At 38.0% G+C, this 144,179-nt stretch overlaps 3 protein-coding genes across 3 annotated transcripts; 1 reads left to right on the top strand and 2 right to left on the bottom strand.

The window, feature by feature from the left end:
- Positions 1-1,285: 1,285 nt before the first annotated feature.
- Positions 1,286-2,715, bottom strand: G0S2 (G0/G1 switch 2). Its single transcript, XM_070939806.1, has 2 exons — positions 2,572-2,715; positions 1,286-1,969 (listed from the first exon to the last, which is right to left on the bottom strand). The coding sequence occupies exon 2, from the start codon at positions 1,946-1,948 to the stop codon at positions 1,610-1,612; it is 339 nt and encodes a 112-aa protein (XP_070795907.1). The 5' UTR covers positions 1,949-1,969; positions 2,572-2,715; the 3' UTR covers positions 1,286-1,609.
- Positions 2,716-32,512: 29,797 nt separating this feature from the next.
- LAMB3 (laminin subunit beta 3) lies at positions 32,513-97,907 on the top strand. Its single transcript, XM_070939803.1, has 22 exons — positions 32,513-32,534; positions 34,126-34,280; positions 53,656-53,770; positions 54,004-54,077; positions 54,290-54,481; positions 56,102-56,165; positions 63,089-63,276; positions 65,337-65,457; positions 67,342-67,530; positions 69,295-69,450; positions 72,177-72,373; positions 75,533-75,644; positions 77,129-77,501; positions 78,409-78,569; positions 82,191-82,399; positions 85,566-85,769; positions 87,231-87,375; positions 92,658-92,865; positions 93,824-93,965; positions 94,191-94,367; positions 95,529-95,682; positions 97,532-97,907. Exons 1-22 carry the CDS (start codon positions 32,513-32,515, stop codon positions 97,669-97,671), a joined length of 3,498 nt encoding a protein of 1,165 aa, XP_070795904.1. The 3' UTR covers positions 97,672-97,907.
- Positions 97,908-98,983: 1,076 nt separating this feature from the next.
- Positions 98,984-131,273, bottom strand: CAMK1G (calcium/calmodulin dependent protein kinase IG). The gene is made up of 12 exons (XM_070939804.1): positions 131,176-131,273; positions 120,576-120,704; positions 118,592-118,666; positions 115,074-115,212; positions 114,111-114,234; positions 110,227-110,302; positions 107,759-107,871; positions 107,086-107,164; positions 103,955-104,042; positions 101,889-102,301; positions 100,630-100,763; positions 98,984-99,157 (listed from the first exon to the last, which is right to left on the bottom strand). The coding sequence occupies exons 1-11, from the start codon at positions 131,265-131,267 to the stop codon at positions 100,673-100,675; spliced, it is 1,419 nt and encodes a 472-aa protein (XP_070795905.1). The 5' UTR covers positions 131,268-131,273; the 3' UTR covers positions 98,984-99,157; positions 100,630-100,672.
- Positions 131,274-144,179: the final 12,906 nt, after the last annotated feature.

The following is a 144,179-nucleotide window of genomic DNA, read 5'->3' as shown; positions in this document are numbered from 1 at the left end:
GTAGTCTGTGACCCAGTATGCCCTACAAACTGAACTGTATCTTTTTCCTGCAGCATCTTCAACCTTAGTAAATCACTGCCCATTGAACAATTGTTAGTCAATGATTACCCTGATTAAAAATATAAAACATATTAAAAATATGAACTTCCATATAGTGATATTGCTATAGAAATTAATTAATATTTGGGATTTTTTTCTCTAAATGATCCTTAGTCACAATAACTATTGTTGCTAAATTTAGTTGTAAATAAGATTAATCAATAAGATTAAGAGGGAAATGCACATACTTTGAAAATCTTAAATCTTAAGATAAAGTTTTAAGATAAAATCTTAAATCTTTCCCTTCAAATTAAAGAACCTCAACCTCAAGATAGAAACATAAAGTTCTAAGTATGTCTTTATTGACATTTCATTGTATTTATCAGTTCCATTAAAATCTAGGGATAAGAAAGCCTTTGCAATACTGTGACCATGCTATGACTGAAAAATAATAACAGCTATCTCTGTCTAAAGCAATGTTTGCTAATGTAGGGACATTCTCCTCTAAACCTAAATCAAACTAAGTAAAGTAAAAACCAGGCAAATGAAGAGTGCCCAAATTAGTGGATCTTAAGTGCAAACTCCTAGACTCCAAAACATCCTCTCCCAAAAATCCCAATTCCTTTGTTTTAGTGCTTTCAATTGCAGACTGACTGCTTTGCCCTCTGTGATCCTTTCTCTTATAGGTCATTTCCTAATTTGGGGAGGAAGTGATTCCCTATTTAGACCCCCCATGCCACTGATTTGTGAACTACACTTAGGAAGATTAAGCCTTCTACAGATTCCTTTCTGTAGAATAGGCATACTTTTACTGTATCTTCACCATTGAATATCTGATCCTTCTTTGTGCATTTGCAAGTGGATTACAAGCAAAGGTGGCCATTTGGATATCGTCTAATTTTCTTTCTCCTCATAGTCACATTTTCCTATTTGTAAATTATCAACCAGATAGTAAAAAAATAATTTTTAATTCGGAAAGCTGACATCAGATTTTGATACTTAAAAGGTCGAAATTTTACTTCTAGAATACTTTTTCCTTTCAAAAATTGGTCTTTGCTTTTTGGTGAAATTAATTATAAAGACAATTAATAAATCAATGCCCCTTATTTTAATTTCCCCCCCTCAAAGAGTAAGCCAACTTTGCTTCATCTAGAACACAAAACTGAAAAAACCCTCTTTTTAATGTTTTTCAGAGAGTTCTCCCTCCCCATTCAAGAGGTCCACACCAGCATCTCTTAGTGTCAGGTATAAAATGGTTTATTTAAAATGCAAAATATTGGTAAAACACATACACATTAGTAAAAAAAAATCCCACATAGGCAGGGATCAGATACAATAGAGCTTTGCGTTTTCATACCAAAAGAACAGGTATGTAAGGTTTTAAATGGCAGTGTTGTTGAATTGCTGCACAGCAGCAAAATTAATCTTCGTTAATAGTCTTTTTGGACTGCAGTCTTTGAACCCAAAGATGTTCTCTCACAAAGGCATTATCTGGAAATCTGCCCCTTAAGAAGGGACAAATGTCCTATATGCTGCAGGTAACCATCATCTCATTCCCACAAAGTCTTCCTTATGAGGCGCGTTGCCTGTTCACAGAGCTCCTTAAAGTCAGCACTTGTTTGACTTTTTCCTGGATCACGTCCTCCTGTTTTTGAGCCACAACCTTCACCATCTCCTCTCTTTTTGTCAGTGGCAGAGCGGGCCTTTTCTTTTTCTCCTCCTCGTCTTCCTCCTCCTCCTCCAGCTTCCCTTCAGAGGTGAAAGGACTGCAGACAGTCTCTACCAAGCCGATAACCATCCCAAAGAAGGCCAGCACGCTGCCCAGCATGTACAGCTTGACCATTTTCCCATTGGGTTTCTGGCTCAGCATCTCTTTCGCAAATGGGATCAGCTCTTGCATTGTCTCCATAGTCCAGGTACTTGGAAACACCTAGATGGAGAAACACATGAGAAAAATAGGTCAGCTACAGCTTAAGTTGTGAAAAGCCTTTTGATCTTAGGCCAGCCTACTCTGAAAGAACAGTTTTTTCCCCAAATGGAGGGAGGATTAAGCAGTTTACAGAGCCTCATTATAAGGAACAATTTATACAATTTGCCTCCAGAAGTTGTGAATGCTCCAACACTGGTAAGTTTTAAAGAAGAGATTGGACCACCATTTCTCTGAAATGGTATACTTTTTCCTGCTGAGCAGGGGGTTGGACTAGAAGACCTCCAAGGTCCCTTCCAACTCTATTATTCTGTATAAAAAGGCTACAGACAACAGCAGATGCATTTCAAATACAGACAGTCCAAGTATAATTCTCCTTTTGCGGCCAATTATACGCAACAGCATGAATTCAAAATCATTAGGCTTTTCCGCCCCCAAAATTAAAATAAAATAACAGCCCTTCTGTCCAATACAACCTCACGAATCCCTCCCATGAATCCAGTGTCTTCGAATAGAGAACAGCCGCAGCTCGGTTCTAAACCGGCACTGTAGCTTGGACGATCAAAAGGGGGGGGGGAATAAAATAAAACGTCGAGCGGCCTTACCTCGAAGAACTCGTCTGACTCGCTCGGAGCTTTGATCAGCCGTTGAATTCAAAGCGCCCCTTTCGATTCTGTACAGAAGCAAAACTCGAATATCTTCACTCCAGTTAACTTGCTACAGTAGCAGTCGGCCTTCCTGCTTTATAATCCCACGCTTGTTCGAGTCCCCGCCCCTGTCCGGACCGACCGCTTGGCTTCGTCCCTGCAGGCTGCTGGCCAATGGGACTGCCCATGCGCCGAGCACGCCGCTATCCTACCGCCATTGGCCAGAAGCCGAGCCTCTTGGTGTGGTAATGCTGGCAAAGGGCAGCGCAGGCGGAGGTGGTCGCCAGCCCCCAGGAGACGCGCTGGGGAAGGGCGTCCAAAGCAGTAAATCACGTTCATTTGTCAACCTGGAGAGAGTCACGTAGCATGTCTCCAGGCGGCCTTTACTAGTATTAAATCCCTCTTGAGCGACGTGCGCCAGGGCTCGTGTTGGGGTGACCTTCACTCTTCCCCTTAAAACCGCATTGCCTTAAACGGACACTGCGGAATTCAGAGGAGGTTTTATGGTGACTCGCTGCATTGTTTCGCTTTATTAAACGATTTGAATTTTAACTCGCGCCGATATTAAGATTCAGAGTAGTTTACTCAAGCGCGGGCTACAGCAAATCAAGATTCTTTGATTTTCTGAAGACGGACCCGGGATTCGATTTTAACGTGGCTTTTAACGATTAGACCCAAGGAAGTTGCTAATGGCTCCTTGGTGACCAGATGACATACAAGGCAGTTTGCCCCTAAATGCCAATTGCTGAAGAATGATGTCCTGAAAACCTCTGTGGCCCTAATAAGAGTTGGAAGGGACCCTGGAGGTCTAGTCCAACCTCCTGCTCAAGCAGAAGACCCTATACCATTTTGGACAAATGGTTGTCCAATCTTTAAACCTCCCGTGATGTGAGCACCTACAACTTCTGAAGGCAAGCCTGCCCACTGGTTAATTGTTCTTAAATTCCATTTGAAGGATTTGGGTTAGCTCCTGTGGTAAGACTATTCAAATAGTGTTTTTCAAACCTGGAAACTTCTAACTCCCAGAATTCCCTTATTTGCATTCGTGTCAGGGAATTCTGGAAGTTGAAATCTACACATCTTAAAAATGCCAAGTTTGAAAAACACTGATCTAGATGTTGGTCTTACTCTTATAATGGCAAGATGTGCCCATATATAGACACCTATTACTACCAGAGGGATACAGATTTTCCTGGGCTGTTACCACTTTGCTTCCATCTCACAGTTGAATGGAGTTTTGCAGCCAGAGAGAATAACTTTTTTCTACAAAGTTCTGGTCTACCTTTAAAAAAAAAACAAAAAAACAACAACAGCCTTTTGTCCTGAAAAGACAGCATTTTGTCCAATTATATTACATACATCACCATGGAGAAAAGGGAAATTTACATACAAGATCCATTTTGGTTTTACACTTAGAGCAAGGGTGTCAAACTCACGGCATCATGTTGCCTGTCACGTGACGTTTCACGACGTTTTTCCTCTTTGCGGAGCTGGCGTAGGTGTGGCCTGCATGTGACGCATGTGGCCCATGGGCTGCCATTTTGGCACCCCTAATTAGAGAACCTTGTGAAGTATAAGTAGAGTGACTGGCAGAATTTCAATGGTGGCCAACAACAGTGAATCAGTTTTCCCCAACTGAATCAGATGCAAATGCGAGGTTTGCCACATTTGCTTCTTGGTTCTATATTCAGCCTTTACTTGTACTTGTGAATGTATGTTTCAGTGAAAATGAAATGTACATACATTTCAATGTATGTACATTTCAGCTTTATCCCTTCTTTTCAGGGCATCTCTACTCCATTTTTGACAAGCAGAGAAGGTAATGGTGGCCCAAATCACTGAGCTATGTGGCTGAGGGGAATTTGAATGGAAGCCTCCCTAGCTACTCTCCTGCCGTGACTGTTGGGAGTTCTCAGTGTTAAGAGACAGTTATTTTGTTTAAAGGAGCACATTTAGAATCCAAAGCTGGTGAAAGTCAGCCACTCCTCCAGAGACCTTTCCAGTCCTTTCTTCTAGCATGCAACTTGATTCATCCAGGTGAAAGGTAAGCATCCCCCTCTTTTCTTTTTTAATGCATGTGGGTTCAGCATGTTTAGGAGTCAGTTCTCTTTTTGTACACAGGGCATGGGTCTAGCACTTTACTCCAGCGATCTGCATTCTATTTCTGTCCACTGAGCGCTAGGTGCAACCTTGCGTAAGCCTTCTAACCTCTCACCTAGTGGCTGGGCAGTCTCTTTGGACAACCAGGGATTGTGACTCTGCAGCCGGTTACAAAAATGGTCCTTGTAGCCACAAAAAGATTTAACAGCTGATTCATATAAACAAGGGTCTAAGAACTGAGAACAACAACCAGTAGAAGTCAGCTCAGGTTTTCAGAATGGATGGAAGAGAGGGAGGGCAGCTGGAGCTAGGCATGTGGCCCTCCTCGATGTCCTCATTTAGACACCCAGTCCTTGCATACAACCTTCCAAATCTGAGAAGGTGAAATAAGGTGTAGAAGTTTCCACGTTCAGATTCTAGTGAAAGTAGCAGAGTGAATGAATAGAGATGGGTCTCTAATGATCTTTTCCTATAAGTCTTGATTTTAAATCACTGAAGGGGGTTGGTGAAGGGAAAGAGACCTTGAAAAGTACAAACAGGAATTCATGATGCCACCCTACTATAGATTCAAAGTCTGTTTTCCTACTTAACTCTGTTCAAGTGGTCATGTCTGGAGCCTTTGCTCTGCTTCATTTCAGGGGTTTGTTGAACCCTTCATAGCAATTGGCTGGAATGCCCGCTCCCCTCTGGATATTGATCACTATCCCTCATTAGTGTTTCTCAAACTTGGCAACTTTAAGATGTGTGGACTTTACCCCCGAGAATAGTCCTGTAGGAAGTTAGCACCCATCCCTTTCCTAGAAGAATGAAATATTTTGGGAAATATTAAAAAGGCAGAATATTATGTTTCCCTGGATGAGAAATGGAGAAGCATGTTTTAAAGACAAAGAAGCTCCCACCTTCCTGTCCCCCCCTTTGTTAATGGGCCAGAGGCAGAAATCCAATCCTTTGTCCAAGGACCGTCATCTGCAACACAATAGAACCCATCTAGCAACAAACTAATACAATGGGATCCATCTAGCAATAGAAACTCACCACATGGCACCTGGGAAGATTACATCAACCAGCAAGGCTAGCTAAGACCCCCACCCCCTGGAAGTCTGACAAGCAATCAGGATACTCTTTCTGGGCCCCAGGAAGTTCTAAGCCAGAGAGAGCATAAACCCAGGGACTTGCTGTATCTCGGCCCTTTTCTGTTCAGGAACTCAAGCCATGTGATCCTGTCCACCATTAAACCATCTTTCCAAGCAGTCTCCATTTTTCCAGTGTCTTTTTCCTCACTTGGAGCTAAACCCAGAAGGATATTTCTTCCAACAGTCCTTCATGACTTTTCTTTTCTTTTTTTTACAAATTCACCTGTGAGACAGTGAAAGGTTAGGATTTCCACACACACACCCCATTTTTTTCTTTTTAAATCACTGATGGAATGTGAGAACCCAAACTTCCTTTCTCACCTTTTTTAATCCTGTGAAATTGACAGGCGTTCTGTCATTTTCTTCTTCAACTCCAAGTAACAATGTCAATTCAGATAGTCCCTCGACTTAGAACCACAATAGAACCCCAAATTTATGTTGCTAAGTGAGACATTTGTTAAGTGAGTTTTGCCCCCATTTTACAGCCTTTCTTGCCACAGTTGTTAAGTGAATCTCTGCCGTTATTCAATTGGTAACAGTGAAGCTTAATGTTGACTTTGCTTATCAGAAGGTCTAAAAGCTGACCTTCACATGATCATCACATGACCTAGAGACACTGTAATCATCATAAATATGAATCAGTTGCCAAGCATCCAAATTCTGATCATGTAACCATGGGATGCTGCAACGGTCGTAAGTATGACCATAAGTCACTTTTTCAGTGCTGTTGTAACTTTGAATGGTCACTAAATAAACTGTTGTAAGTTGAGGACTACCTGTACTGTTGTGGTGTTTGCTTCTTTTCTACCGATGGAAAGGTGTTAAATATGAGGGGGAGTCAATGGCAAGATACCGATACAAAAGGTCTATCAAGGGAAATTGCATATCCTCAAGCAATTCACAATTGCTTTTTCATGCATGAGTAGAAGAGATAAAGATGCAGCAGAATCACAGGTTGTGGTAGGCCTGGTCCAGATAGTAAACTAGGACATTATTGTGGCAAAAGTGGAGAAAGGAGATTGAAATCTAGAAAGGGATTTATTAAACTGGCTTCCTTCTAGACAGGAGCCAAGCAACTTAATGCTGCTGTATGAAAAAGCCCTTAGTTTCTTTTAGTACTCTGGGGTCCTCCATTGAATTCAGATACTAGGTAGCATTTGGAGTGAGTAGAGCTAAATATTTGGCACCCCATAAGCCATATAGTGACATGTACATACAAGTGCAAATTTACCTTGGAATGAATTTAAATCTAGAATTTTCTAACAACAACTAGAGGTTTTGCTGCACTAATAAAGATGTGATCACTGATATTGGATGAAGTGTAAAGATTAATCAGTATTCTTTGGATCTGAGCTTCAAATCTCAAAGATTGAGTGATGATTAGTAAGCCTGCAGGTGCTGTTTCCAGTTTTGGGGAAGACATTTGCTCTATTTTTGATAAACATCTTAAAGATACTGTCTGGGCAAATGTCTCCAATTCATGTTTGTAAGTCTTCCCATACTGCTTCTGCTCAATTATTGTTTTATTTGCACAGCTGCAGTTAAGTATATAGACAGCCAGTTTTGTGTATTGGTTAAAACACCAGTCTACAGATCAGGAGACTGTGAGTTCTAGTTCTGCTTTAGGCATGAAGCTAGCTGGTGACCTGTCTCAGCCTTAGAAAGCATGCATTGGCAAAGTGAAAAATCTTGCCAAGGAAAGTGCAAGGACTTGTCCAGGCAGTCATCAGGAGTCAAAGCACATGGATACAGTTACAATTATTTAACAGGCCATTCAACTATAATTACAGGTTAACTCCAGAAAGCAAAAATATTTATGACACTGGGGAATTTCCTTTTCTGGCTGGGAGATGAAGTCCACATATCTTGGCAATCTTGGCATCGTTGCCAACGTTGTGAAATATGGTTTTAGGGTAAAGATTCAGAGATTGCAATCTCCCTAGACTCTGGGGTGATACATAATGGTGATGGATAATGATATAAGTTGAGGCATAGTTCTGCCAGACAAAGAAGTCTTACTTTCCTACTGACCTTTGCATTATGGTGTCCGCAGGTCATAATATTTCTAAATTGGGACTACAGGGGTGAAATCCAGCAGGTTCTGACAGGATCTGGAGAACCGGTAGCAGAAATTTTGAATAGTTCGGAGAACCGGCAAATACCACCTCTGGCTGGCCCCAGAATGGGGTGGGAATGGGGATTTTGCAATATCCTTCCCCCAGGAGTGGGGAGGGAATGGGGATTTTGCAGTATCCTTCCCCTGCCATGCCCACCAAGCCACACCCACCAAGCCACACCATGCCCACCAAGCCACGCACACAAAACGTAGTAAAAAAAATTGGATTTCACCACTGGATTACAGTATTCTAGTATTCTTTCTTGGTTGCCTTTCTTTCTTTTCATTAGATTGCCTGAACAGGGATTTTAATTATCCCTTTCCTCCAATATTTTTTTTGTTTAAGTTTTTTTTAATACTGGATTCCAAGTATAAAGACAAGGGAGAAGTGCTGTATAGGGAAGAAACGATTCTGAAATTGAAATGTATATCTGCCAATTAACATATGTAGTATTGCAATCTACCTTCCTCCAGCACAGATATTGCATCTGGAAAATAATGTAATAAACATTTTAAAAATAGGTTTTAAACAGCTAATAGACTTTCCCATGCTTTGTACAACATGGTCACAAAACTACCCATGTGTTTGCTGAAACTGTGCAGGGAGAAAAACAAATATTTCCATAAACTATTGCATTTATTTTAGTTGTTCTGCTGTTTTTTATTATTGTTTCGTACTATTATTTTTTAAAACTGATTTGCCTCCAACCTAATAAGTGGCAAATTGTTGTGTAGTGGTTAAGGTGCTGACCTAGAAAGCAGGAAAATCTTCCTTGGGGATGAAAGCTGCTGGGTGACTTTGGGCCTGTTATCTTCTCTCAGGCCAAATACCAGACAGGGTTATTGTTATGGGGAAGGCAGGATTATTAGGCATGTTTGCCATCTTGAGTTATACATAAAAAACATATACATGGATAAAATAATTTATAATTACAGCAATAATAAAAAATAGCAGTTTCATAAATGAATGCTTCTGCATTCTACTATTTCCTTTTCTTTTTCCTGAAGCCCTTCCTTACACAATAGACTTTCCTTCTCAGATCATGAAATCTTAGAGAACCCAACAGCCTGTTTATTGCCTCTCAGTCAATGAGTCACATCAAGAAGGTACAGCACATTCTGTGAGAGAGATTGTGGCCCTTTCTCTGCTCCTTTTACATTTCTCTGCTTTCGTCTCTCTAGGAGTATTACATATTACATCAGCAGTACAAAGCAGATCATATCAGCTTCGGTAACACCGTATGACCTGGATTGCTGTTAATTTACTTCATGCAAGCAATAGGTTGATGGTGTTCTTTGAAAGATCATAGTTCTGAAAGATGGATAGGAGCACAATGGACAATACTGTATTTTCTAATGCTAGAAGATTTTATTTTCAGAATCGAAATTTTTATTTTCTTTTTTACCAGCAGTGTTGGCCTTATAAGACAAGCACAGATGACTTCCAGATTCAGGAACAGTGCTAGACAGTAACTTCTCCTTTTTAAAATCAGCTCTCATTCAATTTGATAAAAAGAGTGTTATAAAAATGATTTTGAAGGAAAAGAATATTTCAATATTGTTATGGATAGAATGTGACATTCTTGCACTGATTTGATTACAAAGTGGCCAAGAGTTACATGTGAATATGTTACCCACTGCAGTCCTCAGAGATCTAAAGACTGACTAGGTGGCTCAGTGGCTAAGACACTAAGCTTGTCTATCAGAAAGGTCGGCAGTTCAGTGGTTCGAATCCCTAATACAGGTCTGCATGAGCAGGGGGTTGGACTAGATGACTTCCAAGGTCCCTTCCAACTCTGTTACTATTGTCTGTTATCTGTTATCTGACTTGGTGCATTTCCATACTTTTTTTCTTCAAAAGAGTTGCTCATATTATTGCTAAGAGGAACTCCTGCACTTCAGAAACCATATTTCTTTCTTTCCCCTAGACAATTTATGAAAAATCAACCAGCCAATTTCTATGCTTACCACCTCTTCTGTTTATTTTAAGTACCAGGTCTAGGTTGCAAGAAACATCTTGTTGACCCATATTGCATTGGCTATTTACATAAATTTAAAAAAATCACATTGCTCTGGTAGCTAAAAACTCTTCTTTGAGATGCATCTTTTCTTCTGTTCAGTTGTGTTCAGTTCTCAGAAACTGCTTGGACAAGGCCCTGCAGTTTTCTTGCCAAGGTTTTTCTGAAGTGGTTTGCCATTCCCTCCTTGTTAGAGCTGAGAGCAAGTGACTGGCCCAAGGTTACCCAGCTGGCTTAACCATTACTCTAAACTGACTCTCAAGCCATTTTACACAGCTTTAATAAGTATGTACAGTGAAAACATAGGGAGGTGAGGCATTAAGAATAACAAATGTAATCATGGCATAAGCTTCTCATGGTCTGTCGTGAGCATAAAAAGTTATCCAAGGTTGATTATGGGACCAGCATACCATATTTTTCTGCCCATAGCAGAGAAATAAACAATCCATCTAGCAAAATCAAAATTATTTGGTACTAGAGGCAGACAATTTCACAACTTATTTTTCCTCTTCTCTCGTAGTAGACAAATGAGAAATTAAGTGGCTGACCATTTACTGCTCTTCTATTGTCAGCCAAATTTTCCACTTGAGCCATTTGACTGTCTTTGTCTAATGGTATTGCTGCCTCTGTTTGGCAGATTTATTTGAGCATACATCCCTGGCCAAAGAATTGAGAAACTATTATGAAATGAGAAGCCCAAACTTTGGGAAATGCAAAAAAGAGAGCAGCAGCATTTTTCAAGACAAAGAGCAATAAAAATATTAGCTCTTTGGGTGAATAAATAGTTCACTCATCTAATTTATTGCTCATTTTCTGTTTTCCATATTGCTTGTTGATAGGTGAGAAAAGCATGCCCTTACCAACAGCTGACGAGGCATGGATAGATCATTCAGCATTGTACAAAGAAGCACATACCTACTGAATGGCTAAACTTTTGGATAAATGTGGCAATCTCACATCATTCAAGGCTAATCAAGAAGCACACATTTCACAGTGTGCTGTTTTTCTTTTTGAGCTTCACAAAGTGCAACTGGCCTGATGGTTCAGCGATTAAAAAGGCTAAGCTTGTCAGCTGGAAAGCTGACAGACTGGGTTCAAGACCTGAGAGCCACGTGACAGGGTGAGCTCTCATTACTTGTCCCAGCTCCTGCCCACCTAGCACTTTGAAATCATGCAAATGCAAGTAGATAAATAGGTACTACTTCAGTTGGAAGTTAACAGCATTCCATGAGCCTCAGAATATAGTCATACTGGCCACATGACCATGGAAATGTCTCCAGACAACGCTGGCTCCCTCGGCAAAGAAATGGAGATGAGCACCGCCTCCCTAGAGTTAGAAATGATAGGGGGAACCTTTTCCTTTTCAAAATGAAACACTTCTTCAGTGTTTCATTTTGTGCATAGTTAGATTATGGAATCCATCGCTGTATAGGATTTAAAGAATTTAGATAGTTTTAAAAATGCTTTTATCTTATTAGCAGGTCACTTAAGCCTCAATCTCCTCAGCTCAAGACATTAAAATCAAGAAATAAAAATTGGCAAAAGAGGCCATCTTAAAGGCCCTTCTTTCAGAAGCTGTTTATTGGGCAAATGAGAACTAGGTTTCTTACTGTATTGTTTCCCCTCCTTCTCTATTTCAATGACATTATTTATGAAAAATTGTATTTGTTATGAGGTGAGCTCAACTCCACCCTTTCTTCCTTAGAATGCTTCTCCTTAAGCATGTCTTTTCTATTTAAATCAATTGCTATTGTAACTTTTTATCTGTTTATAGCTTTCCCCCCATTGTCTGAGAGCCCCTTACTCAGGAGAACCGGTAGTAATGGCAGTGGGAGGCTCCGCCCACCCACCCGGAAGTCATCAAATATGTTCTGCGCATGCGCAGAAGCGGCGCACGTGTGAGCAAAGCAAGTGCACGCGAGCGAACCGGTAATAAAGGTAAGTAAAACCCGCCACTGTGAAGCATATATATGAAAATGGTTTTTACAAGTTGGGCCTCCTGCTTTTCTGTTCAGTTTCTTTTGGACTGTATTGAGATTGTTAGCCTATCGTTTCACAAGGTACAATGGAAAGAGCGTTGCCAGAGAATGTTGAGGAAAAGAGGATTTTGTCATAGAGACACAATGGAGTATAGAAACCCCACTAAATTTAATTTCATTCCCGTCTACTGAAAATGAGCAAAAGGTCTGTGGTTCATTTCTCTTACAACATCACTGTATATATTATTCATTACAAAACCTGTTCCTTATTTTAAGAACTTTGTGAGTTGCAGCAAATAAAACTTGCCCACCAGAACAAGTAATGAAAAGGTTGGAGGCAGATAACAGAGCATGGAAGAACACATTGCTCTGAATCCTTAGCACTTTTACGTAGGCATTGAACAGTGCAGAACATTCTCTTATTATTGCTGTGGGAGCAGAACAATGTATGGCTACAGCATGTTCTGAAAACCCTCACCAAGATAGGAGAACCATAAAGATGTACACACCCTTTACTACGTGCAAACATCAAAACAATATCATTATAGTATTTTGCCTTCAGTGCTTAACTCAGAATAATCCCTGCCAATGTTTGATTTAATGCAGGTGAAGACTGGCTATCTGAGTTCTAATGTCTGCATTAGCAAAACTCCAGATTTCACGTGATGCACAAGTGTCTGTGGCAGCTGATGTTCATTTGGGGCATGAGGAGAGAGAGGCTTTTGCAGGCATTCCAGGCTTCAACAGGGCAAGTATCTTTCTGACTTTGCCATCAAGTTTCCTTGTGGGAAACTTGTAGGGAGCATTGGAACCTTCCTTCCTTCCTTCCTTCCTTCCTTCCTTCCTTCCTTCCTTCCTTCCTTCCTTCCTTCCTTCCTTCCTATTGAGCACTTTTTCAGCTGATTGGATAATGCTTTTCTCAGCTGAGAGTTGATCTTTCTCCTTATGTAGATCTTCTAGAATTAGCAGGAGCTTTACGCACGAGATACAGGTGATATGTCTAACCACCTGTCTGATACAAATTACTCTGTCCTTGAACTTTCCCTGTCTTATTTCCAATGCTGTGCGAGTTATCTTTAATGTCAATGTTCACTTTTCAAGACAGAGAAAAGGAAATACATTTTAAACATATACATTGACTAACCTTTGTTGCCAAGTTGGAGGCCAAGATAAGAGGTGTTGAAAAACACCTGTGAGTGGTCAGATTGGATAGCTCTTTTTTATTTATAAAATATTCCCTGCAATTCTATCTGAGAACAAGGACAAGCCACACAGACTTTAAAAGATTCCATATTACTAGACTATAATACAACCATGTAATTTGGATTTTTTTCCTCCTATGACCCAACATGCGTATGGACATTATTAAATGGCAATAAAAATGTCAAAGATTCATGTTTTTTAAATAATTGTGTTCTAAAAATAAAGTATTCTCTCTGATTTAAATATTTCAGTAAATGCTCTTTATTTTCATTGTATAATAGTAAAGCAGAACAATTATTTATGGTTTTAAAATTTGTATGTCACTTTCTACATGTTTTTTCAAGGAATGCTGCAATATCTTTTACATCATTCTCCCATATGCATTATTTTGGCCAGTTCTAAAAATTAAAAACAAGCATAATATTTGGCTGGACAGGTAAAAACAAGTCTAAAATTAGAATCTCATGCATACAAATAATGTTTTTTAAAAATAATATCCTTGATAAATTAATCCAGCTGGTGGAATCCTATGCTAGGTGTCCATTATTATTCTTATTGATGCGTTCTGAACCAAAAGACATTCTTTCAAATAAACTTTAAATCATGTTTCTTATAGATTTCCAATCCATACATAATGATTTAGAGATAGAGGTCTAACTTTTACAGGTACATTTGGAATATTGAGAAAACACAATATAATTTTGTAACATGGTGCTATAGTAGGGGCAGTCAGTCATAAAAGTCCATTATTACAGAAACATGAAAGTAGAAATGATAAAGTGAAAGAAATAATTTTCCTGAAAATTAAAATTTAAATGAGAATCGGCAAATGCCACCTCTGGCTAGTCCCAGAGTGGGGTGGGAATGGGGATTTTGCAGTATCCTTCCCCTGCCACACCCACCAAGCCACGCCAGAGAACTGGTAGTAAAAAAAATTGAATTTCACCACTGCCTCAAACCCTTAGATGAATTCTGACCGGATCTTTATTTTGAAAGATTACTGGGTACCTGGGGAGAAAAAAGGAAGATACTGGCTGCCCTTATATACAGATGTGTGAAATTTATATACTTTTTCAGAGAAATGGTAGGCAAGCTCTCTCTAAGAAAGTTCTTCTGTCCTTACTAAAACTCACTGGGGAACTCAGCCCATGGTTTCACAGGCATGGAAGTGAAACTTTATCAAGAGTTCATACCCTTTGTAAAATAGATTACTGGAAGTGATTCCCTTATACTTCGCCTAGTGAGTAATGCTCAGTTCTGGAATTTGTTCGCTGCAGAGAAAGCACATGCTTCTGAGGAAGTGAGAGCTTTTGCTATGTGTTCTTTTTGTTACATAGGGTTTGGGTGACTCATTCAGAATTTAGCAAGAATGGCAACAATTGCTTGAAATGGTTTTCAGTGGAAGACTGGTCTTCTCAAATTCCTAGTGTGTAATCATAAGACTAATTTGTGCAGAGAAACAGTGTTCTTTCTTCCCTATTCAATGAAATATGGATCACTGTGTGATCCAGTGGTGGGATTCTACCGGTTCGGACCAGTTCGGGCGAACCATTAGCTCCAACTACGAGCCATAAGCAAACCGGTTCGCTCACTCACATATATTTCCATTTCCGAAGCCCAGCTGATAGGCGCGGCAGAGTGGATTGCCATGCCTCAGCTGTTTTCTTTGCCGGCAGCAATGTGGAAGGTGAGTTTTCTCCAAACTGCACAAGCGCATGTCTGGCGCACGCACAATCACAACAAGAGCGTGTGTGCGAAGTGAGCACTTAGTGAACCGGTTGTTAAATTGGTAGGATTCCACCCCTGGTGTGATCCATAGAGAGAAGTAGACATATACCTGTATGTAAGGACCAGTAATCTATAACTGCTTGCCATCTTTCTTCTGACAAAGGACATTCCATTTTGGTAATATATTTTAATTCAGAATTCAGTATCAGATCTTCACAGTTAATTTAGTTAGATATCTTTCCTCATTTATTTTTTAATATATTTTTATTGAGAAAGAATTTTATGTGAAGAATGAAAAACCATGGAAAGAGATTCGAAGAAAGAAAAATTATTGAAAAGTTAAAACGAAAAAGTTATGCTTAACCTCTTAATACTCTTTAAAAATTATACATTTTTAAATCTTATAATTATTCCTTTTCCTTATCAGTTAATCATGCCACAGGCCATGGGAACATTTTCATGGTAGTCCAGTTTAAGTGTTGCTCTGAATATCTATTTTAGCTGTTAAATAATTATAATCTAAAGTGATTTAGAAAATTTGGTTGCACCTGGTACCCATTAACGGCTCTCCTGAGGCTGCAAATCTTATCTTCCTTCCTTGGTTGCCAGTGCTCTACTCATGCGGTGTCTGCCAAGTCCCTCCAGATCCCACAGGCTTCACTAGGAACTACCAGGAGGCAACAGGAGATAGCTTGGTTGGCCACATTTATTGTGAGTTTTCAGGTGTGCATTGCAGCTACTTTTCAATACCAAAGTGGTTTGGATGGTTGAAGTCTCACAAAAAAGATTTGCTTCCACTCCTGGTTTTGCTACAGTATATTACACTAACTCAGTAATTGTGGTTATAAATCACAGTTTATTGGATTTTATAGAAACCAAGCTAGCTGAAATGTACTTTATTAACAATTTGCAAGTCATTAACAAGTCAGAGAATAATAATGCTATTGGCCGTAAATTGAGAGATGATATATGGTTGTACATATTTTTCCTCTTAACTTAGAAAGCTGCGGATTTACTTGAATGCAGGAAAAAAAAAACACCAAAAATGTGTGGTATCTCAGGACAATGTTCACTAGAAAAACAGCGTTTTCCAGTGCTGCTTCACTGAGTTGTTGCAATTCTACATTTCTTCATTTTAAAGTCAGTTGCACTGGTAATCCATAAGACTAAAATTCTAATTCTATGTACATTGACTTGAAGGTGAGTCCCACTGACGTCAGAACTTGCGTGTAAGTAAACATCATTGGATCATGCTATTACTGAGCCTTGAGCATAGGACTATAAGCTTAGATAATTGATTCTTTAAGATTTTAACATACAATTCTGTATTCACATCACATTGTATGAAGTAAGAACATTACGCCTTTCAGACACACTGGACTTCAGTCTGTAGAAACAAAAGACAGCAAATTGGGAAAGTGTGATGACCCACTTTCAAAACATTTCATGGGGTATATTTGCATTTACCCCTGCAAATATACTGTCTGGAAAATAATAATACTTCTTCATATTTCTAGTTAATTTACATGTCCCTGTGAGCCATGACATACCAAGCAAAGCCATTTTTTTTAATAATTTGGGGTACTCATGTATAATGTAATATACCAGAATTTGTTCATACATCCTACAAGCTTCTATTCAGCAGAAGGCCTTGTCTGGTTTTTTATTATGACTGTCTGAAATCTCTTGTCACTTCATTGCTGAAAACAAATTTCCAAAGAGCATTTACCTTTCCCCTACTCATGGATGAGGATAAATCGCACGTTTTTATCAACTACCTTTGTAAAGAAAGACAGATTGTGATGAAGGAAGTGTCCCCTACTTAATGTTAAGCTGCAACAGGGCCTGCAGCAACTCATGTCTGCAGTCACATCAACAGAGAGCAACTACAACAGGTGATTGCAGATTTGCTGTTTCAATAAGGATTTCATGCTATAAAGTTTTATGACTCAGCTGAGTTTCTTATTGATCTTTATTGTTTGTAAATATTCTGTGAACTGAAGCATAGTACTGGTGACTAATCCTGATTAAGTTGTCAGCAATCATAAAAGGACATCAACAAGAGAACAAGGCATATCATTTTTGTATCTGCACCTGTCATTGTAACATGCTACTCAGCTGTCATCCACAACATAGAATTCTTACAGTAAAGTATTCAGGGAGTAGCTAATGCCTAAGCCAACCTCCTCCAGATGGGTTCCTTCAAATTATCTTCCTTGCACAATTGCGAATTGTGCAAGTTGAAAACCACACGTTTGAAGGGAATCCATCTTGGGGAAATGGAGATGGAGGAATCAATTTTGGGGGTTCTCAGTTTTTCTAGTCTTAAATTTGGTGCATTGGATTGCCAGCAGTTTGTTTGGCTCATATTCATAAATTGGCTAGAAATGAGGCTGTCTTAAGAAATCCCTTTCCAGATTTCAACTCCTTTTCTCACTTTTGTGACATGCTTATCATAGACCTTGAATAGTCAATCCGCTTGCTTCCTACTATCTCCACCAGGAAAGCAAGCACCTATCACTTTTCTTTCCACAGTTCTGCAAGTTTTCCTGTCTAGCCCAAGTGGGCAGCTCTTTGAAGATACATGGTTTTTGTGCATAAAACCTTTTTTTTTTTTACTTTGACTCCCCCTTGTACATGAGCCCTTCCCATCTGGTATATGTAATTATAAAAACAATTAATCATTTTTCTGCACTTGGATTTTGGCTAGACAGAAAAACTCAAAAGAACTGTGGCAATGCTACCTGGTTAACAAAGAGAAGTTCGCCTTTTTTGTAAATGATTTTTTTAAAAAAGGTTCAGAGTAGAGAGGCAGCACAGAAGCCAAACTAAAATAGTCAATGCAAACAGGTGAACTGGACAGCACCTCCTGATCAATACAAGGCTGAAAACACCATTTTTGATGTGAAGCAGAAAAAGACATGTAGGAGTACCATACCTTTCCAGCTGGAAAGTGTGCAGGGAGGATGATACCATGATTTCTTGCCTTCAAGAAACAGTTGGTGGCCTATACTTACACTAGAAATACCTGGGGTTACATATCAGTCTTTGGCATGACCATTGCTTTTTAGCTGTAGGAAATATACTTTTGTATATTGCAAAAATGTTTGCATTGCAAAAATATATTGGAATGAATTTTCTTTAAATGAAAATGACAAATATATCCGCAAACAATTAAAAGGAAACATCAAGGGTGGGAGTACGGAAGGGTAGCAATAAATATATGGGATAATGTGTGCATGAAAACCTGTATAAAGTATAACTTTACTTAAGCATTTGGGGGGATAAGATGCTACTCCATCTGATGTCAGGACTACGCAAAGCTTTTGACAGAGGTGCTTCACATTGCATGACAGCTTAAAGAAAGCACTTGTTTTCAAGAGATTGAAACAGCAATATTTGCAAGCTTTGAATGGCTGTTTATCAAATGCTTCTGGGGTCTCTGGGGTGGCAGTGCATGTGCAGTTACCTAGGACCAATTTCTGAAGCAAAAAGAACCTGGAGAAAAGTGGTCACTCTTTTATTGATTTAAAAAGATAAGTTTTGCATAGCCGCCAGCCCACTACAAACCAACTCTGTTCAAGGAATTTATATTTTCATGATTGCTAAGATTTAGTGTGTGCATGGGGCAGGGAGAACAAAGTGAAAGGTGTGTGTGTGAAAACATTTGGTGATATGGCTAGGGAAACCTTGTCTGACCTGGAACGCTAAACTGGGTTGGCCTATTTAGTTGGAGACCATCTCAATAGAATAGAATAGAATAACAGTTGGAAGGGAAGAGGTCTCCAGGCCAGAAGGTTAGACTGGGAATTCAAGAACATCCTGAGAGAAAGTAGAAAGTAGTGGAAAACCAGTTTCACATCATACCAAAAATATCACTGCATGGCTATACCAATGTCACTAGGAGTCAGGTGATTTAACAATTATCTGAGCAAGACAAAAATTGGAATTCTGTAGCATTTATCTGGGTTGAACTTACTTTGGGCCCAAAAAGCTAATAGCTTTACACAAATGCTATACATGGAAAGATGCCATGTCAACATCCTGACTGATCCCAACATGAATTCTAAGATTTCTAAGAGAATTACAGTTTTCCTAACAAAGCCATATTTATTTACTTACTCGATAGATGTAAAATGCCACCAATATCAAGGTATACTGTAATACTAGATATGGTACTGGCAGTTTTGCAGTTCAAAGCTCTGGTCAAGAACAGTTGAACAGAAAATTGCTTAAAGGAAATCTCAGGTATGGATCATCCTAAAAACTATTCTCCTAATTCATCATCATTATCATCACCATGTTGCCCTTTCTGCTTCCTATTTTTTCATTGTTCATCTTGTGGAATGCATATTGATTAGACTACTTAAGTCCTTAGTATAAAATCTCCCTTGTGGAAATTGGACTCCCTTGCAAATACGAATTTATGTATAGATTCAAGCGAAGAATGGTATCATCTCCTATATATTTGATCCAGATATGTATAGTTGTGCAGCTATTTCTCTGAAACCAAATGAATAAAATTGCTTTTAATTTATTTTAAATGGAAGTTGGCATGTATTTGAGATTTAGAAAGACCCCAATTGCAACATTTTCTGCTGCTAGGCTTCAAAATACTTCTATATTTGAGTTTCAAAAATAATTGATGCTATTCTTCCCAATATTACCAGAATTTGCATTAGCTATGCAGAACAGCCTTGCTTTCTGCCAGACAGACAGCAATGCTTCCCAAATATTGCACAGTGTTATTTTTACCCTTGTACTGACAAGGCAGAAGAGACCGTTGCCACATCGCCTGGTTCCACATGGTTTCAGTACGGGCAAAGGCCATCAGCATGCGGACTTTGGTTTTTAGAGGTAAATGGTCTGATGATTGTTGGCATGGATTTGAGATTACAGAATAAAGGCGGCAGAATCCTGATCCAGGAAATGCTAGCTTTTAGTGCAATTGGGAGGGGGAAACAACAACAACAATTTATTATTATTCTGGGGCCATTTGGGTGATCGATGGAGATTTACTTATTCTGACTCACTTTTTAAATTAGTTTAAATAGCAAGTATTGAATTTCTCTTAATCTGATAGTGGTGAGAAAAGTTTTAATGAGTGTAGTTTGAGAAATTTAATGAAAGATTTGACCGAGAGGGAAATTGTGCCATCCTCTTGATGTTAGAAGCCACCACTGGATGTTACCTTTTAGAATTGGCTTGGATAGAAAAACAAAAGACTGAAAAAATAGTGGGAAACATTGTGGAAGGAAGGATATTAATTTCTTCTCCCCCATCTCCTCCCTGACCCCAATTGCCACATTCATTCTTCAAAAATTCCTGGAAATCTGATACCTTTAAAAACAACCCAAGGATGGAGAATAGGGCAAAACATGGTTTCCCTTAATTTTTCCCTTTTTCTTCTAGGCTTCATATCTTTAGGTAAGAGGCAATGTGGATAAGAATGATGGGGACCACTTCCAAACTTTATCAATATGTGGAGGTTGGTGCACATGAGATGCCCCATTCCCTGTGTGGGTTGACAATCTAGAAGTGGCTAGAGAGAAAGTATAAGAGGGAGTGAAATCAAAAGATACTGCAATTGAGTAGTTTTAAGCATACATAAACCCTGGTGGCAAAGCAGACTAAAGCACTGTTATTAATATCAGCTGCCTGCAATTACTACAAGTTCAAATCTCACCAGGCTCAAGGTTGACTCAGCCTTCCATCCTTTCTAAGGTAGGTAAAATGAGGACCCAGATTGTGGGGACAATAAGCTGACTTTTTATAAAATATACAAAAGTATGAAGGCTATTGCTTAACACATTGTAAGCTGCCCTGAGTCTCCGGAGAAGGGCGGCATATAAATCAAATCAAATAATAATAATAAAAAAACTTAGCATAGGACAGAACTGTAAATATCAGTTCAAAAATGTACTTTGATAGAATTCAATATTTAAGTATTTGTTCCCCAAATTAGAAAAATCCCTTTATTCATTTTGAGCTGAAGTATCAGTGAGTTTCTCCCCTCATCTTCTTACAAGTAACATTTCAGCAGAGAAGCAGGCAAGAGAGTGGGTAGATCAAACTTCCTCAAGCTGATGCCACACAGGTATTTTTGGATTACAGCTTCATCCCGTCAACCATCTCTAACTATGAGTGATAGCAATTGTAGTCATCATATCTGGAGGTCACCAGATTTGAGAAGTTCCCATTAGATGTTGGCTGCTTTTGCATTTCCATTTTTCCCTTTATAGTTCACAGCAGAAGTGTAAGCAGAGGTTAATAAAATTGAATTGTACAATCTGTCTGTTGAAGTACAGCTCAATTCAGTTCTCAAAATATGTGAAACAAGAAAGAAGAAAAGAAGGAACCATTGTGCTCCTCTCAGCAGATTTAGGAGAGGAGCTTCAAGGATTAGGAAGAACAGTTCCTTTATTGGCTTAAGCCCAGTTAAGTACTGTTTTCTTGAATTAACACTTTGCCTTTCATTTTTGAAGAGGGCATCAACATCTTACGCAATATAGCAAAAAAGTGTGCAGTCAAAAATCTATGAGATACAAAAAAGGAGATATCAGACTTTGTTCAACTCACATAATGCTCCTTTTATATCAGGATTCTCTGCTTTTAGGAGTTGTAGGATTCATAAGAGGCCCTCTATTGTTCTTTCTAGCAAGAAAGAAATGATAAAACAAGATCATGATATCAGTCTCTGAACTGATATGCCATATGTGCAATTCATGGATGTGGAACTTTACCAATGTCTGCTCTCATTACCAGCACCAGAAAAGTAGAAGGTAGGAGAACAAATAAAATGTAGCTTGCCATCACTATGTAAGACAGTGTTTGATCCTGCTACTTGTCTGAGCAGAGATCATATAAGCCTTGACTGTATTTTGATCAATGGGTGTTATCTACATCAAACAATCAATTGTGATTCTCTCTCTCTCCCTCCCTCCCCCCCCCTCTCTGCCTTAGGAAGTTGGCAATGACAAACCCATTCTACAAAACCTTGCAAAGAAAATTGCAGGCAACTGTGCAGGGAGTCTCCAGGAATCAGCACTAACATGAAGGCACAACATAATAATAATGGACTGGAACATATAGTTCTGGAACATATAGTTGCTTTGCAGCCCTTGAACTCTACTTTGCATTATGAAAGAAACTGAAAATATCTTTTCACACGTTCTTCTCAGAGCTATATTTCCTTTCTATTCTCCAGCCTTGGATCGTTTTTACATTTGGGCATTTTTTTTTCATTAAAAGAAATGCTGTCTAGGCAGAAGGTGCTTGGATTCAAATAGCTACATGCAACTGTCAAATTGAATATTAAGTCAATAATTCCAAACAGGAAACAGTTCTGTTTGCTAAGTTAAAAAAATAAGCCACCATAGTGATGAGCTCAGAATGCTCCTCCCTTCTAGTCTGACTTAAGCAATGCAGTAATAACCCTAATGAGTAGCCTCATATTTCTACACCTTGGTCGGCTGACCTGCAATAGGCCAGACTGAGGTCAGCTGTCTGGGAAAGAGGATTATATTTTTCAACACAGATAAGATACAGCAGCAAGAATGATATTAGGAAGCTAAGAATGCACAGCAATGTTGCATACCAGAAGTGCTAAGGGTCCTACAATGGATAGAGTGACAATGCAGAATGAGTAGACAAGAATTTATTTTGTAATTTTTGTCCTGGCATTTGCAAGATTGGGGCTAGTTTAAAAGCAAAAATGCTTTTAGAACATAAGCACCCAATACAAACTGATAATTCACAAATGATGAAATATGCACTGTGACGTGGCAGTGGCTTTTTGTTTGTGTTCTGACATCAGATACAAGCACATTTTAAAAGGAAATTTACCATACAAAGAACTGATTGCCATTGCAATTTTTTCAATGTATTTCAAGTCAACACCGTTTTACAAGTCAGGGAAATTGTAATTGTTTTATGGTTAAGTTTCAATTAAATCCTGTAGACTTGTATGTGTACTTTTTTTCAACTTTGGAAGTTTCACTCAGTTTCTAAATACTATCAATACTCTTCTGGTATTATAATAATTAAATAATAGTTAAAAGAGAGAAAGAGAGAGAAAACTCCAAAACACATATTTTGGTTCAGATTTTGGGTGGAGGGGTGGCAGGAACCAGAAAATCTTCTTTAGTCTGTCTTGAATGTAAAATGTAGGTATTTGAAGGCAAAAGGATACGGCCAAGGGCCCTCTCAGCTTTTCTTTATTCCACCATTAAACTTAGCAAAAACTAACAAAACCTTTCTGTCCATCGGCCCAGTTCCCAATCAATTCAAGAACAGTAAAGCATGGAGATGGCTTGTGTATTCTTTTCAAGACAATCTTCACAAGTAACCATTTGAACTTCTTGGATATGAAACTAACAGTAGATTTGAAACTCTGCAAGTCCAACAAAACAACCTGGGAATCAACAGTGATGGTCCAAGGTGAAAGAATATTGGGAGTCCCCGTGTAAATTAAATCAGAGCTCTGCTTTGGGATGCTCCTTCCAATTAGTCTTCAATTCATTTCCCATCATGCAGGAACACATTGTAACCAGCTTTTCTGTTTTTGGAGACGCAGAATGAGCAGTCTTTGTATTATTCCAAGAAGTCCACCTCCACTTTAGAAGTGTTTGGTGTAAACTCTTTCAAGCCCATGATTCCCATTCCAGGAGACTATAGGCCTTATTATGGTTGGTCACAAGTCAGCCAGAGGTTTAGACTTGATTTGGCATTTTAATCCACCCATCAAATCCAATCCTTGTCTGTACAGATTACATACATTTTTCCTGTCATCTTTCTTGTCTTTTTGGTCCCAAGGATTACTTGGTTCTGCTCTTACAAGGAAAAGTAAAGACTATGCTTCCCCTCCCCCTTATTCAAATAGGGCAGGGCAGGGGTGAAATCCAGCAGGTTCTGACAGGTTCTGGAGAACCGGTAGTGGAAATTTTGAGTAGTTCGGAGAACCGGCAAATACCACCTCTGGCTGGCCCCACGAGTGGGGAGGGAATGGGGATTTTGCAGTATCCTTCCCCTGCCACACCAATCAAGCCACGCCCACCAAGCCACACCATGCCTACCAAGCCACGCCCACAGAACAAGTAGTAAAAAAATTTGAATTTCAGCACTGGAGCAGGGATATATTTTGGAATTGTTAGCAGATTAGGTCTTTAAATGGTCTGCAATGTTACCAGCAATAGACCAGAACAACAACAACAACAACAACAACAACAACAACAACAACAACAACAAAACTTGATTGGAGCCAGAACAAATTTAATTTACAAATTTAATAACACATTTAATTTAAATCAAGTTTAATTTAATTAATTTGATATAATTTAAATTTAAACAAGGACCAGATGGATTACATCCCAGAGTTCTGAAGGAACTGGCAGATGTGATCTCGGAATCATTGAACCATATCTTTCAAAGATCCTGGTGTACTGGAGAACTACCAGAGGCCTGGAAAAGAGCTGATGTGATCCCGATCTTAAAAAAAAAAAAAAAAGGGGAGAAAAAGGGATCCAGGAAACTACAGACCAATCAGCCTGACATCAATTTCTAGGAAGATCCTGGAAAAGATAAGCAACCAATAGATCTGTGAACATCTAGAAAAAAGCAAAGTTATAACCAGCAGCCAACATGGGTTTGTCAAAAACAGATCATCCCAAATAAATCTTATTTCATTCTTCGACAAAGTGACTTAGCTGTGGACATAGTATACTTGGATTTCAATAAGGAATTTGACAAAGTATACCATAATCTACTTCTTAGTAAGTTGGAAAAATGTTTGATAGCATCACAATTAGATGAATTCATAATTGGATGACAAACCATACTTAATGTGTAATCATTAATGGAACTACATCTACATGGAGGGAAGTAAGCAGTGGGGTACCCCAAGGTTTTGTTTTAGGCCCAGTACATAAAACAATTTAGATGAGGGTATAGAAGGGGAACTCATCAAATTTGCAGATGACACCAAGCTGGCAGGAATAACCTCCACCCCAGAAGATTTATTTATTTATTTACCAAAAATTTATATGCCGCCCTTCTCCCTAAGGACTCAGGGTGGCAAACACAAGTTAAAAACATACAATAATAAAAAGTGATTAAAACCCAGATTAAAACAACAACAATCAAAATAATAAAACCCAAGGATCAGGGTCAACCCATTTGTTGGAACAGCCAAGTCTTTAAGTCCCCACGGAAGGAGCGGAGATCAGGCGCCGTCCAAAGCTCGGTGGGTAACTCGTTCCAGAGGACAGGGGCGCCTACAGAGAATGCTCTACCCCTGGACGCCACCAGTCAACATTGTCTGGCCGACAGTACCCTGAGGAGGGCAGCCCTGTGAGAGCGGACAGGACGATGGGAGGCGGGTAGGAGATGGTCCTGCAAATACCCCGGACCTAAGCTATGTAATAATAATAATAATAATAATAATTTTATTTCTATACCGCCCTTCTCCCGAAGGACTCAGGGCGGTGTACAGCCAGTTTAAAACACAAGACACAACAATAATTAAAAATTAAAATAATTAAATAGATTTGGCTGCTTTAAAAACTCTAAAATTTAAAATACCCCAATTTAAAAATATTATATTGACAGCCCTGCCTGGCGGAACAACAAGGTCTTCAAAGCGCAGCGGAACACCCGGAGGTCAGAGATCTTGCGTATTTCCGGGGGCAGTTCATTCCACAGGGCTGGGGCTCCCACAGAGAAGGCCCTCCCCCTGGGTGTCGCCAGCCGACATAACTTGGCTGATGGCACCCTGAGGAGACCCTCTCTGTGGGAACGGACTGGTCGGTGGGAGGCTATTGGTGGCAGAAGACGGTCTTGAAGGTACCCGGGTCCTGTGCCATGGAGCGCTTTAAAGGTGGTAACCAACACCTTGAATCGCACCCGGAAGACCACCGGAAGCCAGTGCAGCTCGCGCAGGAGGGGTGTCACGCGGGCACAGCAGGTTGCGCCCATAACCACCCGCGCGGCCGCATTCTGGACCAGTTGGAGCCTCCGAGTGCTCTTCAAGGGGAGCCCCATGTAGAGAGCATTACAATAGTCCAGCCGGGAGGTGACAAGGGCATGAGTGACCGTGCGCAAGGCATCCCGGTCCAGAAAGGGCTGCAACTGGCGGATCAGGCGAACCTGATAAAAGGCCCCCCTGGCCACGGCCGTCATATGCTCTTCTAAAGACAGCCGTGCGTCCAGGAGGACACCCAGATTGCGAGCCCTCTCTGTGGGGGGCAGGGATTCACCCCCAATAGTCAGCGATGGCACCTGCTGACTATATCGGGACGCCGGCAACCACAGCCACTCGGTCTTGGATGGGTTGAGTCTGAGCCTGTTCCTCCCCATCCAGGCCCGTACGGCCTCCAGGCAGCGAGACATCACATCAAGGGCATCGTTGGGGTGGTCTGGGGTGGAGATGTACAGCTGAGTATCATCAGCGTACAGGTGACACTTCACCCCAAAACCACGGATGATCTCACCCAGCGGCTTCACATAAATGTTGAACAGAAGAGGCGAGAGGACCGACCCTTGTGGCACTCCCCATGCGAGATGCCTCGAGGTCGACCTCTGCCCCCCTGCCAACACAAACTGCGAGCGGCCGGAGAGGAAGGAAGAGAACCACCGCAAAACGGTGCCCCCTACTCCTAACCCTCTCAACCGCTGCAGCATGATACCATGGTCGATGGTATCAAAAGCCGCTGAGAGATCTAATAGGACTAGGACAGAGGAGCAACCCCTGTCCCGAGCCCTCCAGAGATCATCCACCAACGCGACCAATGCCGTTTCTGTGCTGTGCCCCTGCCTGAAGCCCGACTGGTACGGGTCTAGATAGATAGCTTCATCCAGGTGCCTGGGCAGCTGTCGTGCCACCACACTCTCAACAACCTTCGCCACAAAACGAAGGTTGGAGACCGGACGGTAGTTGGCTAATTCAGCCGGGTCCAGGGAAGGCTTCTTGAGGAGGGGCCTCACCACCGCCTCTTTCAAGGCGGCGGGAAAGGCACCCTCACTCAGAGAAGCAGTTATAATCCCCTGGAGCCAGCCTCGTGTAACCTCCCGGGAGGCCAGTACCAACCAGGAGGGACACGGGTCCAATAAACATGTGGCAGCACTAATCCTACCCAGAACCCTGTCCACATCCTCGGGAGCCACAGGATCAAACTCCTCCCAGATAATATTCTCAAGACCTACCCTCGTCTCCTCCCCCGGACTCGCCCAGTCGGAGTCCAAGCCTTCCCGAATCCGAGCGACTTTATCGTGCAGGAATTGCACAAAATCCTCAGCTCGACCCTGTAGGGCTTTAAAGGTAAGTACCAGCACCTTGAAGCAGATCCGGAGGACCACTGGTAGCCAGTGCAGCTCACGTTGGAGAGGTGTTACCCGGGAGTAACGGGGAGCTCCTGTAACCACCCGCGCAGCCGCATTCTGGACCAGCTGGAGTCTCCGGCTGCACCTCAAGGGCAGCCCCATGTAGAGGGAGTTGCAGTAATCCAAACGAGAAGTAACCAAGGCATGAGTGACCGTGCGATTGGCTCAAGGTCCTTATGGATCTTGACATACTTGACCACTGGACCCTATCTAACAAAATGAAATTCAATGGTGAGAAAAGTAAGGTTTTACACTTAGACAAGAAAAACCAAATTCACAGATATAAAATAGGTGGAACCTGTCTCAATAGCAGTAACTCCAAGGTAGTTCTTGTAGTCCTAGTGGACAATCATTTAAATATCAGCCAGCAGTGTGCAGCCACCACCAAAAAAGCCAATGGCCAATGAATCCTAGGCTTCATTAACAGAGGAATAGAATCAAGATCTTGTTAACTGTTAGTACCATTTTATGGTACTTTATGGTACTTTTTATGGTATTTTATGGTATTTTATAATGCCTTGATAAAACCCCACTTGGAATGCTGCATCCCGTTTTTGCTGCCACAATTTAAAAATGGTGTTGAGACTCTGGAAAAAATGCAGAGAAGAACAACAAAACCGATTAGAGGGCTAAAGACTAAAACAGAAGAATGGTTGCAGAAATAAAGATGAAAAGAAAGATTAGGGACTGATAGCTGTGTTCTAATATTTGAGGGGCTGTCACAAAGAAGAGAGGGGTCAACCTATTTTGTTAAGCATCAGAAGACAAAACAAAAGGCAATGGATGGAAACTAATCAAGGAAAGAAGCCACCTAGAACAGCTTGCCTTCAGAAGTTGTGGTGTGGCAACACTGGAGGTTTTAAAGAAGAGATTGGACAACCATTTCTCTGAAGCAGGGTCTCCTGCTTAAGCAGGGGGTTGGTCCCTCCAAGGTCTCTTCCAATGGTTTTATTCTGTTATATTCTGTTATAAATAAAAATAATTAACTATGTACCATTAATACTATAGGTATTCATACAATTACATACTTGTTCTTCTAGTACATTAAAAATAACCATTTGATGGCAACTTAAGTCTTTTGTCTGTTGCATGTAGCCCAGTGGTGGGTTGCTACTGGTTCACCCCGGTTCAGGCATACCGGTAACAATGGCAGCGGGAGGCTCTGCCCACCTGCCCAGATGTCATCAAATATGCTCTGCCCATGCGTGAGCGAATCGGTAGCAAATATAAGTGAAACCCACCCCTGATGTAGCCCTGAACCTCAGTGCTCTTAAGGTGGATTGTAGTATTACAATTCTCACCATTTCTTATTTGCTAGCTGGACGTTATAGCACTTTAGCTCAAGTGGGCTCAAAGTAGTGATAGACTGTTTAGCTGATTAATATAGATGCATGAGATGGTAGACTGAATGAGAGATGTTCAGTGATCAATCACAGGTATACTTCTATATTTAAATAGTCTGTCTAGTTGCTCTTTCCTTCCTATAGTTTTGTATCCTGTACGACAATTTAGAAAGAGGAAAATAAAATTTCTTTGCTACTGATATTTGGCTATACTATTTGGATTTATTCCTTTGTGGAATTATTTTTTAATGTAATGCTTTTTTTGGGATGTTGTCCTCATTATTTTGTCTTTTGCTAGTTCTGCTAATCTTCTTTCAGCATGCTGAGAGCTGTTGTCTGCAAGGAGATTTGTTGAGTCAAGATTCCACAGAGCAAATGTTGGCATCAAAGCATGAGTAATTGGAGTCTGAGCAAGCAGTACAAAAGCAGGCACACCCAGGATCTCTACCTATTTATCAAGCATTCTTGACACACCCAAGAATGGAGAAAAGCCCCAGATAATCCTTCAGATTTTATACGCCTAAGGACACAAACTGATTTTGTGATTTTTTTTTTCAAATAACTAAGGTATATATCTTGTTTTTCATTTTAAGAATTACAATCTTAATAAATGGGTAGCTGGTTCACTTGTACTAAACCATCATTTGTTTAACCAAGGATTGCAACATAATAAATAAAAAAACCAAACAAATCATATTAGGACTCTTAGTGTGTAGTGTGAATCCAATTGTTACAGCAATAGCGTTTAGACTTATATACCGCTTCACAGTGCTTTACAGCCCTCTCTAAGAGGTTTTATAGAGTCAGCATATTGCCCCCAACAATCTGGGTCCTCATTATAGTTATAGTTAGTTATAGTTATAGTTCTATAGTCAGCAGCATAGTAGGAGGTTCAAGGCAAGCAAAAACGTGCTCATGGCATTGCCATCTATGCCTCACTCCTGAGAATCCAAACTACATTTCCATCCCTTTGGACTCACCATTTTGAAGCTAGTGCCCATTGCTGATGCTGTTCAAAATAGACATTAGCTGATTAGTCTAGTTCTGCTCTTAAAATGCTCTTAAAAAAATATAGGACTTCTACTTTGATTGTTGTTTGGACCAGTTCCCATAAAGGTCCATGGTGTTTAATGAATGTGGAAGTTATTTCAAGTTCAGTGGGAAGACACCAATTTGATTAAAGCTTGTTATTTTTATTTTCTGCAAATAGTGTGCTCATCTCTCCAGTAATTTCTCTTACCAGTAGTGATATCTGTGAAAGCCATAGATATGCAAACTTTGGTATGGGAGGTATTATTTATGACTATACTTATAGCTGTTGGTGCATCTATAGTTCCTATCTAGTTCCTATCCTAAAGGATGTACAGTAGAACCTCTGGTCACGACCATAATTTGTTCCATAACTTTGGTTGCAACCCAATTTGGTCGTGACTCGAACCTAATTTTGGAAATTTGGCGCTTACAAAAACAAAAGGTTTGGAAGGGAAAATCGGTCACGGGGAAAAAAATTGTGAATTTTTTGGTCGGAACCCAATTTGGTCGTGGTCAGAAGAGTTTGTGACCAGAGGTTCTACTGTATATGATTAAGCTATATAATATGCATGAAGTAGCAGTGTAATGGCTGCATTTTATTTTATTTGATCATATCTTCTTTTGTTTGAAAACTGGTCATATGAATTGGAATTCTACTAATATATAAATGTATACAAATGTATTGTATAAATGTATGTTTTTATTCCTGGGTATCTGAAAGGTGCCCAGATTATGAATTGCTTTCCTTGAGTATATCCCTCTATGAAAAGATCACATTCTGTTTTTCCATTTCTTTCTGTTTCCTTTGCTTACCCATTTCAGTCAGTGAAAAGATTTGTTTTGGCTATTGGCTTTCTCTGCTATATGCAATGAAAAAATATCAAAACTGCTCTCACAGTGTTTTCAAAGTGATTGAAATGGGTTTTCCTGAATGTATAATCACAAAGATCTCCTCTTTCACATTGCAGTGAGCTAACACAAGTTCATTGTCTAGGCTCTATAATGAATTTTACAGTACATGGGTGTGTCTGTCTGAAAAGGTCCTTGAATCACTCCTTATATCATTATTACTGCACCCACAGGAATTTACATCCCCAGGTAAAATGTGTTTAAAACGGAGAGTGAAAGACTACAGTTAAAGAAGCAAGGCAACGGATTCCAGTTCACCCCTGCACAAAAGAGAAGGAAAAAGACAGGATAGTGCAGGTATGTTTTATGTAGCACAATGTTGGTAACTGTAAATCATCCCTTCTAGCAAGCATTGGGGTAAAGTATTTCTGAACCTTAGCTGGGAGTTTATTGATGAACATCTAGAAGGCTACTGATTCATGGTTATAAGGATTTGGTAACAAAATTCATTGTTTTCATTGGTTTGCAATCATTCATCTTAAAAGTCTTGCAGCTTTTGGGAAAGATAAGGAGATGCCGTTACCCAGAGTGAAACAGATATTTTTTTAAAGAACTAAAAAGTAGGAATTAAAGCACATTTAAGAAAGCACAGTTTTACAAAGCTTCCTGCTCGCTTTAGAAAGTTACATTTCAATGTGATCTGCTTGATCTTGTTCTTATACTAAGTGCTTCAAAGGTAGAAAAAAAATCTTGGAATAATGAGATTTTTCAAAGTCAGAAGTTTAGTACTGTTTGCTCCTTGGAAAGAATACTGGTAGATTAAATCTTGGTTAGTACTTAGTGCTTTGCAGTTGATTAATGCTTTGAAAATGGTGAATACTTTGAAGAAAGTGCTAAGTTTGTAAGAATCCCCCCCCACAGAGATTTGAAATAAATGAGCAAAAGGTTAATGGAGAAAAAATGGTAAAAGATAGAGGACACATATGAAAATAATGTTCTAGAATTGTTTTTTTTTTTCTCTTTGACCTGGAAGACTGAAAAGTTTTTATTTTTTATTTTTTATGCCTTTGTGTCAGTGTTGATTCCTGGCAACTGCCTGGACTAGACTGTATGTATTTCTGGCCTGGTTTTGTATGAGATGTACATAAAAATATCATCCAGGATAGCATGTGATTTTTTCACTGGGCCATAGATCAGTCAATGACCAGTTTATATCAATGGATTATAGGACATTTATGCCTAGCTATATTTTTATCTTTGTCTTGACATCTGTGCTGTTAGTAAAAAATCATTGCAGAATTGATCAGGGTTTTCAGTGTCACTGTTAAGCCAATGATATTTATGTCTATTAGTCGTGATGAAAATTCTTGGCCAACCATGATAGAATGCCTCAGTATAGCATATTTCATCTTCTATATGAACAAGACAGAGCATATTTGTTTCCACTGCGTGTCTTTCCCATTTTTTTTTATTTCTTCCCATTTATTTTTAACAGGGCTCCCAGATTGTTGTTCTGCTTATACTCTTGGGGTCCTCACCAATGATCAGCTGCCTCTGTACCTGTTTATTGATCTTACAATGAATCATATTACTGTTCATAGGATCTGGGGAGCAGAGTTGAAAGTGGTGACCATGGCTTTATTGTGTGTATGCTTGTTTTTTTCCTGTTTAGATTTGGTAGTTCATCTCTACTGTTCTGGTTGCCAAGTGCTCAACATGCAAGTCACCTGATCCCAGAGTGTGGGGGTGGGGAAACACGATTGCCAGAATTTTGAATCCAGGTTGCAAGTCCCTTTTCTTGGATCTGTTGTAACTTTGGCCAGTCGCACGTTAAGGTCTACCTGTAATCCCTTTGATCAATACTTTCTCTTCTTGGGACTGTTTGTAATTATATACAACAACAACAGTACAAGCAATACTAAAGAAGGGCTGATAATTTGCCATATCCATGTTATCACTTTTGTCATTGAATATGTTTTATGTCCATTTAAGGTAACTCTTGAATGTTGTGAACACCATCATTATGTGGATATTCCTTCTTCTGGGTAAGTGTTTTCTATGTATGCAAGTGAAAAATATTAGATGGATGATAAGGAAGATCCAGGCAATAGTTAATATCTCCTATTAATGCTGGTTGACCTCAAGAGACTTGCTTTGGATATGTTTATACTGAATAATTATCCTATATTTAACTTTTCCTTTGTGGAGAGCATAGCGGGATAATACAGAGAACACTGGAAGAAGCAGATTATTTCAAGGTGTGATGGAATGTGCATCTGGAGAAGGAGTGTGAGTGTGTGTGTGTGTGTGTGTGAGAGAGAGAGAGAGGGAGAGAGAGAGAGAGAGAGAGATCCTGACCATGAGCACCATGGTTTCCCAGGGAAGAAATAGTGCATTCCAAAGAGAAGTTTAAATTAAGAGACTTCACAGTCCTGAGATAGATGGAGGGAAGGGAAGAAAAGATTCAGGATAGCCACACCCTAGAATCTCTCAGGGTATATCTAGTAGGTTAGAAGGGAAGTTTAATTTGGCAAGATCTGTCCATTGTGTACAAGCAAATTAAAAAAATCAATTCAGGTGGATTTCATTATGTTGTCTTTGGGCTGAAACTGAACAAATTAGTTCAGTGAACTGAACATTAACTGAGCAAATTAAAAAAAATAATAATGATAAAAAACCTTTCAAACCACCAAGAACAACCCCATCACAGGGCCACTCTTCCCTCCTAGTGCAGCACCTGAGGGAAAAGCCAGGTCTTCAGGGCCTTCCAGACTGTAAGGAGTGTAGGGATCCTCCGCATACCAGGAAGAAGCTATTTTAGATGGTTGATCCAGCTACAGAAATGGTTGGCTTCCTAGGTTCCACTAGATGACAACATTTAACAGTAGGGACCTGGAGTGAACCCACCTTATCCAATATAATGGGACCGGTATATTTCTTAAGGGAGCTGTGATCACACAAGTAACCTGGCTGCATGCCATATGTTTTTAGCAAATATGTATATTGTCATAATAAAGAATGTTTTGTTAAAGAATAGTTCTAGTTCACGGATTCAAATGATTTTTTTTAATGTTTTCTAGATCTGTGTGTCTTTTGCACAATTTTCTGAAAAGGGCATTTGGGAATTAATGAAGTAACATTGCATGTTGTTGGTGTCTGTAATAGGAGAAAATTAAGTCATTTGTTGGAGGGGTGAATAATATTTAGCAGGTCTTTATTGCTTTTACAACTGTTGCATTGTTTAGCGTATATGGTTTCTCTAATCTTTATGACAGTGCTATAAGGTAAAGCCATAGAATTAGCCACACATTACAACTTCGCAAGTTGAGGCTAACAGTAGGAAGCTCCACAGGGTTCTTACTTCTAGTCTGATATACACAGAGGATTATGATCTTAATGACTTTCGTATGGCCATTTAATAGCTAGTTTATTGTAGAAGTGAAATTCAAAGCAGAAGTTCCTTAATTCTGCAGACAGTCACTTAACTTGAAATCTATTATGTTATTTTGCATTGCTTTTTTTTTTTTGAAGCTGCTCAATATAGAAGCTTCACTTGCCACAAAAATGGGCAGCGTTTCAATCCTCTTTTCTCTTAATGAATGCTATTGTTAAAGTCGATTCTGAATTTCTTTCTAGCTTCTGCACACCTCCTGGTTGCACAAAGAACCTGTCTGCATGGGGCCTGCTACCCTCCTGTGCAGGATCTTCTTGTAGGAAGAATCCATTATTTGAAGGCCTCCTCCACCTGTGGACTTACCCAACCCGAAACTTCATGTACTCCATATGGAGAAGTATGTATGACCCAAGTATTATTATTCATATAGGAAGGACATGACTTTCATAACTTAGTGGCATTGGTTTTATGGTTGTCACTAAACAGAACAGGGATTAGGTGCTTGACTATGTTTGATTCCTGGTGATTGCACAAATAGTCACCTATTTGAATTTAAAGCCATAATTTTAAAGTACAGTTATTATTTTCACTAAGGAAATAAATTTGGGAGAGCCTCTGACTTCAGTGAAATTTAATTCTATGTTTTGGGTGTCCCAACAGAAGTTATTTTCTCTGCCCTCAACACAGCCTGTATAAGAATGACTTCTTTGGATAAGCAGTGATGTTTTACATGTTTTCTTTTAAATCAACTCCTACAAGCCAGAGTAACTAGAGAACAAATGGATTTCATGTCAACTATTTTCATAACTTTTTCATGTTGTCCATGTTGTTTATTGAATATCTAATTTCTTGTTTATTAATTTTTATTTTCAAAATTTCCCAAAAATCAAGACATGTCTGGTAGCATGTTTTCAGACTAAGAAATAAGTTAAAGTTTATGTTTTTTAAATAAATTTTGCTATTCTGAAAACATGCTACCAGACTCTTCTTGATTTTTGACCACCATAAACTAATATGGCCCTTCCATGAGGATGATTTCCTTTTCTTACACATGTTTTAAAAAACAGAAGGAGGTCAAGCTATTCTCCCTCCCCTGCTATCCCATTTTAAAATTCCAGGTTAAGGCATTTCCTGCCTTTAGAAAATTTCAGACTATATCTTCTTCACAACAACATTTTGAATAAATGCTGGTACAGTAGAGGCCTGTTGCAGTGGTGGGTTTCAAAATTTTTTACTACCGGTTCTGTGGGTGTGGCTTGGTGAGCGTGGCTTAGTGGGTGTGGCAGGGGAAGGATACTGTAAAATCTCCATTCCCACCCCACTCCAGGGGAAGGATACTGCAACATCCCCATTTCCTACCGATCAGCTGGAACTCGGGAGGCAGAGAATAGATGGGGGTGGGGCCAGTCAGAATTTTTACTACCAGTTTTCCAATTTACTCAAAATTTCCGCTACTGGTTCTCTAGAACTGGTCAGAACCTGCTGAAACCCACCTTGGCTTGTTGGGATTGTCACTGGCAGGTAGCTCTACCCTATGTAGGAGTAAATAGGGTAGCCAGAACAACTTTCATAAAAACATAATTTTTCACATAATGTGAAAGAAAGAAGCAGGCACTTCTCAGCATAGAGAAGAATGGTTTAGAACAGGAATAGAACTAGTGATACTCTACCACCTGCTGAAATATTGCTTCTCTCTGCATTGGTTCTGTTGGCTTGGAGCTGTAGTTGAAAAGAAGAACAGGATTAAAGCAGGCTAGGATTTGGATAGAAGGTCCCCAGGAAGCAAGATTGAAAATAGTGCAAAGAAGTCCCCTATTTTTGCCATGTCGACTTAGGACTCAAATTCTAATTCTGATCTCAAATTCTGACCTGCAGGAGGCTTTTATATTTTTAACTAATACAACTCCCAAGACATTTTTTTCTGCAAGAAACTTATTGTCTACTTAAAAATAGTATTATCTTTCTGCAGGAGAAAGAATGAAACTGTTGAATCTTCTCATGTGAAATAGTCTTTAAGGCACAGGAGCTGTGTAAGAAAAAAAAAACAAATAAAAATATCCCCTCTCCTCCAATTTTATAAATCTCTGTACAGCAGTTTAAAAGTGAACAACACCCCCCCAACTTCTCATTAAATAGTAGGATGAAGAAAACAATTCTTCTGAGAAAACTGAGAGCCATAACTTCAGTCCAGTGAAAAATCTACTTATTCAAGAGCCATTTCTTTCTTTTTCACTGTTCCCTGTTAACCAAATATTCATAACAATGATTTCATTGAATGGGAACAGGTTCTAATTCAATCACTATATAAATTAGCTAGCCATAGGACAGACATTATGGCTGGTAATGCTGTCTGTTTCTAGATCCTGACTCATGAGATCTAAGCTGAAAGCCAATAAAAAGTGGAAGGCAGGGTCACAGCATGTTTCAAGCAAGATTTAAGTCAAATAAGAATTCAGTGGCCATTTCTAGGTGTCTCTATGGATAGGAAGTCTTTTATGAAGCAAAACCCACATGACTTTCAAGGAGCACTATTAAAGGAAATGGTTGGTATGGTGCTTAAAATTGTCCTTGAGAAAGGATTTTGGGAATAGCATATATGTCAGCGCTCCATGTTAATTGTGTCAACATACAACTCACTTACAAATATACCAAAGTGGATTCTCTGATTGTCCGTAAAGGTATTTCAGAAAGTTGGACAAGTAGACCTTCCCTTCATCTTTAATTGCCCTGACCAACAATAAGTAGGTTAAAGGGGACTTAATTTCTGCTACGGTTTCTGTAGTTCATCATTATCCTGGTATTTACTGCTAAGACTGACTCATGTTTCATGGTATGAGTACTACTGATTAAAGGGTTCATTGATAGACATTGTAAGGTTTTTCCTGTCCTCCTTGAAGGATATGAATTTTAAATGGATTAGGACCTATTATTCAACATACTGATACGCACTTCAGAGAATGCTATTTAAAAGGTATTAATGCTAATGCAGCTCCATTTTAAGATTGTTTCATGTGCTAAGGTTTCATGACAATCTGTACTCATAAAAAATAATAGGTTGCCATAATACTATAAGAGGAGATTAAGATAATTAGTTTAAATCAAATTATAGAAAATTATCATGGACAAACACAAAGATATTTTTTGCTCTTTGGCCTTGATTGTCCTGTTATGATTGTCAAGTCGAAATATCACAGTGGGCCAGAAGCTACAGTCCTTGTGGCCCTCTTTTATAGAATCCAGGGTCCCCAAAGTACAAATAAAAAGTTTATTCTAAAAAAGAAGCACATATGCATTATGTTTCCAGTGGTCTTTAGTTCAATGCAATCCCAGTAGAAGGGACTTTTGGGTGTGCACGTGCATGTTCATACACTATTTTAATTTTAAGAACAAAAGCAAACAGTGTCACCACTCAAGAGAAAGAAAGCTGAACATGCCTACTCTTCTTCCTGTGATCAATTGACTTCGTCCTGCCTCTTAGAAAGAAGTGGATCCTAGTCATCATTTTCATAGTTTCTCTATCCCTCCAGATGTTTTTGCCTCTCTCTTTTCCTTCACAGCATAGATGGTTTTTTGGCTGTCATCTCTGCAAAGTTTCTAAATTCTCCTTCCTTTCTGATTTGTGAACAGTTCCATCTTGCCTGGTTTCTTTTCTCTTCCATCCATTGCTTATCATTCTTTTAAACTCTATATTTATATATTTTGCTCCAATTTATCCCTTTGTTTGCTTTCCCTTCAATCCCCTGTGTTACAGGACTTCAGGGTTAAATCAGATTAGATAGCACTTAGCAATAGCACTTAGACTTATATACCACTTTACAGTGCTTTACAGCCCTCTCTAAGCAGTTTACAGAGTCAGCATATTGCCCCCAACAATTTGAATACTCATTTTACCCACCTGGTGGATGGTTGGATGGCTGACTCAACCTTGAGCCTGGTGAGATTTGAACTGCCAAATTGCAGGCAACCGGCAGTCAGCAGAAGTAGCCTGCAGTACTGCACTCTAACCACTGTGCCATCGTGATTAAGATCTGTGATTAAATGATCAGGTTCTATATTTTGCAAAAAAGAAAAGAGAGCGAGGAATCTGAAACAAAAATACTGTTGGGTTACACTTTCCAGGACACCTTATATTGTATACACAAAATTTTATAGGACCAGCTAAATCAGAAGTTCTGGCTGTTAAAAAGTACTTTTCTGATTTCACATTTTTAAATTCTAGCATTGCTTTAAGATTTGTGTAAAAAAAAGAAGTATAGTGGGGAAATGTTCACTTTCATGTTAAGAGATTCACTTGCTACATCAGAAGTGCAAAAAGTGTGGCTCACAAGATTATATTTGGATCCGCAACATGCCTTTTGCATCCTCAGGAAACCTTCAGAGTAAAAGTGGGACGGGTTATTTGTTTTAGGACGTTTGAGAGATTTTAAAGGGCAAGCAAGTGCCTTAATCCTTGAAGATGTTTAGGTTAGATACTTTACTTCTTAAAATGGAAATTAAATCCCCAAATGGATCATGGTCTTGCTATCAAAATGCCATGCAAAGCAAGGTGTGACCCATGCCCTGATAGAATTTTGAAAGAAAGGGAAACCTCAGTCCCCAAATCTTTTATTATGATATTCATTCTCCCTCTCCCTCTCCCTCTCTCTCTCTCTCTCTCTCTCTCTCTCTCCCTCCCTCCCTCCCTCCCTCTCCTTCCCTCCCTTTCTCTCCCTGTGTCTCCCTGTGTCTCTCTGTATGTGTGACTGTTTGTGTACGTGCTTGTGGGCCCATGCTTTCAAATCATTCTTATTGCATAGATAAGTCCTTACAGTTTTCTTAGCAACATTTCTAGAAGTGGCTTTCCTTCCTTCTAAACTGAAAGTGACTGACCTAAAATCATCTCAATTGTTTCATGCCTGAGAATTCAGTCTCCTAGCTTCTAGCTTGGTGCTTTTAACCACTATACCAAACTGACTCTCTTACTACAAATATAACCAGTTATTATCTTCATATTGAATTTCAAAGGAATTATTTCTAAAAAGGTGCAGAGAAGGAATGAATTTATCATCGGTCATTATTTTCTAAGTGGAGTTTGTACTCTTTATTTATTTTCAATGTATATGGATAATATTCCAATCTTGACTTCCGGTCTGGCTTCCGTCACCGCCAGACGGTCCTCCGTGACCGCCAGCCCCATTGCCTGTAAAGAGCCGCCTTTACATCTGAAAGGCGGCTCGAAAAACTCCATTTCCTGATGGAAATGTGAGTCAGAGCAGGCGAGGGCAGGTAGAGCCCTCTGCGAAGTCCCCAGAGTTTTTTTTTTACTCTTGGGGACGAGCAGATTGTGGCTCCCTATTTTCCCTCACCGCTGCTCCGGGCTTCGGGAGAACTCTGCCTTTTTGCAGAGCCAAGTGCCGGGACCGGACCAACCAATAAAACTAACAGATGGTTTAGTTAAAGAGAGCGAGATTTGAACCTGGGACCCTAAATCGCAAGTATTTTTAATGATTTTACAAACGTTTCTAACTGAAGGGAAAAAAAAGTTTAAAATGGCGACTGCTGAGGCTTGAGAAGAAAGCCGAAAGTGAAAGTCCTTCCGTAAAAGCTACAAAATAGAGAAATACATACTGCTGGCTAGAATCTAGAAGGAAAATATCTACTTTAAGTTTCTTTTTGGGGAAAAGTTTCCCTTGAAAAAAAGTTCTTTTGTGTGGCAGGATGGCGTTAAAATTAATGAAGCCTGACAAACAAGCAGTGGGGGGGTGCTCCCCCATTTACAACTATGTGAACAAGTTCTGAGCTTACAGACTCAGCAGAATGATTTTAATTTAAAAGAATTTCTTCAGGAGGAAATGGCAAAATATCACGAGATTGTGAACCAGAAATTTGAAAAATTAAGGCAGGAAATTAAAGAAATGATACAACTAAAGTATGATAATCTGCAACGAAAGATTGTAACAGTGACTAATGCTTTTTCAGAAGTTGTTATAAAGATGGATACAAATATCAAATTATTAGAGTCTAAAATGGAGGAAATTGATGATAAGATTTATAATTTGGACAATAAAATACAAAGAATTGAAAATGATTTGATAAATATTCAAGACAATAGTTTAGAAGTAAAGTCTAAAAAGGAAGCTGGTCACGAGACTTATAATGCAGAAGATATAAAGCAAGGGATTGAAAAAGAAGTTGTAATGATGCAATACCGGCTCAGAATTTGCGGTCAGAATGAGAGAGTTACAGGAAAATAATAGAGATGATTTAAGAAAAATATCTGCTCAAGTTCTGGCTGGGATTTTAAAGGTTCATCCTGAGGAGGTATCTTGTAAGATTGACAAGGCCTATAGAGTAAATTCTTGGATTGCAAAGCAAAGGCAACTGCCTAGAGATGTGGTGATTTACTTCACAGATAAAGAAATAAGAAATGATATTGTGCAAAAATCCTTTAATTCTACTCCACAACTGTATGGAAGAAAGATCTGGATATATAAAGAATTGCCACCTAAGATGTTAAAAGATAGAAAGAAATTTGGACTTTTGGTGACTGAGCTAAAAAAACAAAATATTTCATTCAGGTGGGACGTTCCAGTTGGTATAATATTGAGATATCAAGGAGAAAGATATCAGCTAGATACTGTTGAAAAAGCGGAAGAATTTTAGTATAATGTCCTCAAAAAGCAAAATCGACAAGAGATAGAAATTCAAGATAAGCAGAAGGAGGTGGAAGTAATGAAGAAACAACAAGTCACAGAGGTCTCTACAGATGAACCGCTTCTGGATTCTCCTTTAGAGGTCTCAGCTGGACTATTTAATACAAGAGAGGCGGCTTTGGATTCTAATGTAATGACTTATCAAGTTACAAACCAGCATGGAAATCAATCAGTTGATATACAATTTATAGAACCAGAATGGAGATTTAAGCCACAAAAGCAAAACCAACAAGATCAAGTTATAGATCAGCATGAAAACCAAATAGTTGATACACAATTTACAGAAAGGAAATCAAACCCACAAAAAGTCAAGAAAAGAAGAAGCAGGTTTCACAAAAACAAAAACTTTTAAACTAAACAACAGTGTAATGCCAGTTATTTAAGAGATAATTGAATATATGAAAAGATAATCGGCAAAGTATTGGTTTATATTATCCTGAGGAGAATGACAGACCTCTGCAGTGCTGTACTTTTGGGATGTGAAAAGGGCCTTAAACTGAATGGATTGGAACCATCTTTTTTTTTTTGGATTCTTTGATAAATATACTACGTTTATGCTGAGCCACAAGGCAAGAGTGTTATGGAATTGGGGCACGCAGATGATCTGGCTGTTACCCTATTACAGTGGTTGGAAATAATAATTTGGATAAAAGACACCTCTACAGACACTATATGGAATACAAATATAAAGTCACTCGGGTGGTTGTTTTTTTTTTTTTTTTGATATTTGCTATTGATGGGGGCAGAAGGTAATTGAAGATACCAAACATACTGTTGGAATTAGGATGTGATGTTACCCTAACATGGGAGATGGAGTTTACAATCCAGCTGAAAGACATTACAGAAGATATTATTAGAAGCCTAAAGTCTTTTTAAGAGGATTTTATTTACATAAGGGAATATTTTTTTAGTGGTGTGGGCAGAAGAATAAAGATACTAAGAATTATTAAGTATGGTAGTCTTGTAGGAAAGTGGGTGGAGACAGGTTAGTTTATTGATTGTTTAGTTTAAGAAAAGGGATATTATGTTTAGATATGAATATATGTAAAAGATTTGAGTTAAGAGATATAACGATGGGGGTGAAGGAAATGGGTAGACTATGAATTGAATAAATGTTAAATTAGAATTTATTATATAGTTTTACAGCGGAAGGTTGCTTTGAAACATAATATTAATATACACAAAATATGTGATTTAAGAGATATATCTATGGGGGGTCAGAAAAAGGGTAGATTATGAGCAGAAACCGCTAAACTGGGAGATATAATAATATTATTATGCTAAATTAGGAGTTATTATATAATGTTATTATATAATGTTACAGTCATTTTGAAATGTATAGTATAAGGGGGATATGATAATATTATTAGAAAGAAAGGGTCAGTATATGGGGATGGAGTAAGGGGATGGTAAAGTATTATATAATCTGTTATGAATTTGGGTTTTATTATGAAGAAGTCACAGGATGAGGGGAGGGTGAGGGGGGGTTAGGGAGGAGGGGGGAAAAAGGGGGAAAAATTTGTATTTGAAAAACTTTTTCAATAATAATAATAAAAAGATAATATTCCAATTTTTAAAATGTGACCTGCACACTGCATCTCTCTAAAATGTACATATACTTTAGCGAAAGTGTGGGAACCTCTGGCATGCCATGATGAAATACAGCTGCTTAAAGCCATAACCTGTGCAATAAAAGGTGCTGGGAGCTATATGGGCAAAGGATCATCAAGTTACAAGCTTTTGCTTTACAGCATGAGTAGAAAGCCATGGGCAGTATGAGCTCTGTAATCTGGTTCATCTCTTCCAAATGCGCTTGACTTCAGCAAAGAACAGTAAAAATTTATGAGCTTCATAATTTAGGTATCTTTCCATTGCTCCTCCTTTTGTAATGGAAAACAAAAGCTGATACAGATTAATTGCAAATAAATTGCATAATACTTTGAATATAATTCTGGTCTTAGCCCCTGGTGTCCATTTCCACTCTTTATCCTACTTTGCCTTTTCTCTTTTACTGCTGAGTAGCTTTTAGAGTTTAGAGTTTATTGGATTTCTATACCGCCCTTCTCCCAGGGAACTCAGGGCGGTGAGCCAATATTTTGAGCCAATACTATAATTTTAATGTAAGACTTGTTCTATATTCTTTCATCTCTCTGCCGCAAGCTAAAGTTCTATATAAATTACTATTTCTGCTATCAAAAGTAAAAAAAAAAATAAACTTTTTTTTTTGGTTGCTGGCTGGGGTTTTTTTTTTTTTTTTTGCTTTTTTTTTGCAACCTCTGTACAGGGTATGAGAGGAGGGGCCATGCTTGCTTGCTTTCCTTCCATTTTGCCCTGTTGGCCACATGTGCTGTCTAAGTCTAGTGCCAATCCAAGAAGTGTCCCAAAGTGTATGTTTACATCCCAGAGTATTTTGCAATCCTGGTAAGTTTCCTGCTGTTGGAAATATTCCAGAATTCTGCCTTGGCTGTAATTCCTTTTAAACTTTATACTTTGTACCCCCACAGTGGAAGTTTGTTGGACTGGTCTAAGGCATTTTATCTATCTTACATAATGCAATATATTAAAAGTGGACATTAGTTTGATGATTTATTGGGAAATGCTTTATTAAATCCCTGCTTGCTGAAAGATAAAGCCTGGTTTCACAAAAGGATTAATACACCTACCTGTGTTGAATACATTCATATAAAATGGGGAATGTGGGTTTTTAGTAGTTTTTTTAAGGGCAGATTGCCTAAATTTAGGTGCCTTAACATAGCCAGGAATTCAACAGAAGCCTTTAAAAAAAGAAAACAATCTTTAAGCAAACAAAAACTACACTCTTCCATTGAATTAGTTTATTATTTATATTTCATTTATGGAAATATATTTTCAGCTTTTCACCTGAGTTTTCCAAACTGCTAAAAGGAGTGATTTTCAAACAGGGACCTGAAGATCATACAGAATGTAGTAAAAGAGAAAAAAACAAATTGACTGTGTCCAGAAGGATAAAATCATTGGTGATGAGGCAAATATTCCTGGAGAGAGCACTCTATGGTTCTGTACAGTTTCTGAAAGGGACGCAGTGGCTCAGTGGATAAGACGCTGAGTTTGTCGATCGAAAGTCAGCAATTCAGCGGTTCGAATCCCTAGTGCCGCCTAACGGGGTGAGCTCCCGTTACTTGTCCCAGCTTCTGCCAACCTAGCAGTTCGAAAGCACATAAAAAATGCAAGTAGAAAAAATAGGGACCACCTTTGGTGGGAAGGTAAGGAGTGCTCCGTGCGCCTTCGGCGTTGAGTCATGCCAGCCACATGACCACTTCAGACAGTGCTGGCTCTTTGGCTTTGAAACGGAGATGAGCAGTGCCCCCTAGAGTCAGGAATGACTAGCACATATGTGCAAGAGGAACCTTTACCTTTACCTTACCTTTACCTTACATTTTCCGAGGAAACAAAAGTTTCATCAAGTCCAAATATCTGTTTCCTTGGTAGACAGTCAGATGCCCATGAGAAGCTCACAAGCAATGCTGAGTGTAATTATACCTTCTCACTTATGTTTCTAGCAACTAGTATTTAGATCCCCGTATATTCTACTCCCAGAGTTGGTAGTAATATACAGCTATCAAACTGGGTAGTCATTGGTAATAGTATCTTCTGTAAGTTTGTGTGCACCCTTTTTCAAGTTTGTAAGTTTGGTCTCATAACATGCTTAATTGGGCTTATAGTTTACCAAAAATTCTGGGTTCTGAGTTGGGGGAAGTGGATAGGACAGAAACAGCTTTACTTTCTCTATGTTTATTATTTAATACTTTTTAAACTAAAAGGTCCCACTTTTTCATGGTTGACTTCTAGCACTCATGGATGACCTTTTTTTTTTTTTTTTAAATTGATTTATATGCCGCCCTTCTCCGGAGACTCAGGGCGGCTTTCAATGCATTAAGCAATAGCCTTCATACTTTTGTATATTTATACAAAGTCAGCTTATTGCCCCCACAAACTGGGTCCTCAATTTACCTACCTTAGAAAGGATGGAAGGCTGAGTCAACCTTGAGCCTGGTGAGATTCAAACTTACAGTAATTGCAGACAGCTGGTGTTAATCACAATGCTATCAGTCTGCTGAGCTACCAGGCCCTTTATTATAATTTTGTCTGATTTCTGTTTTATATGATTTATAATATATAATGATTTTGTGACCAAAACTATACAGCATGTGGAACGTTCTTGTACCATCATTAGTGTCAGTCTTCTCACTCCCAATGTACAGTAATCTGCTTTTTTCATGGGTGATGTATTGTGCTACTGTTTTCGGTCAGCCAAAAAAAAAAAAAAAGAATATAAATCTATTCTCATTGATCAGTACAAACTCAGATATCATCCATCAATAACCTTACCCATTCCCTAGTTTAGGTTCAACTATTGAACATAACTAAAATACTTTCATCTTGGTATGAAGTGTTTCTCAGCATTCTAGTGAAGTAGATAATTTTGGAGATTTACTAATTTACTAATAAACTTAGTACCGTAACTTTCTCAGTGCTTATGGAATGAAAGGCCTTGAATATTAAGACATTGTTTGCCTTAGGTCAAGGCTATTGGGTCTCCTGATTATCTTGCCTAAAGACCAGTTAGCACATGATAATCATAAAAGGTGAGAAGATGCTTTTATCATCTGAGATAAGATACATGGGCACACTAATGAAAAAGTTTCAGATAGTATCTTGATACACCTTGGCTATTACTCAAATGACCTTTCCCCTACTGAGTTAAATTTCTGACTTCCCATCCTTTGCTGGCAGAAAATTGTTTGCACAAAATTTGTTGTCCCCATTTGTTGTCCCCCTGTCCTGCCTCTCTTGCATCTGTCCTGAATTATCTTGTTCTGTGTCCTCCCTATAAGCAATGTGATTGGTTTACTCCTTTACTCCCCTGGCATTGCTGCTGACTCCAGCCAGCCAGGGAAACACCCACTAAGAAGAGCACTGTAGCAGAAATGAGCCTGTCTGTAGACTGCCTTGTTTTCCCCTCCTTCCATAACTGCTCAATTTAAAGTAATGGGATATGAAGAAACTTACAGGAAGCTCCTCAAGGAGACTAGCCTCAAGACAAAGGGGGGGGGGGAGTGGGACAGGACCTGCCATGATTGGGCAACTATCTAGGTCCTGCAAAGTGAGATAACTGAAACTGAGTAGCTGCTGGGCAATCTCTTGCTTACTTCAAAGGGGACTAGGATGCGTAGGAAGTGACTTAAAGTAAGTGGCAAATACGGGGAAGGTGACAAATAAGCACAACTGTAATTGGAAGTCAATTGAGGTTACTGATCAGTATGAAAAAGAATTAGTAAATAAAGGGCTAATGGAGGGGACAAATGTTAGAAGATAAATGGCTCAGGTGGAGGCTAGTTAGTTAATAGAGTGGAAGAGCCTGTCCTTCTGTCTCCCTCTTAAACCTGTCTCACTCATGGTGGGGCCAAGACAAAGACAATGTTGTGAGGACAGGACAGACATTTGTGCAGTCAGGACAAGATTTTGCTGTAGAATGTAGAGGAGCATACACATTTAGAAATATAAGACTGAGAAATCAATCATGAAATGTGGAGATTTTCAAGGCAGGTGGTACTATATTTTAATTATGAAGCAATTTACATATATTTATACTTTCTTTGGCTTACTTTCTTAGAAAGGCAGCATGATGCACTGGTAAATTATCAGTCAAGGTCTAGAAAGATAAAATTTTCACTTGTAGTGATTTCATGATTTGAACCATGTACTTTTTCGGCAATAATTCAGAAGTGGCTTCCCATTGCCTTCAACTGGGATTTTTACTTCCCATTCCAGTGTAAATTCTTGAGATTCCCTGGTGATCTCCTATCAGAATACTGACTAGTTCCAACACTGCTTAATAGTTTTCAAGCCTAAATAAGGTCAGTGAAAAGCTGCTACCTATTAAACATAAATTTAAATCCTCGCATAGCTATAAATCTACTGGAGCTGGTTGGAGAACAGCTTTCTGATGTCATTGTTGGCATATGAAGAACCATATACAGAAGCAAATCAGCAGGGAAACTGGAATCCAGAGTGACTGAATAAAATAAACATTTCATTGTAGCAGAACAAAGTGATTTGATGTGATAGTTTTTAACCCTAACTTGCTTGAATGCTGACATTTAAAAACAATAGCAAGAGATGAACATTTTTCAAACAGAAGGTAAGAATGTGTAACTACTGAACCTCCTGCTGGCAACCCCCGTTGCCCATGTATCAGAAATCTCCAATAACTTGTCTATTAATATGTATTTTTCTATTATATACAATATGGTTTTTGACTGAGTAAAGAGTTCTGAAATATTAACCACTTTATCACAAAACAACGTCACAATGATCCTGGTTTGCAGATTATTATTATATTTTTTGCTAGAGAACTGAGATCTGTACAGAGCAATTTTCTTAGTGCCACCAAACATATAGAAAATGATGCCAATTGCTGTACTTAGAACACAGAATTAAGATGTCCATATTACCCTTGCAGCTGGGCATTTCTTATCGGTATAGCTTTTGAAAAACACATGTAACAGCACAGCTCCACTTTCTGATTACTTCATCTGTTGAGATTATTACCTGCTACAGACGCATATAATCTTTAGGTATATGTCATTGGGTTGGAAAACTTTCATACTACTCTGTTTTATGCTATGATGTATAATTCTTGTGTATTGTGGTTCCTACATCCTCTTGATAAGCAGTTTTTGTCTTTTTTTTTTTGAGGTAGCAAAAATGTTTAATGAATGCACTTTAAAGACAAGAACTGACATGTTTATAAAAGAGAGGTATGAAAATTGTTGCTTTACCAAATTCAAGTGGCACCATTGATGTTGAACATTTTTAGTTCTTCAAATATTTGTTCTTAATGTAAAAGCAATCCCATGGACTTCCTTGAAGAACCAATGATTAATAAGCACTACAGTGTTTATTAAGTTGTAGAAAAAGGAATGGAAACAAAATAATTTTTAAGGAAGCAGAATAGCTGTACAAAGGAAATGATGTCAGGAACAATTAATTTTTTTGTAAAATATTATTTCCCAGCTGGCTTCATTGAAATATCGTGATGTGATGGAATACCATTCCCAAAATTCATTTGGATTGGGCTGTTCTTGCAACCAGAAATCAAAAAATATGCATCTTAGTATAGTGATTTTCCAAATTCATCTGGACTGGCCCTATCATTGGACAGAATGACATAGTTAGGGAATAGCTGGGAAACTGTTAGCAACTGAGATTGCTGCTTTCAGGTGTAGCAGAAACTTTCCTTTGTTAATATTGCCAGTCAGTTTTTGTAAATGAAAAGTGAAAGGGCATTTCCTTGTTCTCTGCCTCAAACATACAAATATCTGGAATCCCCCCCCCCCGGTCAAGTTCACGTTATTATGCTTGATAACCATGTGCAATATGAATCAAACTCTAATTTGATTCACACTAATTTGTCTTTCATGTATGTTTTGTGTTTGCTCTTAATAATATTCTGTCGTCAAATGTTCTTTTCAAATTAGTGTTTCGTTCTAGGCATATGCTATTAACTTAATACGAGATAAAGTACAACTATAATCTTAACTAATATTCCTGAAATGAAACACTGCATATATGAAAGATTATTTAAAACATTGCTGAGTATAAAGTGGTTTTATGACAAGGGTACTTATGATGTAATTTGATCTCCATATAAGCAAAAATGCAAATGCAACAATATTTAAAAAGTTACATTTCAAAATGACATTGTACTCATAAATCAAGCACCATATTTTTTCATGAAAATACATTACCTGAGACTTTGAAAATGAAATGAGACACAGATTTCTTTTGAAGACATGGACTCATTCCTTAAGACAGCATTCTTTTAAAGTAGCTTCAGAGACTAGGATAAAGGATAAAGGTCCCATCTGTTCCCACCATATAGTGGTCAGTTGTATATTGCCAGAAAAGAAACACATAACTGAAACAAATGAAAGATGGAGATTTGCATTTATATGTGTGTGTGTGTGTGTGTGTGTGTGTGTGTGTGTTTTCTCAGGTTTTCGCGGGTGTTTGTATGTAGGTCTTTGGTTATTCGGGTCTTCTCCCACGTAAAATTGGAAGTGTCTTGGCGACGTTTCGACGAAGTCTCATTCGTCATCTTCAGGCTGGTGTTCTCGGCTTCTTTGCTCCTGGAAGCACGAAGCCGAGAACACCAGCCTGAAGATGATGAATGAGACTTCGTCGAAACGTCGCCAAGACACTTCCAATTTTACGTGGGAGAAGACCCGAATAACCAAAGACATATATATATATGCAGATAATTATGCTGTGGGGTTTTTTTGTGCAAATTAGGATGGAATAGTTATTTGCAATTAAAAAGCATGCACGTAAAAGATGGTGCTAAAGTATTCTTTTATTTTTATCTGCATGTGTCTAGTTTTTCTTGTTTCTTTCATCTAGACATATATTATTCTTTCTGTTTATGATGAAAATATGGGTGTAGGAAGAAAAAATAATTCACAGAGAGCCCAGGGTGACAGGAAATGTTACTCAATTAATGGCACTCTGATATTTTAGAGCATGTCATGAAAATGTTTACAAAATGGTTGCTATGAGGATAAGGCACAACATACATATTAGATTAACTAATTCCTACCCACATAGAGGGAAATTAGTGTGGCCCAAAAGCATTTTGGTTACTTTTTGTGAAATATAAATTGGTTATTTACTTTGTGATTTGACAGCTTCCTAAGGAGATTCATGTTGCTTACTCTTGTTGTAGTTCTGTCCTGGATAAAGATGAACAAATAATTTGAGGGAAAATTATTTTCTATTACTTTTTCCCATGGAGTATACCAACTGTGTAAGTTGGTATACTCCATGGGAACATTCTAGTTTTCTTGATTGCACTCTTTGTATTGAGGACTAAGTCTTTGATTACAAGAAAACCAAGTAACATATATGTGGTGGTGGTGTTAGTTGCAAAGTTATGTCCAACCCATCTCAACCCATGCACAACATTCCTCCAGTCCTTCCTATCTTCTACCATCTTCTAGAGTCCATTTAAGCTGACACCTATTGCTTCGGTGACTCCATACAGCCACCTCATTCTCTGTTGTCCCATTCTTCTTTTGCTCTCAATCTTTCCCAGCATTAGGCTCTTCTCCAGTGAGTCCTTCCTTCTCATTAGACGGCCAAAGTATTTGAGTTTCATCGTCAGATCTGGCCTTCTAAAGAGCAGTCAGGGTTGATCTCCTTTAGGACTGACCGGTTTGTTCGCTTTGTAGTCCAAGGGACTCACAGGAGTCTTCTCTATCACCATAGTTCAAAGGCCTCAATTCTTTGGCACTCAGCCTTTCTTATGGTCCAACTATCACAGCCATACATTGCAACTGGGAACATATATGTATTTCTCAATTAGGGATCTCTTTGGGCCTCCAATTATTCTGGGTGAATTCAACTGCTACAAGGAGACAGCTGTTGTCTGATTCCATATTTTGAATGTTGTTTCTGTGTTGTTGGCTGAATAACCTCCTTTCCTTAACTAATATATAGTGTAGATTCTGTTTGAGCGATCTATAGTTTCAGTGGGATACATAACTCCATGAACCCTGCATGTATCTACCTTCTTGATAACAGAAGTTATTCTGGGTCCTTATTCCGAGAAAATAGCAACAGATATAGAGAAGGATCTGCACATTTCTCCCTAAAGCCAATGTCTAGATGGGAATGTATCCAATATTCTTGGCAGGAAGAACATTGGAAAGAGCTCTTCCAAAGCAGCATGACCTTGAAGAGAGCCAAAATAAAAGCTGGACAGAAATTTTGTCTGACCCAGGGAACTTTGAGACACACACCTCCTCTGGCAAACTTTAGTTTGGAGCAAGGACATATTTTTTTCTCTTAAGCAATTAAATGTTACACAATTTATTCAGTACAGCAGTCAACCCTCACATTTGCATCCAGTGTTAATTTTAGGTTTCCCAAATATTGAAAGAACATCAGGATTTCAACACTGGAGTGTACTGTCTTGTGAAACATTTCTTTCAGGCTTCAAATCAAATGTCCATGTAAGTTGTATGTCGGGTCCAAACTCTGAGATGTCCAAGCTCAGCAGACAGATCATTTGTCAAGGCATGACCATATAAGCCGATGAGAGGTCCTTCTGTAAATGCAGAAGACCTTTTACACAATGTGTGTGCTGAAATGGATAAAAAAACTTCTTTCTTCTTTTCCTAAGCCGTTTTTTAATTATCTTGTACTTGACAAAAATGCAGTGTTCTCTGTGCTACTGTAATGTATCTGAAGTTATACTCATTTTACTATCAAATAAAATCTTTTAGCTCCAGCATATAGAAGTGATAAAGACAACCTTTTCAGAATTTAATGGACTTTCATCTGAATCTAACAATGTAATACATGAATGTCATGTGTTTGCAGAATCTCTTTGTCCACCAATGTTTCAGTTTCTTCCAAATAACAACCTTCCAGATTCTGTCCAACCATATTCAGACTGGAAACATAAAATTTTTCCCACCCTGCAACTATTTTTAATCACGTGATTGCTAATTTTGTTGTTAGTTGCGAAGTCATGTCTGACCCATCGCGACCCCATGGACAACATTCTTCCAGGTCTTCCTGTCCTCTACCATCCTCTGGAGTCCATTTAAACTCATGATGGGGTATTTACGGGACCGCCTTCTGCCACCAATTGCCTCCCACCAGCCAGTTCACTCCCACAGAGAGGGCCTTCTCAGGGTGCTGTCGGCCAGACAATGTCGGCTGGCGACCCCCAGGGGGAGAGCCTTCTCTGTGGTGGCACCTACCCTCTGGAACAATCTATCCCCAGAGATACGAGTGATCTCCGAACTCCGGACTTTTCGTCAGGCCCTAAAAACTTATTTTTTTCAGTTAGCCGGGCTGTCCTGATTTTACGGTTGGTTTTAAAATTTGATATGGATTTTAATCGAAAGTTTTAAATTACGGGCCAAATTTATTTAATTATTTTAAATCTATTTTTTAACTTTTGTGTATAAATGTTTTTTATCTTGGCTGTTCACCGCCCTGAGTCTGAAAGGAGAAGGGTGGTATAGAAATCTGAAAAATAAATAAAATAAATAAATAAATAAATAAATGCCTACTGCTTCTGTGACTCCATCCAGCCACCTCATTCTCTATCATCCCCTTCTTCTTTTGCCCTCTATCTTTCCCAGCATTAGGCTCTTCTCCAGTGAGTCCTTCCTTCTCATTAGGTGACCAAAGTATTTCAGTTTCATCTTTAGGATCTGGCCTTCTAAAGAGCAGTTAGGGTTGATCTCCTCTAGGACTGACCGGTTTGATTACCTTGCAGTCCAAGGGACTCACAGGAGTCTTCTCCAGCACCTCAAAGGCCTCAATTCTTTGGCACTCAGCCTTATGCTCCAATTGATTGCTAATAGTATGATTATATTTGTCAATGTATATTAATGTTCCAAGCAGACTCTTGTTCTGGTGACATTTGGTCCTTTTTGCACCATTTCTTTCAACATGCCTTTGTCAGAATCAGTGGAATTAATGTAAAAGCCAGGATTTAGCTTAATCTGTCATCTTTTAGTATTTGTTTGTCAAGTTTGGGCTGAAGTCTCTTTAAGCCTTTTGTGCACAAACCTTTTGAGATAGCCCAGTCTGACTTGCTCCTTGAATTACTCATTCAGGCTGAAGAGGATTGACTTTTCACCCACTAACCTTTCACTCACTAAAGCCAATTGACTTCTGATGCTTTCTGAGTCTAGGAAGTTGAGATGGATTTAGGCTCAATCTATTTTGAGATTTAAATGAATGCAATTTTGTTTGGCTAAAACCTCTTCTAGTGACATGGCAAAACTCTGCAATTTTTGTTTTCATGCATGACAAATGTCATACTCAACATTTGGGTTTACTTGCATATAATAAGCTGAAGGTACAGAATTTCTTTAATGTTACAATAAACTAGAAGATACAACATAGCAAGCCTGCCAGAAACTATTCAATCTCCCTGGATGCTTTAGTCAAATGTTAGCTGATGTGAATTTGAATAAACAAAAAATGTTCTGTGAAATGGAAGACAAACAATTTCCAGGCTTTTTGTTTTCAATTTTGAAAAAGGAATTGTACCAAGTCTGTTCATTTTGCTCTGGCATGAATTTACCACAGAGAAGGGAAAAAAACAACAACACAGCATGTTGCCCCTTTGAAGGGAAGATATGAAATCTAGAGTGAAATTTGGAGAGCTTGGTTTCCAATAAAAACTGACAACGTTATTTGTCACCCAAATTAATTTAATTTTTGATGCTTTTAAATTGTGTACTATTTTTGAAGTGTCAATATCTCCTTTGGGAGATGAGATTTAGAATAGCCATAGCTTCACCAATTTTAAGGTAGTGAGCAGTCCTTACAAAGTAAACATTTGCCAAGAAAGAATTGGAAGAAGGTGCTTGGAAATAACAGGGATAAGGCTCTTAAACCATTAGCTTGGCCTTGTGTTCTGATAAAAATGATAGCTTTTGTTTGGGTCAAGGGAAGAAAAGGAAAGGAGATTAATAGATAAGAATTTTGAAATATATTAATATGAGTATTTAGAAAGCCACCTTTTTCTAAAGGATGTCATTGTTGGGGCCAGACAAATCCTGAGAGTGGGGCAAGTATTTCAAAATTAAGGAGTGAGAAAGAGAAGGTACAACTCCATGGTTCCATGAGTTGACATTGTTTAATTGATCAAAACCAGAGCATGTGCATCCTGTTGAGGCAAAGCAATTGGAAAACATCTCCCTGTAAATAACCAGGAAAAAGAGAAGTGGAAAAACACAAGATCCCCATATACTTTTACACACATGGAGGGGTATATTAGAAGCCTAGTTTGAACATGCGTATGCTTATTCATCCAGTTGATTAAAATTCAAACCTTCAATCAAAGAATTCTTTCTCTAATGAAAAATGTCATTAAACAGAATGCTAGTTTCTAAAAGATGGAAGTAATGTTTAATACTATTTTGCATTATTATATCATTTGGGTTTTAATTTTGTAGAACACCACACCACTGAGATCATGAATCTAATGGGCATCTTTTATTCCTGTTTCAGTGGCAAATGAAATGTTGCCGATGTGATTCCAGAACCCCTCATGCATTCAACAGTCACCGGGTGGAAAATGTTCTCTCTTCTACAGGACACAAGCGGTGGTGGCAATCTCAGAATGGTAAATCCCTGATTTAGAGTGGGGAAAAGAAAGGAAAGAGGCTGATGTGGACGTGCTGTAAAGTAGAACAATGATTTGAGGGGGACAAGGGTTGTGTGGATTTAGTAAATAGAGCTTGAGTTTTAATAGATTAACTGCAAAGAGGAAATGGATGATCTAGCTTTTAGAAAAGCCTTTAGTTTCATAATCTTCATGGCCCACTGTTCTGATAATTGCTTTTTGTGTCTCCTCAGATGTGAAACATGTTTCTCTCAAACTAGATTTAAACAATAAATTTCATCTTGCTAATCTCCTGCTGGACTTCAGGGTATGTGCATAGTTCTCCTGTTTTTCTTGGGGAAATAAATTTTGATTCAAATGGCCTTTGCAAGCCAGTGAGAGTTTTGATCTCAACTGTTAGCTTATCTGGGTTCTGGATCAATCACACTGATTAACTCCTCTCTCTCTCCTTTTTCTTGCTAAGGGTAGAGAGCAAGCATACTGAATTCTAGGTTTCTCTTCTTTCCTCTGTCTCTTAAGAGTCCTTTGCCAGGTGGCATGGTGATAGAGCGTTCTACTGATTTTGGCACAACCTGGAAGATCTATCAGTACTTATCCACAGACTGTTCTACTACTTTCCCCCGGATCCCCAAGGGCTTGCCTCAGAAGTGGCAGGATGTCCATTGCCAGGACATACAGAGTCAACATAGACAACCTCAGAATGGGGGAAAGGTATTGTAAATGCAGTACTCTTTGGGTTAAGATTACATGGGAGTTATTGATCTCCAAGTTACAGTATCATATGTATATGTGTATGTACTGTACACACACACACACACATACACGTTTGTTTGTTTGTTTGTGTGTGTGTGTATCTATATAAATTATATCACATTAGTTTACAATACTACATGCGTTTATACACTGCTGCATCAAATTTCAGGCAGTTGACAAGAACTATTCAATAAAAACGTAACAAAACCACAAGGAATAATAGTCTTGGGGCAACCATCCAGAAGTACTGCCTCTAGGTTTTCAGTTAATTTATTCATTTTGAAAACAGCCATCAAGCAGACCTCATTCTTGCCCTATGAAAGAAATTGCTTTTCATCATCCAGGGGTGTAGTTTTGTTATTCTAAGCAGAGTGAGAAACAACCTAGAACTAAGGAGAAGTTTCTTAACAGTGAGAGCAATAAACCTATGGAATAGCTTTCTCCAGAAGTTGTGGGTGCTCCATCACTGGAGGTTTTTAAAAAGAGACTGGACAGCCACCTGTCTGGAATGGTATGGTAGGTCTCCTGCTTGAGTAGAAGGTTGGACTAGAAGACCTTTAAGGTCCTTTCCAACTCTATTATTCTATGTTGTATGAGTCTTGTGACTGGAAGCCGCTTTCTGCAAATCACTTGTGCCATTCATTTGACAAGTCATGCGATTTGCAGAATGAGGCCTTTTAAGATCATGAGAATTAGATGCTGGCCTGGAGAACAATGTGGGATGGCTTGGATAATGTTGCTTGTTCCTGAGAGGTGGGAGAAAAATGGCTGAAGGTGAATGGGATGCGGCAACTTTGCACTGTGCCGGTGGGCTGGGTAGGCAGCTAAGGAATCCCAGGCCATGGCATTTTGTGCCACGCTGTTGGGCTGGATGGGCAGCTGAGTCTTCCAGGGGTGGCTTTTGTTTTGTAGCAGCACCCCAACTTGGAAACAGTGAAGGACTGGACTGTGGTGCCTCTGCCAGTGAAAAATGGAGCTCCTGAACTTCATTTTCACTGGCAGAAGGTTGCAGGAGGCTGTCCCAGCTGAAAACAGAGCTTGTGAGGGCTGTGCAAGGCCCTCCCCAGCTCCCAGCACCTCACTCACCCCTATGAGGCACCTTAATACTCCTTACCTGGGATTCCATCCACTTAACAGTGTGCAATTCTTCCTCAATGACCACAACCAGGATTGTCAGGATTGTGGCATTCAGCAAAGTGCTTATATGACATCTCACTTAATGGCTGTTCATTCAGCCACCAAGATTCCAGTCCCAATTGTGATCATAAGTCAAGGACTACCTGTGTGTCCAAACTGGGATCAATTGCTTGTTGCTCTCTTAAGAACCAGAAACAATGGTTTGTAAAGCTAACAGAATCATTAAGTAAAAGTTTCTTACTTTGTTTAATGGCAAGGGAGATCAAACAGGATTGATTGGATAGCTGACACCAGCATATGTGACCAATTGCAATAAGTTGCCATTGTTTAGAATTAGAATTTATCATGACTTGGAGCCATCTCATTGATGATTTTTATAAAAGCAGGATAGAGGAATTCTACTTATGATTTTAATAATTTCTTTCTTCTTTTTTTTGTAAGATTAAGTTCAACCCTGTAGACCTTACATCAGGGATGATGACATCTCAAAGCCAACGAATTAACAGTGAGTTTGGGTTTTTTATGTTAGCTTGGTTTGATATAATTGCAAAAGGTGGATTTGAGATTTATTGGAATATTATAAGAAGCAGAAGTCTATGTTGCTATCTTGAAATTGCTTATGCCTTGACTGTAGATGAATACAAATTTTTTCTACCTTCTTAGAATGGGATCACAGTTAGGTGATTAAAGATAAAGGTAAAGGTTCCCCTGCACATGCGTGCTAGTTGTTTTCTGTCTCTAGGGGCGGTGCTCATCTCCGTTTCTAAGACGAAGAGCCAGCGCTGTCCAAAGACATCTCCATGGTCATATGGCTGGCATGATGCAACGCCGAAGGCTCACGGAGCGCTATTACCTTCCTACCAAAGTGGTCCCTATTTTTCTATTTGCATTTTTACGTGCTTTCGAACTGCTAGGTTGGCAGAAGCTGGGACAAGTAACAGGAGCTCACCCCGTTAGGCGGCACTAGGGATTCGAACCACTGTACTGCCGACCTTCTGATCAACAAACTTGGTGTCTTAGCCACTGAGCCACAGGACACTGGGCCAGTGTCCTGTTAGGTGGTTAGGCATTGCTTAATATGTATTGAAATAAATATCTTATATAATATTATTGCCTAAAATAGGAGATTATGTATGATAAGGGCTTGCCTATATTTTTCATAAGTTAACATTTTTTGGTAAAATTGTTCTATTTTGTTTATACATTTGGATAAAAGAATTCTGATGAAGTTATGATTGGAACATGGCAGTTCCATGTTTTCAGTTTTGCTTTAACATATTTTTGTGTTTCCTGTCCCTCCAACAAATGGGCACTCACAATGACAGCCTGCAGAAGTCTGTGCGTTCCTCTGAGACTGTTATGGAGCCAATCAAGCATCCAAGGAAACACTTTCTTTTAATTTTATGGGTAAATAGATTGAATCTGAGTGTAGGAGAGTTAACTAGATTTCCTTTAAGAAGATTTTCCCTGTAGGAAAACTGGGAAGAGATATGATGGCTGACAACCTAAGATGGATCTAGATTGTGTTATCTGGTGAACATTTTTATTAGTTTTGGTAAAGAACAATGTTTGTGGGTGAACCTGAGGGGACTGAGCAATGTCCACATTTGTCTAAACAAAAAGAAAGCCACTGTCAACCTAAAAGAGAGAATGTTAGTTCTTCTCTAATTTCTAAACAGAGGTAGTTAAAATTTGAGAGGTATACAGTGCATGCAAATTAAGCTAATGTCACAACTGGTAATCATTTTCAGTAGACAAAAACAATCTTTAAAACATCTTGAAACACTGTGATTCAATGGCATGGGGGGGCAGTTTGTCCTTGTATAGGGGTGTCAGACTTGTGGACCATGGGCCGGATGTTTCACACGCTGGCCACGCCCATGCCCATTTTAGTGAAGGGACGCCCCTGTGATGATGCTAGTTTGACACCCCTGCCCTAGTATATAATAATAAGGGATGTGCTGCCAAAGTCATGAGGAGGTTATCAACCAGTGTGGAGTTGAGATACTGTTGACTGTGTGTCAATCTGCTGTTGGTGATCGATAGTAGCAGATTAATGATGGATGAAAAAAAATACCTTCAAATTACTTCTGACTCCTGGTGATTGTTCCTTACAGTTTTCTTGGCAGCATTTTTCAAAAGTGACTTGCCAGCTCCTTCTTCCTAAGGCTGAGAATAGTGACTGGCCTAACATCACTCAGCTGGCTTTGTGATTAAGGCAGGACTAGAAGTCTTAAGCCCTACTCTAAAGTTTTGGCAATGAATGAGGGTAGTATTAAAAATTATCCACAGCTAGATACACCACTGTTGTGATTAATTTCTAAACAGACAGAGGAATCAGGGACTGGGCAATGGAATTCAATCTTCAAGTTGTAAATTATAATTGTAAAACTAGATTGTGAGAGCCAAAAAATGCTATTCGATGTCTTAATAAAAGAGAAAAATACATCAATAAGTGGTGTCACGTTGTGTTTTGCATCACCTTCTGTAAACACACAAAAAACATCTGTGATATGCACCACCAGCTATTTCCTGCACAGCTGCGTGCATAGATTGGGCCTATTTTAGATAAGGAATGTTGGGCACATGCAGTATTATGTTCTATTATAAATATACCAACTGCTATTTTAAACTCATCTTGTTGTTGTTAGTTGCGAAGTCATGTCCGACCCATCGCGACCCAATGGAAAACATTCCTCCAGGCCTTCCTGTTCTCTACCATCCTCTGGAGTCCATTTAAGCTCACGTCTACGGCTTCAGTGACTCTGTCCAGCCACATCGTTCTCTGTCGTCCCTTTCTTCTTTTGCCTTCAATCTTTCCCAGCATTAGGCTCTTCTTCAGTGAGTCCTTCCCACTCATTAGGTGGCCAAAGTATTTGAGTTTCATCTTCAGGATCTGGCCTTCTAAAGAGCAGTCAGGGTTGATCTCCTCTAGAACTGACCGGTTTGTTCGCCTTGTAGTCCAAGGGACTCGCAGGAGTCTTCTCCAGCACCATAGTTCAAAGGCCTCAATTTTTTGGCGCTCAGCCTTTCTTATGGTCCAACTTTCACAGCCATACATTGCAACTGGGAAAACCATAGCCTTGACTATAAGCACTTTTGTTGGCAGGGTGATGTCTCTGCTTTTTAGTAAGCTATCTAGATTTGCCATAACTTTCCTCCCCAGGAGCAAGCATCTTTTAATTTCTTGGCTGCAGTCCCCATGTGCAGTGATCTTGGAGCCCAGGAAACTAAAATCTGTCACTACCTCCATTTCTTCCCCATCCTTTTGCCAGGAATTGAGAGGGCCGGATGCCATGATCTTAGTTTTTTTAATGTTGAGTTTCAAGTCAACTTTTGCATTCTCCTTCTTCACCTGTATCAAGACGCTCTTTAGTTCCTCTTCTCTTTCTGCCATTAGAGTGGTATCATCTGTATATCTGAGGTTGTTGATATTTCTTAATCTTAATTCCAATTTTTGAGTCATCTAGCCCCGCCTTTCTCATGATGTGCTCTGCATATAAGTTAAATAGGCAGGGTGACAGTATACAGCCTTGTCGGATTCCTTTCCCAATTTTGAACCAATCAGTGGTTCTGTGTCCAGTTCTCACTGTTGCTTCTTGACCCGCATATAGGTTTCTCAAGAGACAAATAAGATGGTCTGGTACTTCCCTCTCTTTAAGAACTTGCCACATTTTTTTGTGATCCACACAATCAAAGGCTTTAGCATAGTCAATAAAGCAGAAGTAGATGTTTTTCTGGAACTCCCTAGAGTGTGTTGGCAATTTAATCTCTAGTTCCTCTGCCTCGTCGAAATCCTGCCTGTACTTCTGGTAGTTCTCGATCCACATAGTGCTGGAGCCTAGCTTGTAGGATTTTGAGCATAACTTTACTAGCATCTGATATGAGTGCAATGGTGCGATAGTTTGAATATTCTTTGGCATTGCCTTTCTTTGGAATTGGAATGTAAGCTGACCTTTTCCAATCCTGTGGCCATTGTTGAGTTTTCCAGATTTGCTGGCAAATTGAGTGTAGCACTTTTATTGCATCGTCTTTTAAGATTTTGAATAGCTTAGCTGGAATACTGTCACCTCCACTAGCTTTATTGTTGCTCAGATTTCCTAAGGCTCATTTCACTTCACATTCTAGGATGTCTGGCTCGAGGTCAGTGACCACCCCATCTTGGAATGAATTTACCAGGGATGTTAAGTTCATTCTCGTATAGTTCTTCCAGTGGTGAAATGTAAAATTTATTACTATTGGTTCTGTGGGCGTGGCTAGGTGGGGGCGGGTAATGTGACTGGGTGGGTGTGGCCAAACTTTTTTTAAACTTTTAAAAGCATTTTTTCTACAATTTCTTTGGCCAAAGAGGTTGTAAAAAATGCTTTTAAAAGCCTCTGATGATCAGGAAACTCAGCTGGGATCGTCAGAGGCTTTTAAAAGCATTTTTTTCTACAATGTCTTCAGCTGAAGAGGTTTTTCTTTTTCTTTTAAAAGCATTTTTTCAGCTGAAGAGGTTGTAGAAAAAATGCTTTTAAAAGTAAAAAGTAAAAGTGGCTTCCGGTGTTCCGATATAGCCAGCTGGTGCCATCGCTGGCTATTGGGGGCGAAACACTGGCCCCCACGGAGAGGGCTCGCAACTTAGGCATCCTCCTGGACACACGGCTGTCTTTAGAAGAGCATATGACGGCTGTGGCCAGGGGGGCTTTTTATCAGGTTCGCCTGATACGCCAGTTGCGTCCCTTTCTGGATCGGGACTCCCTACGCATGGTCACTCAAGCACTTGTCACTTCCAGCCTGGACTACTGCAATGCTGTCTACATGGGGCTCCCCTTGGGGTGCACCCGGAGGCTGCAGTTGGTCCAGAATGCGGCTGCGCGGGGGATTATGGGAGCGACGGGGCGCTCACATATAACACCTCTCCTGTGCGAGCTGCACTGGCTTCCTGTGGTCTTCCGGGTGCACTTCAAGGTGTTGGTGACCACCTTTAAAGCACTCCATGGCTTAGGGCCGGGGTATTTGCGAGACCACCTTCTGCCGCCAATAGCCTCCCACCGACCGGTTCGCTCGCACAGAGAGGGCCTCCTCAGGGTGCCGTCGGCCAGGCAGTGCCAGCTGGTGACCCCCAGGGGGAGAGCCTTCTCTGTGGCAGCACCTGCCCTCTGGAATGACCTGCCCCCTGAGATACGCACGATATCAGACCTCCGGACTTTTCGTCGGGCCCTGAAGACACACTTGTTCCATCTAGCTGGGCTGGCTTGATCCCATCCTTTCAGTTTTTTAATCGAATTTGGTTTTAATTGGGTTGTTTTAAATTTGGGCCAAAATTATTTAATTGTTGTTTAAAATGTTTTTAAATTTTATATGCTATGTTTTATCCTGGCTGTACACCGCCCTGGGGGGGGGGAGCAGGGATTTTTGCTACCGGTTCTCCGAACCACCAGCCGCCATCACTACCGGATCGGGTGATCCAGTCCTAACTGATAACATTTCACCCCTGAGTTCTTCTGTGTAATTTTGCCACCTCTTCTTAATTTCTTCTCCCGTTGTTAAGTTCCTGCTGTTTTGGTCCTTTATCATGCCCATCTTTGCAAGAAATGTTCCCTTCATATCTCCAATTTTCTTGAAGAGATCTCTGGTCCTCCTATTCTATTGTTTTCTTCTATTTCTTTGCACTGTTCATTTAAGAAGACATTCTTATCTCTTCTAGCTATTCTCTGGAATTCTGCATTCAACTGGGTATATCTTTCTCTTTCTCTCTTGCCTTTCGCTTCCCTTCTTTCCTCAGCTATTTGCAAAGCTTCCTCAGACTGCCATTTTGCTTTCTTGCGTTTCTTTTTCTTTGGGATGGTTTTAGCTGCTATCTCTTGTACAATGTTGCGAACCTCCATCCATAGTTCTTCAGGCACTCCGTCTATCAGAACTAATTCCTTAAATCTATTTGTCACTCTACTGTATATTCATTAGGGATATGATTTAGTTCATACCTGAGTAGCCTAATGCTTTCCCCTACTTTCTTCAATTTAAGCCTAAATTTTGCAACGAGAAGCTCATGATCTGAGCCACAGTCAGCTCCTGGTCTTGTTTTTACTGACTGTATAGAACTTCTCCATCTTTGGCTGCATAGCACATAGTCATTCTGATTTCTGTGTTGACCGTCTGGTCATGTCCATGTGTAGAGTCGTCTCTTGGGTTGTTGGAAAAGAGTGTTTGCTATGACCATCATATTCTCTTGACAAAATTCTATCAGCCTGTACCCTGCTTCATTTTGTACTCCAAGGCCAAACTTGCCTGTTATTCAAGTTATCTTTTGGCTACCTACTTTAGCATTCCAATCCCCCATAATGATAAGGACATCATTTTTTGGTGTTAAAGGTGCTGTAGGGCTTCATAGAGCCAGTCAATTTTATCCTCTTCAGCACCAGTGGTTGGGCATAGACCTGGACTATTGCGATATTGAATGGTTTGCCTTGGATTTGAAGTGAGATCATTCTGTAATTTTGGGGATTTTATCCCAGTATTGCTTTTCCTATTCTTTTATTGACTATGAAGGCTACTCCATTTCTTCTGAGGGATTCTTGCCTGCAGTAGTATACCTGATAGTCATCTGAATTAAATTCACCTGTTCCTGTCTATTTTAGTTTGCTGATTCCTAAGATGTCGATGTTCAGTCTTGTCATCTCTTCTTGCTTGCCTTGATTCATGGATCTTACATTCCAGGTTCCTATGGAGAAAAGCATTTGCAGCATCGGTCTTTCCTTTCACCACCAGATACATCCACTGCTGAGCGTCCTTTCGGCTTTGGGCCAGTCGCTTCATTCTTTCTGGCACTACTAATACTAGCCCTCTGCTCTTCCCCAGTAGCATATTGGACACCTTTCGACCTGAGGGGCTCATCTTCTGGCATCATATCACTTTTCCTTTTGGTACTATCCATGGGGTTTTCATGGCAAAGATACTGGAGGGGGTTGCCATTTCCTTCTCCAGTGGATCACGTTTTGTCAGAATTTTTTGCTATGATCTGTCTGTCTTGGGTGGCCCTGCATGGCATAGCTCATAGCTTCATTGACCTATGCAAGCCCCTTCGCCATGACAAGGCAGTAATTCATGAAGGGGAAACTCATCTTAATACCCTTGAAAAAGCTTTTCTCCAAAACAATATTGCACTGGAGCTGTGGGCATTGCATCTATTTGCTTGGACACACATACGTCTGTGCAGTATTTATTTTTGTGTGTATACCACACTTGTGTATACATGCATGCATGCATACATGGCTGTTGAGACTCAATAATGATCCTATTCTTTCTCCCAAGAATTGTTCCACAAATAATATTAACCTGACTGTCCCTGTCCATACGGTCCTTGATGACATAGCTAAAGAACTTGGATTTTATTTTGCCTACTTGTCCCAGAATTCTATTTATTTCTCCCTTTTTCATCCGAAATAGATCTGGCTGAATTCACCAACCTGAGAATCAACTTCACACAGTTGACCCGTTTTCCACATCAGGGGTACCGCTTACCCAGTGCTTTCTATGCCTTAAATGAGATGCAGGTCCAAGGCAGCTGTTTCTGTCACGGGCATGCAGACCGCTGTGCTGCCCCTGATGCCTCTTCTGGACAGCCCAGAGTTATGGTGAGAGAGAGAGAGAGAGAGAGAATGCTTTTTTTTCCTAATGTTATTAAACTTAACAAAGTATAAAATACAAATGAATATGAAAATAGTGGGAAAATGGGGGGAAGGGAAATGGGGAAAGAGAGAAATATATAGTGAAGGAGAAAAAAAAAAGAAAAGTATTGATTTCTAAGAGCTGAAGAAGCTTCTTGGATGAGAAGTGAAATGTCTTTAAAGAAAAACCAGAAAGTCCAGTTGCCTCTTGAAAAAAGCACTTTTGGGACACTGACTTCTAACTTTTTGAGTACAGTAGTATAAAATAATAACATTGTCTCAACTTTTTATTTTTACACACTTAATATGTATTAGCCATTTCTATAACAAACTTAACTAATCGGCAAAACCCAAAGTCAAAGTTTCATTTTTTTCCCCATCACAAAATCCAGAAGTGGTTTCCAAGCAGAAACAAAATGTATTATTTTCTTTTATTAGAGCAGGCAATTTAGTCATCTCTGCTAATTCCATCAGTTTTTCCAGTCATTCATCCAGTGTGGGAAGAAACGTGGCTTTGTATAACTTTCTAGGTTCTCATTTCATTTTTGGGAGTCTGTGCTGCAACCTGATCTCTTAGTGACAGATATGGTTCTACAAGTTTCTGCAGGTGTGCACTAATGTGCTAGAAATACTTTGTGTTTTTGAAAAGCAGAGAAAATTTCCTGCATTGTACGGTGTCTAATTGTCAGAGGGGATATTTTTTCCTTTATATCAATTAAGACTGATTTCAGAAACACTTTGGCCCAGTGCAGGATTTAGTCTGATTCAGAACGCATTTGTGACTATCTTAAAACTTCGTGCCCACCAGTTTAGCTAGGTTCCTGCCTTGACTTTCCTACTGCCAAGGTTTAGACAAAAGTTCAAGTGTTTGCTTAATATTTAATTTGTTATATAGTTGAACACAGATATCTAGAAAAGACAGGTAATCAGAAACTGGTACCTGCAGGGAAGAGACTTACCTGCTTTCTTTACCCTTCACTCAATAGGACTTTCTTATATTCAGTGTTTATGGTTTGGGGCAGAAGAGATGAGGAGAATTCAATTTCCAGTCAAGTTGGAAATGCTCCAAAGAGCATCAAGGTTAAGGATGGTCAAATTTTAAGCTTACCAAAGTTTGTTAGTACTGTAAGAAAAAATTAAAGGGGGGTTTTGAGACCACCTCCCTGACCTGCGCCCTCCCTCTTATTATTTTCCAGCTGCTGCTGACATTCTGGCTTTTACACCAACAAAAATCTTTATAGTTTAGTCTTGCATCAAATTGGTAAAGATCAGAAGCAGAAAAGAAAGTTGGAAGGAATCTGAATAGCTGTAGACATCTGCGAAGGCTCACCCACTAAAAGATCTCTCTATATGTATATATATGTATACATACATACATACATACATACATACATACATACATACATATATATATATGTATGCAAGTCTTGGCGTATTCGGGTCTTTTCCCATGGATTTTCACCTGTACCCGTGAAAATCTATGAAAACATATATATGTATATAAGTGTGTGTGTGTGTGTGTGTGTGTGTGTGTGTGTGTGTGTGTGTGTATGGTTATCTTGTTCATATGCTCCTTTTTCTTTCTTTCCATCATTTCACATTATGGTCGGAAGGACAGAAGGAACATTAGCTAGACAAGATGGTGGGCTTCTTACGGGAAGAACCTCAAAATTTCCCTTCATTTAGTAGCTTTTTGAATCTGCGCTACTGAGAGGATTGCATATTTTTTGTTTTTCTGATCAGGTATGGACTAGGCTTGGTAACAATGCCTTCTAGGGCTAAATAGTTTGGCATTCAGACTTAAATATGAACTGTGAGAAACAGCATCTGACTTACACAAAAAGCTCTTTGTATTAGCAGAGCTGGAAAGTAATCTTGCAAACAAGCCAAAATGGAACTTGTTCTCTGCCAAATTAGGCTGAAAGAGACACAATGTAAGGAGCAAATGAGTGTGAGAAGCAACTATAGGGCAATAGCAGCAGGACAAGTTGCCATGCTACTAAAACTAGATTTTCTTTACATTCTAGGTTCATGGGCGTTGTGTATGCCAACACAATACTGCTGGGCCAAACTGTGATCAATGTGCATCTTTTTACAATGATCAGCCATGGAGACCTGCTGAAGATGATAATCCTAACGAATGTCATAGTATGTATGCCTATGTGATTTCCCAGGAAAATATTTATTTAATAAAGCTTTCCAAAAATATAGGTAGCATTCCTAAATAAATTGGTATATGTTATAATTGCAGAAAACTTTGCAAGTATTAGTTGTATGACATACAGAATCAGAAAAAGGGAAGATCAGGAAAAGGTAACTGAACATAGACATAACCAACATTTAAAACTTTCAGAATGCTGAGATATATTAGAAGCATTAATTTATATACACATCTTAAACTTTCTTAATTTTTAACATTGATGGATATTTTATTTTCTCTTTTAAATGTTGCTATTGATTTTTATTGTTTTATTTTTACTTATCATACTGTCTTGGTTTCTTAACACAAAATTATGTATGTTTGTATGTTTGTGTGTCTCTCTCTGTCTCTGTTTGTTTGTCTCTCTGTCTCTCTCTTTTTGAAGAAATGTTGCACTAAACTTGTATTTTAAACTTGGCAACTTTAAGAGCTGTGGACTTCAATACCCAGCATGAATATCACTTTGCTCTTTAATAAGCATTTTCTGTCATTTTTTGGCAGTCTAGAAAAATAAACTTGCTGTTACTTTAAAGATTTAGAATTGGTGCTTAAGGTTCCAGGCTAGAAAAAGGACACTGTAAGTTCTAGTTTCATTTTACATATGAAAGCTGGCTGGGTAATTTTGGGCCCAACTCACCTCACAGAGTTGTTGTGAGGAAAATAGAAGGATGGAGGAGTATTGTGTTTGTTTGTCTCTTTATTTATAAAAACAAAGATAAGGAATAAACTTTAAGGAGAGAACTCCTCAAAATGTGACACTTCAGGATCTTGTAGAAGCCTGGAAAAATATTAGCCAATGTTAGCGGAGTGATACCATGTTCATGCTATCATTAAGTCTGAAGCACTTCTGAATTACTTTCAAAGCATGCACAGCAAACCCTAGTTTTCCTCTGAGAAACCAAAACAATATGCCAAACTAACTATAGCATTCCACCACATTCTATAATAATAAGTTACCAAGCTTTGGTTTATGCTGACATCATCATCAAACATTTTTGCAGGTCTTTGTGGAAACAAACGGTTGGTAATGTGATATTTACAGTTGCCATGTCATCCTAATTCCCCATCAAGATAATGGCCAGTATTCAGATTAAGTACATTTAATTTAAGTTTTTTTTAAAAAAAAATGGTTGAGGTTTGCTAGCTTTCAAATCTTATGAGAATACCAAAAATTTGGTGATTTTATGAGAATATATTCATTTTAATTTCTATTTTTTCTATTTCTATTTTATCATGTGTACTATAATTCTCCTGTATTATCTACAACAAAGGTCTGGGGAATCACAGGATAGAAAAATAAGTTCAGAAAACATTAGAGTAGTTACATTAATTACAATATATATTTCCTCAGTGATTATGGAAAAGGAATGATTAAGTAAAAATTAGAAATCAACAAAATGCACATGTTAGTTAAGTATAAACACAAATTCAAGTTATGTGCTTAAAAAAAAAATCACCAAAAATTGGTACCATGGATTAAGGCAGTATGTATGTGAATGTATGTAAAGTTATAGATATTTCTATTAAGTTTATTTATTGTAGGGTTATTATATTTGGGTTGCAACATTCTAGATAAGCATAAGATGCCAACAGATTTCTGTGTATGGGCTTCAATATTGTGTGATCCAAATATTTGCAGCCCAGATCTAATAACCCTGATTTTCCTCGATAGGTTTTGTGTGTGTGTGTGTGTGTGTGTGTGTGTGTGTGTGTGTATACTTCTATTATCGATAAAGAGACCAAAGTGCCATCTAGTGTTGAAACTGAAAAGTTAAAAACACCATTCTTTTTACTGAGCATCACATGAGTTGTTACTTTCTTTTCTCTTTTAGGATGCAATTGTAATGGACATTCCCACAAATGCCATTTTGACCAAAGTGTATACCAAGCAAATGGGGGAAAGAATGGGGGTGTATGTGAAGATTGCCAGCACAACACAGCAGGGAGGAACTGTGAACTTTGCAAAATAAACTTCTTTCGTAACCGGCGATTTGATCTTGGCCATTCAGAGGTCTGTCAGCGTAAGTGATGTTTAAGCCTTCTCCCAATTTCATAACATATTTTCCCAGAATACGTTTTATTGATAAAAACTTCAGAAAAACACACATTCTCTTTGTTTTAAAAGTTCTTTTTAAATTTATTCAAAGCAAACAAGCAAAGAAATGGCAAAAGAAATAGAAATATAAAATTCCAGGAAGCTCTTGGCAAAGTGATTTTTTCTTTCAAGTAACCAACTCTGTAGAAACCTAAACACTGAAGTTGCTGATGATACATTGAATTTCTGATGGGAGCTCCTAACTTCATGATGGCAAACCTATGGCACACATGCCAGAGGTGGCACGCAGAGCCCTCTCTGCTGGCACGCGCACTGTTGCCCCAAGTCAGATCTCTGTGGCATTTCTTTTGTGGGTTTCTGTTTCCCTGCAAATGATGAAACAGAAGGACACAACAGAAAAAGATCTTAACTGTTGCCGCACTGCCAGTGTTGGGATGCCCCATCTCCCGGCGTCCAGCTGGTCTTTGGGTCTCTGTTGTGCATGCGTGCATGTCCGGGCATGCACATGTGCATGTCCGGGCATGCACATGTTTGCACATGTCCACGCATGCGCACATTCACGTGCACCTTTCAGTTTGGGCATGGGCATGCACACGCAGTTTGGGCACTCGGTGTCTAAAAGTTCGCCATCATTATCCTAACTGCTTCTTTCTGAAGACAGTTCTCAGATTTTCCTAGGAAATAAGGATGATTTGAACTAACTTAAATCTGAAAATAGACTCAAGATTCCTTCTACATATTCCTGTTTCTCTTTCTTTCACCTCTCTTCTTTAGAACCAATTTTAGGATAGTTTAATTATTGATGTATTTTTTGTTGTGGTTTTATTTTATATTTCACTTGTAGCATCCTACTTTGGTGGCCGCATAATAGAAAAGTATTTTTTTCCTTTTCTATTGCAAAACAAAACGAAGCATTCAAATATAGCCTGGCCTAATTTGAGAGATGTGGTGCACCAATTACAATAAAGGAAAGAGAAAACCAAATTTAGTTACAAGCCACTGACTAACTTGTGAATGTCATTCATTCATTCATTCATTCATTCATTCATTCATTCATTCATTCATTCATATGCTGTTTTCACGCCAACCAGTATGGGCCAATTTTAAATCACTATCAGATAGATCACTAGTGGTTGTTCTTAATCTAATTAAGAATAGTTCCAGAATGGGGTGGAAACACATCAGGCAAGATGAGTGTGACTCACCAGCATTCCTTCCAACTGGCTAATTCTCCCAAAAAAAGGGTAAATGTGTAAATGTCTTTTCTGTTGCCAACCCAGCCCTGGTTTTCCTAGATGAGCTCAGGATCATAATCCATTTTGCCATTGCCCACCTGCCTACTTTGCTTCCTTAGTTCTTTATTAAGATTAGAAGATACATGATGAGGAACACTACTGCACTCTACAATGCGTATTATAATATCTGTAAGTCTTTATCACTAATGAGTAAAGCATCTTTGGCTCTCTTTCAGCTCATTATTATTGTCTTTTTGGCCTGCCAAGCTTGGACATGAGGCCTTGTTCCATATCAGAATTGTTGTTTTTTTAAAAAAAATACAAGAATATGCAGTCACATTTACACCTTAGAAGGGCAAGTAAAAGAAATAAAGGGAGAAATTAAGAATAATAAATTCCCATATAAAATTCCAAACTGTTCTTTAGTTTGATGTTGTTTCAGCAATAGGGCTGCAACTTTTAAAAAGTTATAGTTTTAACTTCTTTCTTTTCAGCTTGTGAGTGTGATCCAGATGGCACTGTTCCTGATTCTAGCTGTGACCGCATGGACGGTCGTTGCGTCTGTAAGGACAACGTGCAAGGAGACCGTTGTCATCTTTGCAAACCTGGCTTTACTCAGTTGACCAACTCTAACCCCCAAGGTTGCAGAGGTAGGTTGAAGCCTGAAATAGATCAAGAGGATCTATTGCAATGTAAATGACTCGAACCATTTCATGAAGTGGGTGACATTGGCATTAGAAGACCATGACAAACCAATGACACCCTCATTGTGACAAGATGCAGGCCTTATCCTCAGCATGTGATATAAATGGTCTAATACTGATCTTTTGTGTACCACAAATCAACCAATATTATTTCTTTAAAATGTACAGTACTTGGGAAAGCTTTAAGATGTACAAATCTCTTCATTAGGAACAGAAGGAAAAGAAGTTTGCATGATTCAAATGTTAAGATGTAGTCCCACAGGCTATATCAGGAGATATGCAGGGTTTAGGTTATCCTATGAATTATTGAGAAAAGGAAGTGGTTGAGTCTTCCATTTATTAATGTTAAAATCTACTGTGATTTGTATTTGTTTCCAGCATTAGATAACACACACACACACACACATTCCTTATAAAATGCTCTCTCTATATATATTATATATTATAAAAATGCTTATAAAATGCTCTCTCTATATATATTATATATATATATATATATGCTCTCTCTATATATATTATATAATATATATATTGTATATTATATATATATATGCAATATACATATACATATACATATACATATACATATACATATACATATACATATACATATACATATACATATACATATACATATACATATACATATATATATATATATATATATATATATATATATATATATATATATGCAAGTCTTGGTGTATTGTTATATATATATATATAACAGTTCTTCATTGGGGAGAAATTGACCATTTTGATTTCCCTTTTCCATATTTTCAGTTATTTTTAGCTCATTGGCCAGTTTAGAAAGTTAGAATATGCGAGATTAGAAAATTAAGTTTTGCTTATGAGATTGTGTGTACTCCCTTAATGAGTTTGCAATTATACAATAAATATAGAATGTGCTGTGGATACTGAAGCCCACTTTAGAACAAGAAAAGGTGAGCTATTTTTTCACATAGCCAGTCCAAGTGATTAAATGGTTTAGAAAAAAAAAAAGAGGGAAAAAGGCACATACAATTGTTATTGGTTAATAACTACAACTGCATCTTAGAAGATATCCATATATATTTTTTTGCTTGAGAAAAGCTGGCAAAAAAGTCATCCAAAAAGGGAGAAAAGTGGAACCAACCTTCCAGTCACCTTTGCAAGTGGCTGGGAGGAATGTAAATATCTGGAGGATGTCAGATCAACATCTCCAGTAGAGCTGCCAATGCATGGAGTTGAGATAAGTAGGTAGAAGGGGGAGGGGATGTCTTGCTCAGTTGTGTTGTGCATAGATGGCTAATAGAAATTCTTTGTTGGTAAATAATGTCCCAAAGATGCTTTTCAAAAGGCAACTGGACTTCCTTGGTTTTTTCACTTCTAATCCAAGGAGATTCAGTCGGAACTGAAGAAGCTTCTTGGCTGAGAAGCGAAATATTTTCAAGGAAAAAACCGAGAAAGTCCAGCTGCCTTTAGGACAGCCATGACCTGTATGATTGAGAATTTCCATAGACATTTGTAAATAATGGTTTGTAGCTTTCTATGTTATACAAACTCAGACAATTGTAACTTACTTAATAAACAACTCATTAAGAAATGTGTGAATCAGACCATAGCTTCACCACTTTAAATTTGTAATAGACATTAAATCTAATCTCGAAGTAGTTTTGTCTTTTAAAATTTCAAAATTGTCAATTCTATTTGCATTCATATTTGCAGATCCAGATGTTTTTTTGCCAGGGTTCAATAGTGAGAACTTGGGTTTGTGATTTAAGATGAGCTTCAGTTTGCTAAACTAATCTCACTTCTTACCTGTAAATTTTAGAATGACTCTCATTCAAGCAGCATCAATCTTTTGTGCAAATGTTGTTTTGATCTGAACTTCAGTCAAGTCACAAGCAGTAGCCATATATGAGCAATAATGCCATTCTTCAGTTACTCCCCAAGAGATGGCAGTAAGCAACTGTTAAATTGGATCAGGCAAACAGTAACATAAAATCCCAGCAATTGTTTTCCTCCTAAAAGCCTGGCTTCTCATCTACCCTATTAAACTAAGAGGGAAAAAAAGTTTCAATCTAAATGCCATAATACAGTAACTGGTTAGTAGAGCATGCACACAAACAACATTCCTACTCTCAGTTTGAAACTATTCTCCAGATACCAACATTTATAATTCTTGGATTGGAGATATCAGTATTTGTGTTTTATAATGGTCGTCTTCAATCTGAAGTACAAGTGCCCCCCCCCCAGATTGAAGCTCCAGAAGTAGATGTAACTATCTTGGTTGTTCCTTCTGCTCAACTCCATATTTTATAGGAAAGCTAAAGTAAAAAATAATGTAGCTGGGAAAATGGGGATCCTGGAATTAATGTTCCAAATTTATTTCCTGGAAGAACTATGCAGCATATTACTCCTCCATCAAACTGTTCTAATCCCTTTCCAAAGGGCATCTAAACTCATAGAAATAACTATGGTGTGGCAATGAATTTCACAAATTCAGTGCATGGAGCAATAGTGTAAAGGGGGAAGACAGCCTGAAAAATAGCTCTTTTGTCACCTTTGACTATATTCTAGAACTGTGTCTCTTCAGTCTGATACTATTTTGTATCAGAAAGCTTCAATACTTCTCCCCCTCTTCCTTTCAGCAGTTCTGACAAGGCAACTGGCTCTATTTTGTTTTTCAGACTGTGCCTGCAACATCCTGGGCAGTCGCAGAAATGTGCCCTGTGATGATGAAACTGGACGCTGTTTCTGCCTTCCTAATGTGGTGGGAGAGAAGTGTGATGAGTGTGCGGTGAATCACTGGAAAATTGCAAGCGGGGAGGGCTGCCGGCCTTGCAACTGCCACCCTCAGAATTCGCTCAGCCTTCAGTGCAACCAGGTATCCACTGCAAAGAAGAAAGAGAGCAACTGCTTTGAATTCATGAGGGTGGGAAGGCAGAGAGGAATATGAAACCATCGCAATTCACAGCTCCATTAGCTGGGCACTCAACAGTCTGTTGCTGAGAGGAGGACGCTGTTTTGTTCTTCTGCTACAGAAGCTTCTAGATGACACTGAATCCTCTAGTCTCATCCACATAAAATTTACAGAAATAAATTTTTTGAAAAGACCACTCCTTTGAGGTTTTCCCATGCTATCTTTCATTCCTTCTGTTTAGCATAGTTATTCCATTGAGGGGTGGGAGGTAGAATAGTTACCAACTAGAAGCCTGGCATCTTAGAACATCTTTTCTTAGACTTTATTGTTTATGAGAGGGTGATGGAATGTCTAACAACCTTGGGAACATAAAGAAAGGAGGAAGATATTACAGAGACAAGTCTTTAGTTCTGGGGAGTGAAAAGTGTGAGAAAGAGCCTAAGAATGCTAGATATAAGTAGCTCTGTAGAACTGTTTTGACAGGCTTTCAAAGATTCCATGTCTCCTCAATCTGATACATTTACTAGAATAAAGATCATTCCAGAAATCCAAGTGTTTCTTATTTCCCGAGTTTGCCAGTCTCAGATGCTTGATAGGTTCCTAGAAGCATTCAAACAAGACGGCTTCTGCTCCCCCTCCCCTTGAGAACAAACATGGAAGAACTGCTGGTGCCATCTGCAGCTCTGTACCTCAGATGGCAGCTTTGATTTAGGTTATGTTACCGAAGTTCCTAGCTGGAAGAAATGTGCCTGAATAGGCTTTGTATTAAGCACATGGAACTTGGGATTCATTTATAGCTTAGGAGCCATTTAATATTTAAACTTTTCTACTGCTTTTCCAGTTAAACTCTTCTACTGCTTTTCCAGTGTAATGGAATTGTAACTCCTCCTCTTCAGACTGGCTTCAAAAGACTGGCCTGGCTAATTCATAAAGCAATCCTACTTCCAAATCTGGTTGAGAAAATCTGGGTTAATCTGAAAGACATACATTGTTGTGATGACTGAACTTCAAAATCAAGCAAGGATTCAAATGCAGATGCCTCTTGTTCCAAATCCAACACTAGGCTTGGAACAAAACCTTACCTACCAGAAGATCCTGCTTTCTTCTGTAACACAGCTTGAGCTTTATCTTTCAAGTCCTTTCTGGCCTGTTCTGTTGACCACTCTGTTGCTGAAGTCATATTTTCTGCAATCGAGTTTGGAACGGTTCACTTTAAGTTCGTATCTATTGTGTGCTTGTGTATTGTTGTGGTTGAAGCTGAAGTAGTCATTGACAGGTAGGACATTGTAACAGATAATTTTATGAGCTACGCTTAGATCATACTGAAGGAGGTGTAGTTCTACATTTTCTAGGCCCAGAATTTCAAATCTGGTGGCATAAAGTATTTTGTTGCGAGCAGAGGAGTGGAGGACTCTACTTGTGAAATATTACTGGATCCATTCGATTGTATTAATGTCCGATATCAGTGCGGGTTCCATACAGATGAGCTGTATTCAAGAATTGGTCTAGCAAATGTTTTGTATGCTCTGGTTAGTAGTGTGATATTGCCAGAGAAGAAGCTACGCAAGATTAGATTTACAACTATTAATGCCTTTTTGGCGATGTTGTTACAGTGGGCTTTGGCACTTAGATCATTTGATATGAGTACTCCAAGGTCCTTGACAGAGTGAGGGTCATCTAAAAGGTCATGTACACACAGCTTGTATTTTGTGTTCTGATTCTTTTTGCCAACGTGTAAGACAGAGCATTTGTTGGTTGAGATTTGGAGTTGCCAATTGTTTGATCATTCCGACACAAAGTCAAGGTCTTTTTGGAGGGTAGCAGCATTGTTGGTGGTGTTAAATATTTTTATATCATCGGCAAAGAGGACGCAGTTGCTTATAATATGATCACAAAGATCATTTATGTATAGTATGAAGAGTTTGGTCCTAGAATGCTGCCTTGGGGGACACCGCTATTTACAGGTGCAGGATTTGATAGGGTGCTCTCTATTTTGACCACTTGCTTTCTGTTTGACAGGAACGCAGCTATCCAATTATGAATGGGTCCGGAGATGTCATAGGATTTTAGTTTTAGAAGTAGTTTGTCATGTACCACTGAATCAAAGGCTTTACAGAAGTCTATGTAAATTTCATCTATTGCTTTGCCCTGATCGAGATTTGTGGTCCATATGTTTTTGCAGTGTAGATGTTGTAGATTACAGGATATTTTTTTTCTGAAATCAAATTGTTTATTAGAGAGTAGGTTGTTTGTTTCTAGGTGGAGGGTAATGGATTGGTTAATGATTGATTCCATGATTTTTCAGGTGACACAACATAATGAGATTGGTCGGTAATTTTCAACTAGGCTAGGGTCTCCCTTTTTGAAGATAGGAATGACCATGGCTAATGACCATAGGTTGGGTAGGGAGCTGGTCCTGAAGGATTTTTCAAAGATTATGCTTAGGGGTTCTGCTATAGCATTGGAAAACTTTTTTAAGAAGTATGCACATAGTCCATTAGATCTGATAGATAGAGATGAATTTAGTCTGCATAGTGCCTTTTCAACATTATCTTGTGTGAAATCTACTTGTGTTAGATCGTTGTAGTTATTAGTGGTATGACTAGGAAATGTTGAGCATGAGCCACTGCTGTTTACAAAGACTGAGCCGAAGAGTGTGTTAAAGAGGGTTGCTTTAACTGCTTCATCATTGCATTCTTTACCATTAGGTCCTTTTAGGGGTGGGATGGATCTCGAGTCTTCAAGTTTGTTGTTTACAAAATTATAGAAGGCGTGGTTGGATTTCGTGCGTAGAAGATGTGGTAATTGGTGCATTCAGTCTTTATTTGGTGGCATATATTTTTGTAGCGGCTTTTAAAGTTGGCTACATAGCCAGTTTTGTTTTTCCACCAGAGGCATTTTTTTTTTTTTTGGGATTGGAACTTTCTGATTGATATTGGTAATTTGTTTTTCCTGGTTTTGGTGGTGATTTGTGGTACATATAGTTTAATAACTATATTATTAATTATTATTAATAATTATATTATAATTATTAATAAAATAATTATTAATAATTGTTGGACAAAGCTTTGTAGTTCTGTGTTGATGTCTTTTCCTCAGTGACATTTCTGTTTTTCTTTGTAGTTTACAGGGCAATGTCCATGCAGGGAAGGTTATGGTGGACTGACATGCTCTTCTGTTGAAGTACAGGAATGTCCACACCAGACATTTGGAAACGTTAGGACTGGATGTAGAGGTATGGAAAGTCGGACATATCTGCTTGGAGACTTCTGTGTATTTAATTGCTAACCATCTGTCCTCAACATCAGTATTTTTCTATTGACATCTGTTTCTGCTCTAATTCTTATCAGAGATTTGTAACCATTTCCTTTCCTTTTGACTTCCTCCTACTTTTTTAGCTTATTTCATTATTTTCTTAGTATTCCATAGGATGGAAATTTAGCAAACATTTAATAACAAGCTTATCTATTCTAATTTGGGTATGAAATGAGAAAACACCCTTAAAAATTTCATAGATAGGGGAGAGTTATTATGTATTGTTATCCAGTTATTATATATTGTTATATATGTCTTTAAATTGTGTAAATTTTTAATGTACTGTAAGCTGCCCAGAGAGGATTTTTTGAAGTTGGTCAACCTTGAAAACTAATACACACACACACACACACACACACACACACACACACACACACAAGCTTCCATGTAGTATTTTTGCCTTCTGCTTCCTTTCTTCCTGTTGAGAAGGATTTCCTTCCCTGTAATGTGAATTTAAATGTAATGTGAATTTAACTCTTAGAAAGATGGATACGTTACATATCTTATAGATAATAAATTTTAGCATTTAGACTTTTTTCTGCAAAATCCCTATTTTTTGAAATAGATAATATATTACTTATAGGTATGAAATATGACTATAGTTACTTCCTTTATTGGATTCTAGTTCTCTATACCACCTGATTTAATTTCTTACTAATGTAATGTAACGTGACGTGATGTGACGTGACATGACATGACATGACATAACATAATAATTATACACTTATTATAATACAGTAAATAATACACTTATTATATAGTACTACCCTCCAGTATCATTTTAATTTCTAGTAATAGCCCCCTAGCCATTCCGAGGGGAAAAACTGAGGGTTCATTTTAAATATTTCACAGAGTGTTCAAAAAATATGCCTTGCAAAAAGAAAAAAAAGACCCAATCTGATAGGGAACATTCTGGAGGCTACACAGGTGGGTAGAAACATCCCAGTAAATTATACTAGAAACTGACTAGAACTCTATTTTATTAAATAGTAACAAAATCTTGAAAACAATTATGGTTTCCTTCTCTTCCTCACATACTCCAGGGAGTTAGGAAGGAAGGAAAAACTTGCGTCTCTTCTCAATAATATTTCTCTTTTCATAGCTTAAAGAATGCTTCCTTCCCCTTTTGTTTATGTTTCTGAATATTTGCTTGGCTGAATATTTCCATGGCTCTCTGTAGATAGATAATAACGTCATCGCTTTGTCTCCTGATAAAAAGATGTTTTTGTAGACTAGCTTGCTCTCAGCTTGCTCCCACAAAATGCTCTCAGAAGTTAAATGACCTGGCCATCTTACATGGTGATGATGATAATGATGACAATAAATCTAATGAAGGTTGAAGGCAGAATATGAGTAGAAACCTCTAAATAATTGTGTTTGGGGTTTTTTTGGCTGTCTTTATAGATTGTGACTGCAATTTCCAAGGCACAGAGGTAATGGGCTGTAACAAACTGACTGGCAGCTGCCTTTGCCGCACTGGGTTTGCAGGACCCCAATGTAACCACTGCCAACGGGGCTACTGTGGCAACTATCACCAGTGTGAAGCATGCCATCCTTGTTTCCAAGCCTATGATGATGACATTCAAAGGTTTGGTTTACGTCAGGCCGCCTTGAAAAATTCAACACAGCACTTGCAAGGAGGGACAATGACCTCTGGCTACAGTACCCGCCTTTCAGAAGTGGAAAGAAAAATGCAGCACATTCAACAGATATTGGACAATCCCCTCATTACTGAGCAGGGACTGGACCAGGTGGCCAATACTATTGCTACAATAAGGTAAGCTTGCTTTTTCTTTAGATTTACCAGCAACAAAGGAGTCTGCCCCCTCACCCCAAATATACAGAAAATAATGTTTCAACATTTGGTTGCTAAAAGGAGTTTACTTGACTCCATTCAAATCCAAATTCACAAGCACTGTCTATGTTATGGTTAGGGGAATTGTATTGTGGTCCTCAGACGAAAAATGAAAATACAAATCACACACATTCAGATCACATTTGTTTCAGAGTTTATGAACTGTAAAACACTTTGCTTATAAATGAACTTCCTAAGTGCTCCCTAAATGATCATAAGTCTGAACAAAATGCTTCTTTATTTTCTTTCAACTTCAGCCTTTGTTTATTTACATGGAAAAGCTTTTGAATAGCAGTTTTGTTACTTCCTATGTTTACATCTTTCTCCAGCTTTAATGCAAGAAAGATATGGTCTATCTAATCTGGCAGACCAATCAAGAGCCCCAAGACTGTGTAATAGGTCCCTCCTCATGTTGCTTAGCAACTGCCTTCGGTTTTGGAGATAATATATGGCTATTATGACTGATAAACAAGGAGAGTCATATCCTTTCTGGATTTATCTACTCCTGCTACCTGAATTGATGACTGTTACTATAGCTTGTGGGAATGAGTTCCAGCTACAGATTGTATGACAAAATGACTTGTTTTATCTGTCCATGTTATTTTAGGCTATCAGAGTGCTATATTCACTCTACCTCTCCTTAAGCTCCCAGAGAAGAGAGATAAAGATGTTACATGATGTCCTGTTCTCAGGACATGTTATTTTACAGAAAGATAGCGCTGTCTTTGTGACCAGATTGTCCTAATATTTGAGGAAAGCAATCAGAGGGGAGAGGTAATAATACAGAAAAATGTGTATATAAATATTATATTTCTTGTATTAATTCCAGGCAGACCATTGAACGTTTAAGCTCTGAAATACTTCTTGTGGATGAAGTCTCTTCCCTGTCCATAGATATGGATGCTCTTGATAAAAGCTTGTATCTAATCACTGAACAATACCAAAATAAGAAGGCCCAGTTTGAAGCCAGCCGCAGCATAGATCTCTCAGGTATAACCCTCAAGTTTCACCTGCCAATGACTTAGCTGTCTGGCTAGCTATCTTTCCTATTGCAAATGCAGAGGATATCTAGTTGAGAATGTCTCCCTTCAAATTGTTGTTGGCTTGCCAGAAAGAGGGTGAAAAGTCGTAGAAATTCATCTTCCGGTAATATCACAAGTTTCTTGGGGAAGGAGGGGGGTTTCCTGCTGTGAAAATAAATCTCAACAACTGAAGGCCTAAGAATTAATAACTTATACCTACAATTACCATATTTTTTTGGAAAAAATAAAAGACAAACCTGAAAAAAGGTCCATAAGGTAAAAATGGGTTTTAATAAGTTTGTTTTACAAAAATTCATGAGCAAAACCAAGAAAATAAATAATTAAGTTAAACAAATCTAAAGGCCAGCTTTCTGAAATAAAAGACTGCCTATATAATAAAGGACATATGGTCACTGTACTTATATCAGATGAATATGCACTTTTTACATTGTATGCATTTTCTGCTAGTCTTTTGAATAAATTTATGGCCATATTCCGATTCATAAATGTAATGTTTAAACTGTAACATATTTCTGCAGGAGACAATATTGTTCTTAGTTTTAGATACGATAGGAAGTAGGCATCACTGTTAATTACATTTTCACTCATCCTACTATTTCCACAGGATATAATTTTTCTGGGTTACATAGGGCTTCAACAGCCTAAAGAATATATTGACCAGGGACGATAGTAGGACAAATAATGAACTTCTTCCCCAATTTCTGGTGCTATTGGTAAAGCTTGAAGTAGCCACTACAGGAATAGTAGTGTGTTTGCTCACCAAGTATTCTTAATTGGCCTTCTGTATGTAAAATGGTATGACTCCTTGGTATAAACTGATGGAAATAAAATCAATTTAAGAAAGCTCTTTCTATATTTTAGCCTCTCCCTTTGCTTTAGTCATGGTGATGGATTAATATTATAGTACATCCAAAATATACTTCCCACAGTTCCTTATTGGTGAATCCCCCTTCTTCTTTATCCTTTCCATCCATGCTGGAAAAACAAGCACCAATTCCTTTCTTTTCCATGGCTGTCTCTTTGAGGATATGTAGTGTCTATGGACCCTAACCTTATGTATCAATCCCACTCACATTTAACTCCTTCGTATGTGATGCATCCACTGGTGGATCACTAAAGAAGAAGAAGAAGTAATGCACTAACATTTTATCACTTTTTCCTGTCACACTGAATAGGAAAAGAAGTTGGCAGAACTTGGTAATTTTATCAGGAGGAAGGATGAAAGGTCTACTGTTTCACTCTTTCATCTGTGGGAGGGAGGGAGGGAGGGAGGGAGGGAGGGAGGGAGGGAAGGAAGGAAGGAAGGAAGGAAGGAAGGAAGGAAGGAATGATCATAAGGGAAAACTGATAGAACTCTTGTCAGTTTCATCTGGTTAAAGAGAAGAGTGCTCTTGTTTACTCTTTACTCAGTGAAGTTCTTAAAAAAAAGTTTTTTTAAAAAAAAATGCCAAACCTTTCATTGTCTACCTGTGAACTGGTTAAAGAAGGAAGGTGCAGAATTTCCCTAGTCTGGAAACCGAATGGCAATAGAAGGCAGCAAATATAGGAAGTTCCAGTCATAATTCACAGTTGTCAGTCAGAATAGAGGCATTTATCTATCTTGAAATAAAGCACAACAGGTGAACTTCACAGCATCACTTAACCCAGCGTAAGTTGAAGAAACTACTTTTGATGAATTGAAATTAAGTCATATTGAGATTGCCTTCCCAGTAAGCTGGTGGTGGGAAGACAACAATATTGTGTTTCCGTGTCCTCAAGAAACATTTAGTGGTGCATACTCATGGTATGTTACTCTAATTATGTATTATTAAAATTGGTCACCAGATTGTCTAGTTCATGTGGAATATCATCTCACCACAGCAACAAGTTGGACAGTTGCTTATATACCCCAAGAACAAGTTTTTAAGTGTGCCATCTTCATTTTTTATACCCTAGAATAGTTTAAAGAAAACTAATATATAAAACAGCATACCGTATTTTTCAGAGTATAAGACACACTTCCCAAAAGTGGCTGAAAATTTGGGTGGGTCTTATACTCCAAATGTAGCTTTTTCGAAGCTTTTTTTCAGCCATAACAAGACATTAGTGAGTGAAGCAATCTCCGTGCTTTGCCTGCTCCCTCCGACTCTTAGCTGTGCTTTAGAAGCTTTTTTTATCCCCAAGTAGGGGATAAAAAGCATTCACGTGCACTCAAAACCAGCAAACTAATGTGCTGAAGCTGACCAGACTAAGGACGCTAGTGAGATGAATATCTGGTAGGCAGATTTTTTTCCCTCTATTTTCCTCCCCAAAAACTAAGCTGCATCTTATACTCCGGTGTGTCTTATACTCAGAAAAATACAGTAGTTTGCTCATCTCCTCCTTACTCCCTTTTATCTGAAAGTCAGAGTTCTGCTTCCTTGAATTCACAGTTGAATTCACTTATAACATGATAGAAGCTCAGAGGTGCTTTTAGGATCACACATGAACATGCTGTATGATATTAGGGAAGTAAAAGTAATTCATTTGTATTCTATATGCCTTGTTGCTATGGCTTTCCCTGAAGTGTCTGTGGGATGAAGCTGAGAAACAGTGTTGCTACATCATGATACATGCCTTTTTATGGATATTGTGACTCAACAGCCATAGAAAAACTTTATTATAAAGAAAATTTATTTTGAGTTTTTGTTTCTACTGAAGGTTTTTTCTGCATAGCAATCTTAAGCTGTTTGACACATATTTCTAAACAACCAGAAATGAATCTGGTTTAAGGAATTCTTTTCTGGATATCAACCCTTTCCTCTCTGGACTGAGATTATCACAATTTAATATTTACTTTGTAGTTAATAGGAAGATGAAGAATTGATGTCTTAGCAATTATAGAGCTCTATTCCTTTTCAAACTTTCACATACTTGGGTTTGCTGAAGAAGCATTTTATTACAAATTTAATAAGAACTTTGTTGTTGTAAAGCATTTCTGTTTTCTGAGATTTTACCCTTCAGAAGTGGTTGAATGAATATTTTTACAATTACCTTGTATTACATTTTAGAGGAAAAAAACAGTCCTAAATTCAGAAGTCTAATTCCTGTTAAGTCTTTCTTTCTAGTTTATGGAAGACGTATTTGCTTGGCTATCATGAAAATGCTTGTGAGAGACAAGCCCTTGTTTTCATCTAGTTAATCTGTATTTCAAGGTTTATACAATTCTGTTCTAAAAAGGACTTGGGACCATTCTTCTGTTTTGTTTTTTTTTGGTTTTTTTTTAAGACTGATATGATTCCCAGAAAATTGCTAACATTTTCTTTGGCTTGGAGAAGATATAATGAAGAAAACATCCTCTTGGATTTTTATAGCTCTGCTGTTGTTAAAACCCTCTTGAAAAGATGGGTGGTAATTCTTCTAGAGAATACTTGTCAAGAGCAAGATTATTCAGTTAGGTGACTGGTCAATTCAGGATTATGAAGCTGATTTGCTTCCTTTCTTCTGTAATGTGACGTTTATAAGTAAAATTCAGTACTCAATGTTTGAAGAAGAAAGAAGTATTTTGAATTACTATCAATTCCCATTACAATCCCCTTTATTCCCACAGGGGCATTCAAGACTATCAGATCTGCACATCTCACATCCTCCAATGCCAGTGCACGCATAGCTGGATCTTCTGGACTGATTTCTGAGTCTCTGGAAAAAAGGAGAAATGCTGAGGAGCTCGAAAGTCGTCTTATAGACCCGGATTCAGGATTTGAAGCACTTCAGAATAAAATGGCTGTCACACCCAACTTGACTCCAGTAATTAATAAGGTAAAGCTAATGCTCTAAAGCAGACCTGTTTGTACAAACAACTGAATCATAGATTCTGTTTAAACATATTTACCTGTATTTATATGTATATATACTAGAGGTCTTCAAACTTGGCAGCTTTAAGACTTGTGGACTTCAACTCCCAGAATTCTGGGACCCCTGATATATACAGTGGTGGGCTGCTGCTGCTGCTGGTTCAGACTGGTTCGGGCAAAGCAGTAGTTCCAATGATCAGCTGGCCCCGCCCACGCACCCCAGCCCTATCCTGTCCTATATTTCCTTCTTTCTGGCTCAGCTGATTCGTGCAGCACAGCTGATTTCAGCACCTCTGCTGTTCTACTTACTGGGGCTGCCTTAGAGGTAAGCAGCTGAGCTTCAAATTGTTGTATTTTGAACGCTGCACGCAAGCTTAATAGGTGTGCATGCACATGAAGCCCGCATGTGCATGCAAAGAACACGCTCACAGAACCGGTTGTTAAACCGGTTGCAGCCCACCACTGTATATATACATGTTATAAGATTGGTTGGAATTGGTTAGAAGTATTGCTAGTGTAGAAAGAGAAAGATTCATGAATTACTAGATTAGTTGTTTTTTCTCAGACACAGTCAGTGGTGGGTTGCTACCAGTTCGCCCCGGATTGGGCGAACTGGTAGCGGTGGTGGTGGGAGGCTCTGCCCACCCACCTGGACGCTTCTGCACATGCACAGAAGTGTTGTGCGTGCGAGTGCACACGAGTACGAGCGCATAAACTAACCAGTAGCAAACTAAATTGAAACCCATTACTGGATACAGTGAATATATTTGTACAGTTAAACCAAGGCTTGTATTTTAAAAACAAAGAGGCTTTTGTTCTTCAAGGACACTTGTTCTTCCAGAAGTATGCAACCTGAAATTATTTTATACATAGAGGGAAAAAAGTAGAAAGTCCGAAGTATCATAATAAATAAGGGATATTAACAGTGGATGCCAGTTTTAGATTTACAGATTCCATCTCTCTCCCTCTCTGTCTCTCTCTCTCTCTCTCACACACACAAATCCCAATACAGATGAGCTGTAATTACAGGAATATGCATGTATATGGAAAGAAGTGCATGCTGCAATATTACATTGTCCTTTAAGACACATCAAACTTGCATCATGAATACTGGTTATGAATGAAGAATCAGAATAACATCTTGATGTTCATATCATCTAGCCACCAACTCTCAAGTATATTTTCTAAGACACCTCCTTGCTGCTTTCAGTTTTGTCTGCACTGGAAATCTGTGGAGATAAACATTATTTAGATTCTGTACACATGTTGCAGAACATTCAAGCCAAGCCAATATGGTTGTGGAAGACTAAACCTGTTGTGGCTCCGTTACTGGAGCCTGTGTCATTGTCAGGAGAGGACTCCGAGAGTGAAGGGGAGGAGTTGGCAAGGCCTCCCTCTTCAGGACCCTCCTCTCTGGCAATGCCTTCAGTGTCCACCGAAGGGCAAGAAATAGGGCCAGGGCCAAGCATGTCCATGCAGCCACAGATGGACAGTGATGAGGGTAATGAATCTTGGCTGGACCCACGCCAGCGTCGCAGAGATAAGCGTGCGCAACAGAAGAAAGGGTGTGCCCGAGATTAGGCTGAGTCACTGGACCACACCCCACAGGATATAAAAGGAAGCGTGGTGGCCAGTCAAACCTTGTGATGAACAAAGCTGAAAGCTTCCACGCCATTCTGCATTGCCGGACTTTTGCTTTAAGACTGGATTATCTCTGGACTTGATTGTAATTATTGAGCTGCTTTCCTTTGATGTATCAGAAGTGGGGAGAAGTTATCTCTCCTCTTTGTAAATAATAAACTCTTGGCAGGCAGCCACTAGGTTGTTGCCAAGTTCTGTTATCATAAGGAAAAGGATTTTGCCGGCTGGTTTGGTCTTTAACTCCTGAACGTCTGTAGGTGTGTGTGCGTGGGGTTGGGGACAGAACAAAACCAAAATTACACTCCTTCAATAGACAGCAGGAGTAGGGAGTTTTATTTGTTCCTCCCGACCCTTGTCATGATTCTGCTGGAGAGGACAAAATGTAAGTCACATATGTAGTCCTCAGAAACAACTTGATTCCAAATGGATTCTGAAGCATTTTCAGGTCAGAATTGAACCTCTTAGAGGCCATGGTCTTAGCAAGTACCTGAGCCAGTGGTGGGTTGCTACCAGTTTGCCCTGAATCAGGTGAACTGGTAGCAGCGGCGGCAGGAAGCTCCACCCACCCACCCGGACACTTCTGCACATGCCCAGAAGCGTCTCACACGTGTGCTCACCAGCAAACTACTAGCAATGGGTTTTGAAACCCACTACTGACCTGAGCATAAGTATTTGTGCCTTCAAACCACGTTTTGACTCCTGTTGTCCATCTGGAGAAGTTTCTCCACTCTCTGCAGTTTTCTTGGCAAGATTTTTGAGAAGTGGTTTGCCAATGCTTCCTTCCTAGAGTTGAGAGAGTGTGACTAGTCAAAGGTCACCCACCTGAGATTGGGTCAAAAGTGGCACTACAACCCATAGTCTCCCAGTTTCCTGCTTGATGCCTTAAACATTACACCAAACAGGTTCTGAGCATATCTTCACTGATTCTAGCCATATTTATTTTGGATTATTGAACTGCCCTCTTTAGGAGTAAAATATGTTGAAATGTATGAAATTTACAGGTAAAATCAAACTTATTTCCACACACAGCCAATAAATAGGAATTAATTCAGTTACAGTGCTTCTTTACATGATAGCTTCCAACAAGCATAACTTTAAAAGAATATTGGACAAATTTAGCTATTAACAAATAGGCATAGTGATCTTACATCATTTCTTGTTTCAGAGTTGCATGTTTCTGAATATCAGTTCCTGCAGAGCTTGGCCTAAAATAAATGCATCTTTTCTTTTAAAAATGTTGAACTGTAAAAGACAATGATTAACAAGATAAGTTTGTTGACTGATCCAGTTGGGATCTTATATTTTGAAATTCAGAGCTGCTTTTAGGCATAGTTTTACATAAAGGCGGAGGGTTGAATTTGGAGACAACTAATGATAGGTAAGTTAGAAACATTACACATAAAGAAACAAAGTAAGTTCACTGAATCTTATTAGAAATATTTGTACTGTAATTGACAAAGCTTCTTGGATCACCTGACTTTTTCTATTAGGTTTGCAGTATTGTGAGATCAGAAGTTTGCACTCCTGGTGAATGTATCGGGTATCTGTGTCCTCATCAAAATGCAAATGAATGTGGCCCAGGTCTGAGCTGCAGAGGGATCCTTGCACTTTCCAGCAGTTCCATCCAAACTGCCAGGAAAACCACCCAGGAATTCCGCAATTTTAACAGTCAGCTTCAGGAGACTGAACAAATGGTATGTATTTAGAATGGAGAAAGCAAAAGGGAAGGGATGGAATCTTTATTTCAATAGGCCTGATTAAAATAATGTTTTAGTATTTTCATTTTGTGTGTGTGTTTATTGTTGTTACTTTCCCCCAGTGGCGAAATGTAAAATTTGTTACTACCGGTTCTGTGGGTGTGGCTTGGTGGTGGTGGTGGTGGTGGTGGTGGTGGTGGTAATATGACTGAGTGGGCGTGGCCAACTCTTTTTTTTTTTCTCTTTTAAAACCATTTTTTCTACAACCTCTTCGGCTGAAGAGGCTGTAAAAAATGCTTTTAAAAGCCTCTGACGATTCCAGCTAACTTGCCTGATCGGCAGAGGCTTTGTTTTTACTTTTAAAAGCATTTTTTTGGCTGAAGAGGTTATAGAAAAAATGCTTTTAAAAATAAAATAAAAAGCCTCTGATGATCGTGCGGCTCAGCTGGGCATGGGGGTGGGGAGGAATTTTTGCTACTGGTTCTCCAAACCACCGGCCGCCATCGCTACCGGATCGGGCGATCCGGTCCAAACCAGGAGCATTTTACCCCTGCTTTCCCCCCCTGAGCTTGTGAATGATTATCAGGACATGCAACTTGCAAATAGTTATTTTAAACTCTAGTCCTATTTATGTGACTTTTCAATTGAAATAATCTACCTAGAAATGTTTTGTATACCCTTGTGAAAAGGAGCACAAGTAGTCCTTGAAGTATAACTGTTTATTTACCAACTATTCAAAGCTACAACAATACCAAGAAAAGTGACTTACAATAGGTCTTCACACTTGACAACCATCGCAGCATCTCCACAGTCACATAATCAAAGTTCGGCACCTGGCAACCAGCCTATTTTTACAATGGTTGCAGTGTCCTGGGTGATGTGATTGTCATTTGTGACCTTCCCCACCCTGCTTCCAACAAGCAAAGCTAATGTTAAGTGGATTTGTTTAACAACCACATGTTTCACTTAAAAGTTGCGGTAATTTTCTTTACAATTGTGGTAAAAAAGCTCATAAAATCATGTGTAATTCACATAAAAATCACCTTGCTTAGCAATGGAAACTGATCCCCGTAGTGTTCATAAGTCAAGGACTACTTGTAATCTTAAAGTGTTTTAAAGTTTTAAAGCTATTTTTATACATTATTTTTATTGCTTTTAAAAAACATAACAAAAAAAATATAAGAAGCAAGAAAAACAAGTTGGAAAAATACATGTATTATAAAAACATAACAAGTACTTAAACAATGCCATTCATTTTCTATTTGTATATTCTATTTTTCCATGCATTATTTTAAATCAGAGACTTGCGGCTGAAATACTAGAAATGAATGGGGTAATTAATACCTGGGGGTGGGGAATGACTACTACTGCTTGTGGATCCACCTGGAACAATGTTGAAACGTTTAGGAGCTATATTAAATACCATATGGAAATGAAATCTGTCTCATCTATTAATAGATCAGAGCTGCTGAAATAGCTTCCAACAAGATTCAGATAAATGCCCAAAACCTGAGAAATCAAATGAGCACCATCAGGACACAGATAGAGGCAGATATCCAGCGCACACAGCAGTTCATCCGTCAAGTTCGCAACTTCCTATCAGGTAAAAAATCAGAAGTTCCAACATTTTAACAATGCATACTTTGTCACTAGTCAATCTCTTTGCTGTATGTACTGAAACTTTCTTGTTGCACCTGCTGTTACTCAGAAGTCAAATTCAATAGCGGCTTTCCCACAGGGAACTTTCATGCAGAATCTCTTCCAGTTAATAGAGAATTTATTCCCATCTGCCTGCTGCCCAACCCTCGACTAGCAATTGGAACTCTTAAGGGGGACTTCCCTCCCTCCTGGAGGATCCAAGAATGCATATATACCAGAGGTGGTATTCAGCAGGTTCTGACCAGTTCTGGAGAACCGGTAGTGGACATTTTGAGTAGTTCGGAGAACTGGTAAATACCACCTCTGACTGGCCCCGCCCCATCTATTCTCTGCCTCCCGAGTCCCAGCTGATTGGGAGGAAATGGGGATTTTGCAGTATCCTTCCCCAGTGTTGTGGCCCGCCGGTGGCCTGCACGGATTGTGGCTGATCCTGATGACGAGGAGGCTGGTGTGGTGTTGCACCAGCAGTCTGTGCAGCCGGCGCTCAATGCACGAGCACACACAGCTGCCAAAAGGCAGGACTGGTTATTTAGGAGGAGGTCTCCTCGAGAGTAAGGCTTGGGGTTAATTGGCCACTCCCTTAGCCTATTTAAGTTTGCACACAGCTGGCAAACGTTGCAAGAAACAACGTGTGTTCGTCCGGTCGTCCGTTGAGCATTTGAGAGTGAATTTTCCTTGCAAACCTGGTTTCTGGGCTAATTGCCAACTCTTGTAAGCCTTTATCTAATCTTTGGAATTTCTGGCTGGCTGTTAAGGATATTTTTAGTAATAGCCTGCATTTGAAAAAGACTGTGTTTGTAGTAAATGGAGTTGTTCGGAGTTCTGTGTGTGCTCCATTTCTTGGGTTCCATAGCTGGGGCAGAACACCCTGCCACGCCCATCAAGCCACGCCTATCAAACCATGCCATGCCCACCAAGCCATGCCACACCCACCAAGCCATGCCCACAGAACCGGTAGTAAAAATTTTTGAATCCCACCACTGATACATACATATACATATACATATACATATACATATACATATACATATACATATACATATACATATACATATACATATACATATATCTCCTGTATATGTGTGTGTTTGTACACACACACACACACACACACACACACGCACACACCTCCTGCCTCTAATTATGAACATTTTTGGAGCATTTACTTAAATCTTTAGAACCAACATACAGAAACATGAACTGGGTACTGACTGATACAATTCTAAGCTATTGACTGAGTAGTCCAGAAAAGTAACAATTCTCCTATTCCACTGCCAAAATGTGCTCTGTTTGTGTTTTCTATAGATAGTTGCTTGGGTCAGGATTTCAACCATTTAACTCCTCTCTCTCTCTCTCTTCTACCATCTTTTAGCTCATGGACTAGATCTCCCAATTGCTTATCACCTACTCATAGTGAACTTTCCAGCTCTTTTCCCCATACTGATTCATCTGCCAAAGGGCTTACTCCCTTTCTTCTTTACTGTTTGCTCATGGATAGCTTTTCTGAGAGCAGACTCTTCCTTTCTTTGTCTTTCCTGCTATTCTTGGACTTTTAAATATATTTCTGAGCCAGCCATCTTTCTTCCCCCTTCCAAATTAGTTTCTTTCCACCATTTAGTCACCTATCCCTTTTTTCATGACCTTTTGGATCTGGATCTGGTGTCTACCAACTTGATGTCTTTTGACTGACTGCATCTGCCATGACCTTTATGAGACGGATGAGGACAGGGAGATAATTGATACAGAACATTTTTGTCCCCAGCAATCTAAAACTAATAGCCTTGTCAGTGTTTCTAACATAGATGTGCTTGCAGTTAAGAATATTAAGGTTGTAGTTAGGAAAAACCAAGCTTTTGATAGTGTGTGCCGTACCATGTGTACTAATCAAACAGGTGATAAGGATGAAGGAGAACTCAGACACAAAACACAGGGTTAGTCAAAAAGGACTAAAATGCCTATACACCAATGCACAAAGTATAAGGAATAAATGAATCTAAGTACATTAGGGTATATGTGATGTTGTTGCTATTACAGAAACTTGGTAGGATGAAACCCATGAACGGAATATATAGCTAGAGGGATCTAAATTGTTTTTTTAAAAAACAGACTGAATAAAAGAGGAGGTTGAGTTGTGTTATATATAAGAAATAATTATATCTCTACAGAAATACAGCAGAACAATGATTAGAAACCATCTTGAATGCATTTGAGTCAAATATAAAAGGAGAAAAAAAAAAGAATGACTTTGCCATAGGTATATACTAAAGGCCACTCATTCAGAGAAAATAGATGATTTTTTTGCTAGTCAGTCAACTAAGATATATAGGATGTATACCATAATAGTAATAAGGAACTTTAATTACCCTGATATAAAGTGGGATACAAACTCTGCACCTAGTGGAAAATCAAACAGATTCCTGACAAATTTAGCAGACAATTTTGTCTCCCAAAAGGTAAAAAAGGGAACTAGAAGGTCAGCCATACCAGACTTAATTCTCACTAACACAAATTAAATGATAGAAGGTGTTGAAGTTACAAGAATCTTGGAGGGGGAGTGGAATGGCCATGCAATTTTGGAATTAAACGTTGTGCAAGGACAAGCAATAGAACAAAGTCAAACTACAATCTTGCACTTCAAGAGAGCTGATTTCAATAGGATTATATGGATAAGAATCTTCAAGGGGAAAACAACCAAGAAGCCTGGGAAACTTTGTAAAGTGAGATTATAAAATCCCAGTCTAGCAATGAAGAAGAAAAATAGGAGATCTCAAAAGAAACCATCATGGCTACACAAAAAATGTTTGGATAAACTAAAAGATAAAAAAGGACAAGGATAAAAAATGAAAAGAGGGGCACATGCAGAAAACAGAATATCAGCAAATAGCCTGAACCTGCAAAGATGATGTCAAGAAAGCTAAGACTCAAAATGAACTAAGGCTTGCAACAAATGTCAAAAATAAGCTTCTTCCAACATGTAAAAAACAACAAAAAAGTCAAGGAAATGATTGGTCCATTAATGGGAGAAAATGATAAGAAAAATGAGCAGTACTCCAATATTTGAAGGGCTGCTACAAAGAAGAGGTGGTCAACCTATTCTCCAAAGCACCTGAAGACAGGACAAGAAGCAATGGATTGAAACTTATCAAGGACAAAACCAAGCTAGAATTAAGGAGACATTTCTTGACAATGAGAACAATTAACCAGTGGAACGACTTGCCTCCAGAAGTTATAGGTGCTCCAACAGTGGAGGTTTTTTTGAAGAGATTTTCAAACCATTTGTTTGAAATGGTATAGGATTTCCTGCCTAAGCAGGAAACAAAGTTCCCCAACCTTTCTGGCTTTGCAGACTGATGGGGGAAAGGGAGAGGGGATGGATCTACATGAATGATGGGCATATGCGCATGTGTGCAGCTCCATTTGTATGAGTGGTGGGCACACATGCCTGCTGCTTGCGCAAATGGAATGTATGCACTCATGCTCACCTGCTGGTCATTCAAGTGAGGATATGCATGCATGCACTCACCCATCAGTTCTGCAGCCCAATTTTGAATGACTCAAGGCTTTGCAGTGGGCCGTGGGCTGGGGCTGGGGACCTCTGGACTAGAAGACTTTTAAGGACCTTTCCAACTCTGTTATTCTGAGAGTATCCATAGCATGCTCTCAACATTTCAATATATCTTTTAATCCAATATGAATAGGGACACGTTACTCTTCCCTACAGAAGTTATTTAGTTTTAGATTACTTTAAGTTATGGATGTGCAAAACACACTGATTGGGAATGGAATGTTCTAAAATTCTATGGCAGATTTCATTCCTGAAACAGTGAATTGTGTACATGCTTTAGGATCATATGAAACTTCCATGTGGTTCAGAAATTTCCGGGAGCAAGTTTCAAAAACAATTTCCCCAAATTAATGAGTTTACACATGCTTATTTCAAGTCCTTTGGAACTGAGGAAATGAAAAACATGGAACAAGTTTTCATCTATTCAAAAGCATTCCACTCTAGCAAACAGCGGTGAATCACAATGCCTCTGACCCCAATTTTTTAAGCACTAATAGATGCTATCAATTTTCTCTTTTCTATATTTGACAGAATTAAAATAGCATTCTTTTTGCATAATAACTGAAATGTACAGAATATTATCCAAAAGGTTATGACGTAGATTTCATTCCATACTATACTTAAAATATGTGGGAGTTCACTTTAGAGTCAAGGCAAATCATATTGTGAGTAAAGATTGAATAGAAATATCTATGTGTCACACTAGAATTATTTATAAAACTTTAGTTTTATTAGATCTTTTTAACCATACCAGGTTGGTGTTGGTTGTATTAATAACAGTATTCTGACATTCCGATTTCATCTGGCCGGCTTGTTGAAAAATGCAAATCTTGTCACTTGAACTCAAAACATTTTCTCCAGTGCCCTGTATGGTATTGTTCAACTGGTTCATGTGATGAAAAACATGTCTGCTAAGTAGCCTATTTTTTTGCAGCCACTCCTCATCTTCAAAGCCACCAAAACTGGCCTGCCATTTTCTTGAAAGTATACTTGTAATATGTCTTTCAGCTCAAACCCTCTATTGAAACTCTTCCTCAGCTAAGTCACCGCATTTCTGCACATAGCAGGTGATTATTTGTCCTGGACAATGAGAAAATATAATTTATATGGGCTCTCAAGGTTCCATAGGTTAGCGATACATTTGGTGTGTTTATGATGATATGTTTTTTCCTTTAATTCAGAACATTGTACATATGTACAATAACCTGGGTTTATCTTTAAAGAAAATAGAGACTTCAGTTTGAGCCTTTTACTCTCCTTTTTTTACAAATCCACTGAACCTTTGTCAATATATTGATAAACGTTTTCTTTCCATCGATGCTAATAGATATTTCACACTGATTGGATTTTGGAAGTCCTTCGCTACTTGGATTTTGACATGCTTTTGTAATATGTGTGTCTAGCAAAGTTTTCATTTAATTGGAACAGCTGTTCACCTCACTATTCCTCATGATATAATATTTGTTTTATTTGGCTTGCTTTAAAGCCCTAATCTTCTTTACAACCTAAAAACTTGTTTATGGTACTGCAAAGGTTGGTCGATCTATCTTGTACTTAAATATCCATGCTGTGGGGATCTAGGCATATCACAAATATTTTATTGATTGAATTAGAGATGCAGTTTATCTTGGTTAGATTATTTACTGTATTTTTTTTTCCAGATCCAGATGCTGATGCTACTACGATTCAGCAAGTGAGCAATTACATCCTGTCCCTTAATCTTCCAATTGATACTGGCACAATTCTCAGGAAAATCACTGAGATTCAGAATTTGATCGCTAAGCTGCAATGTCCTGACAGCATCATTGCCCAAACGGCTGGAGACATAGCTAAAGCCAAACAGCTTCAGCGGGAGGCTGAAGAAGCCAGGTAATATTCATTTCTTTTTCTGTTAAATTTATATCCTGCTTTCCATTCAGGAGATTAAATTAGTATACACAGTATTTCATTCTCCAATTTGGGACCAAGAGTTCGATAACTTTGGAGTAGAGGAAAATAGATTCACTGTTAAAGTAATATTTGACATGTTTATTTATATTATCATCTAGAAGTTCTTTCTGAATATGTATATAATTTTAAACTTTTGGGAATTCTGATGTACAGAAAATGTCTTCTGTAACTTTCATTAAGAAATTGTTCCTGTGTATTTCTGGAGGTAGTTCAGTGGTGGATTTCAAAATGTTTTACTACCGGTTCTGTGGGTGTGGCTTGGTGGGCATGGCGGGGAAGGATACTGTAAAATCTCCATTCCCTCCCCAATCCAGGGGAAGGTTACTGCAAAATCCCTATTTCCTCCCGATCAGTGGCGACTCAGGAGGCAGAGAATAGATAGGGGCAGGGCCAGTTATAGGTGGTATTTACCAGTTCTCCGAACTGCTCAAAATTTCCGCTAATGGTTCTCCAGAACTGGTCAGAACCTGCTGAAACCCACCTCTGAGATAGTTTAATACAAAACCCATAAGTTCCTTTAACTGGATTTATCCTTCTTGATTATGTATTATACTAACTGAATTGAAACATACAGTACGTACGGAAGCATATAATAGCATGAGGAGTGCTATGGGAAACTATCTAATATTCTTAGTGGTAAATCTTTCTTTCAGATTACATCTTTTCCTGACTGCTCCCTGTAGATTACAAAATTTATCTATTAATACTATTTCAATGGTGCTAAAGCTTTTATCTCTACTTTTTTGGAATCTGTAATGTTATGCTGCTTTTTTATTGTATGGATTCATATTCTGTTCAACAGGTCATCGTTATATATTACCTATAGAATGACATCTTTTTGAAAAGAAAGCAACATTTCTTTATTTCTTTCTTTAAGGAACCAGGCCAGTACTATTGAGGGAAATGTGGATGATGTGCTGCAGAAATTGAAACAAGGAGAAATAGCACTTCAAGAAGCTGAACTTACCATTCATGACTCTGCTTTTCCCCTCCAGCGTATACAAAATCGCCTTGATGAAGTAAGTGCTTTATGCTTAGATTCTGACATTGAACATCTAAGTTGTTCACTCTAAACCAGCCTGCTCTCCTTTCATATTGATAAACCTCCATTGTTTCCTAGAATAGTGGTTCCCTTAGCTGATTACTTTATTACCTTAATAGAATATTTCTTGTTTATGTAACCATTATTTTTTTTTAGGGATGTTTATAAAATTTCTAAAAAGTTTCATCTTTGAAATGTTCAGATCCAGACTATCCTCACTCCAGCTCAGGAGAATGTGAGGGACATCACTAATCAATTGGATAGCTTCACTGAGACAATTGTCCAGTTAAAGCACAAGGCAAACCAGAATCAGTTATTGGCTGCAGATGCTCAGCAACAAGCAACAGAAGCCCATGCGCGAGCAAAAACCACTCAGCAGGTATGGAAATAAGAAATTACTTTAGTGGGTTGCATGCTTTAAGCTACAGTATTGCTCAGCCAGCCTGTCTCAGTTAACCATAAGACTTTTCAATGACATTGGCTATTCACTCTAATGCAAAAGTCCCCAACCTTCTTAGGCCAATAGTCCCGTTTGCATTTTTTTAGAACATACCCTGTACAGTCTCAGAAAATGCCCATTACAGAGTCACATGACCAATCATGCCATACTCATTCAGCCAAGGACAAACTCTGAAATTACTTCTTGCTGTCTCTCTCAACTTTCATTTTATTTGTTTTTCAGTACAATGACAACCTGCCTTGCCAAGATTTGTTTAATTATAGGTTTAAAGAATTGATATTGAAGAACAAACAGAATTTGTTCATTACAATTATAATTTAACCTGATTCTCTAACATGACACCCTTGGATAACAATGTTCCACCAAGTCGTCTTCCTCTTCCTCCCCCTCCCCCTCCCCCTCCCCCTCCTCCTCCTCCTCCTCCTCCTCCTCCTCCTCCTCCTCCTCCTCCTCCTCCTCCTCCTCCTCCTCCTTCTTGCTAGATTCCATGTCCTACCTGAGATTATTTAAATTACAAAAGGAGGAAAGATAGCATGTGGCAAGGGAAATTAAGAGTCTTTGGCTTCTCATTATTTCCACTGATGCCCAGAGGAATATCATAGGTCCCAGAGAAATTCTTTGCAAATAAAAATGGTTAATGACTTGGATATTTGCCTTGTCAAACTTTGTTTGATTATATTCAATAAAACAATTGATTATTGAAGAACAAACAAAACCTGTTCATGGAGGCATGGATTTGGCTTGGGAATAGGAGGGAAAAAGAAAACTCTTCAAAATGGACAAACTGGAATATATCACAGTGAAAAGAAGGCATGTTCTGTGGAGCCAGGAGAAATCAGAAAACTGTTGTGAAAAAGAATTACCACTTTCTGAAGAAGAAAAGGAATAGGCAAGAGGGAAAAGCAGTGTTTAATAATCTGACACACTTATAAATGGAACGCTGATTAAGTAGAATGCTATCTAACATCATGTGATCTCAGGTTTAGAGATTTGGAGTTGGGAATTCTGATGTTATCTACTCAATATATCCATTGGAAGTTTGACTAGTTCTCATTTCCCTTTCTCTCCCCTCCTCCCCAGGTTTTTGAACAATTGAATGGCAAATACATGGATCTGAAGAGGCGAATGGGACAAGGGTCAAATTTAGGCATCCAAGGTGACCGAATTCAAAGTGCCCACACAGAGGCCAACACATTGTTGAATGAAGCATTGAATATGATGGCCAAAATGGCTGGTAAGGATTACTTGCATGGCAATTCTCCAAATCAGAAATGACCTCACAATTCTTATCTTCATTGCCTTGGGATTCCATACAGGATTGCAGATTTTAAAAATAATATCAAGGTTCTTCTCTGATAAATTAACCATTGAACCTCAGCATATATAATATTGCAGAATTTCATGCATAATAATTTCATTTAATCAATTTCATATCAAGTATATGTGGACATAGATGCACTTTTCACATTAAAATCTGGATACATCATTTCTGGTCTACTGTAAGTAAGCTACAGGATTTTATAGAGAGACAGAGATGAAAAGCTATTATAGTGATCCTGTGAGGCATTTCAGCTTGCCCTTTTAATGGAATGGACATTCAGGAAGAATATAAATACTGTGTTATACAGATTTGTGTTAACAAATCACAGATTTGTTCCATAATAATGGCTTGCCAAGCCAACTTTTTGATGCTCTATTTGGACACTTAAAGCTTTCAGTTCTAATAACTTTGCTCAATATGTTTTGGGAAGCAGCCAGCATGTAGACAAAATGCTCTGACTCCTGTGGCAGGTGTAGTATGAATAACCAAGTGGCTCAAAGCCAGAGATATTACAGTGTTACTGTTACTGTTTTCATTGATAAAACTGTACTGCTAATGAATGTCTTTCATTGAAGGTGCCTCTCAGAGCCAGAGATTTAGCAGCTGGCTGATGAGAGGCAGTTACTATTGCTCAGAGTTGGCTGAATGCAGTGAGGAATGTTGATGTTATTAAATAGGCCACCAGACAATTTCTCATGCAAAACATGATGAGAATACATTTAACAGTGCTGGCTGACGTCAATGTCCACATTCATTTAGTCCTATCAGAAGGAGATGAGACTTTTTCAGACAGAAAGGCTAAACTGATTTTGGATGCTATGTGACAGATAGCAGTTCCTTAATATTGGGTCAGGTTCTGCCAATCATTTAGGGAAGCTGAATTAATTTCTTTATAGTTATTGTTATGGGCAAGAAAAATATGGTATCTAGATGGAAATAGAGCTATGGATAATTTACTTTGCTTCATAAAACAACAGATAATGCCATATAGAGGATTTACTATATAAATACTTATAATTAATTGGTTGAGTAATCTGAGTTCATCTAGATGTTAATGGCAAGATTAATACTAGAACAGCAATCAAGAAGTAAACAATACCCCAATCAAGAAAGTATCAACTCAGACCAATAAGCTAACCATAAACAACAGCCTAATCAAGGAACCACCAAGAACCCTCCCACAAACACTAACCAGGCAAGCCACTAGCATATAAAAAGAGAGCAAACCCTACTCCTTTCTTGCACTGATGACATTACCTAGTTTGGTAATGAAATGCCTACAAGAAAGCAACCAACCTCAGTGAACCCCAAGGACCCCACAGTTCAACCCTGAGTTGCAAATATTCTGTTCTGTGATGTTCTTCTTTTTTTCTCATTTGAGTGTGAGCAATTCTACTGATATTTGTTTCAGCAAAATTCAGCAAAATCAGAAAACTAAGCAGGGTACCCTATTCATAGAATTTTACAATCTTTCATATAAATATCAGTAGAATTGTTCTCATCTAACATTCAATACAGGATAGTTAGGGATTGAGGTGGTGGAACAGATCTACAAAGAATAAGAGGGAGGGGCAAACATGTGCATAGTTTTTGCATATGGGGTGCTTTATTGGATTGAACAGACATTGCATGAAAATAATACATGTTAAAAGATGTTATAGAAAAACAGAACGGGCTAAATGGTCACCTATATAATGTTATCATGAATTAAAGAGGAAAAATAGTTTCTTTGCATCTAACTTATTTCTGTTTCATTCCTCAGCTTTAGAAACAGAACTACAGGAAAGTAACAATGCCTTCATCCTCAAGTCAGCCAGGTTGGAAGGCCTGGAAAAAAAGGTGGAAACAATTCGTGATCATATCAGTCAACGAGCTGCATATTATGTCAGTTGCACAGATTAGAACAGTTTCTTCTCCTTTCCCGATGAATCCATTCCTCTGTCTAATTTATCAAGATTGCTTTCTTCATATCTGCAAAGAAAATATTTCCATCTTTTATTTTAAAAAGCTAGCTTTGAAATATTGCTATACGTTAAGCTTTAGGGGGAAAAAACAGAAATGGGTATACTAATTTATTTGTTGTAGCACTCCAAGACTCCCTTATATTTAAAATTAATCTCTTGAATTCAAATGTTGTTGATAGCGTTTTTTTTTTTAAATTGGAAGATATACTTTTGCATAAATTCTATCCAAGCAGAATCTGGATTCAAGCAAGATTAAGAAAGCAATATAAATAAACAATGGTGTCTGTTTCTTAGATTTCATAGCCCATAATAAAACTTTTTATCTTTTTATCCACCACTAGTTCTTTTTACTAATACAAAATAGCTGTTTGCAGATAAACCACTGGTAGTCCTCAATTTACAACAGTTCATTTAGTGACAGTTCAAACTTACAATGGCACTGAAAACAATGACTTATGACTGTTTTTCACAGTTATGACCTTTGCAGCATTCCCATGGTCACGTGATCGAAATTTAGATGCTTGGCAGCTGGTTCACGTGATTTCCTTTTGGGACCTTCTGAAATGCAAAGTCAATGGGGAAGCCAGATTTACTTAGCAACTGGGTTACTAATCATACTAACTGCAGTGATTCACTTAATATCTGGGGCAAGAAAGGTCATGAAATGTGGCAAAACTTGCTTAACAAATGACTCACTTAACAAAAGAAATTTTGAGCTCCATTGTTTAAATTGGGGAACTACTTGTACTGCCAGAAACAAATCTGATACTGAGAGATTGGGGACCTGATCAATAAATAACTATCAGGCATTTAAGAACCGACAAACTTTATTGAACGATGTATATTACATGTACAATTCTAGAACTGACAAGCAGAAATTAATGAATGAAGTAGAGACAGTGCCCCCTTCCTTCCTGTGGAATCAACTCATGCAAACTGTGCTGGAACAAATGGCAGTGTCAACAAGCACTCTGAGCAAATTGCTTCTGTATTATGAATTAAAGGGCCACAAGCAAGCCAGCATGGGATATTTTCTGCTTCAACCAACTGCTCTAATGGACTCAACACAAAAACAACACTGCACCCTTTGCAATTGCTCTTTATTCTACTAAACAAGCACAGATGTACAAACATGTATCCCCACCCTCCCGATAAAGGAAAAAGAAAGAGTTTGATCGTGTTTATCCACTGATTACAGAACCTTTCTTTTAAGAATTGTTTTCCAGTTTATATGAAACAACCCTCTAATATTTCAAGATAGTTGAACATATGAACTCTCAGTTCTATGGATGTGCTTTATAGAAAATATCGGCTATGGGCATCTAGGAACACAATCCTCCATGGCATTGTTCAAAGCAGGCCTTCCTTTTCTGCATCATTGATATTTGATGGTCAGTTTTCAATAGGAGTATCAAGCAGCCCTTCTGAAAAGAGAGGAGAAAAATAGAACTCATATGATGTGCATCTTATTGGAAAAAAAGTTTTCCAGGAAATCTTGGTTTCCTTTAAAAAAAAAAAAAAAGATTTGTAGAGATTTATCGTTCTTACCTAACAGATACTGAACTTTTGTGAAGAAAGTAACTTGGCAAAAACTACTATATAGTTTTATGCATAATATAATAATTTCCAAACAAAAATTGTTTTCTGTTTGCATTTTCTTATTAAACTAAATTAATTAGCAGAGTTACAATACTTATTTATACTATTATTAAAATGATAACTATAAAGTCTCATAAAAATCAATTTTGTTTTTTTTAACCTGCAGTTATTTTATTAGGTCATAGAAGAGCATACACTAACATCAATAAAAATTACCATTATTTCAGTGAAATCTATAAAAGATATCTAAAAGATAGTGTTGCTTACACAATATGATATTAAAATAGTAATATCTATATATAAACTTAATATTGAAACTATAAGTGGTGAAAACAATATATAATATAAAATATAATCATATAATGGGAAAATAACAATTTGTTAGTTCATGTAGCTATCCGGAACAAGGCACATGCTAGATAATTTTATGGCCAGTGATGGAATGTAGCAAGCTGGATTTCAAGAAGGGAAGATGTATTCCAGAGAAATAAAAGACAACTTGGTCCAGATATTTTGTGTGAGAGAAATAGGGTGAAGACAGCTAATTCCTAATAGTTCTCAGAGTATATGTTAAATGCAGACAGTAGTGTTTAGTCTGGTAAGATTCTATCTATAGTTGTGGAAACAATAAAGAACTCATCTTGGAAGAATCACCATGTGTCATTCTTGGTTTTTAAATCTGACATGGCTTCTGGTTGATAGTTCTTTTATTATTAAGATTTCAAGGATGTTTCCTAGTCTATAGAAATGTGTATCATTTGAGAGAGAGCTTGGGGAAAAAATACACCCTCCATTTTAGAAGAGGTGTATTAATGGTTAAAAAAAAAAGGTGTTATGCTTTTGGAACAATTAGAGACTCGTTGGGAAACATATATGAGAATATGACTCTTTATTGTGCTGTTCACTTCCATTCTCTACTAAGATACTTATAAATAAATATGAGAGAGAGAGAGATCTGTCAATCAAATAAAACAAACTATGAATAGCATAGGTAGTTAGACCTGCATCTTTTGGTACAGTGCACATTTCTGCAAAAAGATACATGGTCTCAGGGTAGCTGATCATTCAAGTTTGGTTTTTCCTGCCTTGTCCTGCATCTACTCTGCCATCTTGGACAAAGTAGTCCTGACATCTCCTATTGAAGGCTGGGGTGCATACTTTTCTGCTGACATGACAGTAAAGACATTTCCTTGCTCTGCACTCAGCATAATTGGGAGATCATGAAATGGTAGCAATATTTAAATGCTTCACTATTCTTTGCTAGAAAAGTGGACGTGAATTGCATGCATATACTTACCTGTAAGGTATATGTTTTATACTTATGGTAGGTTTTTTTTCAATCACATTACCAAGCAAACACCAGTTGGCCCACTGCCAAAATAGGTGTGATTAGTGGCTTTGACTGGAACAATGACTTCTGAGTTGAAGTGACTGAGTTTGAAAGAGAAGATTGAAAGGAAAACAAAGCTAACAAAGCTTGTTATTTTTTGCAATTAGTGTATGATGTATCATTACAGACACATACTACACACACACACACACACACACACACACACACACACACACTGCAACCTACATATTGTACATGATCTAACCAATGGCTTGGAAAGGTGATGCAAACTACTATCCATTACATAAGATGCATATCTATTCTGCTCACTGGAATTCAACAGGATTAATGCAGTACAAATGGAGTGACTCATCTATTTGACTTTCTGTTCTGAATCTTCCTCCACTATGCATTCAGTGATACTATATGTGTACTGCAAAGATTTCACATTATGGAGGAAGATGGCAATGTATATTTAGACCATGCTTTTTTCATCCTGACCTTTTCATGTAGACAGATAAAATCATAATACAACTGTCGTTGAATTGATGAATGCAATCATAGAGCTTCACATAATTATGGTTATGAGATATGCCTATCAGCATAGTTCATTTTAGACTATACTTTCAGATTTAATTGGTCAGTTACCTTCCATAAACTCTAGCTAGCATTTAATGGCCAGAGATTTTTAGTCTAAAAATAACTGGATCATAATGCTGTTTCTTATTTTTTCTTATTAAACATTGTATTGTTATACAAGGTTATTATTATTTTATTATGTTCTTTGTTCCTGATTTTTCATTTACTTACTACAACAGTTGTTTCTGTTACTGTTATATCACAAATTCCCTTGATTGAACAAGTAGAATAAAGGAAATGTATGCATTTCAAAATAAGTGAAATAAAAATTGCTATGTTCCCTAATCCACATTCATTCATTCATTCATTCATTCATTCATTCATTCATTCATTCATTTATTTAATATTTCTGAACCACCAATCTTCGTCAAAGAGGGATTTTTACTTTTCATCTCTTCCTTTCCTGATGGCACATTACTTACACTAGCTCTCTCAAACATTCGCCAAATGTTCAAATATGCTGACACCCCAATTATTATAATATCTAGACAGTGTAACCAACAATTAGAAATAGCAGATTGGGAAAGCTATTGAAATCTCTACTTGGCCATTAGAAACTTAGTTTGACTGTCCCAAAGGGCACTTACTGTGTCTTGGCATCTCTTTTTATGAGTACTGCTTCTGAGCAAAAAGTCGCCTTCACTTTGTCACGCATCCCACCTTCTGGAGTACAGCTAACTGAAGGTCTGCTTGGATGACTCTGGCTGTCTATTGTAGTTACAGAAGTCATATGGACTGATGTGCCCCCCGGGTTATCTAAATATTTGCTTTCTGTCTTCTTGGCATGTAGGTCACGAAGATCTGAAGTATTCTGATAGGATAATACAGGGATCAAATTCTTGGTGTCTTGACTTGATTGTTCCTTGTAAGTAATGGATGATGTATTAGGCTTTGATGGAATTTGTACTTGTACTTGGCTTTTGACATTGTCCTCTGCATGATGACCATTCATGTGTAGTTTCTTCATATGATGGACCACAGCTGCAGCATTGAAGGCTTGCTAGTAAAGGAGAAGATGATCAGATTTATGAGAATTATATACTTGTAGTTCTCTACAAAACCAGACTAAAGAAAGCTATGTTCATAAACTGCTGCTGAAAATTTACCTAGGGAGATTTACTTGGAAACAGACCTCATGTTCTTATGATCTCACTAGTACTCCATTCACTATAAGTAAAAAGTAACAAGGAAACTTAGCTGATACTATATTTTTATGAATATGGTATGAATGCTTGAGAATGATGTACAATAAAACAAAGGTAGACAAATCATGAAGCAGAAACTATAGGCAGCTCTATACTTATTTTTGTCTGACCCTTTAGTGACTTTTGAAATTTGATCAATGTAATTCAGGTCTATATTTTATTGTTGTTACACCTCTTGTGGAAGAGTGTTTTAACAGGAATTTGGAATCTACTCTGACATGGCACAGCTAAAAACAGATTTCCCACTATTCTCAAAATGAAAAAAATGGGCTTAAAAGTACTCTATGACATCAAAATGCTCCCTGATGCCCTGGCAGTTAAAATAAATGTTTACAAACTTGCAACTCAGTTACAAAATATTTTGTCTGTCCCTGCAACAAAAATTTACAAAAGCGCTTGGAATAAACGCAGTACAATTTTATGCAAGCTTGTCTGAGATCAAATAATCCTATGTTCAATGGAGCTTGCTTCCTATTAAGGGCATCTAAAATTTACTTATATCTCTTATCTCTATCAATTATCAAATCCAAATAACTCTGGGTAACTCACAATACACTGAAGAAATAATATGTAATAAGAACCCTCCGCCCCCAAAAAATAACCTAAAAAAGGAGAAAAGGAACAAGCATCCAATGGTCCCCCACCCACCCATTTCTGCAGTCTAAATGATGCAGTGAAGATGTCATATTTTTTTCAAGAGAGATAGATCTTTTGAAATTGATGGCAGCCTTTTCTATTTGCTACCCTTTATATAAAAGATAAAGATTTCCCTTGTCTGGTCATATCCAGACAAGCTGTAAGCCATATCCATATCCATTTTTGCTGTAAGCTGCCCAGAATCCCTTGGGAGTTGGGCGATAAATTAAATTAAATTAAAATATCCAACTCTAGGGGGGGATGTTCATCTTTATTTCTTGGCAGAAGAAGCCTTCATTGTCTGAGGACAGTTTCTGTGGTCATGTGGCCAGCATGATTCTATGCCAAAAGTGCACGGAACGCTGTTACCTTCCCACCAAAGTGATACCCATTAATCTACTCACATTTGCATCCTTTTGAACTGATAGATGAGTAGGAGCTGGAGCAAGGAACAGGAGCTCACCCTGTTGCACAGGGCTCAGGTCTTGACCTTGGGCTGCCAGCTTTCCAGCTGACAAGCTGAGCATCTTTAACCACTGAGCCATTGTGCCCCCACCCTTTACATAACAACCCTTAATATATAACCCTTTATATAACAAATTGCCAAATATTTCTGTATCCACTGAGGAAATTCATTTTATACTTTGACCCATATGACACACCCAAAATTGTATTAAATGCGTAGTTACCTGGGTAGTATTATTAAATGGGGGCTTTTGGAGTGAGAGCCCTAATGGAAATTTTATCTCCATGCTCCTGATAGAAGATCCCAAGAGCAAGAAATCCCAGGACAGCAACATCAGGTTACTTACCTTCCACTTGCTTTTTGCAAAATTTTTTTGGATCTGTACACTGACAGATGGATAGATGTCACAGTAGAGGGCCGTGTTTCCATCAATCCTGCAAATTAAGTAAGAGGAGAACAGGCATGTAGACAGATGGTGTTTGTGAGGGATACATTTTGCATTCTTGTAACTTCTAGCTGACATCTTTCTATGTATGAGTGGATTGGGTTTGTCTCAAAAAGGTACTTTTGCATAGGCAACAAGTTTTGATTGTACTGCAGAGACAACTGGATTGTACTTGATAAAATGACTTGTATCACCTTGAAGCCTTCACCTGCGTTTCCAGGAACCAGCAGAGATTTTTGCATGCACTATTGGGAGGTAGGGAAAGCTCAAGAGTAAGGCAAAGTAAAATAAGTGGGTATTTTTAGTAGACTGTTCTACTTTGTAAAATTTCAAAGCATTGCTAAAGTGACTACCCCTTTGAAGCTTTGCACAGTTCCAAGAACAGTTATTATGCCAGATGCAAGTATTTTTTTAAAATGTTTTTGATTTTGTATAGGCTGACTCTTCCAGAACCGTTTAATAGAATAGAATAGAGCTAGCTGGAAGGGACCTTGGAGATCTTCTAGTCCAGCCCCCTGCTCAAACAGGACAACCTATACCATTTCAGACAAGTGTCTGTCTAGTCTCTTCTTAAAAATTTCCAGTGATGGAGCACCCACGATTTCTGAAGGCAAGTTAGTCCACTATTAGGAAGTTTCTCCTTAATTCCAGATTGCTTCTCTCTTTGATTAGTTTAAGCCAAGATCCTGACGAAAATTGTACTTACATGTATCATAAGGTGATTGCCTATGTTATTTAATATTAAACTTATTGGATTTCCTTCTCAGCTTTTTGTAGAATTTTCTTTTTTCTGTGACCATCCTTTGATGACTGCAGAATATGTTAATGCCCATTTCTACTTTCTATTTCACTTATCTTTTCAGTCATGAGTGAAGACTGTCATATTATTCATCTTGCTAAGACTAAAAAGGTCTACCATAACAGCCAGAAATTCTATTTACCATCTATTAAAGGTATACATTAGTTAATTGAACTATTATGGCTGACCACAGTGAGTATTGAGTAGGGAATCATCACTTAGTGCCATGTCATCTCTTACATATAATTTCAGTAAAGGCATATAACAGAATACGAGAATTGTAAGGGATTTTGGAGGTCTTTTAGTCCAATCCCCTGATCAATCAGGAGACCCTATACCATTTCAACATATGGCTGTCCAATCTCTTCTTAAAAATCTCTAGTAATGGAGCATCCACAACTTCTGGAGGCAAGGCATTCCACTGGTTAATTGTTCTCACTGTCAGGAAATTTCTCCTTAGTTTTAGTTGATTCTGTCCTTGATAAATTTCCATCCATTGCTTCTTGTCCTGCTTTCAGGTGCTTTATGTCAGTCCCTCAGATATTAGAACACTGCTATCATGTCATCCATAGTCCTTCTTTTCACTAGACTAGACCTATCCAATTCCTGCAACCATTCTTCATATGGTTTAGCTTCCAGCCCCCTAATAATCTCTGCACACTTTCTAGAGCCTCTACATTTTTTTATATCATAGTGACCAAAACTGGATGCAATATTCCAATTGCAGTCTTACCAAGGCATTATAAAGGGGTATTAACACTTCATGTGATCTTAATTCTATCCCTCTATTAATTGGTTTTTTGGTGGCTGCAGCACACTGCTGTCTCATATTTAAGTGATTGTCCACTAAAATTCCTAGATCCCTCTTGCAGTTACTGCTGTTGAGCCCGATATTCTATACCTCTGCATTTGTTTTTTTTTGCTTAAGTGTAAAACCAATTTTTTTCACCATTGAATTTCATTTTGTTAGCTAGAACCCAGTGTTCAAGTCTGTCAAGATCCTTTTGAATCTTGAGCCTGTTTTCTGGGGTGTTAGCTATTTCTGCCAGCTTGGTGTTGTCTGCAAATTTGATGAGTTCCCCTTCTATCCACTCATCTCAATCATTTACGTATGAGGATTTTGAAGAGTGCTGTGGCTAAAACAGAACCTTGGTATATGGCACTGCATACTTCTCTCCATGTAAATGGAGTTCCATTGAGGATTACACGTTGAGTGCAGTTTGTCAGCCTGTTATAAATCCATCTAGTAGTGATGCTGTCTATCCCACATTTTTCTAACTTACCAAGATGTAGGTTGCAATCTAATTTGTCAAATGCCTTACTGAAATCCAAGTATATTTGGCCATGGCATTTTGCTGCTCCTCTAATTTAGGTACTTTGTCAAAGAATGCAGTACGATTTGTTTGGAATGTTCTCTTTTTGACAATTCCATGTTGGCTTCTGGTTATGACTTTGCTTGCTTCTAGGTGTTCACAGATCTGTTGCTTGACTATCTTTTCCAGGATCTTCCCAGGTATAGATGTCAGGCTGATTGGTCCATGGTTTCCTGGATCCATTCCCCACCCCCCTTTTTGAAGATGGGAACCATATTAGCTCTTTTCCACTCCTCTGGTAGTTCTCCATTGCTTCAGGATTTTTGAAAGATATGGTTCAATGGTTCCGAGATCATGTCTGCCAGGTCCTTCAGAACTCTGGGATGTAATCCATCTGGTCCTAGTAGCTCTGTTTTCACCCTGCTCCCCTTTGCTATCTTCTCCCATTAGTGAATTGTTTCCTTGACTTTTTTCTTGTTTTTTACATGTTAAAAAAACTTTTATTTATTTTTTGCAAGTCTTAGTTCATTATGCAATCATGCTAGTTTCTGCTTGGATTCTTATTTTTCTTTTCCCATGGTATTGTGCTGGACTGGGCTTTTATAATCACATTTGTCAGAGTTCCCCAAACTTCTTGAGTTATTTTGCCCTTTAAGATTTTCATCCGTGTAATCCTTCCCAAGCTCTCATTAAGTTTGTTGAAATCAGCTCTTTTGAAGTCTAAGACACCTAAGGTCTAAAGCATATAATAGCTTCCTGTGCACATTGTCCTCCATACTAATTAATTCAAACAAAAATATCAGAGAAGTCAATTATATTTTATGATCCACTGCTAATTCCACGTGAATACAATTACAAAACTTCTCATTGTATCACAGAATTGCACTTTTAAAAAAATGCAATAACATTATTAATCTCACCAGGGATGCCTGAGGGCTTTCTCACAGGTAAGTCTCTTATTTGGATCCTTCTCGAGTAAATGAGAAATGAAATCTTTGGCTGTTTAAAAGGAATAAAAAGAGAAGGAAACAAAGAAAGTGGCTTTAGCACAAAAGCCAGAAGCCAAAACCAATCTGCCAGAGCATTAGGTTTGAGTAATAGGGATCAAACTGATGACATGCACCTCTAGCCAATATAAAAAGATGGCAATGAGTTCCAAAACATGTGGATATTATTAGAATCCCCAAATTGTTTCTTCTAAAAAGAGCGTATACTTAAGATTCATTGTATCAATTTATTTTCAATTATTCAAGCAAAATCTATTAGAAACAAGGAGACATCTGATAATAATCAACATGATTAATTGTGCTGCAGGTTCTGAAAGAACATCTGCACCTTCAAATGCTTCAATGGGATACAGCCTCACAGAACATCTTGCATATGCTTGCAACAGCTTTTATCTCCTGCTCAGCCACGCACGCACACACATCTATCAAAACCATGGCAGAGCAGTTCCAGGAATCAGAGCAGTTTCCCCAAATCATTAAACACATACTTTACAAAAGCTCCTGACTACTCAATAGTTGCCTAATTACGGTATATACTCATCTGTAGACACAATTCTAGCAGAGATTTTCCCAGGCTTACAAATACCTGATTCAGAGATATCATCCCAAAATGGAGAGTCAAATTCGAAGTATCCTTCTCTGATCTTCTCAAACAATTTGGACTCTGTTTCTTCATAGAAAGGAGGGTATCCACACAGGCTAAATTAAATTGGAAAAGAGAGACAAAAAGACAAAAGACATTTATATTCATTTTCTGTGCAAATTCAAAAAGATTGATCAGTAGATAGATATCTAGTATAAAGCAATTGTGAACTATACTCATTGTAACTATAGCTCATTGTAACTATAGTCCAAAATTATAAAAGAGAATGAAAGGTTCCAGGAGCTCATACTGGATGTCAGTTGCCAATGGAACAGGCAAGTTTCTACCCAAATATAATTATGCTCCAGAGAAGAAAGAACATTGGCTTTTGAATAACATGTATATAGCCTTATAGATGGCATCTTAGTATTAAGCCAGATTCGGTGTTCATCATAAATTAGAGTATATCCTTGGAACAGATATCTTCAAACTAATGCCTTCAGGTTTTATTGGGTTATTCTCATCTAGGCGGAATTGATGGACGTTGTAGTCAATAATAGCAATAGCAATATTACTTAGACTTATATACTGCTTCACAGTGCTTTACAGCCCTCTCTAAGTGGATTACAGAGTTAGCATATTGCCACCAACAATCTGGACCCTCATTTTACTGACCTTGGAAGGATGGAAGGGTGAGTCAATCTTGAGCCTGGTGAGATTCGAACTACCAAACTGCAGTCAGCTGACTGTCAGCAGAAGTAGCCTACAGTACTGCCTTCTAACCACTGTTCCACCATGCCTCTTAGAGCAGGTTCCTCAACATTTGGGGGTTACTGAACATATCTGACATTTTGAAAGCAGGTCATAGGTGTCCCATCTAGGAAGGATGGAAGGCTGAGTCAACCTTGAGCCTGCTGGATTTGAACTGCCAAATTGTAGTCAGCCGGCAGTCAGCACTGCACCACCATGGCTAATGTGTGTGAAAACTCTCAGCCAGGGAAAGTTGACATTCTTGAGAAAGAAGGAAAGAAAGGAAGAAAGAAAGGAAGGAAGGAAGGAAGGAAGGAAGAAAGAAAGAAAGAAAGAAAGAAAGAAAGAAAGAAAGAAAGAAAGAAAGAAAGAAAGAAAGAAAGAAAGCCTAGCCAGTGTTCTTGAACCTTCCTTCCTGGCCCTTTCTCTTCAAATTTCATTTTGGTGTAGCTGCTGTAATCAGTTAACTTGATTAGTTCATCAAATTAACAAAGTTTATGACAGGCATCAGTGCATATTCCTGATGCATTGTCTGCTGACAGTTTCTTAGATTGCATAATTCTCTGCCGAGGTTATTTGAGTGCTGTCACTATGCAGACATAAACAAACCAAAGAAATAAATAGGCCAAGGTGAGATTAGTCTGCCTGTTTGTCTGTCTCTCCCCCACCATCCATCTATAAATATTTGTAATAAATTGGATTATAAATGGAAGAACGAGTTTCATCTAGTGGTTAAGGTATCAGACTAGAAACCAGGAGACCCTGAGTTCTAATCCAGTTTTAGGCATGAAAACCAGCTTGGGGGAGTTTGGACCAGCCACTTCTCTCAGCCCATAATGTCAGGCTCAGCGACCAAGCTAGTTATTCAGTTCCTGTTGTTACTAATGGACCAACACTTGTTTGAGCCAGAAAATAAAGCAGACCTTACACTTATGGAAAAATGCTAGGAAAAAAAAATGAATGGTAAATAGAGTATAAACAAGTTCATCTAGTTTATAGTGAAGGAGCAATTTATAATAAAACTTTTTCATAGAAGGAAACACTCCAAAATTCCTATATTTGAAACCAGTTTTTAAAAAATCATAATAGGGTACAACAACCAGAAAAATTATGACAAATAGAAACCACAACAACACAGCATTAATCAAAGACCTGAACATGTACAGTAGATAGGTCTTCAGTTTGTACTGAAAATTTACAGGGCTAAACACTGAACTTGGGGAAGTGGGAGTTGGATGGGAAATTCCATTGTTGTAATACATATGCCAAGAATACTTTCTCTCAGATTAATGTAGTAGTAACACTAAATTGGTGTTTCTCTCCTCTCCTATCAACCCCCAAGAGATCATAAACTTTATAAAACTTGTTACAAAAACAAGCAACCAAGTAGAACTAGGTAGTTCAGTGGCTAAAACACTAAGCTTGTCGATCAGAAAGGTTGGCAGTTTGGCGGTTCGAATCCCAGGTCTCCTGCGTCAGCAGGAGGTTGGACTAGATGACCTCCAAAGTCCCTTCCAACTCTGTTACTGTTACACAAGATCCTAAAATACAGTGAAGAATAATTATTGTTTTCTTTTTACTCTTAATAGGCCACTATGGGTTAATGCTTTTTTGCTACTTTTTATCTGGGTTTAGCATGCTGTTAATATATCTTTTCTAGGGACTACATAAGACTTTTGAAGGACATTAGCAAATTTGCTGTAATTCACAGATTATCTTACAGGATGTAGGTAATAACTCCAATTGACCAGCAATCCACAGCTTTGCTGTATGGCTTTTGTTCTAACACTTCTGGAGCTGCAGTGAACAAAGAACAAAACCCAAATTACCAGTGATCTGACCAACTCATCTTTGAAAAATTAATCAACTCTATATTATCTCAATTTTTTTTTTTTGCTTTAATTTATATGCCGCCCTTCTCCGGAGACTCAGGGCGGCTTACAATGCGTTAAGCAATAGCCTTCATACTTTTGTATATTTATACAAAGTCAGCTTATTGCCCCCACAATCTGGCTCCTCATTTCACCTACCTTTGAAAGGATGGAAGGCTGAGTCAACCTTGAGCCTGGTGAGATTTGAACTTGCAGTAATTGCAAGCATCAGATGTTAATCTGTTAATAACAGTGCTTTAGTCCACTGTACTACAGGCTCTATTTTGGTGTAGCAGGGCACAAAACAAAGAAAAATAGCATGCTTGACACAAGCAATGACACACGTTATTTATTCTGGAAGGCTGAGCAGTATAATATAGGATACACACATGTATATCACAGACTAGCTGTGGAATGTAGGGCAATGTAATATTTGTTCAAATTGTAATATATTGACATAGCCCTACATAGTATATATTCTTCATATCTCTTATAGATCGTGAGCAAGTTTTGTTTTAATCAGTACTCCATAGCATAGCTTCAATTCTATGGATAAAGACTTCAATTTATGCATATTTATATAAAGCAGAATTTAATCAATGAGTTTCAATAGATATTTCAAATATTGTCTAAACATATGAAATGAGTGGTTTTTGGATCACTTATGTTTAGGTTCTACGCATTAGTTACTATGCTTGCAACAGACTTTACACCTATTGTATGTGAAGTGTTTATTTCATAATCTGTCCCAATCACATAGAGGATTCCATTTGCATATACAGTTGCATACAATGGGATTCTGACAAAGGAGAGGACTTGAGATAGCCCACAAGTGCTCCAGAGACCTGCTCCTGACAAGGAGTCTGCAAAGTAACAATCTCCAATGCATTTAAAGTTCTAGGAGATGAGTAAATAGTTGTCTTGTTCAAACCACATTCATTACAGAATAAAGGCATTTGCAGATGATCTGGTTGTTACCCTATCACAACCAATGGAATCAATAATCCTGATGAAGGACATTATACAAGACTATGGTAAAGTTTCAGGTTTTAGACTGAATTCAAAAAAGACTAAAATGATAGCTAAAAACATGACACAAGATCGTAAACATGAGCTTGAAAGGAGGGCAGGTTTTGAGACTGTACCTAAGGTAAAATATCTAGGAGTTCAGGTTGCAGAATCAAACATGAAATTGTTTCAAAATAACTATGAGGTGTTGTGGCGAGAGGTGCAGAAAGACATGGAGACTTGGAAAAAACTGCAGCTGTCTCTACTTGGAAGAATAGCAGCAGTTAAGATGAACATTTTGCCAAGATTTCTTTTTTTGTTTCAAATGATTCCGGTGCTTAAAAGTGATAAACAATTGAAAGTCTGGCAAACTGGACTCAATAAGTTTGTCTGGAACGAGAAAAAGCCGAGAGTGAAATTGAAAATTATGCAAGATGTTCCAGAAAGAGGAGGTCTTAAACTTCCAAACCTACAGTTATATTATGATGCAGCAGCTTTAACTTTAACAAGTGATTGGTTTGGAAGTAAAAAGGCTGGAATATTGAATGCAGAAAGTTTTGATCTTGAATTTGGATGGCATGCTTACTTATTTTATGATGACAAAGTTGACAAAGTATTTAAAAGTCATATACTTAGAGACTCTTTGATGAGAGTTTGGAAGAAGCACCGACTCAAATGGGATTATAAAATACCGCTATGGCTGGATCTTGGTCATACCTTGTGGAATACAAATATAATGTCACTCGGGGGGTTTTTATACAAAGAGGTTCTTTTTACAGATGCGGGCAGATGGCAGCTGAAGACATTGCAGACACTGTTGGACGAAGGGATTAATTTAACTTGGTTACAATATAATCAATTACAATTGAGATGGAAAGAGGACCAAAAAACTGGTATTATGTTGCATGAGGAAGAATTGGTTAGACATATAAAAGAGAAAGGTCCAATGCATATCAAAAGGCTTTATAATGTTTTGCTAGAAAGGGATTCAGAAACTGAATTAATTAAAGATTGTATGATTAAGTGGGCACAAAATTTTGAAGAACCAGTGATGTTGGAAACATGGGAAAAAATTTGGGTTCAGAATGTTAAATTTACACAGTCGCAGAACCTGAGGGAAAATTTCTATAAAATGTTTTATAGATGGCATTTAGATCCCAAAAAGTTGTCATGTATGTACCCTAATGTTCAGCCAAAATGTTGGAGATGTGAATGTTTAGATGCTACGTATTATCATGTTTGGTGGACCTGTAGGAAAGTTAAGGCTTTTTGGATAAAAATTTGGTGGGTCATGCAGAATGTTTTGAAGAAAAAAATTCAATTCTCTCCACAATTGTTTTTATTGGGTATAGTTAAGGGTTTTACATCGGGTGAAACAAAATTGATATTGTATATGATAACAGCAGCAAGATTGTTGATAGGTAAATATTGGAAAAATGAAGCTTTGCCCACTATTGAGGAATGGACTTTGAAGATGGCCAGTTTTGCAGAGATGGCGAAGATTTCAGCATACTTAAAAGATTGTTCACAAGAGACTTATGAATGGGAATGGAAAAGGTGGATAGAATATGTTCAGAACAAATATCAAACTAGAAAGTATCAAATAGCTTTTATTTGAAAATAATGTATTAGAAATATTTTAATGTAATGAGGGTAAAAAGAAAAACTATACAGGGGAGGGAGGGGTTCAAGTTTTTATATAAGTGTCATATTAAGGGGTTTTTTTTGTGTTTTTTTTTATCTTTCTTTACCAGTTATGAGTATATTATACGGAAGTCTGGGGGGAGGGGAGGGTTAGGGAGGGTTAGGGAGGGTTAGGAGGTTGGGAAGTTTGGGGGTGGTGGTGGTGGGGGGAAAAGGGGTGAAAATGTAATTGTAAAACTTTTGCAATAAAAAAAAAACAACCACATTCAGCGCCATCGAAAGGACACTGGGATTACATATTTTCTAATCACTTTCAGAAATTGCCCATTAATTGTTTTTCACTATCAGAAACTTAATTTTCTAATCAACAAATTTTACAGCACCAGTGAGTTTCCTACAAATCTTAGCAAAAGAAGTATTTAAGTATTTCATTTTTTTCTCTGGAATAAACAACAAAACTTTGATTTTAGAAAGTTAGAAACAAACCAAAGATGCTACGGAATAGGAACAAACATTACCTGACATGATTGAGATTGATTTAAAAGTGGATTTAAAAATGACACAGGAAAAGATTTTTTATTAAAAAACCTGACTGTCTTAATAATGAAAAAGGATATACAAATAAATTCTAGAGCATTATTTAAAGGGATTAAAGATCATGCCTGTTCAAAGTAAAAGGAGGAACAGAAAACTGATTTATTGGATCAAAGTTAAAATAGATCTTATTATTACTCGTAACCCTTAATGGGCTTTTGCTGACATCAGGAATGAAATGATAGTACTTTATGCATTTATTCATAGATAAGAGATGAGATATGAAAAGAAAAGATCATCTGTTGTATTATTAAAAAAGGTGATAAGTTAATAAAATTGTTCATACTTGTGATGAAGAGGGGAGACCTTAATATATTTCTTTTCTTTTTCTTTACTATATTATTTTTTCTTTTCTACTTTTCTTTTTTCTGCACTTTCTATTTTTTCTTTTTTTCTTTTCTTTTTTAGTTTGTTTTATTTTTTATTGTTGTGAATTGTAATTTTTAATAAAACAACAATTTAAAAATTATTTCCATTTTCTTATTTACCAACATATCCTGGAGTTCCACATGCTGTAGACATGATGCCATTCTGTTCCATTTTAGACAAACCAAAATCTGTTATCATAATTTTGGAGTCCTCTTCTGGAGTTAGGTAGAGTAAATTTTCAGGCTATGGATAAGAAGGTAAAAATTAATTATCTGACATTCAATATCTGAATACAGGTGGTCCTCAACTTACAACCATTAGTTTAGTAACTGTTCAAAGTTATAAAGTGATTTATGGCCATTTCCCACACCTATGACAGCTGCAGCATTCCCATGGTCATGGGATCAAAATTTAAATGCTTGGTACCTGACATGTATTTATGATGATTGCAATGCAGGATCATGTGATCACATTTTGTGACCTTCTGACAAGCAAAGTCAATGGAGAATCCAGATTCACTTAACAACTGTGTTACTCAGTCTGATTCACTTAATAATTATGGCAAGAAAGGTCATAAAATGGGGCAAAACTCACTTAACAATGGAAATGTTGGACTCATCTGTGGTCATAAGTTGAGGACTACTTGTAATTTTTTTTGGTAGATAAGATTGCTGTAATGAATCTAGATCAGGAGTGTCAAACTTGCATCATCACGTTATCATCATGTGACATATCATGACTTTTTTCCCCTTCGCTAAAACAGGGGTGGGCGTGGTCAGTGTGTGATGCATCTAGCCTGTGGGCCATGAGTTTGATGTACCAAGAGCAGAGTATGCAATTTTAATTTGTTGTGCATATAGTTGGTCTGAAGTTGGGGAATAAAAAGTGCAATAAATGTATTTTGTTTAGAAAAGAATAATATAAGACATAATATTCTCATGCCCATATTCTTCCCAACTCTGCATATTAGGAGGCAGGTGGGATTAAAAAAAAAAACCACTGCAAATTCATGGATACTTGCATGACTTGTACGTTAGGTAAAATACACCAAAATCTGAATATACATCATTAAAGAAAAATACCTTTAGATCTCGATGTACTATCCCATTTCCATGAAGATAATGCACTGCTTCCAGAACTTGCTGAATTACAATACTAGCATCCTTTTCAGTGTAAACACCTCGTTCTAAAATACGGTCAAATAATTCTCCTCCAGACACACTGTGCAAAAAAATTCAGTTTGGATTACATGCTGATGTAGAGAGAATCTTATTGGTTTAACTTCTCTATGCTCCATTTCTTGTGTTAATCTATATACAGTGCCAAATAGGTTTATTTACTGGTAACACTGGGAAATGTTGTACCTCTTACATGCTTTGTTTGTAATATGAATGAGATTATAAACCCAGACACTAATCTGTAGAAGTAGGACCTGTTGGTGAGTCACTTCTAATTCTCAGGTTGGAAAAAATACTCCTGTAGAGCTTCAGTGCAAGCAATAATGACCAATTTACATATGAAGTCATAACATAAATAAACACATTTAATTCTCAACTTCACCACTAAACAATTTGAGGCTTCAGTTAGAAATAAATTGCAAGTGCTGCCCTTTGGGTCTGTATCACACTTGGATCTGCAAAGAAAAATTGATTGCTTATAATACAGGACAAGACATATTAAACACAGTTAAGCCTTAGACCAGGCAATGCTTGTGCCTGTCTCCAAATGACTAAGATCTGTTTTCATCAAATCTGGCATATAAAGAAATTCCTTCTTGCCTGATGTAATTTACTAGCATATAATTAGCAGGAAATATCTTCATTAGATGAATTTACTTCCAATTCAGCATTGAATACAGAGTCTGGTTTATTGCTAACAAGGAAACCTATTTTTCTTTTTGAATGCTCAGCATACAAAAGTTAGATATTTCCTCATTAATTCCTTCCTCTTCTGAATGTGAGTGAAATGGTACTTTTGTTTAGGATCCTACTGTCATGCTACTTTAGTTAGGATCCATCTGCCTGCTGTGTAGAAATCCTCCCACTCATGGATGTTATGTTGCATAATTCTTAATATTCACTATTGGCCATCCCTTTTACAAATTAGATACCAAGTTCTTCTCATTTCTCTTCTAAATCTTGATGGGGCTTGTAGGGGGTTGGGTGTGGCTGGGAATGACACTGGAAGTAAGGTTCAGCTGCAATGGAGGAAAGAAGCAGAGACGGATACACACAAACATTCCCAGTAATTTCCTGGGCCCAAACACACAAAAAATGAGGTACTTGCTGATTCTTTTCCATTCAAGCACCTGTCTGGTTCAAAGCTCAAAACTCCCTTTACCAGCAGATTCTTTTCCATTCAAGCACCTGTCTGGTTCAAAGTTCAAAACTCCCTTTACCAGCAGTGCCAAGTGGGCAGAATCTGAGAGCAGCACCCCAGACAAAAAAGTCTGGTGCCATCTGGGTGAAGTCTTACTCGGGCTAGGTCAACTGACCAGGTTGATCTCAGACTTCTGGCTAGGTTGCCAAATTGTTATAAGTATTTAAGGTCCCAATCCAAATTGGGATTTTGCAAGAACAAATCAGAATAAAATGCAGACATGCTACTTGAAAAGGAAACTTCATTTGAGACATAAACCCTTGAAGGTAGACTACAAGATTGGGGTACAGAAACTGGGAATATTTATAGGAGACATCTGAGACATAGTCTTTTATTGTGTGTGTGTGTGTGTGTGTGTGTGTGTGTGTGTGTGTGTGTGTGTGAATGTGAATATGCCCTCTGTAATATTTATACTTTGCTGAATGTAGATCTGTTTGCCTTTGATATGTGCCTATGTGTTGACTTTGGTGCTACTTCTGTATACCTAGGGAAACTCTGTACTGTGTAAGGTTTTGTTGGTATGCTATTATTTGCTCAGATTAATTAGTTTAGCCTGGTCATTAATTATCAGAGAAAGAAGTAGATCAGTGATCTTTGCAATATGATTTTCTAGTTTTGGTTACCTGTGGATCATAAAAACGATCAAAAAGCGGGTCAGAGACAGTGTAGGAATAATGTAATTTTGATTTAAAAATACTTTTCATACTGTTATTAACAGTATTTTCTTCATTCTTTACAACACCTAAACAAACTATTATAAAAAAAGAAGCTGCTTGCATGGCTTTATATATTTGGGCAATACATTTTTAGAACCATCCCTACCAGGAAAATATTTTTTCTTTATCGCAAGACTTAGATGGGTTGGACTGCAACTAGAGTGCAAAAAGCTTGACTATATTATGAAATTCCAAGATGAGTTCCCTTGATGAATTTATTTTGGAGGAACAGTTTGAACCACTTAGGTGGAAGAGATAGAGTGGGAGAGAATCTTCAACTGCTTGAGTTTTTCTGGTGCTTTAAAGTCAAGTGCAGGAAGAACAAGCAATTAATAAACAACAAATAAAATAAAGCCATTAAAAAGAATCCCAAGAAAGAAAAAGAGAAAGCAGAACCTCTCTTAGATCTTTTATATGTTAGACTATGATACATAGATGTCATCTGCACCTCTATAACTGTCTGGTTTGGTTCTGCAACCCAACAAGACAGACACAAACACAGACTTCAGAGGATAATTAGAACTTCAGAAAAAACAATTGCTACCAAATTGCTTTCCATTGAGGACCTGTATACTGCATGAGTCAAAAAAAGGGCTGGGAAAATATTTACAGACCCCTCACATACTGAACATAAACTGTTTCAACTCCTACCCTCAAAACGACGCTATAGAGCATTGCACACCAGAGCAACTAGACCCAAGAACAGTTTTTTCCCAAACGTCATCACTGCTAAACAAATAATTCCTTCAATACTGTCAAATTATTTATTAAGTCTGTACTACTATTAATCTTCTCATCGTTTCCATCACCCATCTCCTTCCACTTATGACTGTATGACTGTAACTTTGTTGCTTGTATCCTTACAATTTATATTGATATTGATTGTTTCCTGATTGCTTATTTGTACCCTATGACTATCATTAAGTGTTGTACCTTATGATTCTTGATGAACGTATCTTTTCTTTTATGTACACTGAGAGCATATGCACCAGGACAAATTCCTTGTGTGTCCAATCACACTTGGCCAATAAAGAATTCTATTCTATTCTATTCTATTCTATTCTATTCTATTCTATTCTATTCTATTCTATTCTATTCTATTCCATTCCATTCCATTCCATTCCATTCCATTCCATTCCATTCTATTTTATTCTATTCTATTCTATTCTATTCTATTCTAGAACCTAAGAAATCAAGGGCAAAAATAATCAGATCAACAATATAAAGTAGTCTAATTTATTAGAAACCTTTTATTCTAAATTGTTACGATAGTGTTTTACATTTTTTTATAGTTTTATCTTACACAAGAATAAAAACAGAGATGTTTGCAATGCTTCCATAAAAAACAACACCTTTCCCACAGTGTTACCAGACTGTTTAATTCCACTTTTTACAATCTCGTGTGACTTAGATATATTCAGCTATGATTCTCAAAAGCTACTGACTTTTGCCTGGGAGAATTGTGCAACATTTGTTTCTTACATAATGTAGGTGTTGATACTTACAGCTGCATTACCAGGTAATAGTGAGTTGTACTTTCATAAATGTCCTCAAGTGTTACTATGTTGTCATGCTTTATTCTGCAACCAAAAACAGAATGCAATATGGATCTGATGTAATAAGAGATCATTAAAAAGCAAGCTAATATTCACCCCTCTTTTCTGCCAGATGTTTTTCATTCAGATTGAACTCTGGTACTTTCATTTAAGGAACAAACACGTATTTCAGCTTCTAATAACAAGAGATCTATTTTCCCCACTACTATTTGCCATACACTCATGGAAAGAAAAAAAAGAACATTATAAAATATGTTTTCTCTTTTTTAGAAATTGTACCCTTTCTACAAGAATGTGGCTGGGCTTTTTCTTATGTTCCATACACTATTCTGAAGGAGGCAAGATTTAAAATTTCTTACTAGTATAGCTTTCTTAAAATATTTTATTCTAAAAACAAATTCTCACATTTTATTTCTTCTGCACTCATAATAATGTAAATATACTTGAAGGATCAGACTGAAGATCTACCTAAATCATAATTTTCAATTATAAAATTAAAATTCACAAAATGAATCCTATCCTTGATGTTTTTGTCTGTCCCATTAGATTTAGCAGAGAGGACATACTCTGGGTATCATCAGTGAAGCAGTGTCACCAAGTTCTAGAACATATACTTTCTCTGTCATGGGCCTGTTTGGGGAATAGTTTCCTTACTAAAATACTGATAGCCTTAACCTTGGTCTTTCAGAAGGTTGTGAAGATCTGCCTGTTCCCTAGGCATTGGAATTGGGATTTTGATGGAGTTCTGATGTGGTTTGCTTGATGAGCTAATAGTGTGATTTTAGACCACAATCCAGTGTCTTTTTAATGGATCTGTATTGTTGATGTCTATAGGCCACAAAACAGGCTCCCCAAGGCTATAGTCATGGTATCTTGAAAACCTGAGTGAGTTCTCAATTAAAGACACTAATTGTGACTGGAAACTCTATTCATTAACTAAGGATCTGCATGATCACGACGACTTATGATGGCATTTTTATGGCAGTCATTAAGTGAAGACATTGGTCATTAAACAAGGACTTCATGTGACTATGAAGCCATCTTGTGACTTCCTGCTGGTTTCCAGATTGATCTTTGCTTATTGGAAGCTGGCAGGGGAAGTTACAAATGGTAATCATGTGACTATGGAATTTTACAATGGTCAGAAATGCAAGCTGGTCAATGAACATTGACCCTCTGGAATCAGGTGCCCCCAGAGATAAGGAGAATCCAAGACCTCGGTGCCTTCCGCCGTGCCCTTAAAACCTTCTTTTTCCAGCAAGCCGGGCTGGCCTAACACTTTTTTAAATGTTTCTAATTGTTTGTTATTGTTTTTAATCATGGGGCCAAATTTATATATATATCTTTTTAATTGTATTTTAATGTTTGTAGTTCATGCTTTTACTTGGCTGTTCACTGCCCTGAGTCCTCAGGGAGAAGGGCGGTATACAAATTTTAAAATAAATAAATAAATAAAATAAATAAACATCTGAATTTTGGTCACATGGCCAAGGGATGCTGCAATGATAAGTGCAAGAACTGGTTGCAAGTCCCACTTTCTCAACACTATTGTAACTTCAAAACGTTGCTGAATGAGTAGTTGTTAAGTGAGGATTATCTATATTAAAAGAGAGGACTATTTTGTGGGGTGTTTTTTTTAGCTAAATTGGAAAACAATACTACTTTGAGTGCACAGTTTATATACTGTTCATTTATGTCCAGTAGCCCTCATTTGTTAGATGGGGCACACATCTTAAAGTTGGTAAGGTTGAGAAGCACTATTTTAGTGGATTTTAAGCAGAAACATTAATGTTTCATCGGGGAACCTTCAGTCAGATGAGACAATTTTTAGTTTACTTCCCTCCCAATTGCCCTAAAATAAGTAACTTGTAGACTTCTTGAAGAAGTTTGAAAGAAACATTGAACTCTGTCATGCATTCCCAACTATACTTACTTCTTCAGCACAGCTATTTCATTCTCCAGGTTGCTGTCCTGGGTGACTGGTGACTTTTTAATGCACTTCAAAGCAAAAAGCTTACCAGTGGTTCTATGCTTCACCAGGAAAACTTCCGAAAAGGCCCCTCTGTAAGGAAAACAACGATGTAAGGCTGAGCATTGTACTGCAGTAGTTGACTTAGTTGTTAAGATATAAAACACTGCCACATAAAATAGCCTGTAAGGAAGATAGTAATACATTAACACTACTTTCAGAAACAGATGGCACTGCTAATTAGATCCAGGGATTTGGCTGCAAATTCAAGGGTATTAATTGGATAAATCCCCTGTGAGATTTGAGTTCTATTTATTGTGCAATGGCCATATAGAGAGGAAACTATAGCATAGAAATAAGGTAGGTATATGAGCTAAAATTTAGCAATTGTATAACAGAACATAAAACATACAATCTGATCGTTATGTTAATTGTCAAGTCATAATGTATGAAGAATAAGTAGGATTCTATATATCTTTGCACAATAGTGGTAATATTCATTGTCAAGTGATTTTTCCATTCTGGCACTAGGATTTCTCTACAATGCCAATACTGAAAATCTTACATAAATTTAGAGACTTTTCTGCTTTCTAGATACAATAGTGCCTCTTCTTCATTGTGCGGAACACAACCCTAACATCTTTTGTAATTATAAACCCTTGTTGTTGTTGTTAGTTGCGAAGTCGTGTCTGACTCATTGCGACCCCATCGGACTTTCCTCCAGGCCTTCCGGTCCTCTATCATCCCTTGGAGTCCATTTAAGCTCACGCCGACTGCTTCAGTGACTCCATCCAGCCACCTCATGCTCTGTCTTCCCGTTCTTCTTTTGCCCTCAATCTTTCCCAGCATTAGGCTCTTCTCCAGTGAGTCCTTCCTTCTCATTAGGTGGCCAAAGTATTTGAGTTTCATCTTCAGGATCTGGCCTTCTAAAGAGCAGTCAATTATAAACACTACAATATGATAATTGTGAAATCAATCCACAGGAAGATTTGAACTGTAAATTACCTGTAAGTCTGGCTGTGCTTTATTGTCCCCATACTTCTTGTTATATCCCACTGAATGAAGAAGGCACTTGCCGGAGCTTTACCTGAATATTACCTTGTTTACCAGGACTTGAAAAAAGTTTCATTCTTCTTTGCCTAGGTAACAGTTTTTCCATGTTTCTACCAAAGTCACTTACTTTGTTCTCTGCAGCAATAAAGCAGAAGATTCTAGGAAACACCTTGATTTCTTACAAGGGCAAATTCTTTTGATTTTTGTATAACCAAAATTACAACTACCACAAAATCCTGAAATGATTCTGTTCACTTGTTCAGACTCCCAAATAAGAGATTTCAACAGAATGCAAGTCAGGAAAGTAAAATAAAATAAAAAAGCATTATAAATATTGTTCACAACATTCTGTCATAACAGTCTCCATCCCAGATAGACAGAAAGACACTTCTCAAATTAGGCAACCTTGTTTTGCTGGTGAAAAGTAAAGAGAGCAAAATTATATAATGAAAGATAGTTGAGGAACAAAGTGTTCCAGCTTTTAACAGCATTTCCCAGCAAACTATGGTAAGAAAGAAAGGATGAAATTTAAGCTAAAGTGGTTGGTATTCTTTTTAGAGTATTTATAGTTTTCACTGTGTTAAGCAAAATCTAGAATTATTCATAATTAGAAAAACCTTACTCAAATCAGTAAGATTTAAATTAGATGGGGGTTTCCTGAGGTAAATTAGGTCTGTTCTACATCTCATCAATTCTGGGATGAACTCTAACTTGAAACTACAATTACATCTATATTATAAACCTGTGTACAGTATGAAGGGGGCACGATAGTTCAGCGGCAAAAGATCCTGAGCTTGTCAGCTGGAAAGTTGACAGTCTGGATTTGAGGCTGGAGTGCCCCACAATGGGGTGAGCTCCTATCACTTGCCCCAGCTCCTGCCCATCTAGGAGTTTTAAAGTATGCAAATACAAGTAGATAAATAGGTACCACTTCAATGGGAAGGTAACAGTGTTCTGTGTGCCTCTGAGTATAGTCATGCTGGCCACATGACCACAGAAACATTTTTGGACAATGCTGGTTCCCTCAGTTAAGAAAATCTTAGCACTGCCCCTAGAGTCAGACACAACTGGACAAGGGAAATGTCTATGGAGATTCTCAGTCCAAAAGCTGAAGAAGCTTCTTGGTTGTGAAACGAAACGTCTTCAAAGAAAAACCAGAAAGTCCAGTTGTCTCCTGAAAAAGCACGTTTGGACAAGGGAAACCTTTACCTTTATCATACCTTTACAGTATGATGATCAAGATCCTTATGCTTTCATCATAGAAGTTGGCTACTGTTGGCTACTGTTTAATATGACATGACAACATCCTAACATTTTCTGTCTAGCCTTTCTAATTAGTCTTTTATCAATATAGGATCTAAAAGGAATGTTTGTTTATTTATAAATCAATTAAAACTGTCAATTAAATGACAGTTTAATAGTGAGATAATTTCCCATTTTATTTACTAAAGAAAATTGTCACCTGGTGTTTTCAGAAGCAAACAGAGAAAGTAAAGAAAACATTGTGTAACATTTATTAAACATTTTATTCATTAAAATGTTTTATCAATGACAAGTTTATATTATATTTGTAAATTGCTTTTAGACCTTTTGGCTATAAATACAATTGATGGAAGAAAATATTTATGTACCATTGATGCCTATCTGAGAATTGTGTCTGTACTTATTTTACTTTGCAAAATAATATGTAAAAGAGAAGCAAAATGAAGAATATAATATCAAGTATGAAAAATGGATTTACGAAAGGCTGTTGCTGTGGTCATGTCATTGTCAGGCTCCAAGTAATGCACCCATTACAAATCAAACTCCAAGGCATTGCTTTTCCTCCAAGAACAAATTTATTTAGATACATCATCTTGGTGCTATTGGTGAAAAGCCAGTACTGAAGTTCCTGGGCCTTTCACCCCAATATAAGTTTCAGTTTCTCAAGTTTCCAAAACGAACTGTCACATTGTCCAAACAAGATGGTAGCTGGTTGCTTGGTGACTTCTCTCCTCCTCCTCCTCCAGTCAGCCAGCTATTGGAATGTGCCTGACTCATCAGCTAGCTATGATGTTTTGACTGAAGGCTCCATCCTCCTTCAGCTCCAAACTGTGTCAACTGAATTCATGTCAGAATACCCAAGAATACAAACAACCCCACATCCCAATCGAATTCAGGCTTGACAGTCATCTTGAATGGTCTGTGACAGTTTCCCAGCCATTCTTGCAATCCTTTTCTCCCTTTTTCACCCAGAAGTAGCCACTTATTTGGGGGTAAGTTACTTGGGGTATAGGAAGAGAAAAAAAGGGGGAAGGAAGGGAGAGATGGAGAAAAATGAAGAGAGGGAGGGAAGGAACAGGGTGGAATGAACCACCATACACCCTTCCTGGCCTCTCCTGCCCACTTCCTATTCCCACAATCCATGTCCTCCACACTTTCCCCAAAGCAAAGGACATTTATTATGTACTCCCATGGACTTTTCTGAACGGTGAAGGGAGGAAGGGAGAAAGAAAAGAAGATAAGGTCAGAATGAAAGAGAGGGGGTGGGAGAGGCAGAGGAAGGGAGGGAGGAAAGGAAGGGAGGAGGAGCGAGGAAAGTACAGGGAAGAAGGAAGGAACGAAGGAAGCAAGGGAGAAAGGAAGGAATATTTTTGATGCTCTGTGCCAGCTTCTTAAGGAAATATATCTGAAACAAATAACTAATGGAGCATGGACTGTCTAGTAGCAATTATAGATTTAAATGTAAACACAATTTCCAGGATTAAAAAGTAGTGATTATGGTTTGTTTTATATTGTATGGTAAGTAGACTCAGACACAACTGGACAGGGGAAACTTTTACCTTTACCTTTAGTAGCTATGTCTTATCAAAATCTTTCACAAGGTAATGAATAGAAAATGGCCACTTAATCTATCCAGAATAGAATTTTTGTTTTAGATTTCCTATGTTAGGTAACTAGATCCAGGTCAATACATATAATTAGCATGTTAATATCAGGAGAACTAAACAGAAATAGATTGAAAATCAGGGAGGAACACTAAAAATGTAGTTGGAGGAAAAAAATAAAATGAAGGAGCAGTCATTAGCCCACATAATGGACAGCAAATGTATGAAGAGCAAAGAAGAGTGGAAAATAAGATTTACTATACATATTTTTATTACCTCTAAAACAATGAAGATCTGATACTTGAAGATCAATTGTCTTTCAATTGTCCTTCATTGAAAGTCATTTGTAACTGTTTTAAGTTGTGAATTAATGCTTTGCATAGACTGCACTGTGCACAGAGCTCATTGAAATGTATTTGTCTGCTTCATCAGGTCACTGAAAATTCATTCTTAGCATCTGAGAAGTTGAACTGCAGAGGTAGTACAATGGGGATTGATGACAAAGTTTAGCTATCCTGAGCAAGTTCTATCACAGGTTTATTCAACTGGGGGCAATAAACATTATAGAATGTTACAAATGTATAATGCTATTCTCTAGGGGAGTAGGAAGCAACAGTTTCTCTATTTATGTTAATAGAAAGCTACGTTCCATTTGTAGACATTATTCAAAGTCCTTAGAGATACTACATATAAGCTGTAAACACATTTATCAGGATGTTATTCCATTTGTTATCTTTTCCTCCATCTCATTTCATATTTATTTCACCTGATTCTTGTTCCAATCCACTTGAAGCATAAATATCTAGAAGTAAAATATCTAGTTTAAGTAAGTAAAGGCTTTAAAAAATTGAGACCATTGCTTCTGTTTTTCTTGATTGTAAATGCATATTTTGAATTTCTCTCATACATTCTTTATTCATCTCATTTACATACAAGAGCCATACTTGTATGTATGCTTGGAATGGACTTAAATAAGACTAAAATTCATGAAGTTCTAAATTAAGTTCTGTTGATTATATGGGAGTATTTTGTAATTGGATTTGTGAATGTTACCAGCAATGTGTGAAAAGTTGGCATTGTATAGATGGCTTAGGAAATCTATCGAATGTGGGACATTTCTAGGCAAAGTATGAAATGTCTGTGTTATTTTAATATGCTATATACTTTCCCTAGGCATTGTATATAATACCTGGGCATTATGCAGAATAACAAGAACTGCAAAGTATGAAAGTATGAAAAGAGAGTCATGAAAAGGGCTAGGGTTACCTAACCCTAACCCTAACCCTAACCCTGATCCTTTATTGAAAAGTTATATATATATGAAAATGAAAGAAGAAATGCAAAATAAAGTACAGGACTTTCTTATTGAAAAAAAAAGAGAGAGAGAGAAAGAGAGAGAAAGACCAGTGTTGACTTACTTGTTGCAAGTAGGAAGGCTAGAATGACATTTTATACTTTGGGGGTTTGCCTTTTGGCATTGCATAGAATACCAAGGAAACAGTGGTGGGATTCAAATTTTTTTACTACCAGTTCTGTGGGCGTGGCTTGGTGGACGTGGCAGGGAAAGGATACTGTAAAATCTCCATTCCTTCCCAATCAGCTGGGACTTGGGAGGCAGAGAATAGATGGGGGCGTGGCCAGTCAGAGTGGTATTTACCAGTTCTCTGAACTACTCAAAATTTCCGCTACAGGATCTCCAGAACTGGTCAGAACCTGTTGAATATCACCTCTGTCAGGAAATGCATGTAACATTAAGTGTTTTATATTTTGACACCCCATTTTTAGCCTTCTATAGATTTCTGGGCATTCTATAAAATGCCTAATTTCACACATTGACGGTAACATATACCAATAACAACTTACACAATAATTTTAGTAATATTTGTTCAATGAGCCATAGAAAGGTTCATATATCAGCTAAGCCAGAATGCAACATAATCAACAACAACAAAAAAGTATATTTAGCATAATACTGCCAACATGTTAATACTGTTTCGTTTTTTAAATTCTCTTTTTACTTTTTTTAGTTCTTTTTTTTTCCTGTACTTTTCAGTTATACTTCTATCTATAAAATTCCTATTGAAATGGGGAGTCAATAACAATTCGTAGTAATCCCTATATTCACAATTGAAGATAGTAGGAAATCATCATCCCACATATCAGATGCACTGGCATCTGTTTCATGTTTCGTTCCTAAACAGTTTATGATAATTACAGCCTACATTTAAGACCACTTGAATCAACAAGCTGGTGCAAAGGAAACAAAAGCTTCTGTAGGTTTTTTTTTTCTACATGAAATATAAGGATACTGGCTCTGGATAACCATTCTAATCCAAAAGGCTGACTAACCATGAATCCATCACAGACTAAGAACATTTACACTTGGAGGCATGAGGGAAGCAGAATCACAGTAGAACAGACATGTTTTCTTAAGTGTTTGAAAGAACAAATGCTGCAGTGTCCTTGACAACTCCAGATTCATTTATATGAATAATGAAAGTCTGCCAAATGAAATACCAGGTTTAAATTGTGGGATTTTTCTGGCTTTACCATATATGAACTTGGAGGTTATATTTTACTCAAAGCATTGTGTGCACAATTTATTTATTTATTTTTGTATTAGTTTATTTATCCTCCTTTTTTCTATCTACTATGACATACACTCTCCCTTTCAAGCTGCAAAGGTGTAGATTTGATGGACTAATACAAGGAATTAGTAACTGGATTAAAGCAATGTTTGCCACAGTAGCAGTGTCTTCCACTAAGTATAGACTAAAAATAAAACAAGCAAGTAAAACAGTAATCTGTCCATGTGACTCTTTGCCTGAATTCACACTGTAAGCAAGGCTAAAATATTATTGGCTAATGTCCAATATATGATTGAATACAGTCATAGAAATATCCAGTATAAATGTAAATTAATGAACAGTTTGCCCAAAATTTTTTCTGAAACTTGATAGTCTAACATGCAATAAGAAACTAGGTATTTCAGATTGTGTATCTAGTTTGTGATAAATATAGCAAAATTACAGTTGTTTCTCACTCTAATTGGAAATATAAAGGCATAATTTAGTCAAATTATTTAGTCAAATTTACCTTCGAGACTGACTTCTGCCACCAATAGCCTCCCACCGGCCAGTTCGCTCCCACAGAGAGGGTCTCTTCAGGGTGCCATCAGCCAAGTTATGTCGGCTGGCAACACCCAGGGGGAGGGCCTTCTCTGTGGGAGCCCCAGCCCTGTGGAATGAACTGCCCCCGGAAATACGTAAGATCTCCAACCTCCGGGTGTTTCACTGTGCACTGAAGACCCTGTTGTTCCGCCAGGCTGGGCTATCAACATAATAATTTTAAATTGGGGTATTTTAAATTTGTGGGGTTTTAAATTGAGCCAAATTTATTTAATTATTTTAAATTTTTAATCGATGTTTTGTCTTGTGTTTTTAAATAGTCTGTACACTGCCCTGAGTCCTTCAGGAGAAGGGCGGTATAGAAATAAAATTATTATTATTATTATTATTATTATTATTATTATTATTATTATTATTATTATTATTATTATTATTATTAAATATATCTCAGGAGTAGATGCCACTATTTTTAATCCCTCTTATACCCAATTAATTTTGGGCAGGTTTATATACATTCAACTAGATCTTTAAGCATCTTTATTCACAATGTTGTTTCCCAGATTTAAAAAGGTCTGTTCTTGAATAAATATATACACAATGAGAGCCTGTTTTGATCAGGTTCCAATTAAGGTTTTGGAAGTAGGGCCAATATTTTTTCTATTTCATTAGATGGCTTCTCTCATCCTGTGTTTTAGACTTAGAGAAATAACAATTCTCCATTTGGTTCTCTTGAGGGGAAAATTCTCAAATGCATCCCAAATAGATACTGTATTTTTTGGAGTATAAGACACACCTTAGTTTTTGGGGAGGAAAATACGAAAAAAAAAAAACTGCCTACCAGGTATTCATCTGGCTAGTTCTTAGCCTGGTCAGCTTCAGCACATTAGTTCGGTCACTGGTTTTGAGGTTGGGGCTGGTTGGGGCTAAAAAACAGTTTCTAAAACACAGCTGATCATCAGAGGGAGCAGCAATTAGAAAAGCAGGCAAAGCATGGAAGATCGGGTTGGGGCTGAAAAACAGCTTCAAAAACACAGCTGATCGTCGTAAGGAGCTCCAGTGACTAAAAAGCTCCAGGCGACGGGTGACGCATGGAAGGGGTAAGAGAAGGCAGCAGCTCTTCCAGGTAGCCATTTTGGGCACTGTGCATTGCATTTTCAGCCTCCAAATGCATCACGTTTTCGGGCGGCAATTGGTGGGGATGTACTTTGGTGATCCCTGCAGCCTTGAAGGGGTCTCAAACAGAGTGTTTGGAGGCTGAAAATGTGATTCACAGAGTCCAAAAACACAAGCCATTGTCAGTGGCAATCTCTGCAGCCAGGAAGAGGACACACGGAAGCCGAAGGGTGGAGGCTGGCAGGTGGGCGGGGTTACATTCAGAGTATAAGACACACCCAAATTTTCAGGCTCTTTTAGGAGGGGAAAAAAGTGTGTCTTATACTCCAAAAAATACAGTATTTTTATTGTAGTAGCAGTTCCCCATGCAGAATGGCCAATAATCTGTCGATAACTCACATCTGGCTTGAGTTTAGCTCATGGGACCTGACTTAATAAACTGAAAAAATAGCTATACTACTGAAGGCTGGATCAGCCATGGTGCCATCAAAGCTGGTACCTCTTTGAAAGCGAATAGTTCAGTTCTTATCACTGTCAAAATAGGAATGGAATGGAAAGGAAAGGCGCTATGAAATGGTAAAAATGAAAGATGCATACATGAGACAATGTGATTCCTCCATACTACCTTGCGATACTAACAGCCAGTTCTAGAGATGGGCTATGGGCTATAGTGTTTCTTCACTAGTTATGGTGGAGCTTCTAGTCTCACAGCACCTGGACACCATAAAATAGTTGGAGAGAACTCCCAGCTGCCACAATTCATCCTTAGACCTTCTCTCTCATTGTTCAGATCTACATATTAGAGAAGGAAATGAATTCAGATTGCATCATCTGAAAATATGAACCAGACTAAATCTTTGTTTTAGTTTTGACAATTTTAAGATGAATATAAATTATCAAAGAGATCAAGTAGTTGAGATCTTTTCAAATTACAATCCAAATTGTTCCTGATATTTATTTTATTTTAGATATTTTTTGGATCCAAACATCCTGGAGCTGAAGATGTTATGCATATCCCTCCTTTCTCCTGCTTTCCCCCATAAGAACAACCCTGTGATGTAAGTTGGCTGAGAGAAAATGACTCTTGTCCAGTTACTCAGGGAGCTTCTAATAGCTGAGGAGGGACTAAGACCTGGGTTTTCCTAGTGCTCTTCTAGCACCCAAATCAATATACCACACTGCATTCTTCCAAGGCAATTCCCAACATTTCAGAAATGTGTTCTGATTAGAGCTGTAAATAAATGCAGAATTGCAGTAGAGTTGAAGCATTTTAAAAAGCATTTTGAGTCATTCTTTAGATATCTGGAGTGTTTATAAAAAGAAAATGTCATACAGTGAATGGAATGCTTTTAAAAGTCCATTATGATCAAATGACAGTTTGTGGAAAAAGCTAATTGATAGGATGCTGAGGCCCCTTGTTGGCTTCAGGGAGGAGGAAAATGACATTTATGATACAATATTGAAGTCACTTCAATGTCAAGAGAGAAATAAAGTGGATGCAAAGTGTGAAGGAGAATCTTTTGACCGTTCAGCTATGTAATCATAATCAAGAGACCAACTGCAGAGCCAATGGAGTGTTTTTTTTTTTTTTAAAGAAAATATACAAGATGATTGCTTTGATGAGCAAGAGGAATTTCAGAAATAAAACAGTTCTGGGAGAGAAAAATTAATATCTCAGCTACATATGCTTAAGAGCTGACATTGTTATTCTTAAAGGAAGCATAAGAGTAAGCAACCTAATAACCATGGATACTAATGTACTGGAAAACTATTAATAAAGAAAGACATTATGACATTTTAAAAGTTAATGCATTTATTGTTGCATAACCTGCCATGGATCACCATATATTTCATCAGAGGCTTCAGAAGTATATCATGGTTATGCAATGATAAATATGTTCATTTTAAAGTATGATAAGACTCTACTTCATTTTCTGATGGAGACTAATGCAACTAGAAGAGAGGGAAATGGTGATAGGATGCTGTTTATTGTAGCATGAAGCATTGTGGACCTTCTTTCTCCAAGCCTTCTTACTCTTTTAGACTGGATGCAATTTTAATTGATATCAGGCCAGGCTGATAGGGTCTAACATTAACTGGAAACGGGCAATATCTGAAAAGCTTTACTCATCTTTTATAATCTTTCCTGCCCCATCTAACTTTTCACATGAAACCAACTTTATCTCACATTCCTCAGATTGGTTCCCTTACCTTGTGAGGTAAACACCATGTGAGGTAAAGTATCTGAGTTGAAGAACAACCTTCTGTGAAGAAGAATCTTCCCCAAAGTGCCCAAAGCACTCTTCACTTTTTAGCTGCTCCTGAAAGGAGCCTGGAACTTTGGAATAGCTAGAAATGAAATAATGTAAATAATAAAAATAAAAAGGAACAACAAACACTTACGATCCAAGTACTTCCATGAAAATGAATGTTTTTCTGATGTTGGCAGTCGGTTTCTTCCAAGAAGTGCTGTCATCCTCTTGTTTGCAACCCATCTTCTCCAGAGTTAAAGCTGAAATTTCTGAAAGGATATAATAATGGTTGAAGAACCATTATTCTAAAACAGTTATTAATGACAACACATTAGTAAATTCTCACATTTTTCGGTGTCAGATTTCTGGCATCTTTAGCAGATTTTAACACAACCTGCAGTCCAGCAGAAAAGAATTTGCCTCTGTAATTGTTTACAGCAGTAAATGTACTACTGATTGTAACAGTCAGTGATAATTGTTTACCACTGGTTACCTTTTAATTTCTACAATTTGATCTTCTGGTTACTATCCATGCTCTGGAATTCTTCTGAGTAGAGATAAAACAATGCTGATACTGTCATCATCTATCCTATTTTTCTCTGAGGGCCTGAACTATTCTCTTGTGTTAATGGGTAGCATTTTCTAACACTTGTAAGACCCAGCTGTAAGCCCCAGGAGGGTTTTCAGCACTATGAAGCTTTAAATTGTCAAAAGACTTGTCATCTAAGCTTCTAACTCTTACTGAGAGTCAGAAGTGTTCCTCTGAGTATTCTGTATTTTGGAATATGAAAATTTAGATCTGGTGATTCAGAGGTTTTAGAAAATACAATGTTGATTTGAAAATTTCAAAGTAGGATTATTTTAGGGTGATGATAAAGTAATTGCTGCTATTATTCTAGATGGCTGGTTCTTGTTATTCATTGTGACAAAGCGTATAGGACTATCATCATAAAATACATTAGACTAATGTACTTAGCACCAGCATTAATGTACTTAGTAAAGCTAGTTTGGAAATCACATAGAAAAATCTAAATTCCATTCCTTTTAATCGCAATAAAGTGTGCCATAATAATTAGGCTGCTATTTTTATTAGGATTGACCCACATTTTATACCAAATGTAAAACTCAGGGATATTAGATGCTAACACACTCATTAGGTAGTAATGATTGTAGTTTACAGTTGCTTCTAAAGATTGTGTAATCTTATTGCTCATCAAAGTTAATAGTCTACCGTTAGAATTCAGAGCTAACACACACTGAAACAGATTATATAATTGCAAATTGAATAGAATGTACAGACCAGATTCGTTGTGAAAAAAGAATGGGCAAAGTCAGACAATAACAACACAGAATAAACCTTTCTTCAAACAGTAATTAAATTAAAGCATTTCACATATACAGACTCAAATAGGAGGCTTAGAGCAAAACTACATGATAATTAAAACATATTTTATGCTACCTATTTCTTTTCTTTTCCTGGTTGTAATGCATGATGGTGATGGGAGAGGAGGAGAGTAAAGCTCTTTTTTGAATCAGAACTATTGGTATGAGAAAAAAGCTTGATCTTTTCCCCAAAGTAAGTTTACAAGAAAGTTCTTCTTCATATGAAATTATTTTTAAAATAAATCTTTATTTTTTTTTAAAAAAAACATATAAAAATACATCTGCATGTGTCTTTCTCTAAACAAAAATCCTAAGTGGATAAGATGGTGGAATAGCCTTTTGTTCTTTTGTATATGGCGTCTCCAGTCCAAAATGAGAACTGGATCCATCATCTATTTCCACTAGATCAAATGAAAATGCAGATAAAGCTACACAGATTCTTATTTTTATAGCCGCTTAACTGATAGTTTATAAATCCTAATGCTGGAGTAATCTGAAAGAAAGATAAACCCAAGTGTTACTTTGATACAAATTGAATGGCAGTTATATCCATAGCATTAAACATTTGTCTTTGGGGGAGTGCTTGGAAGAATGAGATAATCGGGAATTTTCAATGCTTAGGTTTGGATGTTACTATGCATCTTAAACAGCAATGAAACATTAAGAATTTTGATTGATAATAGTGTTATTTTTTTTTATTCAAGTTCTTTTTAATTAATTCAATTTGTATGCCACCCCTCTCCGAAGACTCAGGACGGCTCAGGGCGGAAGACTCAGGGTGCTTTTTAAGAATGAAGAAAGAATCTCATAGGTCAGTGATGGCTAACCTTTTTGCCATCTCGTGCCAGGAGCAAGGGGGGATTGCACACACGTGTGCCCATACCCATAATTCTATGCATCCCACCCCCACACAAACAGGGCAAACGGGCCATTTCTGGCCTCCGGAGGGCCTCTGGGGCGGGGGGAAGGCCTTTTTCACCCTCCCCAGACTCCTACAAAGGCTCTGGAGCTTGGGGAGAGAGAAAAACAGGCCTTCCCCACCCCCCCCCAAGGCCTTCCGGAGACAGAAAACAGCCTGTTTCTTTATTTCTGGTGTGCTCAAAACACCCGAAAATCAGCTGGCTGGTGCACACATGCGCGCCGGAGCTGAGCTCGTGTGCCCACTGATATGGCTATACATGCCACCTGTGGCACGCGTGCCTTAGGTTCGCCATCATGGTCATAGGTTGTTACCAGGTACTTGTTTTTGCATCATACTTTCAATATAAAACCAGTGCTGCCTTCATTAAATATCAATAGCATAGTATTTAAATGTGAATAGTTAAAGGTGAAACTGCTTGATGCATCCTTTGACAGGAAATGTCCAAAGAAGCCTGGTACCAACCAGCAGGCAAAATTTATGCTGCTTCACTGATCAGCAGACTGGCAGGTAATTTGTGGGGATGAGTGCCTGATTTTTCTGCATTTATTAGGAGCTTACTTCCAAACGGTAAAGCATAAGATTGCAATGTTAAGGACCTTCAAGGAATTGACACATTATCTGTAGAAGGAAAGGCTACACGATGCTGTACTGTTTGTGTATGCTTGGAGACTGGCATTTTGTGGAAATCAATATTAAATAAATTAATAAATAGACTAGCAAAAATATGGATAGGAAGGAACAAGGCTGCACTCTATTAGTTGCTACCCTTGCCTTAGTATAAATGTGTTGAGGAAGTTTACAAAGTTGTTCTTCCTTGATCTGAGAATTAAATAGAAATTAAATGAAAACAACAGATGCTGCATGTTTTCTCAAGCCTAGGCATATCAAGATGTTGACTAATTTTAATCCTTTTCTTCTGCAAAACACTCCAGAGAAATATTATATTGTCCCACCACCATTAGCTATAGATTTTCTAGGGAGCTCTTACTTCCAGACTGAATTCAGATTCTTCACAGTAACTCCATTTATCACCATGGCTACATTTGGCTTACACAGGTAGAAGCCCTTTATGAGACAAAATGCAAACATATCAGGAGTTTTTTTCAGCTATACTTAACAATAATTTGTGCAATTAAAGAGCATTCTGAAAGCACTTCTAAATGGAAGCCCTGGAAATGTCCTGTTGTGAGCAAACACACTAAATTGGAAGATGGAGCTGGGTGCAAAGCCCAACATTGCTCAAAGGCTGAAACACCATCACTCTTCCTACACCTTCTCCTTTTTCAGGAATAGCAAAATCTTGTAGACACATGACAGCATTTGCCAATGGTCAAATGGAGTCTTTTGTTAAAAAGAGGAACATTTTGAAGAGGGAATCACTACTGCACAGGAAAAAAAAAGAGGAAGAAAAAATATATTTTTGTGACAAGTAGTTAAGGCTTTCATTTCCCATTGAAGTAGTATTTGCCACCTATAATGACTAGGGTTACACAATTTTTGAGTGCCCCAGAATCAGACATCAAAGATTAATTCAAGCATCGTAAAAGAAAAATGGACTTGGATGCTAAAGAATGACATTTTCAGTCTATAAACCCTTTCAAAGCCAATATGTTTGAAACTGTGTTGATCCCTAGTCAACTATTAGATTCCAAATCTTGATAAGAATTGCCTTTCTTTATATATTTCTCTGGATCGACACATTTAGCAGAATGCAAAAAAGGAAGTGGTTTATTGACAATATTTGAAAGTACCAAGTTTGTTTATGGAGATTCTCAGTCATCCAGGTTCTGGTTGTCCCAAAGGTGCTTTTCAGAAAGCAACTGGACTTTCTTGTTTTTCTTTGAAGACATTTTATTTCTAATCCAAGCAGCTTTTACAGGTCTGACTGGATGATGGGAAATGGAAGAGCTGAAGAAGCTTCTTGGATGAGAAGCAAAACATCTTCAAAAGGAAAAACAAGAAAGCCTAGTTGTGTCCTGAAAAAGCACCTTTGGGACAACCAGGACCTGGATGACTGAGAATCTACACAGACTTTTAGCTATGTACTTTGGGATGAACACACTTTGAAAGGTGTGGAAGTATGAACGGATTTCCAGAAAAATTGCAGACTACAGGAACCAGTTGCACTTCAGTTTGAGATGCAGACAACACAGATTCATCCCCAACAGCCTGCACCTGTCTTCATCAGGGCAGAAAACATCCTGCAGCCAATAAGGCTCCACACCCATTCACACTACTCAGGTGACCCTGACGACACAAATAAATCTCCAAGAATGCAAATGACCAGCTGTCTGCAAGGAATATAAATCCTTCATTCCCCACCATCCAGTCAGAGCTGAAGAAGCTTCTTGGATGAGAGCAAACCATCTTCAAAGAAAAAAACAAGAAAGTCCAGTTGCCTTATGGGCAAGCAAACAAGCATGTTTGTTTGTTTGTTTGTTTGTTTGTTTCCCTAGCAGAACAGATTTCTTCAACCTGGTCTCCTGTAGTTGGACTGTAATTACTATCATTCCCAATAAGCATGGCTATAATCTGGGAAAGGTAACTATAACATCAGTTTAATTAGCAGATTGGAGAAAGCTGCATAAGAGTATAATAATGCTCTCATAATTCACTGTGACTCAACTTTCGGAGGCTAGGAAAACATTTGGAATTCTGGGATCATGTAACTGGCACACTCTCAAAATGACTGCCAAGAAAGATAACTCATGAATAAACAACTATAATAGGCATGGTTTGTAAAAAAAGAAAATCTACCAAAAGGCACACTAACATGCCAATATGATTTTGTGAGGCCTAGGACATTGTTGCAAATAAATACGATATGCCAGAAGCTGCTACTGCACCACATATGCCCTCAAACACACACAAACAGGCAGAGCTTTGGTCATACCAGTTTGGTTCCCATTTTAACATTTCCCCCCTACCTTGCAGCCAAGATCTCTGGCTATCATTGTGGCTATGGCATTTGCCTTGAAGGCCAGTTCAAGTTGTATTATTGGCCGTAGCAGTAATTACTTCATTAGTTTCATCCCAGGATGTTCTCTTATAAATCCAGGATAAACTGGTTTATAGGGCTCTGTAGGCAAAAAAGATGCTTTAAATGGCATTAGAACCAGTGTGCAATTCCTTAGGACAGTTATTTCTTTTCCCAGGATCACTGCAGATGACACTGGGAAAAGATGCAGCTGATTGAAGAAATTGAAGGCAGGTACTGAGGTGGGTAAAATCTGTTAGGCTTATTATCCTCCTTATCCAATGGTGGGGTTCAAATAATTTAACAACTGGTTCTCTGCCCTAATGATTTCTTCCAACAACCAGTTCACCAAACTACTCAGAAAATTTAACAACCGGTTCTCCCGAAGTGGTGCGAACTGGCTGAATCCCACCATATCCTTATCTTGAAGAGAAGTCAGGTGGTTGGTAGAGAGTAGGAAAAAAGGAAATGGAAGCCAGGAATCAAATGGGAGTCACACATTTTATGGCAGTAGAGCTTTCTCCCAGTACAAGGGTGGATGGACAGTATTATGATTTGGTGGTACAGAAAGGCCTCTTCTTGATGAGATTCATGTGGGAATAGAACATAGTGAGAATGAAAGAAAATGCTTCACTAAAACAGAATGAGTATTCCAATTTACTTTGCATACTAATAATATTTTGGTTTAAACTGAGGGTTTAGATCAGGGGTGTCAAACTTGATTTCATTGAGGGCTGCATCAGGGTTGTGTTTGACCTCGGGGGTCAGGATGGGCATGGCCAGGATGGGCATGGCCAACTCAATGTCACTCGTGTCAGGGGTGGCTATGGTGGCCTGAGCACTCTGCCAGCAAAAATGGACTCTCAAGCTCTGTTTTCACCTGTGATGGCCCCTGCAACCTTCTGCCTGCGAAAACAGAACTTGAGTGGGCTGCACACGGCCCTCGTGAACTCCATTTTCTCTGGCAAGAGGCACTGTGGGCTGGTCCTTCACTGTTTCCAGGGTGACCCCACGGGCCAGATCTAAGCACCCCGTGGGCTGGATCTGGGCCCTGGGCCTTGAGTTTGACACCCCTGTTCTAGAACAAATAGAAATACTACCATTTCATTAATGCAGCTTGTCTCACATTATCTTCTTCTATTAGAGATAACCCTGATTTCAGAAGCACTTCCCTTTCCTGACTTATTTGGAACCATTAATCTTAAAGACATTGGATGCAATGGGAAGTCGTGCCAAACTGTGGCTTCTTGGCCACTTACTCCCATTTAAAAAGAAGAGTTAAGTGAGAATCAGGAGACATGTCAGCTCTAATAGCAACACACAGGCGCCAACCAGCTCTACTTTTGAAAAACAAATAGCTCTCAGTCTTTTTTGATGATGGCAGGAGAAAGAAATGTGGGATGTTATAGATCTTCCAGTAGTCTGTTTACTAATGTCTGTTCATTAAAGGAAGTGGTATCAACAATAAAAGCATTTTCTGAGAGCGGTATACTTAAACTAGTACTGCTATGAGTAAAGCCTGACATTTTAATCTAAATACATATTTATGCCATTTCTTTCTTTTTTTTCCCCTCCAATTTTTATTTATAAGTACAAACTAAACAAAACAATGAAACGTACAAAACATAAAAACATATAAACATCCATTTCAATACATGTCCAGTTTGTCGCAACTATAATATACATTTCTCTTTGTATTTTGATTCTTCATTATTTGGTCATTCCCTTTTGTCTATCTAATATTGATCTTTGTTGACCTATGTCTGTTATTTGTTTCTATCATATTATATTTGGTCATTTTATTTACTTCCTATTGCTTCATCTCTTTCCTATCTTTCAACCAACTATACCACTTTTCCCATATTTCATAATAAGATAACTTATTTCATAGCTATTGGTGAATGTTCATTTTAGAAAATCTAGGATGATTTGATGTGGTGGCTTAATTCTCATGATAATTGTAACATTATGTTCATGAATAATCCATTTTAGAAAAAAGACGCCAACCCAGTTAAAGTTGGCAACTTCTAGAAGGTAGCTATTTCACAACTGTTTATTTCATAAGTTTATTTTAGAAATAGTTTTGTAATAATAAGTTCTGTCCGCAATATACAGAACAAGCATTGGTAAAAACAAATTGTCCCCAGTCTAGGTACTATAACTGGAATACAGAAATCCAGATATCCATTAGGTGGCAGCAAAGGGAAACAGAACAAGCTTAGATCTTAGTGGGCTTTTTTGTGGTCCAGTTACAGTAGCCTTAGACTAGTCAGCAATGTGGCCTGTTAATCACCAGGGTGTTAATAAGCTCTAAGCTCTAACAGTTACTTTGATTAAGCTTCTGAAATGAAGAACAAAAAAGATGAGCAACCAAGAAACCAATGTGATCATCAGGCATGAAATAAGGAAGCTGTGAATGAAGCAGATTGTGCGGAAGTATAATTACTGGTCTAGTTAGCAGTATGCCATCTGACATTGATATCTTGATGATTCCTAAACATGTGGAATTAACATGTGAGAGAATATATAAGAAGGCATTTGGGAGAAAGCAGAGTTTCCATTTTGTCTTCTTTTTTCCTATCACCCATTTTGCAAATATGCATGATGTTTGTTTACATTGTTGAATGTATTACGTTTTTTGAGTAAAATCAGACAACATTTTTAAGCATGTAATATAATATATTGAACGCATCCACATTTTTCTATTTCACTGTTGTTTGGTTGGCACTAAAAGAAACTATAGCTAAGGATATCACATAAAGAGGTGGCCCAACCAGGAAAGAAACTGAGGGAAAATATAGAACCAGGAAATAAATTATGCTATTTATTTCATAGTCTGCATGTAATATAAGTTCATTAAATTATAGAGAGAAAAGGTTTAAGAAAGACACAGAAAGAGACATGACTTGCAAAATATTCCTGCCAAATCCTATGTGTCAGTCTAAGAATAGACAATTAATTGTATACTTTCATAGCCCTAATAAATTAAATACCCATGAAGTGGTACAAAGAGTCTATTATTCTAAAACAAGTGATCCTTAGAGCCTTATATAGAGGTAAAAATTTCTCAATACATTAATGCGTCTATAGAAATTCTCAGTCAGCCATGTCATGGTTGTCCCAGAGATGCTTTTCAAAAGGCAACTGGACTTACTTTGTTTTTTCCTTGAAGAAGTTTCACTTCTCATCCAAGAAGCTTCTTCAGTTCTGAAGAACTGAAGAAGCTTCTTGGATGTGAAGAGAAACATTTTCAAGTAAAAAACAAAGGAAGTCCAGTTACCTTTTGAAAAAGCACCTTTGGGACAATCCATTAATGTATTTTACTACTTATTAAGACTACATAGGAATTCAAACTGTTCCCTCTGGGTCTCAATCTGAATGCATATATTTTGCATAAAGAAATGACAGAAGCTTAACTTCCTACTTCTACCTCTCCCAGCCAAAGTAGTATAATATGACTTGCTTAACTCGGTTTGATACAGAGACAAATGTGTCATGCAATACAATCTAATAATATGGATAAATATTTTACTGATAAAAATTGTTCAGCATTCATATCCTATAGCACAAGCTGTGAAGCATATGCTGCTGAAAGGATATATTAATAAAACTACAGAAACACAGGAATTAACTCAGTCAAAGTTGAAATGGGAAGAAAAGCAAAATAAAGCTTTTGTGATTTCTCCTCCCCCTTTTGTGACTCTTAATATATTACCCAAAAGAGATAGTGGAGGTTAAGCAAATCATTTGTATTTGCTTAACCTCCACTCAAATAATAATAATTCATCTAAAATTCAATGCATCATTAACACAGCCCTTTGTTCCATCATCCTAATTACTAAGAAAACTGCAGTCTCCACTATATATTTCCAACTGATTACATGCTAAAAAGAAAACTTAATCCATATAGTAAACAAGAAGAGACCATGGTAAAGGAATGCATTTTGCTAGAGGTCATTGAAAAAGGAACTCAAAATTACTTCTGATATTAATGTTCAAATTGTTACAAGCATTTGCAAAGATTTATTAGCCCTGTGATTCACCTCGTTCCACAGTTTATTCAACCGTAAGCGAAAGGACAGAGTAAAGTATTATGCTGGGATACAAAATCAGCAAAGCACTCTGTAAATGATGAAAACAGCAAACATGCGCTGAAACAGACTGAACAGAATGCACATCATAGTTTTGACAAAACAGACACGGAACATAAATGGTTGTCAAGGAAATAGGATCGACTTACCCCCAGACCAAAACGAAGGAACTTCTGTTCTCTGACTTGCCTGTTCAGCTCCTACAGGTCTACAGGGATTAATGCTAACAATAAACCAAGATTAAAGGGGAGGGAAGCAGGAGGCTCCTTTCATGAGATCACAGCTAAGCAAGCTCTTACAGGGTGATGACTTAGCAGTAGCATGCATTTCTTGGTGGGTGTTTCTGTAACAATAATAAAAGTGGCATTTTACACTTGTCCTTAACACACTCCACGCTCTTTTATATGTGGGTCTACTATTGAAGAGTGCTTTGGAATAGTCAAAACAGCATTTGATACATATCCCTTTTCCTTGCTTGCTAGGATTATAGTAAAGCCTCCCCCCACCCAAATTATGGCACACATTTTGGCCAATGCAAATTTCTGGAGGCTGAAAGGCAACCCATGGTGCTGAAATCAATTCCAATCTAAAAACAAAAGGATTAAGGAACCAAACACAGAAGCTGTTTTCATTGCATAACTTTCACAGAAACTAGGTAGCCAAACATACACATATAAACATAATACACAATATTCTATCCTGTCAAATCCATGCGATTCAAGCTACTAGATACCACCAATGATGAGAAAAGATGGAAAAAATCAGCAATATGGCTATTGTACAATGGTACATTATCTTAGATCCAGTGTGGAGATTATATTCATTTTTGAAATGCACAGCTTTAATTTCAGAAGAAAGGAAGGTTTATCATTGACAAATGGTTACATGATAGTAAATGAAATGTACATTAAAAAAATTCAGAGGTAATATTATTTCACACAATCAAATCCTAATCAAAATTTGGGATTATAGCCAGACCTAGTCTAATTTTATAAATCATGCCAAACACTAATCTAAATTATGACTTTTAATGTCTGGATACCTACATCATGCTAAGCTAGAACCAAACAGCAACGTTATAATTTAATATAATATATATATATATATATATATTTAATTTGATTTATATGCCGCCCTTTTCCAGAGACTCAGGGCGGCTTACAATGCACCCTTACAATATATGAATCATAGATACATTTAAGTGGTCGTAGTTTCAAGACTTGACACTGGCAAAAAGGATTGGATTCTTCCTACATGCCATTCATCCAGTGGTTGGTTGCTACCAGTTCTCCCTGGTTTTTGCAATCCGGTAGTGGAAATTTTGAATAGTTTGGAGAACCGGTAAATACCACCTCTGTCTGGCCCCATCCCTGATCTATTTGCTGCCTCCCGAGTCCCAGCTGATCAGTTAGAAGGAAAAAAATCAGGGCTCACTTGACAAAGAGAAAAAAAAAACACAAGATACCTTAGCTTTAAATTGAGAAGCCAAGAAGCCTCCCAACTGATCAGCTAGAACCGATCTGCTCCTTGTAAACCGCTCAATGGTAGATTGGCAATTGAGGCCAAACTGCCTGAAAGCGGTTTCCAATGCTCTTGGTGGTGGCAGAGTGGCAAAAAAATGTTTAAACTCTTGCCGCGGAGCTTCAAAGGGCCGCCCTACAGCTGATCAGTGGTAAAAGGCAGTATGGTGGTAGACCAGTGCGCTCCAAAAACAAGTGGGTAGACCAGTGCACTCCAAAAACAAGTGGGTAGACCAGTGCGCTCCAAAAACAAATAAGTAGACCGGAATGCTCCAAAAACAAGTGAGTAGACCGGTATGCTCTAAAAACAAATGGGTAGACCGGTACGGCTCTGCAAGCAGTTAAAAGCCTGGTAGACCAGTACATTTGCTAAATCCTAAAGAATTGTTTGTCACATGACCATCAAACCATGCCCACAAAATAAGCCACACCCACAGAACTTGTAGTACAAAATTTTAGAACCCACCCCTGCGTTCATCACTGATTTACTGGATGATGACAAATGATAAACCTTTGGAAACTCTACTTCCATTCATTTGGAAACCTAGACCAATGAACAGAAGTGTGGAACAAGAGGCAGGAAGAAACTTGGTTAGGAAAAGAGGAATTAACATAATATTAGCCTATGAACTTCAGTTCCATTGAAATAAGTCAAACTTCAATTAATCATAACTCAAGTTGCACTAACTTCAGCGAATCATTTGTAAGCATGACTAAATCCAGATTCATCAATGCACTTAGCTTTACATTATACTTTGCATTATTATTCATTGGTCAACTCTGTAGGGAGGAGGGTATTTTTCTTCAACAGAAATCAGTATACACATTTTAGAGCAGATGTTCTCTGTTTGTACAGCCATACATCATATTAATGATAAGAGAAGAACTTTACAACAAATATAACCTTTTTAAAACAACTTCACGGGCTGTCATTTAAATGTAATTGAGGGCAAAAGGATAATATTAACCACTCTTCCTACTATAACATTCCTATATCTGAGAGCTAACATTAAGAAATATGATATTTATTATTTAAATTATCATTATTTTTTTCCTAATGTGTGATCAAACATTGCCCTCTAGGGGTGAGTGCTGGGCAGATTTCAAAGCTCAATATTTCACAATTTTAGCCATATTTTTTGATAAAAAAATGTAATTTAATTTTTCTAGCTTTCTTCTAGCTTGTGTCTTATATAAAGAGTATTAAGAAAATACATTTCTCAAACTGAATTAATATTAGCTCTGAGTTTGTGTGGATGTCATGGATTTTAATCAGAAAAAGTACAGGAGGAAGACATTACGCCTTTATTCCTCACCATTACTCAGTAAAACCAGTAGCCCTTCTGATTTCTCTAAACTAATAATATCAGAAGACCTTGTAATTTTAATCTATATATAAAGGGGGGATATTGCCATTAAAATGCCTGTCATTGCTATGTGTTGGACATGCACTTTAATAGGACAGTCTTGATTGTTACAGAAGCCATGATAAATAAGATTAAAGTGGTACTAGGTTAGGGGTAAATGATAATGAAGCAGATTGCAGACTGCTGGATTCAAATGTCTACCAAATTAAAAAAAAATATTTTGGGAAATCTTGTTGTTCAAAACTTAGTTTAAAAACTCTCCTCACTTTTAACTTCTCCCCAAAATCACTACATTAAGGTTACCACTTTTTAAAAAATCAATTTTGTTTTGATTTACTTCCCTAAGCTCTTTTAAAGCAGTTTATTTAAGAAAGGTCAAACCAAGCCAAGAGTTTCAATATTTCATTAATCCCTGGGTTGTTCCTTTAATTCCAAATTCCAACAAACCTGGAACCTGTTTTTCAGGAAGAGGATCAGTGAAAATGAAAAGGAAAAGAAAGAACAAGCCTGCGATATTAATTATGGTACATTAATTACTGTAAAGCTTCTTCATTTTTCCACAAATATTCAGCACAACATGTAGAAATTGGGGGCACAGACTAGGACCTGGCAATGAAAATAAACATATTGTAATACTGTGGCTATCATCAGTTGTCACCAACTGTCCCCTCCCTGCAATTTTCATTGGAAGGAAAAAAAATTCCCTGCTTCACAGAAGACCTATTTTTACAATGCAATTTGTAAGACTACATGGCCGATCCCCAAACTGGATCACAGCACGGGGTAATAGATTAAATCCACACTAGCCCCAGGAGAGTCTTTATATCTCCTTCCTGTTGTCAGTTGTTTTTGAAGAGAAAAATAAAAGACTTTAGCATTCAAGGACTAATGATAT

Source organism: Pituophis catenifer, unplaced genomic scaffold (assembly GCF_029215685.1).
Source record: "Pituophis catenifer annectens isolate HBS135680 unplaced genomic scaffold, rPitCat1.0.hap2 SCAF_3, whole genome shotgun sequence".
NCBI lineage: Eukaryota > Metazoa > Chordata > Lepidosauria > Squamata > Colubridae > Pituophis > Pituophis catenifer.
The sequence above is the reverse complement of the archived record's forward strand: the minus strand, read 5'-3'. Positions and strand labels throughout refer to the sequence as shown.

What these genes read in the sequence shown, in the direction of transcription:
- G0S2 (XM_070939806.1), bottom strand. Translation starts at nt 1,948, where the DNA reads ATGGAGACAATGCAAGAGCTGATCCCATTTGCGAAAGAGATGCTGAGC.
- LAMB3 (XM_070939803.1), top strand. Translation starts at nt 32,513, where the DNA reads ATGTGGATATTCCTTCTTCTGG. An exon ending in ATCTCCTGCTGGACTTCAGG is followed by an intron (nt 54,078 to 54,289) that starts GTATGTGCATAG and finishes CTGTCTCTTAAG; the next exon opens with AGTCCTTTGCCAGGTGGCAT. An exon ending in TATGATGGCCAAAATGGCTG is followed by an intron (nt 95,683 to 97,531) that starts GTAAGGATTACT and finishes TTCATTCCTCAG; the next exon opens with CTTTAGAAACAGAACTACAG.
- CAMK1G (XM_070939804.1), bottom strand. Translation starts at nt 131,267, where the DNA reads ATGGGTTGCAAACAAGAGGATGACAGCACTTCTTGGAAGAAACCGACT. An exon ending in TTCATGGAAGTACTTGGATC is followed by an intron (nt 120,705 to 131,175) that starts GTAAGTGTTTGT and finishes TTTTCCTTACAG; the next exon opens with AGGGGCCTTTTCGGAAGTTT. An exon ending in GGAGTTATTACCTACATCCT is followed by an intron (nt 107,872 to 110,226) that starts GTAAGATAATCT and finishes AATTTAATTTAG; the next exon opens with CCTGTGTGGATACCCTCCTT.